The sequence below is a fragment of the Camelus dromedarius genome, chromosome 34 (assembly GCF_036321535.1).
Source record: "Camelus dromedarius isolate mCamDro1 chromosome 34, mCamDro1.pat, whole genome shotgun sequence".
Taxonomy (NCBI): domain Eukaryota; kingdom Metazoa; phylum Chordata; class Mammalia; order Artiodactyla; family Camelidae; genus Camelus; species Camelus dromedarius.
The window spans coordinates 5,443,836-5,588,014 of NC_087469.1; the positions used below are offsets into that span (position 1 = coordinate 5,443,836).

The 144,179-nt window shown below is 48.6% G+C and overlaps 1 protein-coding gene across 2 annotated transcripts; it reads right to left on the bottom strand.

Moving 5' to 3' along the window:
- Positions 1 to 930: 930 nt before the first annotated feature.
- Positions 931 to 61,162, bottom strand: DRD2 (dopamine receptor D2). Of its 2 annotated transcripts, XM_010983293.3 has the most exons (8): positions 61,083 to 61,162; positions 14,587 to 14,902; positions 9,423 to 9,532; positions 8,240 to 8,376; positions 6,873 to 7,063; positions 5,844 to 5,930; positions 3,897 to 4,224; positions 931 to 2,239 (listed from the first exon to the last, which is right to left on the bottom strand). In XM_010983293.3, exons 2-8 carry the CDS (start codon positions 14,869 to 14,871, stop codon positions 2,046 to 2,048), a joined length of 1,332 nt encoding a protein of 443 aa, XP_010981595.2. In that variant the 5' UTR covers positions 14,872 to 14,902; positions 61,083 to 61,162; the 3' UTR covers positions 931 to 2,045. The 2 variants fall into 2 exon arrangements, with proteins under 2 accessions (XP_010981595.2, XP_031299562.1); XM_031443702.2 differs by lacking the exon at positions 5,844 to 5,930 and having other exon boundaries at positions 1,007 to 2,239.
- Positions 61,163 to 144,179: the final 83,017 nt, after the last annotated feature.

Below are 144,179 nucleotides of genomic sequence, written 5' to 3' on the forward strand. Positions count from 1 at the left end.
GACTAGGAGCCTGTTTTGCACACCTCCTGGAACCAGGTGTTCTGGGGACAGGAGCCTCTCCTAGGGCTTAGCGCTACATTCAGGCTCAGGGAGATCAAAGTCCATAATTAAGTGTTCAGGGCAAGTTAAGTGCTCCAAACTTTGGTGCTAAAAATATTGTATTTAGCATGCAAATTATGCCCTGACAGCTCCCTAAAGCCTGAGCCCGTGGGCGCCAGCACCTTGTTTGTTATCACTGCTGTTATTCCCAAGGCGGTGAGAATATTCCTCCTTCACGGGTTGATTTATATTTCATCTTTAAAAAGCCAAATTTCTGTTGTTGAAACGGTGCCGAGTTGTAGCTCTGGAAGGCTTGGAGCTGTGGCTGGTCTGGAGGTCAAGAGGAGGGAGGACCACCGGGTCACATCACTCAGGGCCTCCCGGCCTCCCCGCCTGCCCCAGAATAAGGGGTTCCTGATGCGAGACAGGGCCAGGGCTGAGCGCAGACAGGCTCAGCCACACCTCGAAGGCCACCTTTTCCTTCTCTGTCCCGGTGGGAGAGCAGGGCTAAGGATGAGGCCTTCACAGGGGCCAGGACCTAGAGAGGAGGAGGTGGGAAGTGGGGACAACGTGGCGTCCCCCTGGTAGGACCCTGCTGCTCTGGTGACTGGGGGAGCCCTGGGTATATGACAGGATTCCCACTTGAAACGTTCGCTGACAGGTGAAGGTCCGGGCCACCCAGCAGGGCTGAGCGCACTCAGATCCACTTGGGAGGAGAGGTGGGACGAAGGGAGAAACACGCAGGCACACACATCCTGTCCTTGGCCCTCCTGGAGCAGCTTCCCCTCTCCTGTCCCCCCAAATCCTGTCTGACAGGGGTCGGGGCCGCCCCCTCTGAACGGCCTGCAGGAGGCCACCCTAGCTCTGATCCCAGCACAGTCACCGAGCTTCGGCCACACCTGAGGTGGAGGTTGGAGGTGACACTGTCCCCTCTGCCTGAGGGGCCCTGGATGTGACTCTTGTCAAAGTTTTATTATTCTGGAGCATGTGTAGTGATGTTACAGAGTTTGGGGCCCGGGGACTCCCCCAAGCTGCAGCTTCCCCTCCACCCTCAGGCAGGGCAGGGCCAAGCCAGACCCAACAGTACTCAGCAGCCGCTTAGCCAATGGGCTCCTCTAAGGCGGAGGCGGTGGAAGGGAAAGGGAACGGGAGAGTGAAGGGGCAAAAGGAAGAGAAGAGGAAGGTGGTTTGTGGCAGAGTGAGGCAGGGGCAGCCCCCCGACGGACCTCAGGGACCCCCAACACAGGCCCCCGGCAAATCTGGAGGCGGCCTTCGCTGCCACCCCGGCTGGCCCAACATCTGCCCCCAGGAGGGATGTACCTGCGTCCAGCAGGGGGCAGCAGAGTGGGCTTGGGGTGGGGGTCCTCTCCCCACAGACCCTCGGGGGCCCTTGAAGATCAGGGGTCCGCCCCCGCAGGGGTGTGCAGACCTCGTGGGGAGCTGGAGTAGGGTCAGGACCCGCTGCTGTGGATGGAAGGAAGGGCTCCTGTCGGGCAGGAGAGGGGTGAAGATTTTTGGCTTGGGCTTCTCTGAGGTCCATCCAGACCTGGTATTTACATGGGTCTCCCAGGACTGAAGTAGCCTGGGGCCTTGGCAAGAGCTCTGGCGTCCCTGGTGTGGGCCTCGGAGGGGTGTGAATTGTCCATCTCCTTCCCTGTCGCAGGCACAGCCTCTGAGCCCTGACACCGGCCTGGCAACCCCAGAGCCCCGGAGGAAGTTCAGAGAAGGTGGCTGGGTCTTTGGTGCCAAGCAGAGAGAGCCTGCAAGTGAACAGGGGCTCTGTGAGCTGCCCCTGAGCCAGGGGTCCGGCCCGAGGGCTGGCACGGTACCTGGCTCTCTAGCACTGCCCTGGCGGAGCGAGGGTGTGCGGGCAGTGAGGGGCGTGGAGCCAAGCTAACACTGCAGGGCCTGAAGGCGAAGAGGAGGCCGAGGCCGTCCTGGGCCGCCCTGCCCACGGCTCCCAGGGACCGAGGCGGGGCCACTGGGCAGGGAGGTGGGAAGCAGGGTCAGCAGTGTAGGATCTTCAGGAAGGCCTTGCGGAATTCGATGTTGAAGGTCGTATAGATGATGGGGTTCACGGCGCTGTTGACGTAGCCCAGCCACGTGAAGGCGCTGTACAGGACGGGCGGGATGCTGCAGTCACAGTGTATGTTCAGGATGTGGGTGATGAAGAAGGGCAGCCAGCAGATGATGAAGACGCCTGGGGGAGAGGACGGCGGTCAGGCTGGCCTCTGGGGTTGGGGAGGGGCGGGGCTGGAGGTGTGTGCCGCAGGCCCCGCCCCGTTACCAAGGCAACAAGAGCGCCGCAGGGGGACCTGGGGTCTTGGAAGGACCTGCCTCTGATACTCCTTTGCCAGTCACCTCACCTCCCTCATTCTCCTCCTCTGTCAAGCGCGTGTAACAATGCCCATCTCCTAGGGAAGAATAATGGGCTTGAAAACAAATCCAAAAAATTTACATCCTGACGCAGGTCAGCCGGTAGAAATGGAAATACCTTCTCTCCTTTCTGGCCAGCTTGGAAAACACCTTCCGCAGAAGTTGGGAGTGGGGAACGCGCAATCTGGGCCAGAAGGGAGCTCGACATCCACCCCGCTTAGTCCTCCTGGCATGAGGTACCAGGAAATGGCTCTGTGATGTCCACAAGGCCACTCCACTCAGTGGCAAAGCTGAGATCCAAACTCTAGTCTGTCAAAGTCCCCAGATGGCCAGGCTTCTGCTGCGCCTTTCCCCAACTTCCCCAGCCCCGTCGGTGACACCTTTGCTAATCCCTGCCTGGGGACACCTGCTGTCACAACTCCGACCTCCTGCCCATCGCTCTGCCTGTCAAACCCGGGCCCGCCTGCTCAGCGGGACCCTCGGTGTGGAGACACTGTGTGCACAGAATGTCGCACAGGCACACGGGAGTCCCCAGGGACCGAGCGGTGCTGGGAAGGGCAGGGCTACAGAGCAGAGACCCCCCCCCACCTGCCAAGGACGGGAGCAGAGGGCCTGGCTCCAGCCCCACTCTGCCACCCTCTGCACGTGATCTCGGGTTAGTCCTCTAACCTGCTAAGACCGCAAGTCCTCATTTGTAAAACCAGAATAGTAACACCTGAACTTTTCATATCACAGGACTGTCGGGAGGTCACAGGGATGGTGAGTGTGGACGGGCGTCACAGCTACCTTGGGTGCTACAGTCCCTCCTGTCCTCATCACCCGTATCAGTCCAGCCCTTGACTTTTCGCCTTTATGATCTGTTTTCTAAGAGACTTTTATTTGAGAGCCTCGCCTCACTCACCCCCATTTAGATGGGCCCCCCCTCACAGCCCCTTTCCTTGTTCACAGGAACACCCTCTGGCCCCACTGGGTCTTGATCAAGTCAAGTGAATTTCCCGATTTCTCAGAAATGTCAAAATTGACAGAAATCGCAATGACAACACTTGCATGTACTGCTTACAGTTTGTAAAATGCTTTCACACTGTGTATCATTTTGATGACCAGAACCCTATGAGGTAACCTACTCTACTGATGGGGAGACAAGAGAGCAAAGTCACTTGCCCAGGGTCATGAGGTTCTGGGGGTCATGATGGGAGACTGATCAAGTTCAGATTCTGGAGTCAAACTGCCCGAGTTTAAATCATGCGTCCTCCTTGGTCAAGTTCCAAAACTGTTTCCCCATCTGTGAAATGAGCATAATTATAGAATCTACCTAAGCAGGTAGGTCCATGGGCTTAGCCTGTGCCTGAAAAGTACCAGTCCTGCGACCCACCAGCCATGGTTTGAGGGGATGGCAGGCAGTGGGACCTCCAGTGATGGGTCCTCTCCTCAGCCAGGGTTGGGCAAAGCCCAGCTGTGGCCGGCGGCCAGGGCTGACTCACCAAGAACAATGGCGAGCATCTGAGTGGCTTTCTTCTCCTTCTGCTGGGAGAGCTTCCTGCGGCTCATGGTCTTGAGGGAGGTCCGGGTTTTGCCATTGGGCATGGACTGGATCTCAAAGATCCTGGCAATCTTGGGGTGGTCTTTGGCATGCCCGTTCTTCTCTGGTTTGGCGGGGCTGTCAGGAGTGCTGTGGAGGCCATGGTGGGATGGGTCAGGAAGGGTCAGCTGGTGGTGGCTGGGCGGGATGGGGCTGTACCGGGTCCTCTCGGGTGGGCTGGTGCTGGAAAGCATCTCCATCTCCAGTTCCTGGGCTCGGCGGGCAGCCTCCTGCATGAGGCAGAGAGCTCTGGGTAAAGCCAGGCAAGTTCTTGGCCATCAACCCCCCCCCCAACCTCACCTGACCTACCTGGCTTCACCTGGCCCCACCCAGGCCCACCCAGGCCCACCCAGCCCTTCCCTATGCCTGTCTGGAGATGCCTGCAGACACCACCGGGTCACTCTGCCAGAGAGGAAAGGAGGACGATCACTGGGAAGTAGGAGCTATGTGGGTACCTAGGACCTACGACCATCCCAGCTTGCCGGGTCACCCGGTCCTCTTTGCAGAGCAATCCTCAGGCAGCCTCGATGACCCCACGACCATCCTGTGGTGGCTTCATACCCAGGTACTTCTATTTTATTAACTGAACAACACCTACTGAGTGCCAGGTGCCAAGCTGGTGGCTGTGAATAAGTTACTGATCGATGTTCCATTCCTGCCTCCAGGAACTCAGGTTCCTGCATGGAGGGCACCCCCGTTCTCCTTGCCAGGCTGAAACAGGGGCTGCCAGGCTGACTGAGGCTCCTGCACCAGCACAGCACAGGTGCGCTGTTTCTCCCGGTAGACTGAAGCGGGTGTGGAAGGGCGAACCCCTGAGCCCCTCACCCACCCCTGCTGGGCTGATCTGGAGGAGCCCACGTCCTCCTGGGCTCCCAGATCATTCCTCATGCTCCCTTGCTCCAGGCCTTGGGGGTCTCGAGCTTGAGCTTCTGAAATGCAGCCTCACTGTGTGTGGAGGTGCCCCGATCCTGAGTCCCCGTTTTGGCATCCGCCTCACATGGTTCCGTGGAGTCCTGCTTTTGCTGGTGAACAGCGAGTGTGCAGGTGACTAGCAGGGCTCCTGCTTCCTGACGACGCCTGACCTGGACTCGGTGTGCCGCCCTCTGTGCGTTCCTGGGCCCATCCTCCGCCCGGTCAGGGGATGGGACACCTGCTGCTTGGACCCTGGTGCTACTATTACTGGGCAAACTTGGGGTCTGCTGTGATTCTGCATTTCTGGGCTCCGCTTACAGGTTGCACTTTACTGTGAGCACCCCCACCCCAGCTGTTCCGCTCCCTCCTCCCCCAGCACCCGGCCTCCCTCCCGCCCCAGAACCTGCCTGTCTGTAAGGCAGCGTATGCCAGTGGGAAGAACACGGGCATGGGTTTCAGAGTCACTGAGGTCTGGGCTCAAATATTAACTCTCACTAACTGTTTAGCCCTGGGTGAGTTACCCAACCTCTCTGAGCCTCTGTTTCCTCTTCTGCGGAATGAAGACGGGTAGGAGCAATAAGACTTACCTCTCAGGGTCGCTGTGAGGATTTGATGAGCTAACAGGAAGATGGTAGGTTTGTGATTAATGGGCATCGCCATTATTATGGTTTTGCTTATGTGGTTATGGCCGAGTCCTTTCTCCCAGACCTTTCCTTGCACTAGGGGTGCCTCTCTGTGCCTTGCAGGAATGAACAGTCTTGCTCTATGCCTGCTTATGTGTGTGCATGGTGAGTCTGGCCTCAGCTGAGGCAAAGTAGGGGATCCCGGGAGGGGCTTATCCCTTTGACCAGCTGGTGAGGTCTCTGAGAATCACCGCAGGTGGGTTTCCCAAGAGGCAGAAAGACAGGGCCCTGGAGTCCCTGACCTGAACACTTACCACTCTCCGCCTGTTCACTGGGAAACTGCCATTAGACTTCATGATAACGGTGCAGAGTCTCATGTCCTCAGGGTGAGTGCAGTTGCCCTGTGGAGTGAGCCAGCACATGGGTCATAACAGGGAGACGGGGCAAGGGGGACAGAAATCCAATGTAGGGTAGTCTGACTGGGCACTGGAGCTCAGAGAAGGGCAGAGATTAGGAGGCTGGGGCCTGAGGGGCAATTGAGGTGACGGTGAAGGTTGGTACTGTGATGGGAAGGGGTGAGCAGGACAGGGAACAAAAGGGCCATAACTTTTATGTGGCACCTGCTGGGGACCTGGCACCCTTCTAGGCACACTCCATTCCTCTCCCACTGAATCCTCAAGACCACCCTGTGAGATCGGTATTATGATTCACATTTAGCAGATGAGGAAACTGAGGCTCAGAGAAGTTAAGCAACTTGCCCAAGGTCACACAGAGAAAAAAAGTGGTGGTGCCAGGATTGGAACTTGTTGTCTCTAAGCCCCAAGCTCTTGTTCCTTCCCTGCCCACCTACCATCTTCCTTAGGCAGGGCTGAGCGGAGGGGAGAAGTCACAAGACGTCAGCATGGAGATGAAAGGGGGGCAGAGGAGGGAAGTGGGCAGGAGCAGGTGAGGAAGAAGGAGGTACGCACAGAGAGGAGGGGAGAGGGTGGGAAATAAAGGAGATGGGATGGAGGCGTCAGAGGGATGGAAAGGGAGACAGAAGGGCCAGAGGGAGGAAAGGAGGAGGAAGGAAAGAGGCAGAGAAGAGCCACGAAGGCACCAAGAGCTGCTGCGTTCAGACAAAGCTCTCCTCCCAGGTGGTCTCCACCCCCTTCCCAACCTCCCACTCCTGGAGGTTCACGTCGCCCATTGAGGTCCAAGCCTTCGAAATCTGCCTGCGCTCAGCTCCTCAGAGCTCCTCCCGCCTGGACCCCGGTGGCTGCAGTGTCCCAGGCCCCCACCAAGCACAGAGAGCCCCCGGGTCATGGTTAGGCAGGGACGTGGGGGGAGAAGGATCTCGGGACCTTGAGCGGGGCCTTCAGGTTGGCCCTGAACGCCCGGCTGCTGCGCTTGGTGTTGACCCGCTTCCGCCGCCTGCGGAGGACGATGTAGATTTTGATGTAGACCAGCAGGGTGACGATGAAGGGCACGTAGAAGGAGACGATGGAGGAGTAGACCACGAAGGCGGGGTTGGCGATGATGCACTCGTTCTGGTCTGGGGGGAGGAGAGCCCCGGGGGTGGGAGGTCAGCAGGCCCCCGGGGGCCTCAGTGCCTTCCCGGCCAAGAAGCAGCATTACAGAAAACATGACTAGACGCCTAAGGCAGCCTGGAAATATTAGATGTAATAAATTCACAGCGTAAATCAAAGTGTTAGAAACAAGCATGAGCAAAAAGCTAAGCTGTGGTGACTGCTTCCAAGGGTTTCCCTTACTATCACCTCATAACCTCATCACGAGTTTTGTCATCTAGGAGTAAACACATGGAGCCACGGTTTCCAGAGAAAAATGATGGAAGAAAATTATTTAAAAAGAGTAAACCATCACTTGAGCCTTTCTTGTGTATTGCGTGGAGGTCCGACACCTTTTAACTTGAGGGACAAGATGACTTGGTCCTGTTTGCTGAACTCACCTGTGATCCACTGTGTTTCCAATTTCCCTTTCACTTCTAGCAGGTGTTTGTCCTCTCTCCCAGGCTCTTCCCAGATAATCCTAGCTCGGTTAGCCCTATTCCTGCCTCTTGGAATTCCCGTAACACTTAGATTTTGAACCACATGCTTTCAAGGCTTCCTTGCATCCTATCTGGTAATGGTCCCCAGTATCATCTCACCTCCCAGATGAGGACAAGCTCCACCCCCCACTCTGGGCCTCCTCTGTCTGAGATGCTCCTGACTGCTTCGCACAGGACCAGCCGCGATCAGCTAGCCTTCTGTTTGTTTCTACCTTTCCTGCTCCAGGTAGATCTGGCCTGGCCTGGCCTGGGTTTGCCCAGCCCTGGGGCTGTAGCTTCATTACACAAACACCATTGTCAGGGGTGATGGAGGCCCAGCGGCCTCCTCTCGTGGGTGCACACACACAGACATGCACACGCATGTGGTTTACAAGGCTTCCTGGTCTGCTTCCATTTAATAAACAAAGTTGAAAACGTCCAGGTACCCTCCTGAATCACTATCCCCACTCCTCACACAACTCCATCACGGCCTGGGCCATTGTTCCTGTCTGACTCTACCAGGTGCAAGGAGTTGGGCTTGGCCCAGGAAGCCCAGCCTGGCCTCAGTCCTGGGTGGCTAACGGGCCACCACCCGTGTCTGTGCCAGGGTTCGGCTCCCTCAGGGTCCTGCACGGGGCGGGGGCGGGGCCGGCTGGGCCCCGGACAGACAGAGGCTGGACTCACCTGTGTTGTTGAGGCCAAAGAGCAGTGGGCAGGAGATGGTGAAGGACAGGACCCAGACGATGGTGATCATGACAGTGACTCTGCGCTTGGAGCTATAGCGTGTGTTGTAGAGCATGGGCATGGCCACAGCTGTGTACCTGCGCAGGCGGGGGGTGCAGGGACCCTGAGTCTGGGATGCGGGCTGAGGGACCACTTACCAAACAACGTGCACACACCAGAAACACCCCACTATGGGGGGGCAGACAGTCAATCCACCTCCTGTCTACTCTGAATCAACCCTCTCTCTGGTCCCCGACTCAGACAGTGAGGACAGTTGGTGATGTCCAGTCAAGTGCTCAACGACTGACCATCTACCATTTAATCCTGGACCAGACCTATTACTCCAGTTGCCCTACTTGGACTTCAGGCTTTTTGAGGAGCCACGGCCTGGGTCTTGGCACCTTTGAAACTGTACCCACTGCATGTCTGCTGGCCCCATGGAGGGTAAAAGTGTTTGTTGGTGGATTGGTAGCCAGGCCCCTCAGAGCAAGGGTTAGGTCTCATTCAGTAGCGGTCATTGTGCATGGCACCCCACATCCCTCCATCCAGCACTTCTCAGATGTTAGCTCATTCCATCTTCCAAGAACCCTGCGAGGGGAGCCAGAGCCTCTGGGAGCCCACGTAACCTGTGTGTGCGAATCAGTAACAGGCTCCGAGGATACAGCTCAGCAAGGCGAGCACGGCCTGGGCCCCCTTGGCCGTGTGCCCTGTGCTGGACATGAAACGCACAACCAGACTCTAGGGCCGCACGTGGCCAGGGGCCATCACCCTGGGTTTCTAGACAATGAGACTAGCGTTCTGAGAACTTCCACAATCTGCCCAGGGTCACGTAAGTAAGCAGTGACAGAGATAGGGCTCGGTTACATTGAGTGCTTTCTCTTCCTTGCTAGTCACTGTTTGGGTACTCTTGGCAGCATCACTGTCTGCAAGACAGCCTCCTTTAGGGGGTCTGACCTCTCCCAGCCAGACACACACGCTCCCACACACATGTGTGCATGCGCACCCTTACACACACAAACACGTGGGCTCACAGGCACACAACCCGCCATATGGCATTGTAGACCGAGCCTGACCCTGAAGGAGAGGTGGGGCAGCCCCAGAGGTGAATGGTCTGGGTCACCTCTCCCATCCTGGCTGGGCTCACCTGTCGATGCTGATGGCACACAGGTTCAGGATGCTTGCTGTGCACATCATGACATCCAGAGTGACAAAGATGTCACAGTGAATCCTGCTGAATTTCCACTCACCCACCACCTGGGGACGAAGCAACATAAAGGGTGGGCAGCAGAGGGGAGATTAGCTTGAGCGTGGCGCAGTGGCTCAGTCCCCTGGGGCAGGTCGGGCCATGGGCTCGGTGGGGGACTTGTGGATCTCCGGCTGGGGGAGGCGGGCAGCAATGGGGAGTTGTGCCCACGGGTGTCTGAAGCCTTTGCCCTAGCCGTCTCTCCTCCACATGAGGCCACTTTGTGCCAAGAAGTGTGCTAGAAGAGAGATGACCCACCTTTACAAGTGTCTCAGCTTTGAACTCTCATCCTTAAAACCTTTGTGTGGACACCTTACGATCCCCATGCTACCAATGAGGAAACTGAGCCTCAGAAAAGTGTGGTGACTCGCTCACTGCCTTTTAGCTCAGTGTCTGACCCCACCCTAGCCCAGGTTTCTGGGGGAGTCAGGCCACTCCTTCAGTGCCCAGCGTGGGGTGTGGCACAGAGTCTGCGAGTAAAGTATCTATTAAGAACAATGGTGAGGGGGGAGGGTAAGCCCAGTGGTTAGAGCACATGCTTAGCATGCACAAGGCTCTGGGATCAATCCCCAGTACCTCCATTAAAATAACTAAATAAATAAACCTAATTACCTCCTCCCCCCCAAAAAATCCCAAAACCAAAAAAAAACCCCCAAAAACCTACAAACAAAATAAAATATTAAAAAAAAAAAACAAAAGAGCAATGGTGATGACAGTGACGAGGAAACAGGGAAGACATTTCTGCTCCTTGTGACACCTGGAGAACGAAATAAGGAAAACCTCGGCTAGAGCTTCAGGAAGAAAAGAACGCGCTGGGGGAGGTGTGCGACGGTGCACCCCAGGTTCGATGGAAGACGAGGAGTCTGGCTCCCCGCAAGGGCGTTTTGCACCCCTCTCCCCACAAACACACACACTCATCCCCCCCGTGCACACCCACACCCCCACACCTCCTGCTACGCACACAGGCTCGCGTATTTGCACAGCGGGCTGGCCCCAGCAACTGTGGGAGTTTAGACCAGGCTCCACCCCGAGGACAGAGTCAGGACAGGGAGATACAACTTGGGTGACAATATATCAGAGAAAAGAGGAGCAGGACAGCCCCTCCCGGTGACCAGAGCAGCCCGGTACCCACTCTGCGGGGCACAGCATGGTGGCCAGCCTAATGATAATGTTCATTGTCAGCACTGCCCCCTTCGCTGTTCTCAGACATAAAAACAATTGGTGGCATTTAAGTGCAGTGATGAGCTCTGCATGGAGGAAACAGCGGCTTTTCCCAGCAGACAGGGCGCCTATCGTGTGATGCTGCCCTCTCTGAGGCTTACATGGGGCAAGGGTGTCCAAGCTCTGGCCAGATGGGCAGGAACTGGATGTCGGGGGCAGGGCAGGACGGGGCATGGCAGTGGAGGGGATGGAAGGGGCTGGCTCCCCTGGCATCAACAGAGTCTACCTTCAGGGGGCCATGGGGAGGGTCTCAGGACCACCTGGTCTGTGCTCCACCTTGATGACCTCCTGGGACGAGTATTTCTGAGCGGCTTTCATCACCCTGGGGATCTAGGTCTGAGATATCAGGGCTGTCTTCCCCATCCTCCCTGCTCCCTTCCCTCTCCCCTGCTTTCCTTCTTTCCTTCAGACACCTATCGAGAAACTTACTTTGTGTCCAGCTCTGTCCTAGACTCTCAGGTACAGTGGTGAACACTCCTGACATAGTCCCTGTCTTTAGGGAGCTCTCAATCCCTGTCCCCAGAAGACTTCCTGCAGCACAGAAGAAGGGGGAGCTTCCTCCGAGGTCCTAGGAACAGTTGTTCTAAAACACAGTTAGGGGGCGGTTGAATCAAGGGCTCAGGATAGTGTGTTGGTGGCCACTGATTCTAAAGCATCTACTGTGAGCTCATACTTTACCTCGTTTAGTGTTCTTAGAGCTTGTGAAGGAAGGGGTTGCTTATGTCCACTCTGGGATGAGGGAATGAAACTCAGAGCATACACCCAGCTCGTGTGCAGCAGGGCTGGAGTTCCCAGCAAGCTCTTTGGGCAGCACGTCCTATGCTCTCTCCTGAGCTGCCTTGGAAGGGGCTGTCTAGCTCGTCAAAAAGACGAGATGATTATGTAAAAAGTACCAGGTAAATGTAAAGCGGGAACGGAGAGATGGTCGTGGCAAAGACAGACTAACTAGGGGTCGGTGGGGGGCAAAAGACTTGCCCGAGACCACCTGGTGATTTAGCAGCAGAGGGAGGACCGGCCCCCAGGTTTCCTAGTCCCACCGCAGGGCTGTTTCGTCCACACCTTTGGACACCTTCATCAACACTCTTGCTCACTTGAGGCCAAGACCTCCAGGACCCGCCTCGAGCTGGCTCAGCTAAATCCTGACACTCACTAGCACACATGAAGCACTAGCTACGTGTCAGGCACTGTTCCAAACGCTTCACACGCATTTCTGTAGAATGTGACAGCAAACCTCTGAGGCCACTGCTCCTTGACGCCTCCGGCCAGCTACTCCCATCCCCCACCCCTCCCTGCTCAGAGGCTTTGCACACTTCTTTTCTCTGCCAGGAGTGCAAGTGCCTTGCCCCCTCTCCTGGGTAATTCTTCTGAAAGCACCACTTCTTCCTGCCAGGCTTCCCTAACACCTCCAGACTGGGTCGTGCGCCTCCTCACCCCGTGATGCTCCCACACCTCCTGCGGGGGCTGCTCCGTGGTCATCTCCATGAGGCTGCACTGTAATGGCCCTGCCAGGGCCTTTGCCCTCAGCCCCAAGGGTGGGGCAGGACACTGACCAGTTCATCCATGTTGACAGAGTGAATAAAAAATGCAAAATCTTAGCCTGCTCACTTCCTCAATCACATCTGCTCGTCTGGAAAGTGCACGCAGCAAACCCTCCCCTCCACGGGCTGTGAGGCTGAAACGGCACGTGCAGACCCGTGGGCCCTGGCTCTCCCTCTGAGGAGCTGCTCCAGATGGAAAGTGGTGGAGTCAGGAATTGAACCCGGCCCTCTCACTCGCAAACCAGCGTGCTTTCCATATACAGCGCAGAATAAATAATGCCCATCCAGGGCCACCTAGTCAGATGTCAACACGGCAGGCTAACAGAGGTGTTTGACACCCCTGGAGATGGAACAGGATGGAAAATTCTGGACAAGAAGAGCATCTCTTGGAGAGAGTACAGTATGTGTTTGCGAGGGTGTTTTAACAGGATGCCGGGATAGGGCGAGACTCCACTTGGAACATTCCCCAGAGACAATAAGTAGCTGAGACCGTGTCGTGTAAGCGGGCCCCCTGTCCAGCTGTTGTTTTAATGGGAGTTTGAGCACCGCTCTCTGAGACACCATGCTTCACCGTCCCTGGAAACAATGAGCTTCACCTTTAAAATAATGGTGAAGAGGCGTGTTTAAAACACCTGTGTGAAGGACTTCCAGGTGCCTGGGAGCCCTAATGCACAGATTGGGCCCTACCTTAGAGTGTCTGGGTAGGGGTGGTGGGTCTGGGAGCCCAGAACCTGTGCTCAGAACCCTGGGCAGAGGATGCCTCACTCTGGAGGAGGGTGCCTCTTTGCCTGGGCACCGGGACGGTCCTTCAGTGTGGGAGGGGTGGACATCTATCCTCATCTTCACCTTCATTACCGTTGTCATGGCTAGTTTTGCGTGGTGCTATGTGCCCAGTGCCATTCTAAGCAATTTTCATATATTAACTCACGTGATTCTCAAGCAGTGCTATGACATAGATACTGTTATTATCTTCATTTTATGGACAAGGAAATGAGGCACAGAGAGGCTATTTGCCTGGCCGGCCAGCCACCCATCAATTTTCCCTGATGGTCTGAGGGGTGGGAACCTCCTTTGCAAGGGAGCAGGGGAATCAGGATGGGGCTCCTCAGAGAGCATCCCTCAGCCAGGACATGGGATGGACAGAGTCGAGGGGTCTGCATAAACATGCAGTCATGGAGGGACAGGGAGGCCAGCCCCCTCCCCACCTCGGCTTCTTCTCCTTTGCTTAAACCTACAAAGGCTTCATGAGTATTTTGGAAGGTGGAAGCCCTTCCCTCCCAGGATGGGGCTTGCCTCCGTGATACAGGTCAATTCCCCTCTCGTCAGGAGCGGGAAGGGAACAGCTCAGAGACCTTAGTGACCTTGGCGTTGGATCTTTCCTGAACACCTGGTCAGCTTCCCAAGCACCCAGACTCCGCCCCAGAACCCTAGGCAGAGAAAAAGCAGGATGCAGCCTGTGCCACCCAAATTCCCCAGACCCTCCCTCATCTGCCTGCCAGCTCTGAAAAGTGTCCTCTGGAGGTGGGTGCCCCTTTGGGACTTCTCTGTCAGCAGTTTCTCCGTTTGCTGTGTGATCTAGGTGAAGACAGGCAACTTCTCAAAGCTTCTGTTTCCTCTTCCTTCAAGTGAGAAGGATGCTATCCACTCAGGATCAGCATGCGTTTTTGCTAAGTCTGTGTCTGTGAAGTGCCTGGCCCGTAGCGGGGGCTGCCTACCCACTATTCAGGGCGCAGAGCTGGGCTGCGTTCCTGGCCGAGCCGTGGGCCACTACGTGGTCCTTCCTGAGGAAAGGGGTGCAGTGCCCTTCTACCTGGAGGTCCTAGATGCAGGCTAGGACACACGGGGGGAAGGGAGGGGAGGAGAATGCAGGGCAGCAGCCCCCAGTATGAAGCGAGGAGAGAGGATGAAGGTTTCCCACCTGGGAGCACGAGCCTGTCACATCCTCTGGGACCCTCGTCAGTGATTCCCGTCCCCAACGTGACCTACTGAACCGACTCCGGGACCAGAGCTCCAGCTTGGACCTGCCGCCTAACTTCTCTGACCATCTGGCTTATCCTCTCTAAGATGCTGTGAGGACTCTGGGCGGAGGGGGGCGGCACTAATTGTAAAGGCAAACATGAGGCCTGGTACTTGGCAAGCACTCTCCAAGTGGCATTTGGGATTGTTAATGAGACAATCTGCCCACTTTATAAGACTCAGCCCAGGGTGGAGGAAGAGACCACCTGAAAAGGCACACTCTTGGGAGGAACCGGCGAGGAGCCTGGACTCTGGGGAAGGAGCCCGAGCCAGGCGGGGCCCAGACCTACCTCCAGGTAGACCACCCAGGGCATGACGAGCGTGGCCACCAGGAGGTCAGCCACAGCCAGGCTGACGATCAGGTAGTTGGTGGTGGTCTGCAGTGCCTTCTCGCGGGACACGGCCATGCACACCAGCACGTTGCCGAAGACGATGACGAAGATGAGGAGGGTGAGCAGCATGGCGTAGTAGTTGTACTGGGGCCTGTCGGCCTTCCCCTCGGACCCGTTGAAGGGCCGGCTCCAGTTCCAGCCCCCCCGAACGTCATCGTACCAGGACAGGTTCAGTGGATCCATTGGGGCGGCGGGGCCACGGGATGGCCAGGCTCTGTTCGGGAGTGACAGACACAGGGATGAGCGGGAGGAACTCCCAAAGCATGCCGCCACTGGAGGTTAAAAGAGAGAATTCTCCAGCCTCAGGATTTTGACGTTTGCATCCAAAACTTTTCTTACAACCTTGAGGCCTGCTGCCACAAATCTGCTAGCAAATCTGCAGATGGTAACACAAATGAGAGGGTATAATTTTTTAAAGTAGAGTAAAATCAATCACCGTGAAAAGAGTTGATCTTTCATTCATTCGTTTACTCAACAAACACTTATTAAGCACATCCCATGTCCCACACACTTAAGACAAGTTCACAAGGAGTTCCAGCTTCTAGCGTTAAGAATGGAAATATGCATTCGTTCACTCCGGATTCGATAAGTATTTACTGAACATTGTTCTGTGTGGTGCTGGGAACAGAGGCAGGAACAAGATACGCATGGTTCTCCAGCTCGCATTCTAAAATAAATAATAGCTAATTAACCAAGCAATTAAACCGACAAGTGGGAGGCACTAGGAAACAGAATGGGGAGAGAGGCACAGCCTACTTTAAGGATTCAAAGAATTTCCCGAGGAAGTGAGGTTCAACAGACACCCGAAGGATGTGCAGGAATTAGGTAAAGAGTTGGGAGCCAGGGGAAGGGTCTGGACATTAGGAAGCAGTTATGCAAATGGCAGAACCAGAGAGTGGGTGCCATGCTGGAAGGTTAGCAAGAGGTTTAGAACAGATGGAGGATGGTGGGCTTGGCATGAACTGAACTGGGGAGGTTGCAACAGGTGAGATTGTAGGTCTTATAAGCCATGCTAGTGTAGACGTGCCCCTAGGGCAGTGGGAGGCACATGATCAGATCTGCCTTTCAGAGAGAAGATTCTCACTGCTGGGTAGAGAATGGAAAAGGGCGGGGCTAAGTGGGGTGGCAGACCGGACACCAGCTCAGAGGCTGCAGGAACCCACATGAGAGCTGACGAGGTTCTGCACTGGTGCACTGAGAGCCGTGAGGAATGGGCGTCTCATCTCAGGGGGGAAGACTTCCTGAAAGAGGCATCATCTGAGATGAAGAAAGCAGAGTCAGCCAGGCAACTGAGTGCAGGGAGACGTCCCAGCCAGAGAGAACACAACACAGCTCCAAAAGCAGATATGTCTATTTGGCTAAAAATAGGGCGTGATGATGAAGCGGGAGGTAATTAAACTGGAGGGCCATTCTGGGGCCAGATGGGGGTCTTATAAGCTTGGAGCCCCCCGAATGGCTGGATGCAGAGGGATGACTCCATTGGATTGCGGTTTTGGAAACGTCGCTGGCTGTGCAGTGCAGAGGGGATGTTAGAGGGGAGTGAGGCTGTGGCTGTAATTCAGGTAAGAGATGGTGGTCACCTGAATGAATTTGGGGAATGAGCATGGAGAGACATGTTCAGAATCAGAAGCTAACTTGGAAGTCAGTTTCATGGAATCTGGTCCCTGGATAGACGTGGCGTGAGAGTTGGGGTTGGGGGAAGCAGGGAGAGGAGACGAAGCCAACTCCAGATTTCTGCTCTGGGGTCCAGGAGGCTTGGTAATTCTGCTCACTAAGAAAAGGAAGCGGTGGGGGGGGTGCTCAGAAGCAGACTTGAGAGGCAGCGGGCACCGATGAGTTTGACAGCCTGTGTTCTGGTGGTGATTGAAATATAATGTACATGTAATATAGTGGGCTTTCCTGCTAACAAAAGCGTTCCTAATTTACACAATGAAACTAAATGCTCAGCATTTCAAGGCACTCCACACAAAGCGCCGTGACTTCCAGGGGTTTTGCTACCCAAACGGATTTGAAATCCAGCAGTTTATGCCATTCCATTTCAAACTGATACACTGTCCAAACCAGGGAGGAGGGCACCCCAGCCGCCACAGGTCAGAGAGGAGCCCTGGAGAAGGGTCTGCCCCACCTCTACGCCCTCATCCCTCTGACACACCTGCTCCACCAGCTCTCAGCAGGGGAAGTTGGAAGATGTCCGAGCCAGCAGCACCATTCTGGAGACCCTTTGGGGAAGCAAAATGCCCAGTTCCACTCCACACGGGGTGACTACCACCCCTGAAGCAAGTCTTCCAGTTCCAAAGTAGTGAAGCACTGTGTCATATGGAGCTGCCCTCTGCAAAGCCCACTGGTGCCTCATCCATTCGAAGCCCACAGCGGGAGACCTGCATGCAGGCATCGATCGGGCCACAGGGGCTGCTCCCACCATCCATTTACTCAGTCAGCATCTATGGAGCTCGCCGGGCATGCAGCATCATGCCAAACACTGCCAGGGACCTGGAGACATGCTCCTTTCCCCTGGGAATCCTGACTGCTCCTCTCTCCCTCTCCTCCCATTCCTTAGTCCCTCTCTGGGTAAGGCCAGTGGCATCTGATGGGGACTCTCAGTCCCGTCTCCCCCACCCCACTCATTCTCCATGCCGAACCACACTTCTGATTCTCCAGCACGATCCTACGGTGGTAACTTCATCTACTTGTAAAGGATTTGATAGGTTGCCAATTTTTTTTCTTTTTTTAATATACTGTCTCATTTATCCTCAAAACAACCTCTAAGGCTTGTCATTCTTATTCCCACTTTACAAATCAGAAAAGTGTCTGGAAAGCCTCCTCTCCCTCGCTTCTCCTGGCCAGTCCCTACAAATCCCTCAAAGCGAGACTTGCTCAGAGTCTTCCTGCCCTGGAATCCATCCCAAGTCCCCTCGGCTGGACCATCTGCCTCCTTCCTTGGGAGGCACTGCTTCAGGGCGTTGTTCTGGAGCATTCCCCATTTGTGTTAAATGGGGTGTGAGCATCTCGAGGGTTACACCGTGCCTGGCTCACACTTCATCTTCTTTGTGAAATAAACAAAAGAGCATACTGTCTTGTTCTTCTCCTCCGACTCCTAACGCTGTGATTTGCAGGCAGGAAGTGTTTAAAAGCTGTTTGTGGAACTGCATCAGAGGCTCTGTGAGTCCAACTGGGAAGAAAAACCCTCCGCACTTGAAACGTAACTATTAACGTAGACCATTAGGTTAATACGTGACAAAGGAGAGGTGCAGCCCAGGAATATCGTGGGTGCTGCTGGGTCCTCAGAAAGCAGACTGTGAGGAGGATGTCAGCACACAGATGTGTTGGGGGTACTCTTGGGATCAAGACTTGCAGGGAAGTGAAGGAGGCAGGATGGGGCAGCGGAGAAACCGGGCTGCTTCACAGTCAAGCAAAAGCCTCGGTGACCCCCTCAGTAAGCCTTGCGCAGCTGCCTGAATTAGGGCAACAGGGTAGAGCCTTTCCTCCCCTTCATAACGCCATAGGTTGTGTCCTGTCCCAGGGAAAAGATGTGACCTTGAAAGAGGCATCTCTCCTCAGCAGGGGGCAATCGCCCAGAAGCTGGACCGGCTGGAATGGTCAGTTGCCAGCACTCCCTGTGGTTGGGGAAGGAGCCCTTTAGACCCACAGGGTGTCCGGGTGGCACCCCACAGTGCCCAGTAAAGTGATGTTCAGACACCAGACAGCACATGTGCACGGGCACGGCTGGAGTGTTCATGGAGCGCTTCCTGGAGCAGGAAGAACAGCTGAAACTTGCATTATGGGTACAATTTCAATGGCAAATGTGAGCATTGCCCCTCAGGGAGGGGTCGGCGGTGAGCACTCATTCCTCTCCGGTGGCGGTTACCCTGGTGAGCAAGTCTCACCAGAGGCTGGAAACACCTCAGGCATTGCATTTTCTAATGGAGCATTTTTTCTCAATTGTTCTTGTTGCTTTTTGTTGATACAAATGTAATATAATTTCATTGTTGAAAAAATGGAGAAACATAGAACATGCCTAAATGCCTATAAGACCCTACTAACCAGCACCCAGAGTGAGCCCAGTCCTTCCTGCGTCCTCAGCATCCTTCCTAAGTGGGGCTGACGTCACCCACCAGCAGGGGCTGCCTGGCTAGCTCTCACACAACATCAAGAGGAGTGGGGATTCGGCTGTCAGCAAATCCTCCCTTCTCCCCAGATGGAGTACTCTGGCATGAGAGGTACCAGTGTCACATAGGGGCTGAAGACCAAAACACCTGAGCTAAATCCCACCTCTCGCCTTCCTAGGCCAGGGGTCTTGGCCAGATTATTTGGCTTTCTTGAGCCTCAGTTTTCCCATCTGCAAAATAGGGAGAGCAATTATTGTCGTGAGGATTTAGGTAAGAAGATGTATGTGTGGCCGGCACAGGTAAACCCTCAGGAAAAGCCAAATCTTTGAAAAAAAAAAAAAAAAAAAGTAACATCATTCAAAGAAACAAGCAATCAGACAAGCCTCAGGCTCCGAGAGATGAAGTGACAGGCCCTGTTCAAATGCAGCCAGCCCGTCAGGGTCAGAGGTCCAGCTGGACTCCTCCTATGGCTTGTCCTTGGAAAGTGAGGGTCTAGATGAGAGTAGGATTCCAAGATGCAGCAATCGACTCCTTGAGAAGGAGTGAAGGAAAGAAAAGGCAGTGTATTCGTGGGTCGTGGTTGCTGGATAAATCTGAGTGACCCTCAGGATGAGGTGGCAAGTGGCCTGGAAGAACATGCTCTCCCAGCCCACCTGCTACAGCCAGAGACTATATACCAATCGCCATGTTTCCTAGGCTCTAAGACAGAATTAAATGTAAGGTGTACCGATGTCTCAGGTACCACTAGGAAAGAAACAAGATGCCATCAAACCCCAATACAAAAGCTTTAGGCTTTAAGATGGGGTCAATTGTAAAATGCATTCTGGTTTCAGAGCCATTAAAATGTTGGAGAGGATGTGCATCTGAGAATGAATGAAATATAGTGACCTTCTGGCATTTCTCTGCTGGCATTTTCTCAGGAGGCCTGAGAACACTGCTGGTCCCCAGGCTCCCCTTGCTCCAGCTCCAGCCCCATCTCTTCCTCTGTTCCTTCTGCCCAGGGCTCCAAGGGGCATCATGGGAGAAGCTAGCACAAAGGAGAGGCCTGGCTGCAGTCTTCCTCACTCCAGGGACACCCAGAGGACCCGTCAGATCTCTGCCCTTGCCTGCACCTCAAGTTTCTCCATCCATGTCAGAGCCTGTGCCTGTTGGGGGAGGGGAGAGCTCCAGGTGAGTCTGGTCTGGTCCTGGGTCCGGAGAAGGCAGGTGAGAGCAGCGCCCACTCTGGGGCTCGTGTAGGTGGGAAGCGCCAAGATCACACAACACCTGACACCCTGGATTTGCCAGGATGATCCAAATGTCCTGCTCTTCTTAAAAAAAGAGATTGGCTAAAGGTATAACCCAAGGCAAATTATTCTTACATTTATAAGACTTCAGATAAATAAGACTGCATATTATTAAAATTTTTTCTTTTGTTAAAACAAGCATTTTGATTTGGGGGTCATGAAAATATGATTGATTTGCTCACCAGCCTCCACATGCCACCTCCATCTTCCTCCCGGGTATCCCCTGCCATGTGAGCAAAAGCTCCAAATACATGCACGGTCACTGCCATTTCTTAGTTCCTAGGAGCTGAGCTCCTTGGTCCTGTCTCCTGGGAGGCGATGGATGGTCTGAGCCTCCTGCTATGGACTTTGTACGAAGTCCTAGCCCTAAATGTGACGCTGTTAGGAAACAGGGCCTTTGGTCTAGAGAAGGTCATGACGGTAGAGTCTTCCCGATTGAATGACTGCCCTTATAAGGAGAGGCACCAGAGGGCTTGATCTCTCTCTCCCTGCCAGGTGAGCACGCGCGGAGGAGGCTGCCATCTGCAAGCCAGGAAGGGAGCTCTCACCAGAACCTGGCTAGCCCAGCACCCTGATCTCAGACATTCAGCTCCCAGAACTGTGAGAAAATACATTTCTGTTGTTTAAGTCACCCAGGGTATTTTATTAAGGCAGCCCAAGCTAACAGAGAGAACTGCAGGCACCAGGCCTCACTCACGGATGGCTGCCTCTCCTGCAAAGCACCATCCTCACCTTCCCAGGGCAGCAAGATGGAGCATGCGCTGCTCCCACCCCAGCCTCGCCGGCGGTGAGGGTCCAGGTGTGCTCTGGGGCCACTTGGGCTCTTGGTACCCTGGAGGGAGCCAGGAGCAGGGGAAACTCCCATTTGTATGGGTGGCCTGCAAGCCTCAAGCCGTCGAAGTGCCAGAGATCGCCTGGTCCTCGTGTGTTTCCGGTACTCATTGCCCCTTCCAGGGTCACCAGTTCCCCATCAAGTTCTCCCTAACGGCCTGCCTAATGCCAGCCTGCTGGGACACCAGCTCTCTTCAGAGCCCATGCAGCAGAGCTTCCCCATGAAATGTCTGGGATGGATCAAGCCGGGAGCCAGATGTGTCCAGCCCCCAGCACCTCGGCCATTTACCCTAGCTGCTTTACAAATGCTACCATTTTCTGTGTGTGCCCCAATTTGAAAATGAGCTAGCTTGCAAGCTGAACAGTGCTGTGTGAGCACAGACAGACACCTGCGGCTGAGCTGCCCCCGCCCCGCTCCCAGGCTGTCCCGGCCAGCAGACCACTCTGTGAAGGAAAAGCCAGGCTTGTCTAACAGGATAACTCACAAGTCTAGGAATGTGAAGGAGAGGCTGGGCTGGGCTAACAATATAACTCACAAATCTAGGTATCGGAATACTGATCTGAGCTCTGCTGGACTAACTTGTAAATCTAAGTTAATTAGTGTTGGTTTGCTGTTCATTTTTTTTCTTTTGCTAGCCAGCTGGATTTTCAAAGATACATATCTGGCTTTGGAAGGTTGGTTTGCTGCCTCCCTGCCTCCACTTTTGTGATAAAGATGCTGCTAAAGCTTTTCCATGCCTATTGGCCGAATACCGCAAGCTTGTACTTTACCCTATAAAACCTCATGCGCACATCTTGGAGGTGCTCAGAGCTTCTGCGGAGCTCTGAGCCCACCGGCGTAATACATCTGAGTACTCCAACCCTCCAAGTGGTGCCTGTTTCTTGGCTGGCTGTCGTTTCCGTAACAACCCTGCTCAGACCATCCCGCTGCACAGGGGGTTGGGGGTTAGAGCTGGGAGGAGGGCTGCTCTCCCAGTCCCTCCCCAGGCTGTAAACAGAAACAGCTTATCAAAAGTATGTTGGAAGAAGAAACACTCCTCTAAAGCTACACAGTTAGGGGTTGACACCCCAAATTGATGTTTTCCTTTAGGAAGAACTCAGAGGCTGTGGTCACCCCTGGTCCCTAGCCTGGTGGGCTGGGGCCCAAAGGGTCAATCTGTTGGAGCGCCTGGAACCCTGGAGAAGAGCTGGCCGGGCGGGAAGGAGGGAGGAGAGGTTGCCATTCTCTGATTTTGATTCCCTCTACCAGCGAAACTCTGGGGCGCAGGCCCGGAGGTAGGGGGGTGAGGAACGCTTGGCGCAGCATAAACTCAAGCAAACTGTTTCCCTGGTGCTGCCTCCCCTGAGAATCTGGCATTTGAAGGAATCAAATTGTCTAATTAAAATTTAACAATCCCTTATCGGGCTCGATGGCGGGTGAGACACTGCTGTCTTAAACACGTCATTTTCCCCTCTTTTCTGAGACTTGAAGCATTTCAATGAAAAAGAAGGGAGGAGGGAGGAACTTCGCATTTGCATCTCAAAAGCAGCTCTCTGGGAGGGCTGGAGTTGGGTGGGAATCAGAGGGAGTGGCACGGGCCCTCCCCAGGACCCTCCTGACCCAGGTCACACTCAGCACCTCAGATGAAGGTCCGGACTGTGGCTTGGGGGTGGGCCCTTCAACAGCTCCTCTGGCAGCTCTGGGAAGGAAGGGTGGGAGGGGAGAAGGTGGGGAGAAGGCCCCTCTTCTTTCCTTCTAGAAGAAGAAAAGAAAAAGGAGAAGAGTCACCGAATGAGGCCTCATTTACTGAACTCAGGAGGGCAGCCTCCGCAGGGGCGCCCAGAGCCCTAGCCTGGCAGCCTAGAGCCTTCCCGCCCAGACCTCAGGAAGGCTGGTGTGGAGGGTGGATGGGAACAGTCACCTCCCACTTGGAGAGGCCAAGGAGTGGAAAGGCTGCCAGGCCTGGGGTTCTGGGGAGGAGGTGGGGCAGGAGGTGGGGGAGAGGAAAGTTGGGAAGGAGAACAGGGGAGACTGAGTTGTGAGGGAGGGGTGATGGATACTGTCACTTCCAGGGCTCCCCCTCTTCTCCCCACGTACATCTTTCCCGGCACCCCAGGCCCAGACGCACAGGGGAGCTGGGTGGTGAGGCTGTGGGTCCGGCTCAGGCAGCAGCAGTTGGAAGAAATCCCGTTTACTTTTTCCCAGTTGTGGAGGAGGGGCTCTCTCCCCTCTGGGGCTCTGGCAAGGTCCAGCTCCCACAAATTCCTCATCTCCACGAGTTCAGGAGTGGGAGTCTCCTGATGGCTGCATGCCCCTCCTCCCAGGGCCTCAGGGCTGCTGCAGGGGGACGGGACGGGTCTGGATGGCTCTGGGAGAGCTGGGCTAGTGGGGAAACCTGCCTGCAGTGGCCTAGGGGGAAGGGAGGCCACACACTGACACCACCCCCTGGTGCCCCTCCAGGCCTGGCAAGCCTCCCTGGTCCAACCTGGAGTTCCACAGGGGCAGTGAGGGAGCAAAGTGTGGGCTTCCAAGCAGCTCGGCAGCAGGACTCAGGCAGGTTCTCCGTGGGGAGAGCCGCGCTGGTTTCCTTAGACGGTGTGGGACAGCTTGGGTGAATTGTTCCCGTTCTCTCCCAAGTCTGGCTGTGTCCGGGCCCACCCAGCCGGAGCCAGGGCCTTCAGTGGTCCAAGCTGAGGCTGGTTAGCTGGTCTGCAGCTCAGAGCCTGTCCCACTGCTCCCTGGAGTTAAAGCTGGCCAGGCATTGCCTCCCGCCTCGCAGCAAACAGAAGCTTCCCTGGGATGCTCACTCAGCTTCCTGTCACCAGAGTCACAAACCGACCAGCAGAGACACCACCTGCTCCCTCCCCTGGGGTTCCAGGGCCCCAGCGCCCACCCAGGCCCAGCCCTTCCCCCGGGGGCTCAGGACCCTGTCCTGGCTGACCTCCTCCTTCTCACACTGCAGGACGGCCCTGCTCCACGGGCGCCTTCCTGATGCTCTGGCTCAGAGCTGTCCTCTTGCTGAAAGCTCTCCCAGCACATGGGCTCCTTGGTGGCACTCATCGCCGGTGTAATTAAGTTGGTATTTGTCTCATTATTTGTTTAGTGTCTGCTCCTCTTGCCAAACTGTGAGCTACAGCAGTGCACGGATCACACATGTCTTGTCTCGTCATGGTCTTCTCACCTCCCAGCAGGGCGCCTGGCAACGGTGGGTGCTTAATAAAGACCTGAGAGGCGTCCGTGGGAGCTAGTGTCTCATGCAAGTGAGAAGGAGTCAGTTCCCTGGGTCTTTTTCTACCCTGGTTGTTGTTTCTCCCCTGGATCCTTGTCGAGGGGTACCAGTAGCCTCCTCTGAGATCTCTCCCTGGCCCTCTGGGTCCCAGTCACGAGGTAGCTGGGCTTGGATGCCCAGCTGGTGGGGGCCCATCCCTGGGCACACAAGGTTAAAAGGCGTTGAAAGAAAAAGAGAATGCCCCGTGTGAGGGAAGTGGATGGGGAGATAACCTGAATTCTGTAGAAAAGGGAAGCACAGAGTTGATGGGGATGGCTTCTGGGCTACAGGAAAGCCTGGGGCCCCAGGGTTTCACAGCTTCTCCACTAGCACCCCTGAGGGCGTGAAGTCACAGCCAGCCACGGCGGTGGCCCGGAGCCAGCTCCTCACTCAGCGGGACCAGCGGCTCGAAGGCCCTCACGGGGTTGCTCTGAGTACAGCCGAGACCCAGCCCATCTGAGCAGCTGCAGCGGGTGAGGTGTCCCAAGGAGAGGCTGGAGCACACACAGTTCCTCACCCGGCTGTGGAAAGGGGCTCCAGACGGGGAGTCTGTCTGGGAGCTGGAGATCAGAGCTGAGCATGACTGGACCTCACCTCTGATGCTGTCGCCCCGGACGCCCCCACGTGTTTCTGCTTCTTCCCAAAGTGGCCAGTGGTCTCGGGTCTGGCCACATGCCCCTGGGTACGTGGAGGGCTTAGAGAGGACTTCAGGGCCTCTCGGCCCCGTCCAGGCCTCCCAGGTCTCCAGGAGAGTGAGGGGTGCCTGCAGGAAGGGGCATCTGCCTGACAGCCCCATCCCTGTGGATTTGGATGGCTCCGTAAAAATGTCTCCTCACTAACTGTCAAAGTGTCACAAATTAATTAACTGTTAGCTGGAGTGACTCAGTGTGGGGAGGGGGCGGGGGGGAGCGGCTCCTGCACTGCTAGGTGGGGTGGTGGCGGTACCATTCTCTGCCTGCAGTGTGTCTTTTGATTAAAAATCCTCGCCGCTCAGCCCTGTGCATGGAAAGGGGAGATCAGTGGGGCAGCTCATGTGTGGAGCAGAAAATTGGCAGGTGGGCGGCAGGGTGGAGGGCGTGGGGCTCAGGGCCCCCTCCCCGGGGAAGGGAACCCAGAGGGGAGAAGGAAGCCTCCAGAAATCACTTAGGAAACCTAAACTCAGCACAGAGTCCACCGGCCGGCACTGCTTCCTGTTTTCTTTGCTCTCTCTCTCTCTCCCTCCTCGATGTCCCCCCAGGAAGAAGAGGACTGGGAAGCTGAGCTTGGTTTGCCCTGGGGACAGGGTCACAGGAGTCCAGGAGGCAGGCCCACGTAGCTGCCAGACTCGCCAGCAGGAGCCGGAGGGGAGGGAGGGCTGGATCTCAGACCAGCCTCCTTGACCTTTACTTTAATTTCAGGAAAGAATTGAGAAAACATGCTCTTGAAAGTCAAGAGGGAGACAAATCCTGAACCTATTGCTCTAGAAGGAGGAAAAACAATCCTCACTATTTGGCAGAAAATTGCTCTGCTTTATGAAAAGGCGTCCCTGTTCATAACAACAGAGAAAGGGTCCTGTCCCCATAACCACCGGCAGCCGTCACACTGCCGGGAGCCCTCGAGAAGCCCCTCTTTCATTGTCCCCCCACCATTCAGCTCCAGCAGCTGGCACTGGGGACACTGGGAACACTTCTTTTCCACCAGGATAAAGCCCCTTCCGAAACAGGGGGGACAATGGCAAGCAAGCTTTAACTTTATGACACCCACGTATCTCAAAGACGAATTGCAGGTAAAACGTCACCACAGGAATGCAATCAGCAAAACCCAGCTTGTGGAAAATGTACCAGAACAAACGACCTGGTTTCTTCCAAAAATAAATTGCAAGGAAACAAAAGAAAAAGATGCGGGTAGGGAGAGAGCCTTAATAATAAAGAAAATTAAAAGCCTATCAGCCAATGGCAACGCATGGACCTTATTTTGAATCCTTGATTCAAGAGTACAATGAGTGTCATTTATCCATCCAACATTTATCCAAATGTTAATTTATTCATTAACTTTTGTGGGAGGGTATAGCTCAAGTGGTAGAGTGCATGCTTAGCATGCACAAGGTCCTGGGTTCAATCCCCAATACCGTCTCTAAAAATAAAAAAATAAATAAACCTAATTACCTCCCCCTCCCTTCAAAAAAACTAAATAATAAGTCGCTCTTCAAAAAATATTCTTAAAAAAAAAGAGAGAGAGATCAACTTTTGATGATCCTTGACATTCATGAGACAATTGAACATTTAAAGAGTACATTTTTGGATGATATTAAGGAATCATTGATAACAATTTTTTGGTGTGGCGTTGTCATTCCAGTTAATTATTTTAGAGTCCTTATCTTTTAGAGATACATCCTGAAATATTTACAGTTGAAATTATATGATGTCTGGGGTTTATCTGAAAATAACATGGGAGATGGTACAAATGAAGCAAAACCCACTGATGATGGTTAAAGCTGAGAGATGGATAAATGACATTCATTGTACTATTCTTCTTAATTGTATATATGTTTAAAATTTTCTATAATAAACTTTCTTAAAAAGTCTAATCTGTGTTTTAGTCCCCACTACCCACTCTCCCTCCCTAAAAAGTCATGGCTGTAAACCAGGCTTCAAGCTAGCTTTTCAATCCTGTTCCTTTATTCTAAATGCTGGCTTCCTTTCTTGTGAGCTGGGTCTGACAGACCCTCCCTGTCCCCGTCACTCCTGCACCCTGTCCAGGCCAGCTGGAGCCCCGGGACCCATCCTTGGTCTAATGAGCTGTCTCCTCCCTCTCACAGAGGACGTGGCTCAACTGGCAGGGACAGGTGAGGGACGGATGCCCACTTTAGTGACAAATGTAGCGGCTACTGAGCTCCGATGTGAAGCGCTGTGCACATGCATTTCACTGACCCCACACAGCCGCCCTGTGAGATTAGATACTGTTTCCATGTTAAAGATGAAGGAACAGGCACAGAGAGGGTGAGTCACTTGTCCAAGTTCACCCAAGTGCAGTGACTTCTGAACACAGGCGTATCTGCCTCCAGAACCAGACTCTTTTCCTTATACCAGGAGTTGAGTCTGGGTCGAGCATGGGTCTATTGCTGGAGGGAGTGAGGTCTGTGGGACGGACAGGTGCCTCTATCTCACTGCAAACACAGATCCTTCAAGAGTATGTCCAGGGCCTCAGTTCACCCGGCTGTTAGGTCTCAGACTGGCCTTCACCAGGGCCCCCTAGGATCCCCTCACAGCCTTAAAAAGAGGGAAGCTGAGGTCCAGACCATACCCAAGCTTCCTCAGAGTCCTGAGCACCCTTAGGCAAACGGATGTCTTCCAGAAAACGACACTCTTGGGGTCTCCAGGGCATCAGGCTGCCTGTACGAAGTGAGGAGGAGGACAGACACGCAGGATTCTGGGCAGAGCGGAGGAGGGCGGGCTGCCTCCGGGCTCATCCCTCTTGGCCGGTTCAGCCTGCCTTCCTCCAGCTCCTTCCTGTGTTTTCTTTCATTCTCTGGGGTCGGGGTGCAGACCCAACGGGGCAGTGCTGTGGGTCTGGGCATCTAACCCTGCCTGGGCGGCTGGCACCTCACTCAGAGGAGGGGCACACAGCACAGCCACAGGAGGCAGCAGGGGGCAGTGACCTTGCCGCAGCGACAGGCTGGGGGTCCCAGACAGAGCCCATAACTTCCTCTTCCAAATGACGACAGCAGATCCAGAAGGGCAGTCTCGGTGGTGGGCACAGAGTCTGACTAACGAGCTGCGTGCCCACTGGCACTGCAGACCTCCCCCCCTCCCAATCCCTGTCTGCAACACTGAGGCTTTTCCTAAGCAGTGATGATCAAAAAAGAAAGAGGAGTGGCTTCCTTCTGTCCTGGGAATTGAAGGAGAGGAGTCAATGCGGCCTTTTTTTTTTTTTTTTTTTTTAATGAAATAGACAATATTGGTGTCTTACCTCCAATACTTGCTAGCAATATGGACTCGATAGCGTAATAGCTCTGGGCCTTGGTTTCCTCATCTGTAAAACTGAGGCAATAAATCCCTCCTCATTGGAGTGGTTGTGAAATTAACTTAGAAGATGCAAACGGAGGGGCCTGTGAGTGGTAGCTGCTCAACACTTGGAAACGAGCATCCTTGAGAGGGGTGCTATGGCTGCTGGGAGCAGGTGGCTGAGACGCACTAGGTCCCAGCAAAAGACCCACGCTGGGATGAGGGGTCCTGAGAGAAAGAGACCCTCTATTTCTCTGTGGCCCCCAAACCTCTCAAAACTCCAGACAGACTCCAGCCACATCCAGCATGTAGCTCCCACCAACCAGCCCTGAGCTAAAAGCCTCGAGATGTTGGAGGCACCAGGCAGGCAACCTTGGTTATAATCTACTCACTCTGTGCCGTGTAGATTTGCAGCAAACTTGATTCTTCCCTCCAGATCGTCAAGGAAAAGCCCCACTTGACCCAGAGCCTTCCCGATAAATTCTACGGATACAAGAGATATGAGATGTCTCTGTTCTTGAAGGCAGAGGTGGGTCAGGCGTCCAGTGAGGCCTGGTGGGCACTGCGAGGTGTGGAGCAGCCATCACACTGGACTATTTCGTCTAACTGCGGGTGTCTGACAGGCAGAAGGATAATCCAGTTGCCGTGCACGAGCCACTTCCTTAAATCTCAAATTAATAATTAATAAGACTTTAATAGGAGAACCGTCATACCTAATGTCAGAGAGTGGTGGAATAACTGAGAAAAAATGATGTATTTCAAAGTGTCCTGCAAAGTCTGAAGACTTATAAAAATGTTAGTGTGCCATTAGCACTTCAGTTTAGACCCTCCTTTGTCGAATGTGAATCGATCATACCCACGTCCTCACTAAGGAGCCCCGGTGACTGATACCACATCCCCTTGCTGTTTGCACACGTTCTTTGGGACTTCCTTGCTTCTGTGTCTGTCCTGTCCCTGTGACGGGCAGAGGTTGGCTTAAACCCGTGTGGATCCTCCAGCATCTACTGAGAAGCCCACCAGCTTGGTAAGCGTTCATGAGTGTAGGTGATGCTGGTGGGCGCTGCCGCAGTCACGCTGCTTTGCATGGCTTGCAAACAAGGTGAGATTACCTTCCTCGTGGGGTTATTTTGAAGGTTAAATGAGATACATCAAGCCTCTTGCATAGTCTCTGGCCCAGAGGAGACTCTCCGTTGCTCCCACTCTCCTGATGTAGAGTATTGAATTATACTCGTGGAAGAAACCTTAGAAAATGTCTAATAGAACCTCTTTATTTTACAGATGAAAAAAACTAAGAGCCAGAAAAGTGAAAGGACCCACTCAAGTCTACAGAGCTGGTTGCTTTCATTACCGGGATGTAATTACGGTCTCTAGGTGGGTCCCCTGCTTTACCCTTCATGGCGCTCTCTCTAGCTCATAGAAAGCGCTCAGTAAACAGCAGGTATTAGCTGGCATCACGGCCACCATCACTGTCATCACCGTCTGCGTCTTCAAAGCTGTCATGTCAGCCAAAGGAGAGTAAGTCTGGAGGCTCTCTGGGCACCTCTCCAGAGTCTAATCTGAATTCATCCAGCCCCTTGTGTCTGCTCATCTCCCCTAGAGATTTGTCAGCAGACACAGGCACCAGCTGGCATTCGGGAACCCGGTACATATCCAGTCCCCTCCCAGACTGCTCACCTCCTGGAAATAATCCTTTCTTTATAAGGGTCTCTGTCTAAGCCTGACACCCCTCTCTCATTTTCCTCTGGATATGGGGGGAGCCGCATACGCCACAGGTTTTGTGCTCATGGATGGTGTCCCAGATGCTCAGGGAGCAGCCCGGGGCCATGGGGCCTGTTAGGGTTCTTTGTTCGATGCTGCTTCTTGAGACAACTTTTGGGGAGGTTTTCCTGCCCTATTCTTCCCCGGGCATCTGGGGAAAGGGCTGATTCTCTGGTCTTGTTGCTCAGCTCCCTGACGTGGGGCAGGATGGAGACAACAGCGGAAGCCAATAATTCAAATCCAGGAGTGTTTCCTGAGACACAGGGAATTCCCAGAAAGGAGAGCTGCTCAGCCACAGGAGATGACTAATGGGACCAGAAACCCTTCTCACCCAGGTCCTCTTTGGGTAAATTTAACGCAGAGACGCACTTATGGGGTGGGGGGAGGGGAGAAGGGAGAGAAGGAGAGATGCTCGGGGAAAGCGCACCAGGCGCGTCACTAAGGAAACACCTCTGGCTGGAGTTGTCACACTGGCTTCCCATCCTGAGACTATCTGAGGTAGAACACAAACACTTGGGGCTTATCTTGGGACTGCTGGGACACAGATGAGCTAAGTTTTCTGAGCCCAATATGGCAAACAAAATAACGTGGCTAAACAAACTTCCCGTGCGCCCACCGGGTTTGATAAACCAGCCAGTCTTTTGATGCTCTAAGTGAAGATGAATTAGCAGTAATGAGGCTGTGACAGCTCCCTGAGGCACAGGCTGACGGAGAGCTGTGATGGCTCTGGCAGGAGGGAGGGGAAGCTTTTCTCGGGGATTAGTTCAAGCTGCCACGTTCGTGCAAGTAGCCCACTGGTGCCAAGGCACCCGGCTTTCACTCGCAAGGCATGCGCTCTCATGCACAAAGTCGCTGTCAAGGACGTGTAAGCCGTTGCATATCTGAGCAACAGAGTTTGCTATCTTCCTACAACGAGCTACATGCCATAAGCCCCAAAGCAGTGATGACCTTGGGCAGGCCAGAACACGCCAGAATATGGGATCGGTCCATTTCGCTGTACAGAAAAAGTGGAGGCTGCTAAAACCCTTCTTTTATGCAAGGCTGCCTACTACTTAGTTATAAGTTTCCGCAAGCCCAGGAGAAGAGACTCAGCACAGGTTAGCTAACCCTTTCATGCCGGAAGTTGCAAACTGGCGGCCCACGGACCACATTTAGCTTGCAGATAAGTTTTGTTGGGTTTACATAGCATTGTTGAAAAATTGCAGTTTCTTGCCAATATTTAAAACCTGGATAAACAACAAGGTCCTACCATAGAGCGCAGGGAACTGTATTCAATACCTTGTGATAGCCTATAATGAAAAAGAATACGAAAAGGAATATATATATATGTGTGTGTGTGGGGGGGTGTGTGTGTGTATATATATATATATAACTGAATCACTATGCTGTATGCCAGAAACCAACACAGCATTGTAAATCTACTATAATTCAATAAAATAAAATAAAATAAAATAAAATAAAATAAAATAAAATAAAATAAAATAAAATTTGGAGCTTTCACATTAAAATACAGATTCTCATAAAAAGACGCACAGGATTTTGGAAACACTGGGTCAGCATTCGGGCAAGGCAACCACAAGCTAGGATTGAGTAGAGCAGCGTCTTTACACAGAGCAATACTAAGTGAAGAAGGCAGAGGCCCTCCCCAACCAGCTTATGGGGAAGAGGGTGAATCTGCACTCCAGGGATGGAAGGGGGCGGGGGGGTGGGGGTCCTTCTCTACCCTGTGCTCCTTACCCACTACATCCTCCCCACTTGCCCCAGCTTGCAAGGGCCAGGCCCCAAGGCTTTTGCAAAGACCCCTTCCTCCTGCTGCCACATTCTGCTCCAGCTGGTTGGGGTACAGTGCCCTCAAGTTTACCACAGTCCCCACCAATCCTTATGACCCTACACTCAACTTACATTTATTTCCATCCCCTAGAATACATTTAAGTTTGCGTCCTCTGTTTTACAACGGTATCCAGGGTAACAGAGTTGCAAATACTTGCTGAACTGCAAAGGCTGTGTCCGAACAATGCTCTGGTATCCTCTGACTTGATCCTCACCATTAAGGCTGGTGGCAGCAAGGAGATGGAAACCCTTAAGGCTGGGGAGGTTCTGGGAGACACTGGGGCCTTTTGGACAAAGCAGAGATTTTCCTACCACTTCAGCGCTGCCTGAAGACTGGAGTCCTCTCTCTGGAGGCCTGTATCCGACTGTTTCTGAAGCACAGACTCCCTTGGGGTCCTTTCTGCCCGGTTGATATTTAAAGTGACACAGTAAAAACAAATCTCTCTCCCCCGAGTCTGCCTTTGCTTTACACTTTCTATGATTGATCATCTAATTACATCTGCGGCCCAGGAAGTGGTAATCTCTCCAGCAACAGGGGTGCATGCTGCAGGCAGAGACAAAGCATTCTATCTTTCTGGCATGTGACAAACTGAGGTCTGGAGTTTACCTCGTGGACCAGCCTGATAGGCAGGCTGCTGGTGCCCTGGGAGAGGTACGCGGCACCTTATCTTCACTGCCTCCTTTACTCTGCTCAGCGCTGGGCTCCCGGAGGGAAGACTGGTTCTTTTGCCCCCACCTTCCTTTCTTATCTGTAATTCTAACAAATATACCAGGATTACTGGATGGAGGGGAGGCCCAAAGATCCTGTCCCCTCCAGGATGGACAGCAATGATGGTAAACAGGCAGACCCAGCTATTGCCGCTACCTTCTGCTTCCATTTCAGAAAACATCATCTTGAGTTTTTTGAGAGGATGATGCTCAATGGTCCCTGCTTCTTCCCAATTCCTTTCTCAATTATGGTCTCTGAGGCCACCTCCTCCAAGAAGCCTTCCATGATCTCCTTTAGGGAGAATTACGTCTTTATTCCTTTTTTATCTCACAGTACAGAATTTGTTCTTGGCACTTATGGTATAAAAATTTGCAAGTCTGTCTCTTCCCATTTCCTGTCCTCTTTCACAGCAAGTTCTGTATCTTATTCCCCTTCTGCTCCTCCAGCATCTGGTACGTGCCAGGCGGGAAGTAGGAGTCCTTCAGAAAACAGCTCAATTTTAGGTGAAAGATCAGACACTTTAAAAGCGCTCCATTATTGTTGGCCCACTGGATTAGTCATGACTCTCTGGTCATTCTCTCAGGAAAAGGATGCTGATCAGGGCCCATGGCATACAGTGTGCTCCTCCTAGGGAACTGTGTTCTGCCTGCTTTCCAGGCAGTTAGATCTCTTCCCAAACCCGTTCACGCTAGTTGTTCTTGTAATGGCCATTCATCTAGTTCACTCTTCAATAAACAATAAAATATGAATACCAAATTAAAATATTGATTCCATAAAAATAAGTTGAAAAGACTGGGAACATTTTTTGATAAATAAAAATTGCTTAAAAAAAATCCTCACTAGTTACATGTGAGTGAGATAACTCTAAAAATTCTGAAACTCGTGGAGTCTACATGTATCATCTCCTGTAAGTTTAAATCTCTGCTCTGCTTTTAAAAAATAAAAGTAAAATTACTGGAAATTTTAGATAAACCATTATGCAGATTCTAATGCAAATACGATGAGATAAAACTCTAAATGGTGGATTCATTTTCAAAGAAAAGACTGAAGATATATACTCCAAAAATCTGGTAAATTAATGTATATGAATATTCTAAGGTCAAATGAGATGTTGGAAAAGTCTCATTTTTTTAAATGCATCTTCTCTTTAATGAATCTTTCAACTGGCTAATCAACCATGCTGGCAAGAGGGCTCCTACTGTACTGTCTGGCTAGTATGTTAGCTTTTTCTGTAGTTTTTGGTCTCTCAACACGGCTGGATGTCCCTTGAAGGAATGACACACCTTATTTCCATAGCCCGCATCCCTGTCCTTTGCACTCCCTGAGTCGTCTGTAAATCGTGGCTGCTGGTGGTAGTGATTGCTCATTTATTCAGCATGTTTGTTGTCCTTAATACATGCAGCACCGATTGGGAACTGGGGGTACATCACTGAAAAGAGACAAATCCCCCTGTTCTCCTGGAGTCTACCATCTGGACAGAGTGACTGGCTCAACACCTGAGGCTCCTACCTGTGCACAAGCCGGAAGGCGTGAGTCGGAAAGAGGACACATTTTTGAGGAGGAGAGGTGACATGGCCACTGTGACACGCTAAACAAACGCACCTCCTCCCGCTTTTGTAGCTGAATGGGATCTTTCACTCTGTGGGACAAATTTCCAGCAGAAGCAAAGGCTCTGGGAGTTAGAGAAATATAAGAAAGTGGAAAAGTATTAAAATAAGACAGAGAACCCAGCGCTGCCCACCTCATCCCAGATGTTTCAAAGAGGTGTCCCACATCCTGCAAATACCTGACCAGCACTCTTGAAAGTCTCACAGTCACAAAGGGAAAGACTGAGGGACTGTCACGGGCTGGAGGAGACTAAGGAGACAGGACACCTACATGCCATGTGGGATTCTGGACCAGAAAAAGGGCCATGTGTGGAAAAACCGGCAAAATGCAAATAAAACCTGCCGTTTAGTTACGGCATTGACCCAACCTTCCTCTCTTAGTTTTGGTAATTGTGCTGCAGGCACTTAAGATGCTAACATTAGGGGAAGCGAGGTGAAGGGTACCTGAGAACGCTCTGCACTACTTCTGCAGTTGGTACTTTGGCAAGTCTAAAATTATCTCAAACAAAAATAGGCGTCCCAGTGTGGAGCACTGAATGGTCAGGTGGGCGGCGTCTCCGGCACCCGGCTGTCTGGGTGAAGGGGATGGGCCACAGCTCCCATCGGCAGACAAGGCTACCGGAACTCCTCCTAGGCCAAGAGGAGAGGAGACTTCCCATCCATTCCTGGGGCACCGATAGAGCGTCAGGTAGGTGTCAAGCTTCTGGTGCAAGGAGCAGGAGGCGGAGGAAGAAGAGGCAAATTAGTACCTGCCAGTTGATCAAATTTTAATCCCAGTCATTTTAATCACCTGCGGAGTTTTGGGCATAGCCATAACCCTTGCATAGTCACTCTATTTAATTCTTATAATGTTCCTGTTTTTCAGGAGACTGAGGCCCAGAGAGGGTCAACAGTGTGTCCTCAGTCCCAGCTGGTCAGCGGCGGAAGCAGGACTCTATCCGAGCTCAGCCTGTCCCCAGAGCCTGTGCCGGATACAGAGATGCTGTGAGTAGCCTGGCTCGGAGGCATTTCCCGGCCACGGCCTGAGTCTGTGAGCTCCAGTGAGTCGCCCACTGTTCTGGCCCAGGACATTTTTCTCTCTTCCTGTCCTCCACTCTGCCTCCTGTGGCTTCCTGAGAGATCACAGGGGCCGACACCCCTCCTGCTGGGACACATGCATGGGAAGCAAATGGAGGGACTTAGGCTCCACCTGCCCTCTCACCCCTTTCCAGGGTCCCCTGAAGCTGCTCTCTGAGCCCGAGGTCCACAGATTCCACCCCTAATTACCCAGACACCCTCGCCATCTAAGTTTTTCTTATAGTTATTTCTGCTGAGAGGACCAGTTTCTACCCCCATGGCATCGAGGGCCAGATGCAGGGCTGCTGCCAGGGCTAGAGAAAACTGACTCTCATTTACAACAACAACGGCAGTAATAGTAATGGCAGTCATCGTTCGTTGACCATTGGCTGTGTACTGGACACGGAGCTGTATACTTTCCACTCCTTTTCCCTAATGCTTAGAACAACCTTGTGAAGGAAATACTATTAATCCTTTCACTACAGATGAAGCAGGGGAGTTCCAAGGGGGGCCATGACTTAGTACGGCTGGTAAGCGCAGTGGGAACTGAGCCTCTGTGTCTATGAGCAGAGCCCCTCTTTTCCACGGGGCTGTGAGGCCCTTACCAACGAGCAGGAAAGCAAGATACTCTCATAGAGAGTTTACCCATCTCACCGCTCAGCCCCCCAACAGCCCTCCGAAGTCAGTACAATGACCCCCGTTTCACAATATAGGCTGATGCAAGTTGTTGTGAAAAAAAAAAAAAAAAAAGAAATGGGTAGCATTTATTATACTGACATGTGAAGACAGAAAGCTGTCCCACCTGGAATAAGGTGCTGCTGGTGGGAACCTGTAATTCCACCCAGAAACTTCGTGACCACACAGCTGGTAAGCGGCAGATCCGGGCTTCAAAGCCAGGCCCCTTGGGCTTCCCAGAGTCCAAGTTCCTTCTGCCATCGTCAAAGCCAGGTCCCCCTGGCCTCAGCCCACTGGTAATAGACAGTCAAACAGCAAGAAGCCCCAGGGAGACGTGTAATTGTACTGGCCTCACTTAGGAAGCAGGTGTCTGTGGCAAATGAAGGGGATGCTGTCGCCACAGTGAGGCGTGTTCTCTGTGTTTCCAGCGTGGAAGGAGCTGCACGGACCGATCCACACTTTCCCGTCTGCCACACGTGCTGACGGGCTGGTGTAACAGAAACCCTCGCCGGCCACCTGTGATCTCGCTGCAGCCTTGACCTAAGCAGAGCTAGGACTTGGCGGAGAACGCTCTACGTGCAGAAGCCCTCCGAGCCCCTGGGAACAAACCCTGGAGCGTATCGCTGCCCTAGAATTCCAAACCCGTCCCCATTCTGCTCCAGCCTCCAAAGATAGCAGCCCCCACCCCAACACACACACACACACACACACACACACACACACACACACACACACTGGGCCTGGCTGAGAAAGGCAAGGGGCGAGGTCCAGAGACCCACTCCCTGCTCTCTGTCCCTGTGCCTGTCCCCACTGCTGCAGCACTGGAACCTGCACGGCTTCGCGAGGCTGGTTCTTAAATCATAAAATCCTCTCTGGCTCCTGTACCTTTCCCGGTCCGCTCCCGCGGGTTTCCTAACGCATTTGCAGTCGCTGGCTCATCCCTGTTGCACAGAATGCCTGGCACGGGTGATGGACATGGCATTGGGAAAAAGAGAAAGAAAACTTGAATACTTTTCAAGGCTTCTGTATCACATTCTTGGGGAGAAAAAATGAAAAAGAAAAGGTGCTGCTTTCCCAGCACTGCACGAGCACACGGGCCAGCCCGCCCAGCAGCCATCCTGGCCCCGCGTGGAGCTCCGGCGCTCGGCATGCATGGGAGACTAGACAGACGGACACAGGAGGCCAGCTCTGCGCTGAACTTCCAGCTGTGTGACCTCTGAGCCTCAGTTTCCTTTTCTAATAAATATGTGTGGCTGCCCTAGAGGAGCCCCAAGGCGGGGAGTTCGCAGTGTCCTCCCACCCGCCAGGATGTGAGCTCCAGCCTGGCTGGTGCTGAAGACCAGCAGTGGAAGAAGGGTGCTCAGAGGGCCCAGGATGTCCTCCCGGTCAGTCTGGGGACAGCCGTCTGTTACCATTACTGCCCATTAAAGCAGATATCCGTGGTCATGAGGGTAAGACCCCATAAAAGGATGCGGAGAAGTCTCTGGGGGTGGGGCCCAGCAAAAGAGAACCTTCAGGCTGTAAAGTCACCATGCTCTGTGAGGTGGAGCCAGGAAACATAGCTGGCGGGTGAGTCACAGGGATAACAAGCTCGAGCTCGGAGACTGGGAGGCTCAGCCATCTTCTGACACCTTTTTCCTGAGTCCTGATGGGAGCTCCGGTCCACAGGCCAGCAGAGCACCCACGCCCAGAGGGGAGCCGGGAGCAGTGGGGAGGGGTCTAGCTTCAACCTGGGGCAGCCCTGTCTTGGAGGCAGCTGGCTGGTGAGTGTGCTTCCAGCACCCCAGCCCAGCCACACCACCAGCTTGGGGAAGTGGGGAAGGACTCCCTGGCTATTTCTGGAAACACTGGGACTCCTGGCACCTGATCAGAGCTGCTCCCCACTCTAATAAGCCCAGGAGTCCTTGCCACAATATTTTCCTTTTGGAAGGAGCTGGTGTCTCCATAATTGCAACGCGGGCTCCCTTGGCAGCAGCATTAATCGCCTCTCCCAGGCCCGGCCCAGCCAAGAGAGAAAGAACTGTGGGAAGGCAGAACCAGAGATGCTGGGGGTTGCTAACTGCCCTCACCCAAGGTCAAGTCTCACCCAAGGTCAAGCGCAAAGCAGCCTTCCCAATGGCTTCCTCAAGCCCCATCCCACTTCCTGGAGAGGCCTGGACTCAGACTTCATTCGCGTCCTCCTGAGGTGTGGAGGGTGGACAAGGAGCAGGGCAGGTCTCCTCGGCCACCCCCCTGAGGAGCTGTGCCCAGCTTGGTCTGTGCGACGACACCAGGCCCAGAGCCCCCGAGCTTGGCCGGGATGATGCAAGGAGGGGGCCAGAACTGGGAGTCTCTCCTCCCACACCCACCTCCGGCCTCACTTCCTGACCACCCTGCACTCCTGACTCCTAAGTCCACCTCCCCAAGCCAGCGCTGTCGGTTCCCACCATCACCTTGCTCAAAATGCCTGTAACTGCTTCCCTGAAGGATACAGTCTAGAGTCTTCTATTTCTGACCTTCCTAAATGAATGCTGCTCTCCGGTGGTGAAAAGGCGGCTGTCATTGGAGCTGATCTGTTCTGTGTTTTCTTCCCTCCTCTTCGCCTCACCCTCCTCACCGGCTCAACTTTGAATGTCTCCATTTCTCCATCTGCCACCGTGCCCCACTGTCTAAATCCCACTGACCCTTCTGGGTCAAAGCTCACCTCCTAAAGGAGACCTTCCCTGACCCCCCAGGCTCACGGGCACCTCCTTCCCTGCACTGCCTCCCTCCTCAGTGTTCCCATGTGAGGCTCAGACAAGGTGACATCCTTAACTAGCCTTCATTATAAAGGTGAGGAACCACCTAGATCCCTAGGGAGGGGGTGCCTGGGATACCTGGGGCAGGTGGAAGGTGGGCAGGTGAGGCCCGAGGGCTCAGCATTCATTACACTCAGGCGAGGCAACAGTCCACACCATGCAGTGAGCTGCGAGGAGCGGCCGGCCCCTCCAGCAGGCACACAGCGCTGAGGCCAAGGGCTGGTTGACGAGCACAGTGCTCTTTCTTGGGCAGGCACCCATAGCAGGTGCTCAGGAAAATTTACTAAGTTAGTAAATGCTGTGCTAGCAGAGTGACACAGAGAGGTTCCTACAGAGATGGCATCTGCCGGGGGAAACTCCTGGGAACTTAGGCTGAGAAGTTAAGCCGGAGTGATAGTTGAAGAAAGAGCAGAATCAGTCTTAATATCCTGCAAGTGAACGTGCTCAGACGAGCCAGATGGGTCTCCTAAGAATTGGAGCCAGAGAGATGACCAGAGAAGTGAAAAGGCACCCCCAGGTCAGAGCAAGGTGGCTGAGAGCAGGAAGGACTCTCAGGGTGATGGTTAGCCAGCAGAGGTCCATCCCGGTGCCGGAGAACAGCTGGCTTCCTGAGCTACGGCTCAGACTGGCACCAGCCCATTTGTGGAGCTTGTCCCACCGAACTGTTGATTGTTTGCATTTGTACGCATCGATCCCTGGCATCTAGCGCCACACCTGCCAATAAACACGGGGCTCCTGAGTGCAGTGGGCAGGGGATGGGGGCTAGTAAACTGGAGACAGTATGCTCTTAAAGGTCTATCGTTGTAATGTGAGAAAGTGCCAGAACTTCCACTGTTTTCAAAAGAAGATCAAAGTCTAGACGTTAATTTGAAATCCCCTTATTTTAAAATGCTGGCAGCGAATACATCGCATCATTTGCGCCAGAGCGCTTCAATAGGTCAGACCCAGCACGAGCTAAAACACCAAAGCTGAACAAACAGCCACAGTTTAAAGACATCACTGTGTTTTTCAAAGCCCTCGCGACGGCCCCCTGTCCAAACAGGGCAGGGTTATTACTCACTTTTAATAGTTAAGGAAGCAGGCTCAGAGAGGCTTATCAATTTGTCCAAGGTCACCCAGCCGGTTAGTGACACAGGCAGGATCAGAACTCACATTCCAATGCTCTTTCTCACAGGCTCTTTCCCCAAAGCCCACGTCGTCCGCAGGCTCTGATGGGCAAGCGGCAATCAGAAAAGTCTGACTCACAGGGAGACTGTGGCATCAGCTGGTTGACGGTGTCCCCAGAAGAGAAGTAGATAGACATCTACTGAATTCTTACTTGATCTGTATCAGCAGAGTTCTTCTAGGTCAAGTGAACAGAAGTCTAACTTGAGTCACCAAAAATGAGAGTCATAACCCCTCATTCAATTCCCAGACTTGAGCCAATTTATAGACCCAGAATCCCTTGAATGAAGGGGAGGTCAGATTCTCTTGAGAAAGAACCTTACTACACTGTGAAAAATTAATAGTTACTCTTTCTCTCAGCCTTTCCCAAAGGGATCTACGGCCTGTTACCAGGGTGACTGTGCACCAGAGAAAGGGAAATAATCTGACTTTCAGGGACGGCAGCCTTACCTCGTTTTATTGTGCTTCGAAGATAATTGCATTTTTTTTTACAAATTGAAGGTTTGTGGCAAATCTGCATGTCAGATAATTGTTAGCATTTTTAGCAATAAAGTATTTTTAAATTAATGTATATACAATTTTTTAGACATAAGGCTATTGCACATAATAAACCACAGTATAGTATAAACAGAAGCTATATACGCATTGGGAAACCAAAAAATTCATGAGACTCAATTTATTGAGATATTTGCTTATCCTGGTGGTCTGGAGCTGAACTTGCAGTATCTCCCAGGTCTGCTTGTACTCTGCTCAGGCTCTGAATTGACATTAATCCCAGGAAAACCAAAACATCACTGTGATCGACCAGTCTCAGTAGGGGCTTATAGAAGTCAGGTGATCAGTGGGATTTTGAGCTCGGTCCTTCTCACAATAGGTCCAGTGGGTCCCTGAACCCGTCCTGTGGTCATTTCCCCAGTCCTGGAATGTGTAATTGGACCAGACACATTCAGCAACTGGCAGACTCCCCTACAGCACAGGAATAGCTGGATTCCTTCCAGCTGCTTAAAAAAAAATCTGGAAATAAGGCAACAAGGCCACTTGAGGCCGAACTCTGTATGACAGATGTTAACAGGGAGAAAATGGATAATATGCAAATGACGTTCATCCAGTAGAGAAGACAGTCCCAAAATTTATGATATTATTGCCTTAAAAGATAATAAGTTTTGTGTCTAATTTAGCAATCTGATTCCAGCTTGCTTCCTTTCTGCCACATGTATATACGTATTTTTTTCCTTCTGTCTTCTTTTGGACCTAGCTTTGTCATCTCGCTGATTCCCTCATTAATGAGTAAAGTTAATTGTTGACATATAATGGTTTGAGAAATATGTTTTTAACCTTTTGAAAAGTATTAACAGTTTAAGCGACTCAAAAATTAAGCACTCACAGGAAAATCCAGCAGCTGAGGGTGGGTCCTTCAAGAGGCGTGTGAATCCACTGCCTCGTATCTCCATCCCTCATCTGGCTTCCCGCCAGCCCAGTGCACAGGGCTCACACCCAGCCTGCCTGGGGGACAACTTACACGCTGCCTCCTCCAATGGGGATTCATGTCTTCAGGCTCTGCCGTTGAGGTTGCACCGCTGCCCTCCAAGTGAGAGGTGACTGACTCCAGCTGACTTGTGGGAGACAGGCACTTTCCAAGTAATTGGAAGCATGACCACCTCTCCAGGAGTCAGAGATGAAGGCCATGAGAAAGATCAACATCAGTGCCGTCTGGGCAATGCGTAACTAGTGGCCAGTGGATCTTTTCTGTAAATAACTTACCAAATAGGCACATGGGAAAAGCAGCAGCAGCTGCTAAGCACGAGATGGGGTGAGCTTATTTGAAAGTTATCCCTTGATTTCCACATTGGGGATAGGAGGCAGGGCCACCGGTGGGGGACGTGTTTGTCTGTGTGTGTGTATGTCTCTGTGTTTGAGGACAGGAGGATGGCATCTGCTGATCTGGGTCAACCTCCAGCTCCCTGGGGTCCAACTTGAGCCTCCATGTCTTCTGGAAATCTCCTTGTTCACTTGACATCCCAGTAGTGCCGCCCTTCTCTGAAAGAGCCTTTGCTGTGGATGGTACCTCACACTTTATTATCCTATTAGAAATCCTAGGTCTCAATCCTGGTTCTGCATCCTGTTCGCTGTGTGATTTGGGGCAAGTCACTTAATCTTTCTGTCCCTCTCAGAACCAGTTTTCTCAGAGAGGTGAAATTTTGCCATGGAAATGACAACACAACACCTTTCTCTATTTCTTCGGGCAGAAAGAATCAAGTCTTGGCTCCACATCCTGTCTCTACCCACACAACGTCAAAGATAAAAATACTGGGGAATCCACTTAATTGCTGTTGCTCATTTTACTCATATATGAATTAGGGACGATGATTAGAACAGCATCTACTCCACTAGGTGGTTGCAAAGATTAAATGAGATAATGTGTTGAGTGACTATTGATGCTTCACATACATATAAACATTCAGTAAGTGTTAACTGTTCTTACTGCAAATGCTTGAAGGCAGTAAGATTCTTATCAAATTGGAAGTTGTGTCATTACGATTGATTATTCATCTTGTATTCCTCTCTGAATGTTTCAGACGTGTTCGTTTTTGTCTCCTCAGGTCGCTTTCAAGCTTAAGAAAGCATTTAACAAATGTGTATTGAATACCTTCAAGGTAGCCAGGCAGTGTGGATACCAAAATAAGATGCAGTCACTGTCTTCAAGGAGCTCGCAGCTGTGCGGATCCCTCCTCCCACGGTGTTCAACGCCACCAAGTTGGCAGCTTGAAATCAGCCACAGTCTGAGTATTTACACAACAAAATCAATAAATGCTACAAATCAGAACGTTATTTTTTCTTGCAAAGCTGATTGTTAAAATATCCGCCAGCACGAAACTACATGGATCTCTTACAATAATCTGTTTTACAGATAAAGAACTTAGGATACAGAGAGGGTAAGTAATTTTCTCCAGGTCATACAGGCTGTGGAAAGCAGGCTTAGATATGAACGGGTCTCACTTCAAAGCTCTGGCTTTTCCCTCCATAACTTATGACTGCCCTCCTCCCCTGTCAGACCCCAGCAGGCTTGATCAGGAGCCAATAAGCTCATCCTCTGTACCTTGTCCTGGCTGAAGGAGAGCAGAAAAGCTTCACCCTCTACTCAGTCTCCTAGAGATAACCAGGCTCCCTGGACCCAGGCCAAGGAACCCCATCATATCTGCCTTTTTATTATTCACTTTGAAGAGCTTTGTTCAGTTCCACTAAGAATGAATGAACCATTGAAAGATGTTCGACTTCACCGTCATTAGAAAAATGCAAATTAAAACTGCAATGGATATCACCTCACATCATTAAGATGACGACTATTTAAAAAATGAAAAATAAAAGCTGTTGGTAAGAATTTGGAGAAATTGGAATCCTGGTGCGCTGTTGGTAGAAATGTAAAATGATGAAATAAATCTTAATGGAAAACAGTATGGAGGTTTCTCAAAAAATTAAAAATAGAGTTACCAGCCAACTTATTTTCTGGTATATATCTAAAAATATTGAAAGCAGGATCTCAAAGAGATATTTGCACACTCATGTTCACAGCAGCATTATTCATAGTAGCCAAGAGATGGAAGCAACCCAAGTGTCTATCAATGGATGAACAGATTTTTAAAAATATGATATATATACATAAAATGGAATTCTATTCAGCCTAGAAAAGGCAGGTAGTTCTTACACAGGCTACAACATGGATGAATCTTGAAGACATCATGCTAAATGAAATAAGCCAGTCACAAAAGGACAAGTATTGTGATTCCATTTATAGGAGGCATCTAAATGTGGTTTCCAAGAGCTGAGGAGAGAGAGAAATGGCGAAGTAAGTGTTTAATGGGTATAGGATTTCAGTGTTGCAAAATGAGAACGTTCTGGAGATCTGTTACCCAATGATGTGAATATGCTTACACAACTGAACTGCACACTTAAAAATGATTAAGCTGGTAAATTTTATGTTATGTGCTTTTTTAACCACAATTAAAAACAAAGAAAAATTAGTGGTGATTCCGAATAGAATTCACCTTTCCCCCTCTCCCCACAAAAGAATGAATGAACCACGGAGCTCACTGTGGACCACTGTGTGCATCATCTGAGACACAGTCATCTCCATAAGAGATACTGGGACCAGAGACTGACCTCAGACAATCCAAGATCCAGCTGGATCATCTAAGATGCTCCCATGAGGAAACAGAGACTTACAAAATGTCGGTAATTTGCCCAAGTCTCCAAGGCTGTTTAGGACAAGGTTAAGTAGTTTTACAAGAATTCTAAAAATGAATGTATTCATTTTATGTAACGACTATGTACCTGTGCCTGCTGTGTGCAAAGCTCTGTGCTCGGCCCAGCGGGGGTGATATAAAGACAACACACTCTTTCTCCTCAAAGAGTATACGTGTGTAGGAGAGGCAGATGTGTGCATGGGGAGCTGCTGGAAAGGTCAGATCGAACTGCTTTTGAATCCTGACTGTGCCAATTCCTTGGACCCGTCATTCCACCTCCGTGAGGCTCAGCAGACATGTCTGTAAAATGGAGATGGTATCTCTTCCCTTAGTGGGTCTGAATGATTAAAGGCTGTTTCTTGTACAGTGTGTTGCTTTATTCAGTGAATATTCATTCATTTGACCATAGAAAGGTACAAATAAACAAGGAAGGGCAACTCCCAGTAAGACCGGAGGGAAGAGGGCAGGGCACAACCATTAAAAGAATGACACAGCGGTTGAGGACAGGTTAACTGGTTAGAACCAACTAAGTCCAAGATGGCGGAAAATTTGACTTCAGTAGAACTTGAGCTTCATTATACGCTCATGGTCATTTATTAGCATGCTAAGTGACACACTCACAGGTGCCATGACAGTTCCGAGGCTGGCCATATAAGGTTGAAAAATAGACAATGGCCCAGTTCTGGGAAATCCCTGCCCCTTCCCCAAAAATAGCCTGAGTAATGCTTCCATTCATTAGCATATGAAATTACAAAGCCCATAAAAACTAACAACCCCCCATACCCAAAGCCTCTCTCTTTCTTGCCTTCTGAAAGGGCCCTCACTCTGGAGTGAGAATCTACTTTTACTTTAAACTGAACACCCCCATACCTCATGGCCTCTCACCTTTGAGATGGCCTGCATTCTGCCTATGGAACGTGTATCTCCTAAGCTGCGCTCACTTTCCTAGACGACCCCATGCCCTGCCCTAGAGTGGCCCTCCCTTCTGAGACAGGCCCGCACTCCATCTATGGGGTGCACATCTCTCTAAATAAACTTGCTTTCACTCTACTATGACTCGCTCTTGAATTCTTTCCCGCGTGAAACCAAGGACCCTCACTTGGCAGGAATATCCCAAAGACTCGCCTGAGACCTGGGACGTGACCATCCTTTCGTGCCCCATTTTCCTGCAACACCAGCAACAAAAACAGTGACCCTGTGCACTTGTACAGCACTTCCCAGCGGTCTGTGTGTGTGTGTGTGTATTTCTAGGCAGGGAACTTGAGGATTAATAATCCACAGGGTTGATAGTACTTCCGTTTCCATCCAGTTGAAAGGGAGCAAGAGGACCGGCTCTTAGCCAGCTCCAGCTTCGCTGACTCCAACGCCTCCTTCGCCTCCTCCAGGCTTGAAAACTCAGTCCCTGGACCTGAGCTGGAATCCCTCACCATCACTACCACCCCTAGGACCAGGACCTAAGCAGTAGGACTTCCTGGCAACAAAATCTCCATTTGCATCTTAATGGAAAAGGGGGAGAGGGAGCGGGAACCCCGGGCATGTTGACTATGAATGAAATCACTTTCCATTTAAGATTTCCATTTGCCTGTTTTCTGCAGCTTCTGCCAGGGCCGCCTCTGAGTGCTGTCTGCCCCGTAAAATCCAAGCCCCAGAAATATCTAATTTGGAAATTATGTGCTGTCCAAGTGGCAGCTCTCCAGGCTGCTGGTTTGATGCTGGTCCTGGTCCCTCTGCAGGTAGCATTTCCAAGGCTAATGGGCTTTGTAACCTTGGGCCTGCTCCTTAGAGCCTGGGCCAATTACCGTCCAGCCCTCGGAGCTGGATCTAACAGCAGCCTCTGGTTCCCAGGGCTCTCACTGGGCTTGGGGCAGGGCCTGCCAGGACCAGCCTGGCCTGGAGAGGGGCTCTGAAGGCCTGCAGCTTCCTAGACCCAGTGGTGGTGGGTGGCGGGTCTCAAGACTCCCTAAAAGGGATTAAAAGGACAGAACAAGACTTTCTTAGCTCCCCCAGGGGCTCCCAGCTGGCTGGTGACACAGCCAAGACCTATGACTAGAAAAACAACAGCCAGAGGCAATCGCTCAGCTGGTTAAACGATGTCTAACCTGAGTATTTAGCGATTCTTATACATAAACATACAAGGGTTCTTTGTAAATTTATAAATGATTTTCCAGACCTCATAGTTTCATAAATGCTTCTCTCCCCAGTTTCCTTATTTCAAGCCTTGATTCTCCTGCCTTTGTAATCGCTGGCCCACACGGGTGACCCAGAATGCCGGGTGTAAGGCCTACAAACATCACCAGGGGAAAAATGAGGAAAAGGTTGTGTTTGCCATTTCTCGATGTTTTTGCCATGTGGAGACAGCCCTTGATGGGTTTTGATGGAGAGGCCATGGGGTCACCATAGCACTGGCATGCAGATTGACTCTCCCTCCAAATGTGTCAGCCAAGATTAATGGACTAACTTATCTGAAAGGACATGTATCAGTTGTGATCTGGGGGAAAAAAAAGGTCTGGTCCTTCATAACTTAATGCCGCATGGGTACCACCACAAAGAAGCACTGGTGGTTTGTGCGTGTGTATGCACTGGTGCATAGGAATTAGAAGTCACTGAATTTCCATTAGGGCACACTGTGGGACATACATATATTCTCCAGTTTCCCCAAGTTCCAAATTTTTGGAATACGTGCCCTCTTTCATTCATGTATTCACTCTACAAACATTCAGGGTCTACTGTGTACTAAACACCAAGAACTGTAAGGTGCCCTAACTGGGCACCTGGGATGCTGGGAGCAGGGATGGGTGGCGTGGGCGGGGGGACAGAAGTGAGTCATTAGAATACACTGTGGCTTGTACTGTGATGGATGTGAAGATAACCTTAGCTTGTGGGAGAACTTAATGTGGCCCAGGGGCAGCATGGGGGCAGCTATACCAGATAGACTTGGGCTCAATACTAGCTTCAGCTCCTACGCACTGGGTGGCTGTGAGTCCATTTACTTAATATTTCTGAGCCTCAGTTTTCTCACCTGTAAAATGGGGATAATAACTCTATCTTTTATGGCTATCACAAGATTTAAAGATGACACATATAGGGCACATGGTATAGTCAGAATTTTAAATTGGTAGATATTATTTGCTTGTAAAAATCGAATACTACTCTAGGTAAGGAAACATCTGATTGTAAAATTAACACCTAAATAGTAGACGTGATTCAAAGCAATGTTTGTGACTCTCAAATGCGGTTCTGGGTGAAAGGAAGCAGAATTAGAGCAGCTGTTGGTGGTCATGGTCTGTTTACACTGGAGGCAGCTTCCTCCAGTCCAACCCCATCATTTTAGAAATAGGAAATCAGAGGACCAGGGAGGTTAAACATCCCTAGGCCACCTGATTAGGGTTGACCAAACTTTGGTTAGGCCCCTCTAAGAACTTTCTTGCAACTAGACATTGTCCTTGGGTCCTGTCTTGGCCCAGCCCACTTTTAGTAAGAATCCTGCTCTCAGTTTAGAGTGAATTCCCCATCCTGATGCCTGATCACATGGCCTGCCTTCAGCAAGAATCTCCCTACCCTGATGTCTCCCCTTAGTAATCTTCTGTCCTTCCCCCATTCTGCTCATTGGTTGTAAACCCTCAGTCGTCTTCATACATTCAGAGTTGGGGTGGACCCCTTTCTCTCCTCTTGGGACAGTCTTGACACCTATGACCACGGTCCTGAATCAAGCCTTCTTTACCATTTTAACAAATGTCAGAATAATTTTTTCTGAGACTAGACTCTAAGACTCCTGACTCCCTAGACCCCAAAAAAGGCCCATGTAGGACTTGGTTGCATAAATAGAAAGCCCAGCAAATTAGCAGATTGCCAGGTCAGATCGCCAAGAAACTGGGTAACAGGCTCCGAAGAGCAGCGCCATGATCGGGCAGGAATAGACAGGATTCTGCTTTGCCTTTTATTCCTTTGCTTTTTGGGTCTATTAGGTTTTCCTGGTAGAATGACACTCAGAGGCTGTGCTTAGAGGCGCCATCAAGACAGCTGCCTTCAGACAGGATGCTCATTTTAACCATCATCACAGTTTATCTAGCTGCTCTCAGGGCACAAGCAGCCAGCGCTGTTGGCTGAGGACCCTGTACTCACCCCGCTGGCACTGGGGCCCCTGACCATCCCCTCCCCTTGGTTCCCCAGAGCTTGTGAGCTGCCACAGGCAGACTCTTGATGGGAGGAGAGAAGTCCACTGTCTGATGAAACAGGGACAGGGCAGGACAGGAAGGAGAGGACTATGGGGATGTAAGGAGATCCCTGAGCCACCAGCCTCCAAAAGCCCCTAAGGACAGAGTCCACCTGCTGCTCAAGAGCTCCTGGCTCCTTTTCTGGACAAAAGAATGTCCAAGGGTGTGGCCTTGGGGCCCTCAGCCCCAGCCCTTCCTCGTTGCCAGCCTTGACGGGGGCCCCTTCCCTCGCTGGTTGGAGCCTCGCTGCTCAGAAGAAGCACGTGGACTCTGCTGGCCACATGTGCTCCTGCCCTTGCCCTTTGCCTCCTCTCCCCTCTACCAGGATCAGGGACTCCTGGGGCTATGATATTACCATGGAGACAGAGTTAGGAGTTGCTGCGAAGGGCAAGTAACTGCTCGGGAAGCCAGAGTAGCTGGGAGGCCCTGGCATTCCGGGTGCTCAGGAAGCTGGTGCAGGTCCCAAGCCAGGCCTCAAATTGAGCCTTTAAGGACTCAAGTCCCAGCGCTGGGCTGAGAGCACCTCCTTCGCTGATGAATCCCATCCCGCCCACCTCCTCCCCCCACCCCCCCCCACACACCTGTCACAGTGAGGGGATTCGCTTTTCTCTCCAGACTCACTCAAATCACTTAACAAGGCATTACTGAGCATCTACTATGGACCAGATCATTAGAGACAAGCATCCAGATTGGAAAGCACAGGAGGGCAGGTTGGAGGGCCCAGCCCCACTGGGAAACACTATAGGCAGCTCCAATTGTTGCCACGCTGGCTTCTAAGGCAGGACCCCAGGAAGGTGGATCAGCAAGGCTGTGAGTTCCTTACTTGCGGGCATGTAACCCATGCCACAGCCCAGAAAGCTCCCTAGCACCGTCAGCATCTCCTAGGTCCTTGAGGACCGGCCAGCTGGACACACTTAATGAGGACGTTCCCTCGGGGGCTATGGTTTGTAAAGCAGAGTGAGTCTGCAAGCCTCTGTCTGTGGTCCTAGCCCTTCTCCTAACCACTGAACCAGCAGCAGGTCAGTGAATCCCTTTTAATCCTGAACTCTGAGTCTTACTAATTGCTTTCTTTCTTGTCCTTATTCGCTTTCTAATTCAGGAGATGAAGCTTCAATTAGATAAGCGGGCAGCTGTTCCAAGAACAGGTGTCTGGAAGGGAAATGGTCCTGCCCCAGAAGAGGCAAAGGACATCTCTCTAGGGACCAGGAACCAGAGAGGCAGGAAGCTCCTTGCAGTGAATTGAACAGTGTCCCCCAAATTCATGTCCCCCCAGAACCTCAGAATCTGACCTTATTGGGAAATAGGGTCTTTGCAAAGGTAATTAGTTAAGGATCTAGATAGAATGGTATTTTTGCATTAGGGTAGGCCCTAAATCCAATAGCTGTTATCTATCCTTGTAAGAGAAGACAGAGAGGCACATGGGAGACAAAGATGATGTGAAGATGGGGGCAGAGATTGGAGTGATGCTGCCACAAGCCAAGGAAGCCAGGAGCATTAAGAAGCTGGAAGAGGCAAGGAAGTGCCCAGAGCCTTCAGAGGGAGCACAGCCCTGTGGCACCTTGGCACCTTCATTTCATGCTTCTTGAACTCCGGGGCTCAGGAACCCACATGGGTTTGCAGCCATCTTTCTCCATGTGCTTTTCTTTTTCTTGCTCTTTTATTTTCCTTTCTTTCTTTCCTTTCTTTTTTTTTTTTTTTTTTTTTTTTGGTGTGGGGGAGGTTGGTTTGTTTGTTTATTTAATGGAGGCCCTGGGGATTGAACCCAAGACCTCGTGCATGCTAAGTGTGTGCTCTACCACTTGAGCTATACCCTCTCCTCCTTCCATGTGCTTTTCTTATCACGTTTGGGAGCCAAACAAAAATGCTTAGAAAGGAAAGCAGTAGGCGTTTGGTTTCTCTGTCCTGGTTGCCTGGGTTTTATCCAGTCCCTTCAGGATGGTGGAACCCAGTTCCTTTAGGATGTGGTATATTAGCTTTTGAGCAAATCTCAGCTTGCTCTGTAAGAGAACGGTACTCATTCATTCACTCATTCATTCGTACAGCAATCGTTTATTGACAGCCTACCAACCGGCAAGCCTGTGCTTGGTGTAGGGCATGGGAACTCCTCCTTCTCCTGTCCCCTCCCTGCTGCCCAAAACTAAGATCTGACTGATGACAGAGAAATAATCAGCGCACCTTATTATGTGAATTATTGTGGATGACAGCAACATAGCATTCAAAGGGCTTTTGCATGCCCCTGAATATACCGAGCAGCACCAACTTGCCTACAATCTGCTCCTTTGTGAGAAAACGGGAACTTTAATGGCGCCACATGCCTGTCACTCTAAGCTGTAAGCCCCTCAAAATACCTAAGTACCAACTTGGTCCTAATTTACATTTCACTTATCTGTTTTTTCCAAGCAACAGAGTAGAGCTGAGTAAGAGGAGTCACCAAGTCAGCAATTTTGGACCTGGAAATGGGAAGAACGGACAAGGGAATGATTTTTGGAACTGGTTACATGGAAGAAACTTTTGGTGCAGCCACCTGAGGCCAAGCAGTGTGGCGAGCACCATCTCCGGCTATCAGGGAGACACACAGGCCCTAGGAAGAATGCAGGTCATTTCAAAAGGTGAGATGGAGAGAGACTGAGAGGTGTGGGACTGTTTAGTTTAAGGTAAAAGTAGATACGCTCTCCTTAGACAAGAGTGCAGGCCGTCTCAGAAAGCAAGAGAGTGACCACGAGGTGCGGGGTTCTTAGCTTTTATGGGCAAGGTAATTTCATATGCTAACAAGTAGGAGGGTTATTCCAACTATTTTGGGGAAGGGGTAGGGACTTCCAGGAATTAGGCTCCCCGCCGTCCACTTTTTGACCTTTTATGGTCAGCATAGGAACTGTCATGGCAGAGCCTGCGGGTGTGCCACGGGGCTCAGGGTCTACTGGAAGTCGAATCTTCTGCCATCTTGGTTCTAACCAGTTTGTCCTATCCTCAGTTGCTGTGGCATTCCTTCAGTGGTCGTGCCCTGTCCCCTTCCCTCCTGTCTCAGGGTCATCCATAGATTCCCGATCACTTTCCCTACTTCCCCCTACTTCACTGAAGACTTTGGCACCTACTCACTGTCTTCCACTCCAGTCCAAGTCCTGCCATTGACTTGAGTGGGATCAGTTTCAAATGGCTTGGCCGCTTAGCTCCTCGACTCCTTCATCTCCAAATATGCCCTCTATTTCAGTTCCCCTGCTCCCTCCCATGCCTACATCCTGGACCTTGTTATCTCCCAGGACTGTGCCTCTCTGAAGGTGGAAGTGTAGTTATCTGACCCTGTGACCACACTGCCTCTGCGTCCCAGGTCAAGAGCTCAGTTACTCCAAGCATACCAGTTCTCTGACCTCATCCACACCTTCAGTCTACTGACTCTAATTCCCCCGAGTATCCACAATCTGTCTCCGCTTTCCTTTCTACCTGGATCAGGTTTCTGGCCCAATATTTGGACACTTTTACCAATAGCCTTGAGTCCCTTGCTTCATTGTCCTTAAATCATCCTTGGCTTCTCCCTTGCCTTCATCCTCCATAGCCCATTAATCACCAATTTCTGTTGAATTTTAAGTAACTTTTCAAATCACCCACGTCTTTCTGTCTCAGCTGCCTCACTTAGTCCAAGGCCTCCAGTATGAATGTCCTGGATGCAGAAACCCTCCTCCCTGCTCTGCTCCCAGTCTTCCTTCCTTGATATCAGATCTCCCACAGGGCAGCTGATGTGACTTTTTTCTTTAACTGAGCTATGCTACTACCTAAAACCCAACCCTTCAAAATGGCTTCTTCTTGTCTTCAGGATGGAGTCCAGTCTCCTTCACAAAAGCCTCAGGGTTGTCTCCCTAAGTCTCTGGCCTCAACTTGGGCTGTCCCCAGCTCAAACTCCACTCTCCAGCCCTTAGTTTCTTTGAGTTCCTTGAATACACCATGCTCTAACCTGAGGCTGGTGACGACAAGGTGTGGCAGAAAGGGCCCCGGGCAGAAGTGAGTTCTAGTCCTGCTCTGCCAGGCCCTCTTGCTGTGTGACACTGGGTCCTTCCAGTGATAACTTTCTATGAGTCAAGTCCCACTTTGTCTAATTTCCTCATCTGCAGTGATGTCCTTCCTCCCTCCAGAAGAGAGAAGATCAAATTTGGAGCACAGATTGGGAAGGATCCTGTGGACATTTCAATGCCTCCTAATAATTCTGATAAGAACAATAACAGTGAATGTTTACTGAGAGTTTACCATGTGTCAGGTACCAGCCTAAACACTTTATAAGCATGACTCATTCACCTCTCACATAGCCTTGTGAACTGCATGCCATGGTCATCTGTTTTATGGAGGAAAAACCCTGAATTTCAAAGGGGTTATAGTAATTTGATTGAGGTCACATAGCTGGTTACTGGCAGAACACAGGTCTGAGCCTGCATCAGTCTGGCTTCCAAGTTCAGCCTCTGAATCACTTAACAAAGTTATCCTGAATAGTTAGATGCACAGGGAGTGGGTATCCCATTTTTTAGAAGTGATTTTAGGAAAGATAGGTTCATGTGGTTATTGCTTTTGAAGGGTCTCAGGTAAATGATGTTTATCCATACCTTTTAAACTAAGGCTCAGCCCAGTTCCCCAAACTCTAAATTCCAGCTTCAAAACAAAACACCCACAGCCCCAAAGGCCACACCAACAATTGTTCTATCCTGTGTGTCTTCAGGTCCCCAGGCTGACCTGGACCAACACATCTGTATGTGCTTCCCTGACAGCTTACCAAGCACCTTCTTCTCCATGTGTGCATCTGATTGAAGTAGGCTTGAACTATTCAATCACCTTCCCTCAGAAGACATTCAGTCAAGACTGAGTACAGGAAGGCAGAATGCAGAAATGAGCAGCCTGGTCTGGAAAGATGATGGCTGAGAGGTTCAGGACCATAAGGTGTGCAACATGAGCGCTTTCAAACCTCAAAATAACAAAACCAGAGAGTGCTCCTTAAAACTCAGAGGCAGTTTTAGTCTAGTAAGAGGAACCCATTTTTATACATGGATAATGAAGAGATGCCATGTCATTATAGAAGAAAAGCTTGAATAATTTCATGGAGAATAATTTCAGAGTGTGCATTAGTTTCTACTACGTATAATAAATCACTCCAAACCCTAGCAACTTAAAACAACAGAAATTTTATTTTCTCACAGCTTCTCTGAGTCAGGAATTCAGGCAGCTCAGCTGAGTGGTTCTGCCTCAGGTTCTCTCAAAATGTTGCAGGTAAGACCTTGGCAGTGGCAGGAAGAAAGATCTGCCTCCTAGATGGTAAGTTCACATGGCTGTTGGGAGGAGGCCTCAGTTCCTCGCCATACAGACCTTCCCAAAGGGCTGCTTGAGTGTCCTGATGACACGGCAGCTGGATTTCCCCAGAATAAGTGATCCAAAAAAAATGAGGTGGAAGTGATGCTATCTTTTATGATCGATCCTCAGAAGTCACAGTCTGTCATTTACATGTGATTCTATTGGCTCACAAGTCTGCCCTACTTAATGTAGGAGAAGATTATGCAAGAACATGAGTGTCAGGAGGCAGGGAGGATAGAGGGCCATCTTGGAGGCTGGTTACCACAGATTGAAGCTAAGGAAGGATCCGGAAGGTGTGAGCCATCATCACCTTCCACCACCTCCCTTCAGCTCACCAGAGAAGACTGACCAAAAAGCAGACTTTGTGCCATGAGTCATCCAGAGCCACTCCAGGTCTTCAGCTCTACACATTGTTTAAGGAAAGACGTGGATGGAAACATGGATCCATTTTAGGGGGCCCAACCTCTTTCATGTGGGGCCCTGGATGCTAGTTTCTGCTTGTCAATACATTTCTCTTGTTGATGCTACCATTAATGAATGAAAGAGCAGAAGGAGTTCACAGTCCAAGAAGGGAGTGACGGCATGACCTGAGGAAGATGACCAGGGAACAGAACACCAGCGTGCCCTCAGAAACCTCCTACCATCGCTAAACAGTAAACCTTTTTGACTGGCCAGAAGTCAATTCAATTGTCACATGTCAATTAGGAGGGTCTTTCCCAAGGAAGGATTCATAAGAAAAGGAAAAAAGCCAGAAAGAGGGAGTCGCTTTCAGCACTGGAGGGTCTTAAGGCTGAAGCCACTGTGTTCCATCCTCCTTTCTCAGGCAGGACCGTACTTCATCCAAAAAATGGGTAGCATTTGCTCCTGCCGACAATGACTCCAAAAGATGGAGAGCGTGGCCAGCTTTGGGGAATCTTCTCAGCGTGAGGTTCTTTAGCCCTCTCAACCTGGGGGAGAAAAAGAAAAGCCTCCTTGTCCTTGGGCACCAGTATGTCCCCCTTTTCATTTTTCATAGAAAGTGGTCTGTGCCAGAGTACACCACACCACGTGACAATGACAGTCAAGGAGGCTCCAATCATGAGGAGGCAGATGAAGAACCTAGGAGGCCAGGAGGAAAACTGAGGCTGTCCAGAACCATCACCATGAAGACCAACGCCTCTTCCTGGCTTGTGCGTGGTAAGATAGGAGTTCAGCAGAACCTAATTCAACGAAATGACAAGCAACGTGAACTCCTCTTGCTCAGGATGACTAAGAGCTTCTGACACGTGAGCAAGTGCCAAAGAATTGTGGTGTAGAGAAATGGAGAGTGGAAGAAAGAAATGTAAGCATGAATTTTGTGAAAGTTTTAGAAACAGGCTTAATTTCAGAGATGTAAAATTGGGTGCTGAATTCGTGCAAAAGGAAAACAGCTGAAAATGTTCCCCCTCAAATTTCTTAATGATAACAATAACAGTCATTGTAGTTACCATCTATGGGGTGCTTCCTTCTTACAGGGACTCTCAAATGTCTTACATCTAAATGCCTTGATTAATCACTACAACCCAGTGAAGTCAGTATTATTATCCCCACTGATAGATGAGAAACCCAAGATGACAGAGGTTAACCAACTCACTTAAGGTAACATAGCTAGTAAGTATTATAGTCAGGGTTCAAATGCTGGAGTCTAACCCCAGAACCTACAGCCTTAGCTACCATCCTGTATTGTTTTTAAGGGGTTTAAATGAGGGACCAAATGCTGGTAAATATCAATTATAGAATTCATGGTGAGATTCAATGACACAGGCTTGAAGTCTTTTAGCTCATGATAAGGTGAACATCATTATCTTATCATTTCCGTGGAGCCTTCGGTGCTGTTGAATCTTAAGAATTCCAATCTAGTAGGTAGCATATAAACAGTTCCTAAATTTTGTCCCTGAAGAAACTGATGCTCAGGTCAAGTACCCTGCTTACAGCCACCCTGGCCTCTACTGCCTCTGTCCACCAGAAAAGCACTGTCCTCAAAGGTAGCTCTTGTGACTTGCTCCCGTGTCTGTGCAGGGTCCCAGGCCATCCACCCCTCCACTCTCTGCAAAATCAAGAAGCTTAGTCTTGGAGATGTGACAAGTTTTCATCCCGTGGGACTAAGAAAGCAACATCAGAGGCCCAAAGGTTGGGAGAAGTCTTGGGTTTCACCCTTTGAACAGTTCAGTTCACCTCAAGAAGGTGTGAGACAGGAGGTGATGTAATCACAGTTTCAGAGTTTTTCAGGAAAGCCACCTGTTATCAGCCCACACCACTTCTCCTGCCCCTCCCCTCAAGCTAGAAGGCTTGGTTGACCTTACCTCCTTCTGCTCCTGCCTCGTCCTTCCCTCTGCACCCATGGCTTACTGAAGTTCATGCACAGTGCATTTCATCCAAAGACTCCCAGATCGAGGTTCAAAACTACTTCTTAACTGGTCCTCATCTTTAAGAATCCCAAGAAGCCATTTCATCCTTTCCCTTCCCTCTGCTATCTCCTCCTTTCCTGGTATCATATGCAAAGCTCCCTAGCACTTCAGTTTACCAAAGAAAGTGCTTTTTTATCCCTTATTGCCGTCCCTTTTTTATTCGTATGACACTTACATAGGTCAGAGAGAAGTATGGTTTTAGCGTCAGATAGTTTGGCTCTGAATTGTCACCCTGCGTATTAGCCTTGTGACCCTGTGCAAGCCACTTACCTCTCTAAGCCCACACTTCTTCCTCTGTAAATGGGGATGATAATAGTGCCTGTTTCATAGCGTTTGTTGCAGGATCAGGAGTTGAAATAAAAAACGCACGTCAAGTGCTCAACACAGTACCCTGCACATAGCAAATGAACAATAAATGTTGGCTGTTATGATGATTAGACCAGTGATGGAGGGACTGGTGAGCAGGACCACTTGTCAAAAGCAGCCCTTCTAAGGAAGCCTATGAGTAAGCCACTTTCCCAGACCAAGGGTTCCCGGCGAATTGCTAGTGATGTTGCTGCCTGGGGTAACAGAAAGGAGAGGAGGCAATTATACAGAGTGCAACAAAAATAATTTCATTTCTAATGCCTTTCTCCTGCTGGGCCACTTAGAATCCAAACAATAACAACAAGGCAGGTGTAGAAATGAGAAGGGCAGGCACGTTCTGAAGGAGTTCAGTGGCAAAGGGACGAGCCCCAGGACTCACTTTGGTGCCCAGACTTCTGCAGGGGAGTGTCCTTGAGGCTGTATCTGCCAGTCTGTGCTGAGCCCCAGTGCCCTGGAAGGCAGGTCAGCCCAGGTTGGCTGCTGACTTATTGACATGGCCCCTGGGGGCTGAGTCTGCCTGACTTAACTCACCATCCTCTGCTGGGAACAGGCTGACATCACTCAGAGGGCTCCAGGGAAAGCCAGCGGTCCTCCCTCTTTTCCCTCCCCATCACTGCAGACAGCAAAGAATTCCCCTGTCTTTTCCTGGAAAAAGTAAAAATCCCTGCAGGTGCCTTCAGATTACAACAGATTGCCCACCTGCACTAAGCTGATGCCTTATGCATGCACATTTAACAGCAACCTCTTCCAAGGGCCCCCAGGAGTTTACTCTCTCTGGCTCCCACACCCATTACACTGCCCCACACTCTCTTAGATGCTCCCTTGCCCTCCCGCTCTCTGAGTTTGGGACACTGCAGCAACATAGCCTCTCAGCCAGGGGAGAGGGGAGTCCCCAGGCCCCAGTCTGTCATCTCTGGCTCCTATGTATTCACTGAAGCCAGCAGAGACCTCTGCTCCAGAGAAACATTCCCATGTCTCTTGGGGAGAGAGGAGGCTGCACCCTCCCAGGGACATCCCAGCTGCCAAGCGTGTGGATTTACCCCACTTATCAGACTGAGGTGAAAGGATGAAAAACAGGGAAAATGTATAGACCAGAAAAGCAAGTTTCTCTCCTTTCTCTGGACCCAAAACAAGAGCAAATCAAGTGGCTGAATCTTGTAGTTTTACTCCTCCACCCACATGTACTGACACTATAATCAAGCTATTTTCCAAGCCTATGCATTTGGATAATATGATTCTACTGTTTAAAAAAAAATAAGAAAGAAATCTTCAGTTACATTGGTGATGGGGACTGGTTAGAAGTAGGGATGCATTAATGTTGGATCCCAACACTATTGGAGTAATTAAAATGGCTGGAGATAATATCAGTCTACCACTCAGAACTGGTAAATAAGAAACTCACACACCGTTGCTCCATTTAGTATCCTAGGGAGCTGGAGAGCTTAATCCCAAAGCTAATCCTGGAGTCCTCCCAGGGCCATAAGAGGCCCTATTAGGGGTGAGAGGTGGGAGCCACAATCCTGGGGTTCAGCTAAGTGAGAGGCCACATACAGGGGAGGAGGCCTGCTGGGAAGCTGAAGCAAGCTTCCTGCTGCCTGTGGTTTCCAAGCATTTCCTAGATGCAGGATGCTCTTCTGCTAAGCAGAGCTCCTGGTAGGATAGAGAAGCTTTGGTTGCCAGGCTCAATCCTGGTGCCCTGGAACTAGAACGCTTACGCCACTCCTTTCCTGGAGTTCCTTAATAGTAGGAGAGAGACCAACATATTTCTGGACTAAAGAAAAAATATCCTGTGTTTGGAGCCAGGGGCATCCAGAACGATCTCTGAAGGAAGTCCAAATAATCTAAGGATTTAAGATAGTCTAAGGATTAAAGTCCTGGTAACTATGTCTGAGGGGAAATGGCCTTGACTGGGCAGTCATCCTAAATTATTTTCAAGACCTCAAATCTTAGGTTGCTGTGACATGTACACACATGATTCTGGGAGATACTGGAGATATGGCTTGAGGTCCTGGCATTATAAAACCACCACTTTGATTCTCCTCTTCCTTCCTAGGTGCTGAAACACCTTCACGGCTGGAGATTCATGCGTATTAAACCACAAGGGAAGGAGAAATGGAAAGTGGCAGGTCAGAAAATATGAGTCACTGAAAGGGGGGGATTGGCTCAGTCTCATCATCTTCCACCTCATTCCAAAATATGACTTTCATTTGCAAGGAGGGTGGAGACAGCTCTTTCCCCATACTCTTCCCCTTATACATGTTTACCCACAGAAGAGTGACCTGAGACCAGTCTAGCTTCAGCGGGTCAATCTAAGGTACATATGAAGCCGTATTTTTTTTTTTTTTTTTTGAGATCTTGGGATCCCTTTGTTTCCTCTGGCAGGAGGAAGAACAGAGGGCTTCTCTCAAGTTCAGATTTTCCTACATCATTGCACGTTCTAGACAGAAATAATCAAACCTTGCAGATGAAGGTAGAAAACTAATTGTCCTACGAGCATCATTACTGGCCTTATTCACCCCTGCAAGCTTCCTAGCTTTTACAGAGCACGAGAATCAAATCAATACAGTCAATATGTCACTGCCAGCAGGGCACGTGTGGCTACCAGCCTTGGGGAACATGGCGTGCTACTAAGCTGAACTAATCACTCCTTGGCATTTCAGGAGCAGTTGGGTTAGCAGATCACAGCACATGCATACTGAAAGACAATAATTCCCCTAGAAGGGGAGGGTAGGAAGGACACACCAGGTTGGCCCCCCAAAGGAGCCTTAGTGTTTGTACATGGCGACATAAAACCATATTGATAATCCTTAGAGAGGCCAAAAATCTGTTTAAGAAAGAAGGAAAGCCCAGGCAGATCTTGTGGGAGTGGAGATAGGGCTGCATCCTCTATTTCAGCAAAGGGATTGAATCAGGGGGATGGTCCCCCCATCAAAAGTCCCACATCTGAAAAATTTAACATGCATAAGGAAAGGGGGTCAATTAAAGACCTTAATCATTCTCCCTCTAGTCAAAGAAGTACAAACATTTATGAGAGATTATTTCTTAAACTAGTGTACAGATGAATCACCCAGAAAATGTTGTTAAAATATACATTTCTGGGCCTCAGCTTGAGATTCTCGTTCAGCGGTTCTTCAGACAAGAACCAAAAATACGCATTTTAACCAGACTCCCAGGTGATTCGCATACAGAGAGTTCATTAAAATAAAAATCAGCCCTTAGAGAATCCTGTCCCTGAGCACTACAACAAATCAGAACCTCTCATTTTCCAGGCACCTGTCCCCCTCAGGCTGTATAGAGGAGACAGAAGGAACTCAGAATGTTCTTCAAGAGACTAAGGCTGGAGCCACCATGGCCCTCATTTGGCTCTCCATCTAACCCTCTCAAATGTCTTCCCTGTCAGATGTCTGATTTCAGAGATGGCATCAACACCCCACCCTCACAGTCAAGTATGCCAGGAATCTTGAACACTAAGCAGGGAAGTCAAAGGCAGGGGGCTGGGACACAGCACATCAGCTCACTAATCCTCTTGCAATTGGTCACATTCATGACGGGCCTCTCTCTGCCCATCCTCAGCAACAGGGAGAAAAGTGAGAAGAATGATTTATTTTTCAAGTGGTCCTAATGCTACAAGATGAATCAGGGATAAGCAGAATATTTGCATCCAAAGGGGGAAGAATCACTGATCACATAGTTCCCTGAGAGGGTCAAGAATTAGCCTGAAAGGCTTGTAGCCTGGTCGAAATCCAGAAATGGTTGGATCTGCAAAAGGAACTACAGAGGGATCCACAAAGTGTCTTGCATCTCACCAACCTCAGGAACCCCCAGGACAAAAAGTAGCAGGGGGCTAGGTAGGGCACCAGTGACTCTCTTGGATAGCTTCCCTGTGGCTGACAAAAAAGGCCTGTCCCTACGGAGCTGCAGTGCTGTGACTTGTGTCCATGGTGAAGCCTGTTGTGTAGACGCACACGCACCCTCTAACCGCTGCTCTTCAAGAGGCAAGCGGGGATGGACACGCGCGCGATGTCTGGTGCTGATAGCTACCTCTTGTCTCTGCACGCCGCCCTACCGGGGCTCTTGGTCCATTCCAGAGTCAGAGAGTCACCCTCCGCCTCTGCCCCCATCATCACCGCCATTCCTAGGTCGAGGTGGGTCTGAAATCCTAGCCCCTCTCCTCAACTAAATCTCCAACGGAGAGATGGCGAAGGAGAACGTAAATTCAGGACCAAGGACAGCGGCACACTAGGTAGTGGGAGAGTAGAGCCAAAAACTGTCTCTCCCCATCCTTGGCTTCCGTTCTTAGGAACTGAAAAGTCTCCGGTCGCACAAATGCAGAGTTGCTAAGAACAACACTCCTCCCCCCGGGGTGTCCGAAAACTCTGGCCGGGTCCCGGGCTCTGATGGCGGGCTCAAAGTGCCCTCCCAAGATGGTCCGGGAGCCGGCCGCCCTGCGAAGCCGCGGCTCGGCGAGGCTCGCTCTCGGAGGCTCCTCGGGAAGGCTGCCCCGGCACTGCCCGCCTGTACCCGGAGCGAGAATGCGCGCCCGGGAGGCACGAAGGATGCCGAGAGGGTGGGAGAGGAAAGGACAGCCTCTGTCTTCCCTTCGCTCCCGGGGAAAAGGCCCGACGGAGAGTCAGTGGAAAGCCCGACCGCAGGCGGGGCGGTCCCCGGGCAGACGGCGCCAGAGTGGCCAAACTTCTGGTCCCGGCCGCGCCGCCCTCCGAGCTCCCTCGTCCTCTCCCAGCGACCCTGTTTGGGCCCCGGCCGCCTGTCGCTCCGTCATGCCTGCGCTTACCTTCAAGCCATAGGGCGCCCAGGGGCAGAGACGGCGCCGGCTGCTCGAGGCTTCCTTCTCCCGCCGCATCCACGCGCGGCCGCCCCTCTGGCAGCCGTCCGGGGCAGCCGCTCTCGTCGGCGGGTCCCTGCCTCCCGGCCCCGCCGCGCCGTTCAGAGCCCCGGCCGGCAGCAGCTCGGCCGGCTCCGGCCCGCGGGGAGCAGTGGACGGGCCGCGGCGGGGCGGGACCGGGCGGGGTCAAGCGCGGGGCGGGCGTGCGGCGCAGGAACCCGGCGCGGAGGCGGCGCGGCGCGCGCGGCAGGCGGCCTGCTCGGGCACTGAGGCTGGACAGCTCCGCGGCGCCCGAGCGCGGGGAGAGCGGGGAGCGCGGGAGGGAGGGGGCGGGGCCACGGGGCCCTCGGGCCCCGCCCCTGGTACAGGCCCCGCCCCCTACGCGCCGGAGTCGGGCCCGAGAGCCCAGGCCTGCGGGAAGTGGCAAGGTGATGGGGGATGCGGCCATCCCTGGCTTTGAGGCAGGTCGGAGCCTAGGGAGGAACTGAGCGATCCCTCCACACGGCCAAAGTAACACCAAGTATATGCAGGGCTGCGGTGAAAAGTGTCCTCATTCCGTGCTTGTCTGTTTCCTCTTTTGAGGAGTCAGAGGACAAGTGTTGGGGCTGGGTAAGGAGGGGTCCAGAATCTGTTTTCAAACCTCTGGTCAGAACTGTGCTAAATTCTGTTGCTTAATTCCTCTATCGGAAAGCCTGCTTGGAGTTGACCTGGGACGGAAATTCAAAAGGAGGCGCCTGGAATTCCAGCTCACCTTTGACTCCAAATGGAGTTGGGGAGGAGGGGGAGTGGGAGGAAGGAACTAACGTGGTGGTGAAGGCAGCCCTGGTGCTGGTCCTCTGCCCCTGGGCTTTGGACTGCAGAGAAACCGCCTTCCTCACCCCTCTCCCCCTTCCCCTGTACTTCGCGAGTCCTCTATACTGGGATCTTCTTCAGCAGCAAATAGTACAGGACTATGCCATCAGGAGTTGGTTCCCTCCATCCATGCAGAACTGCGACTAAGGAGGGTGGATTGTAAATTATATGCTGATTTTTGGGGGTTGGTGCCCCAAACTCCCACGTTGTTCAAGGATTAACTGTAATTACTGACTGTCCTTCTTTTGCCAGGCTCTATGTCAGATTCAGGGGCCACAAAAAGGAATGAAACCAGGGTCCTGCCAATCCAGACTGGAGACCTCCAGGAAATATCTACTATGGACCTGTGGCTTAGACAAGTGTCGTGGAACACACTCAAAGGGAAACCTCACAGGGACTAGGTGCTGGAGAAGCAATACCAGTTCCCCTGAGTGGGGTGGCGGGTGGGGAGGCAGCATTCCAGGCAGGAGGAACAGCACAGACAAAGGGCTAACTGCATATATCAAGGAGTCTGTCCATCGTGGTTGCAGTCAAGTAGCTCCAGGGCTCTGCGTCTCTAGACCACAAATGTTAAATTTGACTCAGCATTTCCTCCTATGACACACACAATTATTGAAAATTAGAGTTGGAAAAAAAATGTAGCATTCATCTACCCTCCTTTACTTTCATCGCTCTACAAGGGGACACTGAGGCCCATAGAGATGGATGCCTTCTGCATTGCCACAGAGATCCTGCACTGGACTGGTCCCCCATCTCCTGAAGCACAGGCAGACACATCTCCCATCTCTGGGGGCAACTGGGGAAGAGGCAGAGGATGCACGTGGGGGTGGTGTGCCTCTTCCCCTGCTCCTTGCCTTGGGCACTATATGTGGGTCTGGACTGTCTTCATCTCCCTGCAAGCTTGATAGGGAGATATTACAACAATCAGGAATCCTAACATTTTGCCATATTAGCTTTGAAATTAATAAAACATTGCAGACATAGTTGAAATCTCAGTGTTCCCCCTCATATACCCTTAGGTCATTCTTTCCAAGGTTTAAAATCCCCTTAAGGAAATACTTGGTGCCTCCCAGCCCAGTACCTCCATGTCGTTGGTGGAGGGAAAGAGCCACCCAGTGGATGGGCCACCCCTCTCCTGACTGGTCAGAGGACCTAGACTGATGTCCTGCTTCCGTCAACCACCAGTTGTGTGACCTTGCCTAAATAGTTTAATCCCGCTAAGCCTTAGATCACCCATCTTTAAACTGGGGCTAAAAATACCTTTTCTCTCTGGATGGCATTGAGGATAACAGATTAGATAAACTATAATATGAGCGACCCCTGGATGCTCCGAGGTGGGGAGGGTAGCCATGCTCATCCAGGAAGCAGAAGATAACCTCCACAGGGTGCACCAACCCAAGGACACAGAAGCTCTGGGTTGCATTTTCTGCTCCGATCTTGCATGGCTGAGTGGATTTCATGCTGGCTGTGAGTGAGACGGATGGATCTTTTAGTTTTCAATTAGCAAACGCCTCGCTCTTTAAACAAACGGCACAGCAAACAGATGCCCTGCATGATTGATGACAGGGAACATCTGTGGCCAAGCAGGCGCCTGCACCGGAGGCTCCCCCTCCATGGGCTGGCAGGGCCCTCAGGAGGTCATTCAGTGCATCCTCTCCCCTACAGGCAGAACTGTACCCAGTCCAAGTAGGCCAGTCAGGGGCAGTGTAGCCCTTTTCCTTCTAGCTTTCCTGGAAAGGGGGATACAAGAGCCTCCTTGAGTTTCTCTTCTGTATGTTCCAGAGCCTCAGAGGCAGGAAGTTTTTCCTGATGTGCTACCAAAATCTTTATTTCTACCCTTTTTATTGTTGAAATGGTTAGTAATGGGTATTATGGGCAGAGGATGGGTTGAGGCAGGTACGGGGTTTGTTGGTCCGTGGTAACAAGGAAACAAAGGACAGAGCCAACAGAGAGGAAGGCAGATCTCTTATTCTTTCCTGTGCTCCAAGAACTGCCTCTGAGCTGGCAAAGGAGGCATGGCTGGGGCTTGGAAGGGAGAGCCCCTTGCTGGTCTCTGTCGAAATCTGATGCATCCACAGAGAGAGGCAGGCTCCCTTCTGAACATTGTTGCACAGAAAATAGGGGAAATGCCCTCATGGGATGGGTAGGAAGCAGGGCAGGACCGGGGGAGGAGCACTGTTGGAGTCCCACAGGGCTTGGTTCAGGGCCAAACCCCACGCCCTTGGGAAAGTCTGGAATGTCTCTGAGCCACAGTTTCCTTACTTGTAAAGTGGGGATACAGGTCCTTATCACAATGTTATCAGTAGACTAAGTGGGGATACCCACTGACATACTGGTACCCAGTCAATACATTCTGCCTGTTTTCCGCTCTTACTGAAGACTTCAGCTTGAGAAGCACTGCAGGAAACATGCACCCGCTCTCTGTGGTGTTCCAGTCCACTTTTCAGATTTCTTAACCTATTTTGCAGATGAAAACTGAGCCTCTATTTTCAAGTTCTGGGAATTTTTCTTTTCTCACCCTCCTTTCTTGTCATTGCACGCTTATCCCATTTGCAGAGGACTCTGAGAGCGAACGTTAAGGTGGCGGTCTTTCTGAATCAGCAAAAGTGTGGGCAAAAAGAAAATGAATGTGTCCTATTTATACTTTATTATTTTTATCAAAGTGCAGAAAACCTTAGAGAGATAGAGGGTTCTTGGTTACTGACAATGCTGTGAGATCCACAGCCTCGTGTCAGAATAGTCTAGTGGAGGGATGGAAGGAAGGGGAGGCTGGTCCTCCCGAGAGAGGGATGGGGACGGAGAGGATTCTTCTAAAAGAAGAGGTTCAGGTCACTCTCTCTGACCAAGACATGAGAGCAGATAGAGTTAACTGAGAGTTTTGACGTCGGCATGTACAATTCACCCTTAGAGATTGATTTCTCACTGGGCTTTTCCACATCAGTGTGAAATGGACATTTGCCATTGTTCTTTGCATCCTCCTATTTTGGAACAATAAAGAACACAAGTGTGACCCACTTCAAGAAAGTCTATTATACAATTCTTCAGAGTTACAAAACAGATAAATTAAAATGCATTTATTCACATGAAAAATTTACTTAATTGCTTCATGGAAAGAGATCGTAAAAAAATACACCTTATTTGTACATCTATGTTCATAGCAGCATTATTCACAACAGCCAGAAGGTAGAAGCAACCCAAGTGTCCCTCAACAGATGGATGGAGAGATAAACAAAATGTAGTATGTACGTACAGTGGGATATTATTCAGCCTTAAAAGTCAGGAAATCCTGTCACATGCTACAAGATGGATGAAACTTGATGACATTATGTTAAGTGAAAAAATCCAGTCACAGGACAAATGTTGTATGAGCCCACTTATAGGAATTACCTAGAGAATTAAGAGATTTGAGTCGTAGTTGCCAGGGGCTGGAGGATGTGGTGAATAGGGAGTTAGTGTTTAAAAGGTACAAAGTTTCAGCTTGGGAAGATGAAACATTCTGGAGATGGATGGTGGTGTTGGTTGCACAACAACATGAATTCACTTAACGCCACTGAACTGCTTTAAAATGATTAAGGTAGTAAATGATATGTTATGTATTTTTTTTACTACAATAGAAAATATATGAACCTTGTGTTTCAGTAGCCACTGTGGTCGCCATACATGTGAAAATAAAATAAAACATCTTAGAAACTACCAGTAAGTAGGTGGGAAAGTGACAGAATTTAGAAAGAAATCAATTTACGTATATATAATTTCTGAAGTCGCATTTAGGGAAGTTCAATCAATACTGCTTGGAATTTTCCCAGCCCTTTCCATCACCTCATCTACCTTTCAATAGTCCTGTGATGTCAAGAATATCACGAACTGGGGAGAGCACTGGGAAGGTTACTAAAGGGCTTCCCCTTCCAGAAGACGAGGAGAGGTGTTGAATCTAAGATGAGGGTTTCCTGATACTCTGCACATTCAAGCACTCAGGTTTTGAATGGAGCTGTAGTTCAGAGAAAGCTCTAATAATGGAGAAAAGCTCAACCTGAGCTTTCCTTGCTGAGAGTGAGCAAAGCCGGAGCCCGGGTATTTGCAGTCTGTAAGCCAGCCGGCAGCATTCGGGGTTCCTTCTCACACCTTGCTCCTTTGCATGTGTTCTCCCTGGCTGAAGACTCACCCTGGCTGCTCTTGCCCTGACTGCTCAGATGCAGTCAGGATAACAGTCAGGGGACGTGGATGTAAGAAACAAACAATTTGGGCAGTTTATGCAGAAAAGAAAGTCATTGAAAAGTCACAGAATCACATGGGAGATTGGAAACCCAGCCTGACAAAACACACAGGAACAAAAGAGCTAGGGACTGTAAGGCCTTCAATGAAAACCAAGCCCACACAGCGGACCAGTGAGAACTCAGTTACTGCAGGTAAACACAGGACAACAGACAGCATCACCACCGCTGCCGGCATCAGACACCGTCCTCCCCCGGCATTCTGTCGTGTTACCTCTGGAAACTGAAAAGTTATGGCTACTTGTGTTGCCTCTGGAATGGATGCTCTGCTGTCCCTGCTTCTCTGAGTCACCAGCTCCTGAGTCAAAATCTGGGCCATCTGTCTCTCATTGAGCTGACCGAGAGCCACACAGTGAGGGGCTCTCCAGTTTGGGAAGGGGTGAAGGCGGCAGAGGCAAACAACAATAATCCACACACATCCCAGATCTCAAGGACACAAGAAATGACTCAGTTCTGTCTACTCTGCTTTCTGAGTGCCGTGCAAATCTGCTGTCCACCTTCGCTGCCGCTGCTGCAATCCAGGTCAGCATCATTGTCTCAGGCACTTACTGCCAAAGCCTTCTCTCTGGTCTCCCAGCTCCAACCTGTCTTCCATGCTGTGTAAGAATTCTGTTTCTAAAATGTAAATTTGATTATGTCACTCCTGCTTAAAACCTACCAAAGTCTTTCCCTTTGCTGCTGAGGTAAATTCTAATCTTGTTAAAATGGATTAAAATCTGCCACATCTGTCTCTTGCCTCTCTCCAGCCTTGTCTCTGCTAGTGTCCCCTCTGCAGGGAATAAATCAATGAGTTTTGGAAAGAGTCACAGAGATGATCTACCCCAGAGTTTCCCAAATATCAGTCCCTGGATTGGATGCAACAGAAATGCCTGGAAAACTAAGAGAAAAATACAGATCCGGGAGTCCACCACCAGATCAGAATGTAGCAGTTCTGAAATTCCTTAAAAACCAACCAGTGGTTCTGAGCACCAGCCAAATAGGGAAACACGAATCTAATCCACACTCCTCATCTTACAGATGTGGGAGCCAAGGCCTGGACAGGTGACATCCTCAGTGTATATGAATCAGGTTTGGTGTTGTCATGAAGCAAAACTTGGAGCAAAGCTGGCCTGATACATTCAGTGCTACATGTATCATTATGTGCCACATGGTAATTAGGCATAAATAATGGGTAAGTTATTCAGAGGGAGGACTATTGTCACAGTTACAGAAGCCAAGTATTTGGGGAGGGTCAACTTGATAGGGGGAGGGAAAGGAGCCATTGGGAAAGGGTGGGAAGGCAGCTCTGACACTTCATGGAGGGCCCCCAGGTCTGCCACCTGGACTCCGACAGACCTGATAACAGGTAGGTCTGCCCATAGATTTGGAGAGTCAGTTGGGAGCTGGGTTGCTGGGGGGTGATTCAAGGTAAGCCCTTAGATAAGACTGGAGAGAATCAAACAGCACTGGCCCCTTCTCCCTGTGAGCGAGGGACCGGACTGGGTGGGGCATGGTGGGAAGAAGGAGGAAGAGAAGCTGTAGACCTTGGGTTGTTCTGCTGCAGGAACCAGCTGAGGGATGGGATCTAAAGAAATCCCTTTCTCCACCTGCCTCCGTCTACATCCCCAGCCGCATCCCTTGCCCCTCCTTTTCTCCCACTTTACCCGGTGGCAGCGCCTAACCATGCCGTGGCCCTCACATCCACAGGTGTTTGGCCGGAATATTTTTCTCTCCCCAGGCATCCTTCTCTCCAGCAAGTCCCTGATGGGGCCCCAGAGGACAGTGAATACGTCTATCTAATTACACTTCCCATCGCATCGAAATTACTAGGAAGGACTATCTTCCTCATTTTTAGTTGCTTAGTGCCTAGCATGGGGCCAAAGCTAGAGAAGACTGCTCAGTAAGTGTTGAGCTGAATTTCTCTGCTGTGGTTTCTGAAGTCTGCCTGAGCACCCTCATAGCTGTGCCTAACCAACCAACTGGATGGACCATCTATGTCCCTCCACGTGGACCCCCTGTGCCCATGATTGCACCACTGCCGGCTGCCCATTGCCCCATACTCCAGACATCAACCTCTGCTGGCCAGACTAGCCAGCCTCCCAGGCCTACAAGCCCCATCCTCTGGGACCTGCTCGTTCAACAGCAAGTGGTCTTTACTGCCACGTTGGCTTCCTCCACCTTCGCCTGGCTCTCTCCTACCCTGGGGTACAGAATAGCAAGATACAAATTAGGGAATGAAGGAACCAGCAGGACAATGGTCAAATTCTGGGTTCAAGACCATTGTCAGGGAGAAAAGTCTCCACACTGGAGATCTCATATTTGCCCTTCCAGGGATACCCTCTACCCTTCTCCACCTGTGCTGAACTTTGTGGACTGTATCAAGGCCCCCAACTCTGCACTCAGGGCACTGGGTTGGCCATTGGAAGGAAATCAGAAGAATGGAAGAGAATGAGGTTGGAGATCAGTCCCCAGATGGGGGCTGGTTCACTCCTCGATCATGGGCCCAGGCTGTCTCCACAGTGTTCTCTGTCTCCGTATCTGCTTCCCACCTGGTAGCTCTCCATCCCTTGGCCCCCACAAGTGGTAATAGGGTCTTACAGTCAGAGCTGGAAGGCCTTCATTATCCTTTCTGGTTCCTCTAGACCTTGCCTACCTCATATTTGTAGTAGTCCTTTTTTTTTTTTTTTTAAACTAAACTCTTCTCAATTTATCCTATTCGAGTGTGCTATCTGTTTCCTGCAAAGACTTAGACTGGCAAAGTGCCCCATGTAAAAACCCAGGTTTCAGGGCAGGGGCTGCTGAGAGCAAGATGGAGTAAACAAACCCAGTCATAGTCAGGAATGAGAATGAAGCTCAGAACCCCACAGGACCAAACAATGCTACAGGTGTTAGAACAGTAAGTAGAATAAAAAGCAGTTCAAGTTAATTCAACTGGATAGCTTTAAGGCAATGGTAGAATTAGCTTTATTTTTGACTGTCCACCAGTCTTTCCAGCTGATCCAGATGCTCCTTCAAGTGCCATTGGGTATATGACAGTCAGTCCTGGGCCCGTGTTGACCATGAAGTCCCATTACTGTCCACGCTATTGTTAAACATTTCAGATCCTCCCCAGGGGCTCCCCCTTGTTAATGAGATTACCTGTCCTGATTGTTTCACTAAGCTCTTTTTCACAGAGAGGCTGATAAATACCTGGTAGAACATGGAAGCTAATTATCTTCTTAATTGGAGAAGATGACCTGGCAAATTACATATGTAATTTAATTATCAAGGTAAACCCCATAAAAGTTAATGAGAAATCAAAACCTATAACCAAAGGTTTGGAAATGTCTGGACAGGCAATTCCCAAGTTTAGAAGCAACAGAGATCAGGTGACTGTGGCACCTGTCCCTGGTCTGAACGAGATTAGAGCCATGGCCTTTTTCAACAGAGGAGAAGGTGGCCCACAGATGCAGTATTTTCTTTGGACATGTGTGCGTTGTACTAGGCATTTCTTAAGGGCCTTGTAGTGAGGGCCATCTCGTCCTCCAAGGACATCTGCTGTTCCCCCCACATGGTGAGAGTCCCAGAAACTAACTCGCCAGGATTTGGATTCCCTCTTTCCAGAGATACCTGGAACTTTCCTTCCCCAACTGATCCATGGACATGTGCCTCACACCCACGCTGTCTCTCCCCTGATGCATCTCTCCTCTCCCACTGCCTTGGGATTCCTCCACCACAATGCCAGATCCCACGGTTTCCTGTCAAACCAATTGTTCAGTCAACAAACTCTCCTGTTTCCTCAGACTCTTCAACTGAATGGCTCTTCTCTTTCTAACTTGACGGATACTTGTGTCTTTCCCCAAAATGTTGTTTCTCCTGCAGGCTTCTCAATTAGGAACTGCTCTTTCTTCCCTAATCCGCAGATATCTCTGTTGGGAGCTGGGGATGACATCCTCCATGCTCCCTGATGCCATTTTCACAAATGTCATCTCTACTTCCATGTAAGGCCCTGCCTCCTTGAGACCCATGTCCCTCCCCCTCCTCATCCTTATCTTCTCCAGGTCCCCTGGAGACATCCTGCCTCACAGTCTCCTCCAACCCAGACCTCTGACACCCTGGGTGATTTCGTCAACTGCATGGACCACCCATCCAAGCCCCAGGCCTCCCAGGGCCTCTGTGGTCCAAGCTTTACCTCCACCTCCTCTCCACATCAGCTGTTCACAGCCACAGCCTGAGTCTGGTCAGCAGCTTGAACTGCGCCTCTGCGAAAACTTTAAATTCAAAGGACTTGGTCTCTGACTTCCACCTCTTACCTTAGCATCTCTTACTCGGCTACCTGTACCCTGTTTCATCCTCAGCCTCATTAGCATCTCTTGTTCCCTGGACTCGCTCACCCTACCAGCCTCAACTTTCATTCTTCCCTGTCTAGCCTGGACTACGTGGTTTATACCTTGACCTACTCTATTGACATTATTCTATTATCTTGCCATCCTCAGTCCTCAAGTCACATACCTCATCAGTTGTTTCCATGTTTCTCTCTCTCTTTCTCCCTTGCCCAGGCATGCAAACCTCTCTATTCTTAGCACACAAGTCTTTCTTCCCGTCTTTGCCATGGTGCACTGTAGGCAGAGCACTTTTCCCTACCTGACTGATGTTTAGGCTGAGATTGCCATGCGACTTATTTTGGACAGTGGGATGTGGGCAGAAGTGACAGTACACCGGTTCTGAGCCAAGGCCTTCAGAGCCTTGCACATTTCTGATCCTCCCTCTTCACGTCTGCCAACACAATGAGATAAACATGCTCAGCTAGCTCACTGGCCCAAGAAGGATGGAAGACACATGGAGAGGCCCCAGATATGCAGACCTGCAATGTGATGCAGAGCCACCCTGCAGATACAAGAGTCCATCAAATAAATGTTTATTCTTACCAGAAGCCACTGGGACTGGGGCTCTCTTGTTACGCAGCATTATTGAATTATTGGTATTGACTAATACAGCCTCTATATCTTAATCTTCTTCTCTCCTTCCAGGTATTTCCCATCAGTATTTAAATATATCTAAGTCTCTTCCACCTTACAAAACAAGCCCCCAATCTCCCTGTGTCCTCTTCTAGGTATTACTCTTCTTGCCTTTACTCTTCTCAAGTAAGATTCTTGAAAGAAGTGTCTCTTCTCACTGTCTCCAGGACTCATCTCTCATTCTTGCTTCATCTTGCTGTTGTCTGATTTTCTCTAATACTTCCCTGAAACTGCTCTTGCAGGGTTACCATTTTTTCAGCAATATTTACTGAGCACCTGCTCTGTGCTCTGGCTGGACACAGAGGATACAAAAGTGAAAAGATAGGCAGGAGCTCTGTCAGCCCCACGCAAATCATGGCCCAGGGGCCAACAGACAAGTAATCAGACACTTACAACCCAGGGTGCTGAGAGCTGTCTGGGGACATGAAGAGTGCACATGGGAGGTCAGGGAAGTACCCTTGGAGGAGGGGACCTCAAATTTGAGAAAAGAACGAGAGGACTTGGCCAGGCAAAGAAGAGAAGAAAGTTCCAATTAAGTGGCAAAAATGATATACTTTTAAGACACAAATCCCATCAAATCACTGCCTTGCTTAAAGCCTTCAAAGTTCCTCTCTGCATCCATGCAACTGCAGGAGGGTGGGTTTTTATTCATCACTTTATCCCCACTAGGCTCACAGTAGGAACTGGATAAATATTTCATAACACAAAATAATTAACAACAAAACACAAAAGCGTAAACAAGATATTCACAGGTGAAACATGAGAGGCACAAAGCGGAATGTTATCTGCTAGATTCCCTGGAAACGTGCTATTGATTATTGAGTGTTATAACAAAACTGGCATTTGTGTGATGTCTAGTTTAATGTCGGTGGCACAGTGGGTGCTTAATAAATGTTTGTTGAATACGTGTCGTTTTGGTAATTTAAAGGACTTACATTATCTTGTAATCTTCATACTATCTCTGTGGGAAAAAAAAAAAACCCTGAATTTCTCAAAGGTTACATAAATTTCCCAAGATCACTCAAATGGGTAAGTAGTGAAGTCACAGTTGGATCTTAGGGCTTCCAGTGACAAAACCTATTCTCTTTCTGTGAAGCACATAGACTCCAGACACATGTGAATTGTTACACTGGGAAAGTTGTCACATAAGTGAGACTTGAGCTGGACGGTGACAGGTCAATAGCATTTGGCTAGACCGTAAGTGGCACAGAGAAGGAACTCTTGGTGAGAGGGCCAGCATGAGCTCAGGAACGGGGAAGGGGAAACATACTTCTTTCAAGGGACAGAGAGGAGACGGGTCTACTTAAGCCTGGAACAGTGTCATATTCAAGGATGCAATTCAACGCAAAGTGCTGACTCTAAATAGCTCCTCTTTCACCCTAATAATTGAGCATCAGATGATTTCTGACTACATACATCCAGGGCAAAAAGAAATCATGCTAGCTAAAACAAGAATTGTTACCAAAGAGGAGAAAGCACACCACAAGCTTCTCTACCCTCAGTGGTATGAGTCTCCGTAAGACATAGACATCTATTCATAAGGCTAGATGTGTGTTCGCATGTCCAGCATGGGGCATGCTGGTAGGATCAACAGAAGATGCTTATTTCTTAGATAAAGCCATATCGTCCATTGGAAGTCACTGGAATTCATAGGCCTTTAATAGACTTTATCTGCTTGCAAATCTTTCAGTGGGTATAAAGTTTCAGTTATACAAGATGGATAAATTCTAGGGATCCACTATACAACATAGCACCTATGGCTAACAATACTTGAATTGTGCACTCAAAATTTTCTTAAGACGGTTGATTCTATGTTAAGTGTTATTCACACACACACACACACACACACACACACACACACACACACACACACCCCACAAGGAGGCACAAGGAAACTTTTGGACATGATGGATATGTTTGTTACCTTGATTGAGGTGAACGGTTTCTCAAGGGGATGCATATGGCCAAACTCATCAAATTATATGTATTAAATATGTGCGATTTTTTGGTATATAAATTATGCCTCAACAAAGCTGTCTGATGAAATGAAAAGAAGCATCTGAGATGAAACTAGAGAATGCAGCTTTGTTATACAAGGACCAAGAAGGAGGTAGAGTCAGACCTGGCGAAGTCCAAGAAAAGCTGGTGCTGCCTGGGGCCCGGTCACTCCTGCGTGAGTCTGGGATGGCAGTACGTGTCAAGGTGAACAGTCTGAAGGTGCTTGCAGAGTCAGTTGAAGCCCATAAATGTTAAAATTGATATTCATGTCAGTTGCATTTACACCAACATCCCCTTCTCAATTTTGAACAATCTCTTCGTGCTTAGCAGGAAGGCCAAGATTTTCCTGGCACCAATGTTTTTTGCAGCTTACATTTCAGTGATTTTATGTCTTATAACTTTCACTTTCTTCTTGTTAATGCAGATAAATTACAGTAGAATCCACAGTTAAGCAAAAAGGAAGGGATGAAATTTACCCACAATTCCAGCATCCAGAGATAAGTATTAATCATTTACATATTTCCCCCAGACTCTTTGTATAATTTTAATAAAAATAAGATGCTATGTCTATGGCCTTACCATTCTGAAGGTGCCTGAACCTGTCTGATCTCAGAAAAATAAGACCATAATATACATTTTATTTTATATCCTGATTTTTTCATTTGATGGTATAACATGGAACATATTTCATGTCAAGAAATACTCTTCCGCAGCATCATTTGCAGCTGTGCAGTGTTCTATCGTACTGGTGTTAGTGGGAACCCATTATTTGACATCTAAGTTGTCTCTGAGCTTCAGCCATCATAATCATCACTGATGCTTTGGTGAGCCTTAAATGCACCCTCCATAATTTCCTTAGGGTCCCTTCCCTCCCTTTCCAGCCTCCCCCCTTATCATTCTCTCACTCTTGCTTCTGGCCAAACCAAACTTTGAGTTCCTTAAACTTGCTATGCTCTCTCTGCCTCTGTGATTTTGTAATAGTCTTCCTGCCTAGAACACTCTCTCTTCACCTGCCATCCCATGCCTAGCTCATCTCTATTCATCTTTCAGAGATCACGTCCTCAGATGAGCCTCCCCTGACACACTACCATCACCATTATCACCCCAGGCTGGATCAGATATCCCTCCCATGGTGGCCACTGTCATCCGCTCTTCTTTCTGCTAGAGCATGATTCAAGCTGTGTTGTAATAATATCCTGTTTCCCTGCCCCCCCCTTCACTAAGCTGTAAGGTCCGTAAGGACAGGGACCATGTACATCTTGTTCAATGTACCTGCACAGTGCCTGGCACATACTTGATATGCCATTAAAAAATCTGTTGAAATGATAAATATATCCTTAGGAATAAAACTGCTGGTTAAAAGGTATGCACTTTTTAAGGCTTATGATCCATATTTCTAAATTGTCCCCTGCCAAAGGCTTTCCCACTTTATCTTAACTCCCATAGTGTGTGAATGTGCTCATTTCCTCACGTCCTCTGCAGCCTTGCAAAAGATTCTGAAAATAATTTCCCTCCACAGGGCTTTCTTTAGGGAGCATTGATTGGAATGATGTGCAGTGGGTTATTGAGGAATCTCAACTCAGTGGCATATAAACGTGAAAGTTAATTTTTTCCAGTCACTGCTTTCTGCTGTGTGCTGTTGAATCCCTTTTCCCCATCACTTAATGATATTTTGGGCAGAAAGTGAATGTTCCTGTCACTTTCAGTCATTAAAAACTCAGTCCAGATTAAAACTCCCAATTTGGATCTGATTCAAAGCTCTTCCTCTCCCTCCAAGCCCAGGAAGATGTGGCTCTAGGGACCCAGAGAAAGGACAGTGAGGTCTTTTCTTTCCCCTCGGCCTCTCCTGCCCCCTCTCCTGGGTGTAGCCTTCTGAGCTTAGGGGCAGGAAGGAGGGGTGGGGAGGCAGGAGGCATCTCAGCATGGCCGAGGGCCAGTGGTGGTGGTGAAGAGGCATGTCTGATCTTGGTCTGGTTCAGCCTGGTCCCCTGTGAAGTTAGGGGAAAGTGAGGTGGTGTTTGGGAGCAATGCTCCACTCAACCTGGGTCTCCTCTCATATTAAGGACACGTTCAGAGAGGAGGTGGCAAAGTCCCCCTTCAATCTGGGCCACAGCCCTCACCCTCCTCTGGATGGAGGCCTCCAGCACTTGACCGTTCCAGCAGCCCCCAGCTCCTGGCCCTCCACATTCCACGCTCCTGTAAATGGAACCATAGGAAAGGCTATGGCTTCTATTGTGTTCTCCGAGGGCTGAGGGGAAGGGATATGGGTACCTCTAGTCCTCCCTTCCCAGGCCCTCTACTGTCCCTTCTCTCTCTACCAGCATGGACCACTTCCATAGGTCCCACATGGGACCCTCCAGACCAGAAGTAGCCAGTGGTCTCTGTGACCACATGTCTTCCCACTGGGAGAAAAGGGAATCGCCCCTCACCATGAACACTGTAAGGTTCTGATGCCATCTCCCCTCATTCCCTGATCCTTTTTTCATATAAACAAGAGTGGAGGAACAAAGGTCAAGATGGCATGTAGATTGAAGGCAGCAGGCTGATTCTGCAACCTATGGTTTTCAAACCAGGTTGTCATATCCCCAGGATGTGCGGGCTCTGCTCTAGGGCTGCACGCTTTAGAATGCAGAGCTCCTCAGTGCCTCTTGTCACTGCTTTGGTTTGGACACTGGCCACAATTCTGGAACAGCAGACAACACTGCCCCTCATCGTCTTGTTGTAGATGTACCAGTCCTGGTCCTCAACAGTATTTTTATAATTGCAGAACCAGATCGCACATGGCTATTTCTTGTAGTAGCACTGGCTGAAAGCTGAGGATGAGACAAGGCGACTTGGAATTAAAAGGAAAAGAGCCACATAATGCAAGAGAGACAGAGCCCAGAGCCCTGCGATGTGGGAGTGGGGGAGGACAGTGTGTGGACAGTGAGGACAGTGGGTGGACAGTGAGGACAGTAGGCACCCTTCTGCCTCCAGGGGCCTTAAGGGTTAGGAGACCTCTCTTTCCAGTCTTGTCTGCTGTCAAGGGCAATCAGTCATCTCATGCAAAGCAGAGAGTTGGGGAGGAAGGGGCCCCAGTGAAACCCTCTCACCCTGCCTCAATCCTCGAAATGTAAACGTCACATCCAGCTAAGCCGATGCTCTGGTTGGAGCCCCTCCCTCCCTCCCCACTGGCACTGTCCATAATAATCCATATGGTCACTTTCCAGAGCCTGAGCTGTTACCCGCTGATTGGGTAAAAGCAGAGGTGGCCGTGGGATGGGAGAGGGTGGCCAGGGATTGTTTCTAGCCCCAAGAATTCATGAGGAAGAAACTTGGATAGGGTCTCAATGAATCAGTCATGGTGAGAAGGGCCCTCTTCCCTCCTGGTTCTCTGGCGTGGTCCACTTCAGTAAGGTCCTCAGTGCCGCAGTTACACTCAGAGTGTAGGGTGCCTTGGGATTCAGTAGTCTTGACTTCAGTGGCATTGATTTCTTGTTTAGTAATTAGCTTACCAGAGCCCCTGGTGGCATAACTGCTCTATTTACATAATTAAGACATAAATCTTGAGGCTGGATAGTAGCCAAGACACTAAGGACACTGGACATGAAGGGCAGCAGGTGCTTGACAGCCTGTAGCCCAATTCCACACTCTCACCAGCTGATCCCATTTGCCCCGGTGACTCCAACAGGCTGAGAAATTCTTAGAAACATATTTTTGAAGGCTCATGCAAGGAGAGCAAACCACTTAAACTTGGCTTACAGAGAGGCTATGATGGTTTTGAAACACACCTACAACTTCTTTGACACCTAGTCCTTCAAAAGGTGGACTCCAATTCCCCCTGCCTTCAATGTGCGCCAGTCAGTGACGTGTTTCTAAGGAACAGAGTAAGGCAGAAGTGATGGTGTGTGATTTCCAAAGCTAGTCAAAAGCCGTTGCTCATTCCATCTCTCTCTCTCTCTCTCTCTCTCCCTCTCTAGTTCTCACTCTAGGGTAGCTTGTTCTGGGGAATCCGACAGCTATGTCCTGACGATACTCAAGCAGTGTGTGGAGAGCTCACATTAAGGGAGAAGTTGAAGCCACCTGTCAAGGACTGGGACCGACTTGCCAGCCACATGAGTAGGCCATCTTGAAAGTAGCCCTGTAGCCTCAGACAAGCCTTCCACTGTTGCAGCCCTGTCTGACATCCTTACAGCCATCTCACGAGAGCTCTAAAGTCAGAAACCATGCAGCTAAGGCATTCCCAAACTTCTGAGTCACAGAAACTGTGAGGATAATAAACTTTTATCATTGCTTTAAGCCATCAAGTTTTGCAGTAATTTGTTACCCACAATAAATAACTAATGCAGAGTGCATTTCTCTCCCCAATGCAGCTTCTTCAGGGAAGAAATGGTCTGTTATTAAGACCAAGACAGCGAAAAATGTTCATGACCCAGCAATTCCTCTTATAAGAACTTATCTTATAAAAATATGTTTAAAATATAAAGATATTTAACCTTACACCTAGAGGAACAATTAAAACAATTTAGCCTTACACCTAGAGGAACTTACACAGGGGGAGGGGGGGCCCCTGGATTGGATAAGTGACAACCAGACTTGGTGGAGAAGGCAGCCCAGCTTTCTCCTGCCTCTGATGCAGGATCTGTATGGGGCCCTGAAAAGTGCAGCTCCCCCTGCCATCTTCCTCATTCTTGGTCTTCTCAACCAGGAGAGGGGAAGGAAAAACAAGCATTAAGTCAATCAAGGTAATTTACATTATTAATAGGATAAGGAGAAAAAAATCATACGACTAGCCCAATTAATGTGGAAAAATCTTTTGATAAAATGCAACATTTATTTATAATTTTAAGGAAGAATCACTTAGCTGAATAGAAATAGAGATAGTACATTATTATTATTATTAATTATTATTATTATTATTATTATTATTATTATTATTATTATTATTTCTAGAACTCTACTAACAGGTGCTTGCAGTTTATTGACTTTTTTGGAAAAAAATTAAGTTGCAAACTTTGATTACAAATTAAAAACGAGCTCTTAAAGATCTCAACTTGACCAGATGTAAAACAATTTTAAAACCTCTAAAGATGTACTGAGAAAAATCAGGTTTACAAAAACCCCATGTGTGTCATTACCAATAAGAAATATCTTTAGATAAAAAGTAACAAAAAGTCCTAACTGCACAGATATTGCAGCTGATCCTAAATTATCCAGTCAACAGGCAAAGAACAAGAATTTAAGGTCTTCAGCTCCCATGGTTAGTTCATTTCCTATTGATGGGACTTCATACTCGTTTCTTCTCATGGGATGACTAGACCTGGTTATGGCTGAGGAATAATATACATAAATATATATATATACACACACCTCATCTTCTTTATCCATTCATCTATTGATAGACACCTAGGTTGCTTCCATATTTAGCCTATTGTAAATAGTGTTGCTATGAACATTGAGGTGCATGTATCTTTTCAAATTAGTGTTTTGATTTTCTTCAGATTTTTACCCAGGAGTGGAACTTCTGGATAATAGGGTAGTTCTATTTTAGTCTTTTGAGGAATCTCCATACTGTTTCCTATAGTAGCTGTACCAATTTACCTTCCCACCAATATTGTACTAGGGTTCCCTTTTCTCCACATCCTCACTAACATTTGTAATTTGTGGCCTTTTTAAAGAGAGTCATTCTGACGAGTGTGAGGTGATATTTCATTGATTTGACTTGCATTTATCTGATGATTAGCAACGGTGATTATCTTTACATGTACCTGTTGGCTATCTGTATATCTTCTTTGGAAAAATGTCTATTCAAGTCTTCTGCTTGTTTTTTAATTGGGTTTTTATTTTTTGGTGTTAAGTTGTATGACTGTTTGTATATTTTAGATATTAATCACTTATCGGTTATACCATTTGTGAATATTTTCTCCCATGCAGTATGTTGTCTTTTCATTTTGTCGATGGTTTCCTTTGCTGTACAAAACTTTTAAGTTTGATTAGGTCCCATTTATTTATTTTTGCTTTTGTTTCCTTTGCCTTAAGAGACAGATCCAAAAAAAAAAGTATTTCTATGACATATGTCAAAGAGAGTTCTGCCTATGTTTTCTTCTAGGAGTTCTATGGTTTCTGATCTTACATTTAGGTCTTTAATCCATTTTGAGTTTATTTTTGTAGATGGTGCAAGAAAGTGTTCTGATTTTATTCTTTTACATGTAGCTGTCCAGTCTTCCACTTAATTGAAGAAATTGTCTTTTCCCTATTGTACATTTTTGCCACTTTTGTTGTAGATTAATTGACCACATGTGTGTGGGTTTCTTTCTGGGCTCCCTATTCTGTTCCATTGATCTATGTGTCTGTTTTTACACAAGGACTATACTGTTTTGATGAATGTAGCTTAGTAGTATAGTCTGAAGACAGGGACCATGATACTTCCAGCTTTTTATTGCTCAGGATTGCTTTGGCTATCAGGTCTTTTGTGGTTCCCTATAAACTTTAGGATTGCTTTTAGTTTGGTGGAAATGTCATGGGAATTTTTTTTGTCACTGTAACTATTTTTATTACATTACAATAATTAGGAGCAGTACAATTCATGACAAAAATATTACAAATTTCAGATCACTTCATAGCACATACTCCTATAAACATTTAAAAGTTAATTTTAATTTAAAGAGTGATCATTTTTAAATTTAATGTTTGATATGACCAATATTCCTAGGTCAGTGCAACCAAACGGAAAATAATTGGATCACACAGCATATGTCCCAATGGTCGTATAAGAAAACAAGGAAAGATGAGCTATTTAACTACAGTTTTTTAGTTCATAACAAAAGACATCATAAGAAAATTGAAAAGAAAATAATATAGTGAAATATTTAGAATGATGTATTGAAGAGATAATACTCCTTACATCCTCATGTGGCAGAGAGAGAGAGACAAAGCAAGTTCTCTCCTGACTCTTATAAGGGCACTAATCCCACTCATGAGGGCTCCAGCCTCATGATTTCATCTAATCCTAATTAGCTCCCAAGGGCCTCGCCTGATACCACCATACTGAGTGGTAGGATTTCAACATACGAACTGGGGACAACACATTTAATCCATAACAGGCTGGGAGGTTTTTCCTTTCTTTTTTGTTTTCTATTAGTATGGGCTCCTGTTGCATTTGGAGAGGCAAGTACTGAAGAGCATGGGGGCATGTAGTGCCTCCAGCCCTTTCACACCCGCCCCACCACCTACCCAGCAAAGTGTGGCTTAGTCCATGGCTCGAGAAGAACATAAAACCAGGTTGGCCAGGGCTCCTAGTATTTAAGTAAGAGAAGGCAGGATTGGCAGGGGCAGTGGAGAACCCAGCTGGGTGAGGGAAGGGAGAGAAGAAGAAGGAGAGAAAGAGGAAGCTAGAGGAGAGTGGGGGAGAGAAGAGACGAAATGGAAAGAGAGAAGAGGAGAAAGGAGGATAACCCAGTGGAGGAATAGGAGGAGAGGAGGTCAAAGAGATAACAGTGCTCACTACATGAACCCCATTTGTCTCAGCCAGACTGTGCTAGTTTCCAGCTGATTGTTTTCCTGGGAGTGATCGAGGCTGATCAGCAGAAAATAGAAGCTGTTCTAATAGTAATAATACTAATAAATAAAATAGCTGATGTCAAGGATAATTAGGGTTGAAAGAAAAGCTTGCTGCAATGAGAGAGAAGCCATTCCGGCGCTCATTCAATTTCAACTAATTGGGGGATTTGAAGTGCCTTAGAAACAACATTTCTGAGATGGAAAGGACCTTGAGCATCTCAGGGGCTGTCTGATTCCTTCATCTTATAGATAAAACTCAGAGAAATCAAGTGATTTTTCTCAAATCCACTAAGCTAAGAATACACTCTGACTTAGGGAAGTCTGGATGCCCATTTGAGAGATGACTGTGTAGGACCGAGAGTCTGGGGCTCTGGAACCAGCCCTGAGCTCTAATCCCATTTCTGCCCTTGACCCAGCAGAAGAGACTTGTTCTTTAGTGTCTTCTCTGTGGCAAAGGTTTTGTTTTTTAATTGAAATATAGTTGATTTACAATGTTGTGTTAGTTTCAGGTGTACAGCAGTGATTCAGAGGGGTGTGTGTGTATATATATACACATATTCTTTTACAGGTTCTTTTCCACTATAGGTTATTACAAGATATTGGATACAGTTCCCTGTGCTATACAGTAGGTCCTTGTTGTTTATCTATTTTATATATAGTAATGTGTGTCTGTTAATCCCAAACTCCTAATTTATCCCACCCCTCATTTCCCCTTTGGTAACCATAAGTTTGTTTTCTATGTCTATGAGTCTGTTTCTGTTTTGTAAATAAGTTCATTTGTATCATTTTTTAGATTCCATATGTAAGTGATATCACATGATATTTGTCTTTCTCTGTCTGACTTACTTCACTTAGTATGATGATCTCTAGGTCCATCCATGTTGCTGCAAATGGCATTATTTCATTCTTTTTATGGCTGAATAATATTCCATTGTATATATACACCACATCTTCTTTATCCAATCATCTGTCGATGGACATTTAGGTTGCTTCCATGTCTTGGCTACTGTAAATAGTGCTGTTACAAACATTTAGGTTCATGTATCTTTTATCTTTTTGAATTAGAGTTTTCTCCAGATATTTGCTCAGGAATGGGACTGCTGGATCATATGGTAACTCTATGTTTAGTTTTTTAAGGAACCTCTATACTGTTCTCCATTGTGGCTGCACCAATCTATGGGAAGGTTTTGAGAATTGTTTCAGTGGAAGAATGGAATTGTTCCTCCCTTGAGTGCTGCAGGATTCAGTGGTAGACTCCCCTTGTGGTGCTGGAGGGGCCATGAGGATGGGAATTCTTCACATTAGCCCAAGATCTCAAGAAGGCACAGCTCAGAGAGCCTGGCTTTCACTATAAGGGAGCAAAGGAGCATTCCATCCCACACAACAGGGACTTGAAATTTTTGCCCAAATTATGTGCCAGTGTTTTCCTTCTCCTCGCCCACCCCAGGCTCACATTGCTCCCTCCCCACCCATTCCGCTCTCTGCATGGACATGCATGATCCCATAGGGCTGCCACTAGCTAATGTGACTATTTAAATTTAAATTCACTAACATAAAAAAATTAAAAAATCGGTTCATAGTCACACTTCAAGTATGACGTGTAGCCAGTGGTTGCCATGTTAGATGGCACAGCATAGACTATTTCCACCACTGCAGAAAAGATCACTGGACATTGATAGGAAAAGATCCACTTCTGTAGTTTTGTTGTTCTTATGTACATTGTCTTACTCTTTCTATTCAAAATTGCTGTAAGCCCGGCTGCTGGGGGTTTGCAGATTCCTGGGCTGGGCTCCTGTCTCTGATTCACACCCCTTGCGTCCCCCTGCCTGGCTGTCGAGGGCCCTGCAGGACAAGGAGAAGGTGTGTGTCCCCACAGAGCAGCCATTCTACCTCCTTCCGGTAGCAGATGAGTAGAGAGCGGTCACTCCACGCTGTCTGCAGGGGTTGACTGTCTGGTCCTCTCTTTCTTCACCCTCATCCATGGCTTTCTCTGTTACTCCCTCGTGTCCCTGGTGACTGCAGGGTAAATGGCTTAAACAGCTCTTCACGTTCCAAGGTCCAGCTGGCTTGAGCTGAACACGGGGAATTAATCACCAAATTCCGAACTGGCTCAACCTTCCTCCCCTTTCTCGTTTCCCCCTTCTCACCATGACCTCAATTTCCAATCCGATCTATGCGCTAACAACAAGGCAGCAACCTGCAAGTTGGAATCGAAAGAGAAAAGGCCACGCCTCTCATTTCCAGGAATTATTGGCTCCCAGAAAGGAGAAGGAGAGACAGGAAGGGGGAAGGAGTTACTTCTCATCTCCCCAGCAGGTGCTGCTTATTTTGCCAATTGAGTGAAAGGGAAGAAGACTAGAGGGAGGTTCCTCACCAACTTCCTGAATCACACAGGATGCTCAGTCTTTGCTTCTGCTTCTTAGTCCCAACCAGATCTGCACATCAGAACCACATGGAGAGACTTTTTTGTTTGTTTTGTTTTTTTCAAAGCACACAAGCTCAAACTATAGGCAAACAAACTGAATCTGAAGATATAGGGTAGGAGATGGAGGAGACTGGAGAGTGGAAGGAGTTTTGGGCTGGGGCTCACGTGTTTTGCAAAACATTCCCAGATTATTCTGTTGCCCAAATGTGAGTACGAATCTCTGCATTAATTCATTCCTTCCTCCTTCCTTCCTTCCTTCCTTCAACAAGCATCCTTTGAGTGCCAAGGACTCTGTTAGGTGATGGGGGGACAACGGAGCTTATGCAGTGGTTCTCAGACTTGGCTGCATGTTAGAAACACCTGGAGAAGTTTTGAAAATCCTGCTGCCCAGGCCATGCTCCAAAACAATTAAATCAGAATCTCTTGTGGGGAGGGACCCAGGTATCAGCATTTTTAAAGTGTTGCGGATGATTCCAAAGTTGTGGCTTAGGGGTGAAAGAATTGTACGAAATCAGGGGCTGGGGATACAGAGGTCTTTACTGAGCTTTGTCAGGGAGGTCAGCAAAGCCTCTCTGTAGATGGACACAGTCACAGTGTGCATGCTAGCTGGCTAAATGCCTTCAGTACCCTTCATCAAGCAGTGATCAGAGCAGAGAAGTTGGAGAGATGGGCCCAGGGCACAGTTCCTAGGACACAGTTCTCAGTGCTTGTCCTGTGCAAGGAAGAAGCCCACTTCAGCCCCTCGGGTTGGTCAGACCACAGACTGGAACTTGAAATGGCCTCCCCCCCATTAACACCGTGAAATCTGTTTTGAAGCCAGATGATCCTGTGCTCACGGAGACACCACCATTTCTAGGGGAGGAGGCCATTGGCAGACATCGCTCATCTTATTCTATTATTTACTCTTTTGTCAACATTTTTGTCCATGTTTTTCCAACATTTTTGGGCACCTACTGTGACTCAGGCACTTTGCCCGACACTGTGGGCTGAGAAATTAAAAAGACCTGGTCCCAACCCTCAGTGAGCTCACCGCCTTCGGCAGGTATGGTCTCGGCTTCAAGTTCCTTATCTATAAACTGAGGGCATGTTGAAGGGAAGTCTCTGAGTTCCTGAAAGGCTCCAATGCCACATGCTTCAGTGACACTCTAATGGAGGTTAAAATGAAAAAAGCTTCTTTGCCTCCTAAGCTGAATTTCCTGGTGTCTAGGAAATAATGCCTACATGTTTGTGGTGTTGGGGGGCTGGCCCACTTGTCCACTTTTAGAAAGCAAAGTCAACCCCAGTTGCATGTCTACAACTGAGAATTTGTCTCTAATGGGAGGTTCTTGTTCTACTGAGCCTGGGGTAGCCATGTGGTAAGACCCCAGGTCATTCCCTTTTTTCAGGGGTCTCTGTCTCCCATCTGTTCCATCTCAAGACCAGTGCCATCCAAGAACCTCTGTCTACTTGGGCATTGCTCCATGCATCGCTACTTAGAGAGTGGTTTGTTTGTCTATATTGTTGTGGTTGTTCCAAACCCAAAGTCTAACCAGTTTGCTTCTGCTCAGCAGCCCTTAGAGACAGCTCCTGCTCAGGAAAGTCTCCCCAGGTCAGTGCCTGTAGAGCAGGAAAGGGCCTTCCAAAGCAGAAAGAGGAGAGTGGAACACGTGTTCTACTCTGCATGCACGAGTCCTCTTCCATGTTATCATCTCGTTCTCAAAAACTACAGAAAGAAGGCAATGCTGTATTAGGGAAGGCAGGGATTTTGAAATTAAGAAAGAACCAGGTTCAAAACTTGGCTAGTTGACTTATAATTAGGCTGAGGCATATGAAGTGGATGACTTCTTTTTTATTTTCTACCTACAAAGTTAAATAGGTTCCATCTGTAGATAAATGTAATCTCTGTGTGTCTCAGTTTGTTCATCTGTAGAAGGGGGATAAACTTACTTATCTGGCAGGATTGTTGTGATGCTAAATGAAATGAGTGGTGCTGAGACAGTACCTGAATGTACCCCTTTCATGTGAAAGCTGAAAACTCAACATCTACCCAATGCCAGCCACTGGTTCAAAATGGCGGCCATCTTGCCTGCAGTTGGGCTGTTTGACAGCGACGTGGTCATCCTTCCTTGTCTGAAGCCCCAGGCCCCTGCAGGGCCCATGTCATGTCAACGGTGGAGGGAGACTGGTGTGTGAAGGACCTGGGGCCACACAGACCCAGAATCAGTCTGAGCTCTGCCCTCTCCCATCTGTGTCTTCTAAGACCCTCTGCTCCCCCTCTGGTAAAAGGGGGTAGGGGGTCCCCGCTTCTTGAAAGCTTATTTTGAGAATTAAATGACTCCAAATGGCACAGAGTTGGGTCTTAATAAACAGCCTAAGGCCACAAGGGACATAGGGTGAGGACACTGAAGGGAGTAGGGGAGGGGCTCAGGAGGGACAGAAAAGTAGGAGCTAGAGGCCACGCTGAGCCCAGCGGTTACCCCACTCACCCTGGGGAGGGGTCTCTGGTCATCCGGAGCCTGAGGGAAAGACCCCCTCCCACTGGAAGTTGTACTGGGGAGCAGGAGAGAGAGGGTGAGGAACACAATTACCGTAACCGTTGACAACCAGATGCCGGATGCAGCTAAGGCCCAGCGCCTTAATTGGGGATTAGAGGTTGAACTTTACCGACGCACTGCCTTGGTGACTTCATTAAAAGCTGGAAAATTCTCCATGCAGGTGCAGTGACCTTTTGTGAAGTGACCCAGAGATGGGCTGGGTCCCGAGGAACACCATGCCCCCGGCCGGACACGGGGGTCATCTCCCCGCTTGCCCCCTCTCCTGCCCAGGACGACATGAGTTCACCCCTCTCCCCGACCCACCTGCAGCACCTGCCCCCTTCCCCGGGCGGCCAAAGACTGTGCCTGCTCGTATGGTGTCCCCTGATGTGGCCTGAGCAATCCTGGGGTCCCTGTCTCTTTTCTTCCCAGAGAAGAGGAAGGGTCTGAACTTGAGCGTTATGCTTAGTAAAGCTACTTTATTTCAATTTTAAAAAAAGATTTAAAAAACCTCAAAGCCTAGATATTCCTCTTTAAAATGTAGATAATGATGCCCCATCAGCTGTTTCACATGATCCAGGTGGTGAAGTCCATTAACTCACAGACCACAGGATCCTCCCAGCGACCCAGAAAGTGAGGAGGGACTAGAGATGCTCTTTACCTTCTGGAGGCAGAATCGGGGTGTGGGTGGAGGTGGGGCAGTTCCAGAGTCAGACCTGCTCCAAGCCCCCTGATGCTTAGTCCTTCCTACCAACCCACTGTGCCTGCATTTTCCACCACATGGAACCTGGAGCGGCCACAGCCTTGGACACCTGTTGACTTGGGAAGGAGGAGGCTCAGCTGAGCAGAGGACAAGCGAGGAAAGATGGTGTAAGGACACAGCTCTGTCCTTGCAGTCGAGGGACATTTCAGAGCAAAGATCTGGGTGAAGGGTGTAAAACCAAGAGAAGAATTCTCAGAGAACAAGAGGTCAGAACTCGGGACCTGCTGGGAAAAGCAGATGTTTCTACTCCGAAGCCCTTCAAGGAAGGACAACTGTTCTTCACCTGCTGGCCCTGGACAATGGCAGGAGCTGGACGAGATGACCTCTGTTAGGCCCTGTTGACCGGGCATCCAGTGGCATTTACCTCTGACTGGGCAGCAGGCCCTCTGGTCCTCTCGGTTCTGGAAGGAGAGTAACCCATCAGCAGAAAATCAGGGATGGAGACGTATTTTGCTGAGAGCCACAGAGAACCATGAGTTCTATTCTGAGTCATGGAGCTTACAGCCTAACTGGGGAGCCAGGACAGACAGACATCTAAAGATGAGTCATGATGACAAGATTATCTTCAGTTTTCTTGCAACTCTAATTTCAAAGCACTTTAGAACTTGGTGTTCCGGATCTTTACATCTGTCTGTATAGAAACCATTTAGCCCCCTGCACCCTAGAAAGCCTAAATGTGTTGTTATTATTATTCAGATTATTTTATGCTGAACTACAAGCTACTTGAGGGTGAAGCTATATTTTATTCGCCTTTTTGTTTTCTGCATCTAGTCCTGCATGTTTTGAACTAAATGCAGAATAAAAGTTTGTAAATGCTCAATGAATGGTCATTTAAACTACACAAAAAGCATGTGGGGAGATTTTCTTTCCTCTAAAGACAAGGAATCTGAGACAGGAGGGGAAGTGACATAGTTAGTGACAGAGCTGAGGCTAGAGGACATTCTATGGTAAGTGTATAAGGAGAACCTGGGAATTCTGCATTGAGGTAATCACGGGGGGCTTCATGGAAGAGGTGTTGCTTCTTTTTTTTTTTTTTTTTTTTTTTTTTTTTTTGCAATGAATGAGCTTCAGAGACACATAAAGAAGAGGAATCAGTCGCAGGGAAATTCACGAATGATCTGGAGGAGGAAGAAATGCTCTGCAGGGAGGGGTTTAGAGAACAAAAGTCCAACCCAGTCAGTGGAGATCAAGCCTGCAGGGGCTTCGAGTCTCAGCCTAAAGGTTGAGGCTTTATCTTGAAGACTGTTAGGGTTGGGGTGCCACCTGGACCACCTTCCACCCAAAGACAGCAACTCTGGGCCTGGGTCCATCCAATGTGGGGGCTGTGTTGGCCGCTAGTACCAGATCCTGAAAGGTGGGGAGCGCTTCCCCCCAGCACGGCACAAGGCCATCTGCTGGGTGGCATGATTCATTCATTAGCACCAGGAAAAGGAGGCGAGCAATCAGCCTCAGCCCCTAATGAGAAAGATTGGAGGCCGCGAGATGCATGTTTATGCCTGAAGGTGCTGCATTAAATATGGACCCCGGCAGGGAAGGGGCAAGCTGGGCTCAGCCTGGGGAACATCTGGAAGAGGTGGCTGGAGGAAGGTGCCCATCAGTCTGAGCCCAGCCTCTGGGGATATTTACTCAATTCTGTGTTCATTCATTCACTCAGCAAATATTTCTCAAATACCATCTGTGTGCCAGGCCCCTACACTCAAGCCTGGATGTCTGTGCCCTGGGGGACCCCAGAATCTGGTGACTGCTGGGCATAAATGCACAATCAGATATTTAGAATAAAATCTGCTGGGAGAGATTCACCCAAATTGTGGGATCCTAGCCTAGTCTGGAGCTGACCTGGGTCAGCAGGAGTTATCTGGGGCTCCTTGTAAGCCACTTAGGGGGCTGGTTCTTTAACTTTCCAGGAAGGGGAGCCACTGAAAGGATTGAGACAGGGTATCTCATGATCAGATCTGCTCTGTCTCACCCCAAGGTGCCCAGTGCCCCTGGTTGCCCTTCCTGGGCTCCAAGTTCTCAGGGACAATGGATGCCAGGATGCTACCCTCTGGGCTTCTGAATTGGTGTGCCCAGCAGCTAGACAAATGTTTGAAGTCAGGATGACCAGTGGGAATACTGCATAGGCCAAGTGCTCACCCTGATCCCTGAACCTGAGCCCAAGGGGCTGCTGAGGTTCCCGCTGGCCTCAGGAAGGGCAGCTACCAGGACCAAGGGCTGTCTTAAGACCTAGTTTTGGGGCTGGGGTGTCCTAGAGCCCACGTGGAGAGGGAGAGTGGGGTGGTTCCTGGCATGATGCTGAGGTCCAAGCTCCGCGGGTGCAGAAGCCCCGTCGTGCTGATCCCCCGCTGCACGCCCCTGCCAAGCAAGGGCCTGGAGCAAATGCACAAACAGGAGAGTGAGCGCTCAGATCTCAGCTCAGGCGCTTTCTAGCTCTGTGACTTTGGGTCACTTCACCATCTGAGTCCGCCTTCCGTGTCTGTGAAACGCTGATTACAAAGTGTCCCACCTCGACTTGCTGAGATGATGAAATGTGGTGGCTGTGAATCTAGTACAATACCCGGAACTCAGGAAATGTCAGGGAATTCTTGAGAAAATATGGCCTGGAATGTGAGGGGTTTTGTAGAAGGATGGTGTCCAGTGTAGGAAATTAGACCACTTTGAGGGGGAACATTCCTTTCACAGGTGTGACCTCCCAGGATGGCCATCTCTGAGATACCCAGATACCCAGATACTGCTGAAATTGAGATTTAAGGAGTCCTTGGGTTTGGCAAAAGTCACACCACTGGGTCTCAAATCTAGGTTTCCTATCATTCCATCACCAACAGCATTCAGCAAATATTCATATGTCCCCACCAGTTCTGGCACACCCAGCATTCTCTCCACAACATCCCAACTGGGACAGGAAAAAGGCTTCCCAAAAGCCCATCCTCAGAGACCATCTTACCCACGCTCCTCCTCTCACAGGCAAGGAAAAGGGCACTGCTTGGTGACAGGTCACTGGACTGGGAAGTGGTGCCATGAGCCTCGGGGACCTTCTCTCTGACTCCTGGCCTTTTCCCCCTTCACTGCACGCTCCTCTCCCTGAGACCAGGGGCTCAGGGATTTGAAAACAGCAGTGATTACACCTCCCAGGTGTATGGAGAGTGGAAATGGGAGGAGAGGGAGGGAGTCAGAGCGGGGAAGAGGAACAGCTAGAGAAACAAGAGCTTGTTAAGGCCTCATTGTGCCCCAGGCAGGAGAGGTAATTCTGCAGTGCCCTCGGGGAACTTTCCAGGAGGTCTGCGTAAGGCTGAAGAAACTCCAGGAATGGAGTGGGGGCCAAGCTCCTCCAGGAGAGTCTCCAAGGGTCAGTCCCAGGGTCCCTTCCCTGTCTGCTCTTGGGATGTTGGGTCTAGAGTTCCTGCCTCCATCTGTATCTATCCCTGGGCTCCATAGGGACTGTGCAGACAGGTATGAGGCAGAGGGATGGAAGTAGGGAAGAAAGGGAGGGAGAAAAAGACAGCTATGTTGCCAAACCCCATTCTAAACTACAGCTTCAGGAGCAAACTCTGTGTGTGTGTGTGTGTGTGTGTGTGTGTGTGTGTGTGTGTGTGAGAGAGAGAGAGAGTCAGTTTTCTAGAGAAAAAGAACCAACAAGATGTGAATATAATGTAATATAAAACAAAGAGATTTACTATAAGGCATTGGGGCATTGGCTCATGCAATTCTGAAGGCTCGCAAGTCCAAAATTTGGGTGGGCTGGCAGGCTGGAGACCCCAGAAAGCTGATGCTATAGTTTGAATCCAAAGGTCATCTGCTACAGGACAAGAAGAACCAATGCTGCAGATGAAATCCAAAGGTGGTTTGCAGGAGAAATTTTTCTTGTTCAAAGAAGGCTGGTCTTTTTGTTCTATTCAGGCCTTCAACTGATTGGATGAGGCCCACCCACATTAGGGAAGGCAACTTACTTTACTCCAAGTCCACAAATTTAAATGTTAATCTCATCCAAAAACACCTTCACAGAAACATCCAGAGTAATATTTGACTAAATATCTTGGGCACCCGATGGCCCAGACAAGTTGACACATAAAATTAACCATGTCACTGAGCGTTTGTGTGTGTGTGTGTGTGTCTGTGCGTGCACATGCGTGCACGCACAGTGTTTAGGGTAGGGTGGAAGGCACAGTGTCTCCCACACTCAAGCCGGCTCTGAGCACCAGGAAAGATCCCTGCCATGGAATCTAGTCATGAAAAACCGAATCTCTCTCAGATGTCCTCTCAGCAAGTCTGGGAGGCTCATGTTCAAGCCTGTGAGTGCGGGCATGTTCCCATGCCAGTGTGGCACTGTGTGTGTCTCCTAGTGGGGGCCCCTGTCTGCAGGAGTCATGTGTCAGTGTCACTCTGTGTTGGCTCTGGGGATCAGGGAGTGGAAGTGGCCAGACACTGGCGAGAGGAAGCACGTGGCTCTCTGGATGCTGGCCAGGAAAATGAGCACCTGTTCCTCACACCCACACTGCTGCCACTTTCCCAGGGCCCATGACACATCACTGTCCAGAGAGGCTCTCATCACCCTGTTGTGCAGCCTCTGGGTGAGATCACAGAAACGCTAAGTGGGGGGTGATGTGTCAAAATGCTCAGGGTTCTGCTGACACATTTATCAGGGGCCAGCGGTGCCACCCGTCCCGAGAAGCCAGGCGTATATGTTTGTCAAACCAGGATACATCACACACAACACAGAGCAATGGACCAGCCCAGGCATCCTCAAAACAGGAGCTCCCAGTTATCCAATGGGGAAGGCCACTTTCCGCCTCAGTCATCTGGCCTCAGACCTCATGCTCTTCCATTTACCAAAACTGCACACCTCTTGGAGTTCAAACCCTTCTTCTTTGCTCTGATCTCTGCAGAAATCGACAACCGCGGGTTCCCTCCCTTCCTCCAACCGCTGACACCGCCCCCACCACGCCCACACTCTGGCTCTGGCTGCCGTGTTCCTGTGGTTGACTTCCTCTTTCCTGGGCTGCGCCATGCTGCTTGCATTTCTACAGCTTTGACTTCATCTTGATAGATGGCCAAGCAAGGTCCTCTTCTTTGTCCTTCCTTCTCAAAATTGTTTTACTTTGTTATTTATTTGTGCCTTTGATTCTATCGTGTGACTTTGGGGATCATTTTGTCAAATTTCTGAAATACTCTCCTAGGAGTCTGATTCAAATTCATCGAATGTAAAGATTCATAACGGAGAAAGTGTCACCTTCCAGCATGAAGTCTTCACATCAACAAATATGTTACCTCTCTCTGTTTGTTTCCATTCAATTTTCTCCAAAAAGTTCTTGTACTTTTGTGGGTAGGTTTATTGGTTTGGGTTCCCCCAGAAGCAGCCTCTGAGCCAAGGGTTCATGCAGGGAGGAAGGCAGCCAATAAAGGGTGTGTTAAAAAGCCAGCTTCCAGATAGGTAACTGGAGCTGAATCCTGCAGGAAAACTCTGGAAAACAGTGCAATAAGCATGCCTCAGGATTCGGCCAAGGAACAGGGGACGCCCTATCTGCATCACTCATCAATGAAGGGCTGCCTTTGGGAAGATATTCATTCCCCGGTACTTCTGTCCAGGCCATGCAGGCAAGTGGGTTCCAACAGCCCTGCCACAAAGAGCAGGGACTGGTGCCACTAAGAGATGTCAATGGCCATCGAGGTGGTATGCTTTAGGCAACTTGCGGGAGAGATCCTCTCTCTCTAGGAGGGAAATTAGGGCAACGCGTGGAAACCACAGACAGTTCAATAGCAATAAAAGCTTTCTGTCTAATCAGGCTGCCATCTGAGGCCGTGAAGGCCACCTAGGCAGTTTGCAAGCAGAGGCTGGACCATGTATCAAGGAGCTACAGAAGGGATTCCATCCTTGCCGAGAAGCTGGGACCAGCTCAGCAATTTCCAGCCTTTTTCTATAGAGATTTCTGAGGCAATGCTCTTAATCTGAGACACTCACACTACTGTAATTCCCAGCTCTTTCTCTCCCCTCCATCCTACCCCGGAAGGCTATCAAAATGCAATTAAGTCATAAGCTATAATTTTACTTTCTTTTTGTTCCCATTTTTTACAATTGAAGTATAGACAGTTTACAATGTTGTATAAATTTCCTGTATACAGCATAGCGATTCAGTGATTCATATATGTTCCTTTTCATGTTCTTTTTCATTCTAGGCTGTTACAAGGTATTGAATACAGTCCCCTGTGCTGCACAGTAGGACCCTACTGTTTACCTATTTCATATACAGTAGTTAGTATCTGCAAATCCCCAACTCCCAGTTTAGCCCTCCATTCTCCCGCCCTTTCCCCTCCAATAACCACAAGTTTGTTTTCTATGCCTGCGAGAGTGTTTCTGTTTTGTAAATAATAAACTATAACTTTAGCTCCACTATAATTTATGCATTTTGATGCAGTAAATCATTTGCGATTTTTATTACTTGCTAGTTTGTTCCCAACTGTGCACAGTGCACAGCTGAGTCCCTGACTCAGCTGTCCTGGCCCCCTGGTGGGGAACTTCAGGACCAATAGACCTCTGGGGGCCTGTCCTGCATCACCAGTTCCAGTGAGTGGACAGGCCAGGGTACTTTGGATGGGACCTGGATCCCCAGGCCTGAGGGCTCCTCTTCCTTTCCTGGCAAATTGCTTGGCACATTGAGCAATTTCGTATTCTGAGGTAAACATCACAATTAATTATTGGAGCCTGAACAATTGTGGTTTTTAGCACAGCGGGCTCTTATAGGGGATCACGGCTGGATAGCACCAGATGGGTCCGCGGTAGAGAAACACTCTCAGGACATGGCTTCAATGTGACGGTTTCTCTTTGGGAAGCTGAGGCTGAGGGAAGGGGCCAGGAGGGAAAGCAAACAGGTTCCCGCAAGTGGACAAAGCCAGGTACTCCTGATCCCAATGAGTCCTTTCCATCAGCACTCCCCAGGCTGTCAGTGAACTCCCAGAGTTCTCGCGATGACTGGGTGCTTCTCTTTCCCAGCATCTTCAGTGAACACGTGTGTGTCTGGGCAGAGTGGGTAAGGCAGGCTGACAGGGAGATCAGCTCCACCCACTTAGGGCAGAGGGGTAGGGGCAGCCCGTAGCTAGCCCTCCTGACATACTTCTCAACCCTGATCAAATGGAACTTATTACTTTTTTTTTTTTAATTCCTGTCACAACTGATGCTTCTGCAAATCAAGAACGCCTGGAGGTAGGAAGCAGGTGATGCGGGTACCAGAACGGATATCACCCTGTTCCCCAAAGTTTCTGCAAATAAACTTCTTCACTCTGAGAGCCATTCGGGGGCAGAGATGCTGTGTTTGATTAAATTCAATAAACATATATTGAACCTCTACTATGCAGAGGGAGCCACTGGCCTCTGGCTAACGCACTAGAATGAACCATCCCAAAGCCGTGACAGTCTAAGGGGAAAGATAAACAAGTAAAACATAAATGCTACTTCAGTGTGACGTGTGAATACAGCCATCTTCCCTCCCTCCCTCCCTCCCTCCTCCCTTCCTATAATATTTATGTCATGTCTATTATGTACCATTACTTTTCTAGTTTCTGAAAACACAGCACCACATGTGAAAAATAAAATTCTTGCTCTGATGAAACTTGTTTTCGGATGAGGAATATAGACAATTAACAAGTAAAACATCTATAAATAAAATAAAATAAATTGCTATGAATGAAAGCAAGATGGTTAGAGGGTAATGGGGGGGGGCTATATTGTACAGAGGAGACAGGGACAGCCTCTATGAGCAGATGACTTTTGAGCAAAAACCGAAGTAAGATGAGGGAATCCACAACGGGAAATGAAGGGAAAGAGAGTTCTAAGCATATGAAAGAGTGAGGGTGAAGGAACAAGCACAGAATCTTTCAAAACAATGGGACAAGTAAGGGATATGAAGGGAACCTCATGGCCAGGGTGCCTAATTAGACCCGCCGGGCAAGAGAGGACGGGGAAGGAAGGGTCAAGGAGGACTGACATCTGATGGATGCATAAGAGGACAGTGACTGGCCGGGATGGAAATGGAGTTGGAGGAAGAAGTCCACATGCAGGGGGCAGGTGTGTCGGGCCCCGAGGCTGAGAGTGCAGAAGGGCCCTGCAAGTGTTCTCCTCCTGGGAGCCCATGCTTAAGACCAAGGCCCCTAGGATGGTTTATGAGACAGAACGTTCAAGAGGAGAGCGAGCTCATGGCTGGAAGCCAGAAGGTTCATTTGCTGAGACATTCTTTTCCTCTCTAACCCTTGGCTGCTCCATCTGTAAATGGAAGATGAACACTCTTGCTTCTCCGTGCACCGAACATGGCTGAGGTTATGGAGCCACTGCCGTGCAGAGGGGATTTTAGGGCCTCAGGGCGCAGAGCTGCCCCATGGGTCACTGTCAGGAGCTGAGGGCCCCCTTGTGAGTAAGACCATCTTCATCCCCACCTGGTCTCCTCTATGCCTCAAGACTCAGACCCACCCAACAGCTGGAAGGGCCACCCGTTACTGTGGCTCATTCCCCAGCAACAGAGTTGTAACGTTAATGCCAGCTAGGACAGTCACCTCCCACTGTGACTAGTAGGACATAAAGCTGGCATTTCTTCCTTCTCCTCTCAGAGGTCACCTCAAAGCAACGAAGCAAAAGAGAGGCAGGAACACAAACCTCCATCTTCACAAAGTAGAAGAGAACTGAGTCTTGGAACCACAGACGGATGGACGTGTCGTCCCGCAGTGAAGATCCGGATGGAAGAAGTGGAGACAGAGAAGTCCCAGCAGCAGAGCTCAGAAAGAACTTTCAAAGTTCGTCCCTGGAGGGGAGAAGCCCCCCTGGAGATGTGAGACCTAAACCCCATCATTTCAGAAGCAGGAACGGAGTACAGGGGGTGGTGCCAGGAGAGTCCCTGGACCCAGCTCCTGAAGCAGAGAAGGCGGGGCATGACCAGGTGTCATACAAACAAGCCACAGCTGTGAGAAACGGCACATCGTTTGACAGTGGGGAGGAAGAGGCTTCTCCCTGTGAATTACCCCACAGCTGCCTGTCCTCCCTAGCTGGGGAGCAGCAAAGCCCCAGCTAAGCACATCCAAAACCCTGAGTCCTAATGAGAAATCCTGGTCGCCCGGAACGCAGGGGCACCCTCTCCACACACCATTCAACCTCAAACAGATGTTTCGGGGAAAAACTCTCCTCCATCAAAAGTATTTGAAAAGGAACCAGTACAAGGTCTATACACAAAAGGCAAGAGTAAAGGAGGAAAGAAATAGAAAAAATAAATAGTAGATGAAGAAAAGTCAACAGGAGAATGTTTTCACAGAGCTGAGCAAATTGTGACTAAATATTTCACCATGATTTTTTAAAAAGAAAGTAATGAGGCAATTATCGCAGTGAAGCAAAAGCACTGAACAAAGATATGAAAGAAATTACTACCTATTATCTAAAGAAATAGAGAATTGAAGGTATTATATATTTAATAGACTGTCTAAAGAAATAGGAGATTAAGCACATTCTGTGAAGTTATAGTTATGAAAGTAACTGCCAGGAAAATACAAACCCTCCAAATAACACACACACAAGAAAAAAGGAGGAAAAAAGTCCACAAGGATGGCGTTTCTTAAATAAAAAACCGGAAAACATAAAACAACAACAGAACGAAGACCAAGCATATATGTCCTATAAATCCATGCTAATGAGCTCAGCTAACTTATTCAAAGAAAAAGATTTCAGATTGTATCACAAAGCAAAACCAACTCCACTGCATATAAAAGCCACCTAAAACAAAAGGAGTTAAAAGGTCGAAAATAAAGGGTAGACAAATAGTACACCAAGTACGTGTAGAGAAAAAACAAAGTGGATCGTGATTGAAATATCAGATGGGATAAATTTGAGTGAAAGCACTCACTGAGACAAAGAGTGACACTTTATAACGCTAAACAACACAGCTCACAGTGACATACAAATAGTTACGACTACCTATGCACGAACAGCATAATGTCAGTATTTACAAAGCAAAAATACAAGGAGACACATGTAAAATGCACCAGCAGTAAAAGTTTTAATTCAACTCTCTATGACCACACCAATGGGCACCAATGCAAAAAAGTACAAAATTCATTCTGTGGTCCTACTGTGCTAACATTAGAAATGAATAGTAAAATCAAAATTAAAAAATTCTTACCACAGGAAAACATTTCTAAGTCTCTTAAAAACAACTCAAGTCAAAAAAGAAAGGCAAATAAATATGGCAGAAGAGTTAGGACATGATAATTGAGACAATATATATATAAATCCTATGAAATACAGCTAAACCAGTATCAAGAAGGAAATGTATTTAATTAAATACTAACAATAATCAAGGGTATATAAAATAAATGGGTTGAACATTCAATTCTAGACGCTATAAAAATTTTAAAAACAACCCTTAGGAAAACAGAAGGAAGGATTTAATAGCTAAGAGCACAAATAAATATATTAATTTAAGAAGGGAAATGTTAGAATAAACCCAAGAGCTGACTTTTAAGAAAATAAATAAGTAAAGAAGTGATCTAATTAATGAAAGATAGAAAACAAAACCAAAGAAGGCATATGGAGAGGAGGAACCACAGACATAAAGGAAATTAAAACATTTTACTCGACTCTACATGAATACATTTGAAAATTTCAAGGGAATAAATAATTGCTTAAGTTGAAAAAATTTTCTAAACTGACTCTGTAAAAGATAAAACATCTAAACAGGCCGATTACAAAAGAATAAATAGAAAATGTTGGTGAAATTTCTCTCCATAAAACTACCAAGCCAGAAATCTTCACAAGGTGATTTTCTGCATCCATTTTTAAAAGAAGAAAAAGAAAATAGTGGTTTCTAAAAGCTCTTCAAGTTTTTTAGAGCATAGGAAAAAAGGAATTCTTCTAAACTGTTTTGAATGAAGCAAGCACAACACTAATTCCAAAACCCAACTGTCAACCGACATCTTTATAAATATCTGCAAAAATCCTAAATAAAATGACACACCAAGATCAAGTAAGATTTTTTCCAGTAATGCAAGGGAGACTCAGTATTAGGAAGTCCATTAACACATTCAGCATGGTTAATAAATGGTAACTATTTTGTCTGATATTAGTATTGCTGCCCTGGCTTTCTTTCCATTTTTATTTGCACGAAATACCTTTTCCATCCCCTCACTTCCATTCTGTGTGTGTCTTTAGATCTGAAGTGAGTCTCTTGTGGGCAGCATATATATGGATCTTGTTTTGTATCTGACCTCATTTGCATCCGCCACTCTATGTGTTTTGATTGGAGCATTTAGTCCATTTACACTTAAAGTAATTATTGATAGTAATTATTGATAGTAATTATTGATAACTCCCTGCTATTTTGGTGATTGTCTGGGGGTTACTTTCTAGCTCTTTTTAAAATTCTTTTTATTCTTTTGTTCTCTTTCCTTATGATTTGATGACTATCTTCAGTGTTATGTTTGGATTCTTCCTCTTTTTTGTGTGTGCATCTATTATAGATTTTTGGTTTGTGATTGTCATGAGGTTTATATATAACACTCTACATATACACGATTATTTTAAGTTGCTTATCTCTTCATTTCAAATGCATTTTAACAACCCGGCATTTTTATTCCCCTCCCCCTCCACGATTACTGCTTTTTAAAATTTTTTTTTAATTTTTTTTGAGGGGGAGAGGTAACTTGGTCTATTTATTTATCTATTTATTTACTTACTTACTTACTTATTCATTCATTCATTCATTCGTTTGTTTGTTTATTAATGAAGGTACCAAGTATTGAACCCAGGACCTCGTGCATGCTAAGCATTGCACTCTACCACTGAGCTATACCCTCCCCCCATTACTGCTTTTGGTGTTATATTTTACACCTTTTTGTTTTGTGTATCCCTTAACTACTTACAGTAGAGATACATGATTTTTACTACTTTTGTCATTTAACCTTCCTGCTAGCTTTGTGCATGGTTGATTTACTGCCTTTACTGTTGTTTTGTTTTACCAATGAGCTTTTTCCTTTTATAATTTTCATATTTCTCGTTGTGGCCTTTGATTTTCCCCCTTAGAGAAGTCCTTTAGCATTTCCCGTAAAGCTGGTTTGGTGTTGCTGAAATCCTTAGGCTGGTGTCCACCTGCAGGTGGGAGAGGTGGGGGTCCAGGGGACACTGGGGCTGATGCCTGCTTAGCAGTGGGTGCAGCCAGGTCCTCGGGCTAGTGCAGGCCCACTGGCGGGTAGAACCAGGTTCTGGGGTCTCTGGCTGCAGGGCCAGGTGTCCCAGAGCTGGTATCAGATAGCTAGTGGGTGGGGCCAAGGCCCAGGTATCCTAGGGCCACTGATGGACAGAGCTGGGTCCCAGGATCTCTGGCTACTGGGTCCAGGGGGTCCTGGAGCTGACAAAACCTGTTTTAATAATTTTTATATCTTACATTTATCAAGTGATTTCCATGTCCCAACAGTCTTCTAAGATTTTACAAGCATCATCCCATGTAATCCTCACAATAACCCTATAAATTATCCTTTCCACAGGTGAGGAAACCAAGGCACAGAGAGTTTAGGTAACTTATCCAAAATCACAGAGCTAGAAATTCCACAGCACTCAAGCCAGGATTGAATCCCAGCTGTTCTACTCAGGATACTTGGAAGCCCCGGCTGTTTCTCACTCAGATATGCACACTGCTCATCTACTTGTGGACTGCCTACAAGGTGGACAGTATATTAATATAGATCAGCCCTGTCCCCTCCTAGGAGCCCCTGATTTCAGAGACATGTCCTATCAGGGCACCCAGCCTACCAAGCAACTCCCTTGGTCAGCGCTAGACGTTCTGTGCCCCCTGGAGATAGGTGGATGAATAGAGGGATGTGCAGCAGGTGACATTTTCTTCTCACCCCCTTTTTAGCCCTCATATTCCCACTGCACCAGATCTCACATTTATAACTCCCCAAGCAGCTCTCCTGTCTCCCTTCTTCCTCCTTCCACCTGCCTTTGACTCAGTTCAGGCTGCCATCAAATCATAACTACATTTTGACGCCAGCCTCCTCATTCTGTGGGTGGCGGCCAGAATAATGTTTTCCCATTCGTATTATATCCCACACAAGTAAGTGTGATTATTAGAGAAAACAATTTAAATGCCATTATCCGAAAAGAAGATGCCTTTCTAATGTTCTCCCTTGGTTTCAAAGGACTGGGCATGAAAAAGTACAAGAAACTTCATGCTCTAGTCTTTCTGGGCAGACTTCCTACACAATTTCTTCCTCTGAATGTGTAGAACGAGGAACTACATCCGATCTTCTGGTAGTTTCAAGGCATTCTTCATCCCTGGGTCTTCACACACTCTGTGTTTGGAATACCCAACTACAGATCCACCTGGACAACCCTTACTGTTGCCCTGAAACTCAGCTCAAGTGCTGCTTCCCTAGGGAAGCCTTCTCTGACCCTCAGTCTGATTTAAATCCCTCTCTTCTTTGACTCTGTAGGATCCAAGGCAAAACTCAGTCCCAGTACAGATCACACATGCAGGAGTATTGCCTACTTGTCTGTCTGTAGCCAATGATCTGTGAGCTCCTTGGTCATCTTGGTACACCCAGCATGTGGCACAGTGCCTGGTGCTAGTTTGGGTGACTTACTACTTAGTAAATGCTGATTGAATGAAATAAATACATTAAAGCCACGTGCACCACCAAGGGCTGCTTTTCCACCTTCTGGACTTGCCTAATCAAGCCGTGTATTACTTTCCTGAGCATTGACTGGCAGCTGCACTTCCAAAGGCCACGTGGTGGACTGCTACATTGGTGGTCCCCACATTTCCTGGTAGTTACACCCTTGTGTAATCCCCAGCACACTTCTTCCCACAGTGACTCTGCACATGGCCGTGTGACTTGCTCTGGCCAGTGGGACATTAGCAAGCATGACACAAACAGAGGCTGGATTAGTCCTTGCACACTGGGGCTTGTCTTCTTGGAATGTACCCTCTTGGAAATTGCCTGCCGTGTTGTAGAGAACCTTGGAGTAAATTACTGAATGATGAGAGGCCACTGAGATAAAGGACAGCACATCATCTTGGGCATCCCAGTCCCTATCCAGCTACCAGCTGAATGCAGCCTCATGAGTGGTCTCAGCTATACCTTGTAAAGTAGAGAAGAACCTCCCAGCTGAACCCAGTCTACCCACAGAACTGTGAGAAATTACATCACTGTTCCTTTAAGCCACCACTGGTTATGATAGTTTTGGGGTGATTTGTTACGCAGCAACACACAACTGAAACAGACCCATATGGAAACTCCCGTGTTCCTGATGCCTGCACAGCAATGCAGTCTCCCTGGGGACCCTGGCTGGTCACTGCAGCTGCCCTATGCGCCAAGGTCATTTGCTGGGACCAGGGCTGCCAGAGACAGCAAACCCAAGTGAGAAAATCAGAGCCCACAAATCAAAGCACAACCATAAAATTGAAATACCCAGGGATGAACCACAGCTGTGTCTGAGTGGGAGCAGCAGCATTTGTCGGGGGAAGAAAGGACGGTCAGGGCACACTTTGATGCTGCCTTTGTCTGGAACTTCCTCATAAGCACACCTGACAGTGAAAACACATGAAACTCCAACCTACCAGGGCCTCTGATCTTAGGAAAACCAAAGTCATGTTCAGCACCAACCCCTCCATGCAGAGACCCAAGGAGAGTTCTGCGCTCTGGCCCCCTTCTCTGGCAGGGCAAGTTCATGCTTCTCCCTTTGTCCAGAATCCTTTGTGCCAGGCGCTGTGCACAAACCCATGATTTCTGCTTATGGGCAAAACTGCCCTGGGAGCCCTGAAAAATCTGGGAGCCCTCAAGGAAGGGATGTCTTTCCTTTGAAAGACTGTACACAGTATTCATTCCTCCAAAACTAAGCTGGTTAAGCACAAAGCTGATGCTTTGGGGGTCTTATTTCAATTATAATTAAATCATTCTTAGTGAATCATTCTTCCCCAGAAGAAAGACAGCTTCTCAAGAGCAGAGACCATGTCTGTGTTCTTCCGCACTGTAACTACCTTGCCCAGCACAAAGCACGACTGAGTGGGTACTCGGTAAGTAGCCATGGAGAGGACGAATGAATGAATGAAAGAATGAATACTCAGCCCAGTACCGTGTGCATAGGGTTTCTTAACAATGATGCCAATGGTGCTGTTCCCACCTCTGTGCTTCTATACAGGCTGTTCCTGTGCCTGGAATTCCCTTTCTCCCCTTGTCTAACTGGCTCCCAGTCTTCTCATTAGCTCTGGAAGGCTGAGCTAGTTTCAAGCCTCTTCAATTCTCAGTTTGCTCCCCCATGTGTGGGGGACATCCTGCCTTGCAGAGCGGGTGCCAGGGTAGGATAGGATCATGCCTATCACACGTCTGGCACACAGCCCTCAAAGAGGCTAGCTGGCTCACTCTGACTTCTGGCGGAGATGCCTTGACCACCGTTCTGTCCCATGTCCTCTGTCCCTGGTGCTGAGTAGCCAGAAGTAATCCTTAGAGTGGTCCTTGCCATAAAGTAGTTGGGCAGTGAGAGGAGCCCAGAGGTGAACTAGATGTGTGATCCTCAGACTTTAATGGGCGTACATATCACCCAGGGATCTTGTTAATTTGCAGACACTAATTCAGTTGGTCTGGGGAGGGGGAAGGGCTAAGAGTTTGCATTTCTAACAAGTGCTCAGATGAGGGGATGTTGCTGATCCAGAGAGCACTCTTTGAGGAGCAAGAGGCTACAACACCAGCTGTGACATGTGCACAGATAGGGCCATGACATAGGCATGGGGGTGGCTACTAGAATTAGGAAGGGGCAGTGGGGTGGCCACGGTTCAGGCAGCTTTGGGCACCAGGTCCTTCTGGTCAGTGGGTGGTGGGGTCTGACATCATTAACTCTAGGGTCGCTTCCTAGAGGCCGAGACAGCTGAACTGCAGGTGTTTCCCGGTGGTGAAGGTAGGAGGGAGCAAGGGAGTTTTCTCTAAGGATTAGTGCCTGAAGGGCACATCTTCCAGCTACGAGCCTCTGAGCCTCTGCTCCTCACCCCAGTGCTAGAGGGCAGTCGAGGAGAACACTGATCACAGAGGGAGATCACATGACTGGGACACTATGCTCTACACCAGAAATTGACATAATGTAACTGACAATCCTTCAATTAAAAAAAAAAAAAAGTAAAAGAAGAAGGAGAAGGTAGAATGACAACCCTTATTCTAATGAACTGGAAGTCCTCCCCAGTGATTCCCTTTATTTGGAGCCAGATCGTAGAAACAGAAGGGGGAACCGATGCCGGACTTTTCAAGGAGCTCCATCAAGCCTGCTGGAGGCTTGTCAGTAGGCATCACCCTGCTGGCACTGCCATATAAGAACCACACACTAACCGATTGCACCACTGGAGCTCCTGTAGGCATGTGGTACATTCTCTGTAACCTGGGAGCCATGGAGGAGAGAGATCAGAGCTGTACTCAGGTCAGAAGGGCCCTCCTTCTCTGGGCTTGGGGGCGGGGGCAGGGGTGGGGGAGATTAAGTGCTTTACATGTATCATGTGGGTGGTTCGCACCTTCCGGGGGGGGGGGGGGCTCTGAGGACTCTCATCTCACAGCAAACACATCCAGCGTGAGAGTGCTGGCACTTTGTGTCTGTTGATTGAAGAAAACATCATCACAAAGTCTACCGGGAATTCTGGGATCCTTTTTCCTGAATTTGCATTTTATGTATGTTAAGAACACCATGTACATATGAAAAGTGGCTGAACATCTATGAGCAGACGGGGTCAATTCAGTGTGCAGACAATGGGCTTGACATGCTGATGGAGACGCAGATTCTTTGCAATAATTCTTGCCCACCCCCACCTTCTCGGTGTTATCTCATTTAATCGTACTTTGTCTCACTGAGTCTTCATCACAACCCTTCAAGGTAGATATAACTGCCCCCATTTTGCAGATGAGGAGGCTGAGGTTCTAAGAGGTTAAATAAGTTGCCCAAGATCAGATATCAAATAAGAAGCAGAATCAGGGTTTTAACCTGGTTCTTGGTGGCAGGAAAGCCCTTCCTCTTCGTACGACTCCGCTGGACTTCTTTAGCAGCTACTTAACATTGAATCACTCTGGCGCCCTCTGGAGGTCACGCGTCCATCCTGCCCCATTATAAAGGTCAGTTCATCTCCATACACTTTTCTGGTTATTTTGGTAAAGTTTGGCACCCAGAAAAGATGCTTAGGTAAAGGCTAGCTGAGTATTATTGAAACTTGTCCCAAAATGGAATCACGTGGACGGCCCCTCAGCCCACACCCGCAGCATAAAGAGAAGGGGAGGAGGTGACAGTCCCCTCCACCCCCAGCCCCACCCCCACACCGGTCCCACAGCTGTCTGTCTGTGTCAAATGTTCTGAGCAGAGGTTGGGGGCTTCAGCTCCCCACACAGAGAGAGTTCAGAGCTGTCAGTACCTTTGTCTCAATACACTAGTGCTGAGGAACAGGTGATAATTGTAGCCTGTCACCCTCGTCACCTCTGAGCTGGCTGGGTTTTTTCAAAAAAAACAAATGTTGTGCTGCCTAGAAATCGAAGTTGGAGCTTCAGTTGAGGAAATATACACATGCAGGCTTTTGCACTTTCTCACGGAGCACAGAAAGGCGATCCCTAGCTTGGCCCCCAGGCCGGGGGAAAGAGGTTGAGTGAGGACAGCTGCCCAGCCAGCCACTGAGTGAGCGCTTCCTCGGGGCGAAGGCACTCCCCCGGGCAGCTTGGATGTCAGAGCTCCACCTTTCTCTAGTCGAAATCAAAACAGCTTTCACCTATTGATCTTCATCCTGCCCTTTGGGGAAAACACGCACGGAGTCTCAACTTTCTTCCCTGCTGAGCCCGTTTACCTCTGAGGCCAACCCTCTTCTCCAACTTAAGTGCTCCCAAGCTCTTCTGACCTTGGATTTAGAAGGATTCCAGTCTCATACAGATGGCCAACAGGCACATGAAAAGATGCTCAAAATCACTAACCATCAGAGAAATGCAAATCAAAACCACCATGGGATATCACCTCATACCCATGAGAACGGTTATCATTGAAAAGACCACAAGTAACAAATGTTGGCGAGGGTGTAAAGGGAACCCTCCTACACTGGTACTGGGAATGTAAATTTTTGTAGCCACTGTGGAAAACAGTATGGAGATTCCTCAAAAAACTAAAAACAGAACTACCATATGATCCAGCAATTTCACTTCTGAATATGTATCAGAAGAAAATGAAAATGCCAGTTCAAAAAGATACATGCACCCAAGTGTTCATAGCAGCATCATTTACATTTGTAAAGATATGGAAGCAACCTAAATGTCTATCGACAGATGAATGGATAAAGAAAAGTGGCGTGTGTGTGTATATATATACATACACACATACATACACACACACAAGTTTCGCGCATATATAATGGAATACTACTCAGCCATAAAAAAGAATGAAATTCTACCATTTGCAATAACATTGATGACCTGGAGGGTATAATGCTTAGTGAAATGAGTCAGACAGAGAAAGACAAATACTGCATGTTATCACTCATATGTGGAATCTATAAAATAAAACAAACAGTGGCTATAACAAAGCAGAAATAGACTCAGATATGGAGAACAAACTGGTGGTTACCAGTAGGGGAAGGAAGGTGGGAGGGGCAAGACAGCAGTAGGAGATTAAGAGGTACAAACATCTATGTAGAAAATAAATAAGCTACAAGGATATATTGTATGGCACAGGGAATATAGCCAGTAATTTATAATAATTATAAATGGAATATAATCTATATAAAAAAGGAATGATTTCAGATTCCAGCCTCCTTACTCTTAAGGTCTCCCTGTCCTTAAGACATGCTGTAGTGTGTCTGTGAGTGTCTGTGTTAAACAGTAGCAATGAGACTAAAATACACCAGAAGCAGATACTTAGATTTTCACACTCAGATTCATACACACTGATATAAACCAAAACAGCGTCCCATAATAACAGATGTCTTTATGCATTATAATAACATCCTAAGTTAACTGAGTATTTTGCCATGTGCCAACATTGTGCTAAGCATTTACATACGTTATCTTGTTGCGTCTTCACACACCCTTTGGAGATTGATATAGACAGTGTCACCATCACTGTACAGATGAGACAACTAAAGTTTAAAGATGTTAAGAATCCACTGAGTCTCAGAGCCAATGAAGAGTTGAGAAAGCAATGAAATCGTGTCTGTTTGTGCCCCAGAATTAATGCTCTTAACCACTTCTCTGTAATGTCTACCTCATACAAAGTCAGTTAATGTTGTTTTACCTAAAACAGCACATCCACTCTGATATAGCTCTTCTTAGAGACACACGTGTTCATATTATATAAGCACACAGAGAGACGCAGGGAAGTTCCTGCAAACTGATATATAGACAAATCAAATGTCTATCAATCAAGATGGATGGACCTGGAAATCATCATACTAAGTGAAGTAAGCCAGAAAGGGAAAGAAAAATGCCACATGATATCACTTATATGTGGAATCTTAAAAACAAAAGACACAAATGAACTTATTTATAAAACAAGAGACAGACTCACAGACATAGAAAACAAACTTATGTTTACCAGGAGGGAAAGGGGGTGAGGAGGGATAAATTGGGAGTTTGGGATTTGTAGATACTAACTACCATATATAAAATAGATAAACAACAAGGTCCTACCGTACAGTACAAGGAACTATATTCAATACCTTGTGATAGCCTATAATGAAAAAGAATATGAAAAGGAATATATATATGTATAACTGAATCATGCTGTACACCAGAAGTTAACAAAAACATTGTAAATCAGCTACATGTCAATAAAAATATAAATAAATAAAATTTTAAAAAACAGATTTCCCAGAAAACTTAAAAGAAAAATCCATCAAAAAAAAAAACAACCCTGCAGAAATATCATTTCCTATTCTAAGTTACCTAATCAATTTTATTTACAACTACTTTTCATTGCAGGAACTATCACCATGGGTAAAAGCAGGGAACATTCAATACATTCGTGTTCTGCCTTGGCAGTTTAATTTCTCAGAAAACAGAGGTTGGGGACAGGGTGAGACACCTATTTTGTACTTAATTCAGCTCCAATGAGGGTGAACTGCTTGGAGAAGGAACAGGGAGAGAAAGCCTGAGAAACAGTAGCCAGGTCATCTTAAAGGTCATACTATTCATGGAGAAAAAAGCAGAGCATGATCTGACATGTACCTTAGTCTTTATGAAGGCAGATTGCAAAACCTTTGGAGGAAAGGCAGGCTGATCCCATGACCTCATATTCTCAAGAAAGACAGCTCTGGAGGGATGACTTTCCAAAATGAAATTCTGACAGTACAATTGCAAATGACTCTGATGTGGAGGAAATGTGGTTGCACAGGATGAATACAAAGGAATGATACAGACTTTTAAGTATAATGCCAGCAAGGCTGAAGCCAGAAGGAGATGACAACACAAAAGCCTTCCTGGGCAGAGTCGGTGCAATGAGAACCCAGAAGGGCCAGATCCACCTCTCAAGTGCTGGCTGTATGACCTCGGACAGTATTCCTAACCTCTCTGAACCTCAGTTTCCTCATCTGAAAGATGGGAATAGTAGTTCTTACGCTGTGAGTTTGTTGTGAGGATTACATGGAATGACGCATTAAAAAAAAAAAAAAACCCTGGCAGAGAGGAAATCTCTCAAAAAGTATCGGTTATCAGTGTCCTCCTGTCCTACTAGGACTGATGGCTTAAAATTAACATAAAGTCCTGTTCAACTTCTATCTTCCCGTCCAGGACAACAGTCCTGAGATTAGAACATCCAGTATGAGCGTTAATGAGGAGAACTGACGAATCCAGCAGCACATGGGCTGTTAAAATGAGGCCAAGCCTCTTGCACCAAAAGAGTTGGATTCCACAGCTTGTGGATAACATGCAGAGTGCTGCCTTGCTGTTGGGCAATCCTTGAAGAATCCCACAGAAGTCAAAAAGGAACTGGAGACATACCTGCTACATAGCAAGCGCTCTGTTAGAATTTGCTAAATGCTGTTGAAAAGGGGCGAGAAACAAACAAACACCTTGGTTTTCTGAAAGGATTAGAAGACATGCCTACTGTCCATCCCGGGGAAAGCTCTAGGGCTGCTTATAAAACAGGTGGCTGTGGAGTCCTCGGGAAGAGATGCCATGATCCTCATCGCGGGTCCATCTAGACCTCATCATGCTTGGTGCACCTCATTTCCTTTTCAGATAGAGTTGATAGATGGATAGCCAGAAATTGTGATGTCTTGTGGTCATGATCCCAGGTGGAGAAAAGTGACTTGGATGATAATGCAGTCAGGGGCTTAGTCATGGACCATATCCAAAGAGAGCAGGTCACCTGGATCAATAACAACCTGGGGAAGGGGCTGGGGTCCTCAGGCAGGGCGCTTATCTTGGCTTGTCCTGGTCACATTTTTCTTATTGATCAGAGGACAGCGTAAATGGATTGCTGATCCGTTATAAAGGAAACAAACAGTTCATGTGTTGGTGGGTCAGGCTCCAGCCACATCCTACACCAGCTGAATCTGGGCTCAGAAAAAACAGTACTGTTTCCATAAATCCTTTCCTTTCTTCAGACTCCAGAGTCACCTGGAGAAGCTTCTCCCTTTTGCTCCTCCCCTAAACCCATCCACTCACCAAATCAACTGGCTTTACCTTGTAAATATTCCTCGGACTTTTCCCCTACTTTTGACCCCATTGTCTCTGTCCACTAAAGGTCCTTGTCATACTTGGTAATGTTGGCCAAGGATTTGGAACCTGGTCAGGGAGAGCTGTGTTCAAATCCCAGTTTATGCTGGTAGCTGTGTGATCTTATGCAAGTTATTCAACCTTTCCGAATTTCAGTTTCCCTGTAGGTAACACTGGGAATAATACTACTCACCTTGGGGGTTATTGCAAGATTTCTGAGCTAATGCCAGTCAGGTGCTCAGCCTCATGCCTGGCATGGGATGAGTGCTCAGTAAACATTAGTTAATATACTGAAAAGTCGTGATCACCGATCACCTCCTAGCTGGTCTGTCCACCACCAGCCCCATCTCCCTCTGCAGTATCTGTCCTCATCAGAGCAGTGATCAAATCTATAACCCATGGGTGATTCTGCCCAGAGTAAACACCGCCACCCGCACGTGCACGCCATATGCACACACACCCGGCATTGCCCCAGAATGAAGCCGAGTTCCTCAGCCTGGAACATAAGGGCCTTCCTGACTTTTCCAAACTGCAGCTGTAACTTCCCCCTGTTTCCACCGCACTGGTTGCTGATTCCCCACCTCTAAGCTTTAGAGGGAGCCTTTTTGTCTGCTTGGAACCCCCTTGCCGTCTTGCCCATGCAGTGACCTTCAACTTGTCCATGAAAATCCAGGCAGGTGTCACATCCTCTGCGAAGCCCTCCAGGTCCTCTGGAGGTGCACCACCCCTTCGTCACACTCGCGTGGGCTCCACCCCACCAGAGACATCTCTGATCCTCTGTGCCCGCACCTGCCAAGTGATGCTTAAAATACCAACCCCATGTCATTATGAAGATTATGTGAAATAAAACACGTAGCAGGTCGAGGAGGTTGGAATGCACAAAGAATGCTAAGAGGTCTCCGAAACTTTCATACAGAGGATAGTAAGTGGAGCTGGGATTGTGACAATATCCAAGGGACGACAGTGAGGACTTAGAATGTGAATTCTAAGGGGCCAAAGAAGCCATTCTATTCATTTTTGCATTACCAAGAATAGGAGCCAATAAATGCTTGCTAAATTGAGGTGAAGTATGGAAATAAATAAATAGACAAATTAAGTAAATAAGTCAGTCAGTCAGTCAGTCAGTCTCTCAGGTCCCTTCTCCTGCAATGAAAGCGGGTGCCCTTCGGCCAGGAGTTACACCAAGAGTCATGCATCTTTCCTTCCAAGTGCAGAAGGCACTTTCTCGGTCTCCCTGATTGCCCCCCCCCCCCAATTCTGGGAAAGGCAAGGGTGGTCACACCACCATCTCCAGTTCATGGAAGGAGGAAGGGAGTGGGGCTCAGATGCTTCCCCAAGGTGCCCAGCCCTGTCCCCTGCAGCACCTGGCGTGAGCTGACCTGGCTTTAACCCACTTGCTTACACTCTGTTTCCTGAGGATGCAGACAGAGAAGAGCGCTCGTTGCTTGTGATAGCAGAGAGCACAGGAAAGCCTGGACCAGCCCCAGCAAACCAGCCTGGCTTCTCTCTAATGCCTGAGAGACATTCCTCAGCTGTCCCTGCACCCTGCTGCCTCTGTCATAACCAAAGCAAAAAACAAAAACAAAAAAACCCTTCCACTTTCTCAGAGGCTTTGAAAACTCCTGTGGACTTACTGTCAACAGGGATTTCACTTCAGAGATTTCTCGGAGTTGGTTTCATGAATCAGGTGACCTCCCCCAATCTGCTCATTGCTAAAACATCACCTCCAGGTCGGGGCTGCATTGCCTGCAGCCCTCAGCCCCAAAGCAAGGCTGGACATCTCCCTTCTCACTCCGTAAAAGCAGCTCTCCAGCTCCCTGTAGTTTTCAGACCACACCGACTGCAAAATCTGGCACAGCAGAGCCTAAGAGGGTCTGGATCACAGACGGGAATACTTGGTTAAGGTCACCCAGGGTCAGGCGCCAACCCAGGTCCTGACTCCAAGTCCAGTGTTCTTGCCCTGTACCACTCTGCTGGCCTGGGGATCTTCGTAAGGACAATCATCTCTACCTTTTCCTCACTTTTTGCCAGGTCCTGTGCATTTATTATCTCTTTGGATCTCACAAAACTTTATGAGGCAGGAGTTATCACCTCTACTTTACAGCTGAGGAAAATGAAACCCAGGAAAGTTCTTAGGGGGAGGGTATAGTTCAAATGGTAGAGCACATGCTTAGCATAGCCAGGTCCTGGGTTCAATCCCCAGTACCTCCTCTAAAAATAAATAAATCAGTAAACCTAATTACCTAACCCCTAAAAAATAAAATTAAAAAAAGAAAAGTTGTGTAACCAACATCCCAAGTTTCCACAAAGGGAGTGGCTTTCTTTCATTTCCGGGCCATGAGGCCACCGGTGCATCTGGGCCAGGCACTGGCTTAGACCAGGTAGGGAAACAAGTCAGATTTCATCCAAATCATCCGTGAACCAGCTAGCGGATGTGATGCGGACAGGGAGACTAGAAGGACCAGAGTCAGAGACTCCAGAATATGCACTAGAGATGGCTGCTGTTCTGTGCTGGACAGCCGGGAGCCTAAGACATTTCTGGAAGCTACTATGCCTACAGCACAAGCCCCGGTCGGCCCAAGAGGCCAGGACAGCTGCAGAGATTATACGTGGCAACCCAGGGCCAGAAAGCACATCCTGAATCCTCATCCAGAGAGGAGGCTGGGCAGCAGGCCTGAAAGTCCCTCTGAATCTGGCAGAGATTCGCAGCAGCTGGCCTGAAGTCCCATTCAAGCGGCATCAACCAGATCAGTGTCAGCCAAGACACCCGTGAGTGTTTAGGTCACCTTAGGATTCCCATTTGATTAACTAGTCAGCTTTTGAAATATACTGAGCTTTTCATCTTTGCTTTGTAAATTTTCTTTCCAAGCATGTCAACTTAGACGGACCGGGGTAAGGTTAGAATGCTCGTCTCTCTGGGTGACCAGAGCGCCCCTAGTGGCCAGGTGAGGTAATGGAAACCCAGCTAGGGATGCGTTCAGCCGCGGCGTACTTCCGGAGCGCCTACTGTTTGCCACGTTCCAGAAACCATAAAGAGAGCAGAAAGGGCCCCTGCTCTCATGGAGCTAACATTCAGAGGGAGGGAAGCAAGTAGTACAGTGCTGAACAAATACTACAAGGTGAATTCAGTAATAAGGGCATCTGAGGGTGGCTGTGTCTGCCTCTCTAGGGAAGTAATGAGGTATCTTCTAGCTGCGCGAGGAAAAGGAATCCGTCTCATGAAGCTTTAGGGAGACGGTACTGCAAACACAAGAGCCTGAGATAGGTTGAAGCTTGGCGAGCCGGAGGGACAGCCGCGGTGAGTGTGATTGTCACCCGGTGAACGTGGATTTGGAGCCAGGACGTGGGATGAGCGCCAAGAAGCAGGCGGGCTCAGCGAGCAAGGTGAGCCCCAGGGGGACCTCATGTCTTCGCTGCACCCCAGAGCCGAGTTCTTCTCGGAGAATGAACACATAAGCGAGACAGCACCTGGATTAATGAGCGAGGGGTGGACCACCAGGGATGACAGTGATGGCTGGTGGCTTTCCCATAATGGACCTCCTCCAGCGCTCCAGGTCCGTATGTGCCCCTCGACGCAGGTCTCCTGGTGGGAATCCACTACTAAAGCAGAACGGGAGAGACCAAAATGAGGGTCTCTGCGTTGGGAGCCCATAAAGCTAACTTTAGTCCCACTGCTTTGCAGAAAAATCATGTCTCCAGGATACCGAGACCATCGTTTATACAGAAAAAAATGGGAAGTTTCCATTTAAGCCACCAGCCAGACCTACTAAGGATGCCATAGACACTCAGGGACTCTGAAGCCCTGTCACTGCCTGGAGCTTCCCCTGAGTTTACCCCCAAAGACCCAGACTGGGCACAGGGGCTTCTGGGCTATCCGCGCTGGTATAGTTGGCTCTGTGGTGCAGATGATTTTGTTTTCTGAGGAGTGGTGTTTTAGGCTTTGTTTCCACTTGTCTGTTGGCAGGACTGACTGGAGAGTTCAACTGAGATCAACAACCATGTGGGCTCAGCCTGTTGGTGCCCGGCACTGGACTGGCCTGGGGATGTGAGGACGAATGCAGTGCAGTCTAGAGCAGAAGACAGCCTCATCAATAGAACGCAGAAGCCCCATCAACGCTGTCAGGCTGATCAATAGGTGTCTGGGGCTTGTTGCCTGCAGAGCCACAGAGGGGGACGTCAGTGAGGATTTCATTCCCGCTCTCCCACCCTGGCTTCGTGCTCTTTTGTTTGTTTTCACATGAGCCAGAACACACAGACACTGAAGTCTGGAATTCTGCAAGCTTGCAGTTGTCAACAGGAGGATGCGTTACTGAAGTGTCACGCTTGTGAACAGTACACTCCAAGTCTCTGGTGATTGTAAGACTGCAGGCCATTAGGAGATCAGTCCATTCAAGCCAATACTTTACAGAGACTGACCCAGATCCTATTATGATGCTTCTGGAAGAATAGAAACACTCCATTTCCCCCAAAGACTTAATTTAACCCAGGGGCAAGGAGGGAATGCAATTGGCTCAACCCATCTTCAAGACATTGTGGATCCCCAGGAGGGTCCCCTACAGCCTCAACAAGACTCCTGCAAACTCAAGACCGACCCAGTTTTAGAGGCCCTCATTCTTCTCACAGGGTTCCCGGTCATCCAGTCCTGCCTCTGTGGTTCCTTACAGCTCGTGGTCTCAGAATCACACCATCCGAGCCCAACTTCACAGAACCTGCACTCACCATTTGGAAGGCTTAAATAAAGCACGAAGCCTCTTCCTCTTGGCATGAACACAGCAGCCGGCACCCAGGGTTCCACTTGAAACTCTCTCCTCCCTCCCCTTTCTGAGTGGCACATAACTGAGAGTTTTTAGAGCTTTATTGAGATCCAATAAACTGCATGTATTTAAGGTGAGAATCTGATATACTTGACATGTGTTACACCCATGAAACCATCACCACAATTAAGGCAGTGAACATATCCATCACTTCCCCAAATTTCCTCATGCCCTTTTGCCTTTGCTCCCTCCTAAACTTCTACCCCATTCCTAGGCCACCACCGACCCGCTTTCTGATTTATAGATTTTTGTGTTGCACTGTGCTTTCAACTATTTAAACTGTCGTGTTACTTTTCACAGTTGTTCAGTTTTTTCTTTTGAGTTTTCTAGCACACAAGCAGATCATCAATATACGATAACCCAAAAAAATGTATTTCCTCCTTTCCATATTTATACTGCCTAATCCTAGCTCATACATAATAAATCAGCAAGAATTTCCAGAACAATGCTAAATCACATCAGCCAATTCTTGTGTCACTCCTGACTTTAATTAGAATGACTATAGTGTTTTGGTCATTTTTTAAGAGAAAGTCAGCTATTATCCAGAACCAGGCTTTGAAACACAGAGAACAAGTCCTGTGACCGGATAGTGTCCTCTTCCTATACCGTGATCTGTCCACACGCCAGCCCTGTCTCCTGTCTTCTCATTTCCAGTGCACTGTAATCACTCCCTCCTCTGTATCTAGCATGGGTGTTTATCATAGCATCTCCCACACTGGAGTATAATCAGTGTTTACCTGTTTTCCTTCACTACCACACTGTGAATTAAAGAAGAAATTGTGTCTTTCTCATGTTATTGGGCAAAACACCTCACACATACTAGATATTTCATAAAGGTTTATTGAACTGAAATACAGTAATATTTACCTAAAAGCATGGCTCCCAAACCTAGATATATGTTAGAATCACCTTAGTAAATTTCTGGGGCAGGGTGGGAGGCAGTAAGGAAGCAAAAATATACATTTTAAACAGATTTTTTTTTAATTGGTAAATGAGGTTGTTTTTTTTTTTTTCCCAAACGAAAAAAAAGGATACATTTTCCCATGTTCCATCCCAGACCCCATAAGTTAGAATCTCCGGTCCTGGAAGCCTGGAATTTGTATTTTTAATAAGCTCTCAGATGATTACTATCCAGCCAGCCTTGCGTGGGGTGATTGATGATCAGTTTGGAGAATCATTGCCTGTAGGGAACAAAGATGAGCTGGAGCAAAGCCCCCTCATATTATGAAATGTTGGTGATAGAGGAATTCTAAAAATCTCTTCCACAAGTACATTTTTCAGTAGGTGAAATGGCCGGAAGGTAAATTACTTTGCCTAAAACATTTTAGGTTGTCCTGGTGAGTTTCAGACAAGAGCTGGGACCCAAAGGATCTGTTTCCATCTGCTCACCCACTCTGACTCCCCACCCCATCCTGGAACTCCGCCCCAACCCTAGCAGAAAAGAAAGTCTCAGAATGTTGAAGAAATCCTAGTCATCCCAGCTCCAGTGTATACGTAGCGGTAAGCAGCAGGGACAACCGGGGCAGCATGTTGAGAACAGATACTTTTGGAGGGAAATGATGCCTATAAAATCAAACCAAAATTTTCAAACACATGCTTGAATCTGAGTTCTGAAATAATCCAAACCCTTGAGAAAGTTATAAACACACCTGAAGCCAGACAACGGGTGATAATTCTCTGGGCCACTTCTGACAGATGCGTTACTTACAAGGTAAGAAATACATTTTTGTGGACTTTTTCTTCGTAGATATTCAATAAAAACCCCAAGGCAAACAAAGCAGTTCCTAACATTCAGTTTCTGACATCATCAGACCCACATCATGTACTGACTCACTTCCCTGGGTCCTGCCCTGGGTGGAAGTCTCCCAAATCTGACCATGGCAGGGAACATTCCTGAGTACCGCTGCTAGGAGGCAGAGATTCTCAGGACAGCAGAGGAAGTTGTCAGATCTGGTGTGGCCTCCTTACCTTACAGAGAAGAAAAGCAAAGCTCGGAGAATGTGATCTGCCAGTGGGGTCCCCAGCAAGATGAGATGAAGACAGTCTTGGGTTCTAATAGGTATGGGGGTGCATTTGCAGGTGATGAAAATGCTCTAAAATTGATTATGATGATAGTTACACAGCTATAAATATACTAAAATTCACTGAACTGTACTCTTGAAATGGGTCAATTGATGGCAGGTAATTGTATCTCAATAAAGTGGTTATCAAGCCAACAACAAAACACAGCCCCTGCTCTCAATGAACCCGTAGTCTAGGCAGCCCTGTAGAGTGATGAACTTGTCCTGGTTTGCCCAGGACTTTCCCAGTTTCAGCACTGAAAGTCCCAGATAAACCAGGATAGCAGGCCACCCTACTGGAATTCCTGCCCACTTACCCCAGTGGCTTGGCACTCCAAAGTCAGATGCAGACATGACACCTACAGGAAGGAGGTGGGAGGCTGAGCAGGTAATCCTCTGGGCTGGGAGGGAGGGGGGATGACTCCTCATGGACCTGCGATGACAGAGCTGACCCCACAGGAGGCTGGACACAGAATGAGATTGTGGCCAGAGAGTCAAGCCCTTCCCCACCCCATGCCCCTTGGGAGCTGGTGTACTGAGGGAGCAAGTCAGCTGGTCCCCACTCCGGGTCCTGATTTTTTAAGCTCACACAGTGATTTCAGTCCCACACTCTGCTCTGTCATCCCTCAGCCCCTCCCGTGAGAACCCTCCTCCCACTTCAGGTGCTGCTGGCACCGCTCTGTGCCTCCAAGTGGCTCAGCTAAGTGGCCCAGGCGGAAAGATTTTCAGAGAGCAGAGCTGGGAGGCTTAATGATGTTTGGTCTTTCTAAAGCACTTGTAATCATCTCTCATTTTTATGATCCAATTTCAAACACGGCAAATAGTCCAGCCCAGCCCTAGTGGCTCTAATTGCCACTGAAGGCTGACAAGACACAGGATAGGCTCACCACTAGGAGACAGAGCGCTGGCCAGAGGCTAAGGCATCCACACCCCGCTTCCCAGCCCTGGACCCACTGGGATACACACCACTGCTCCTTAGGGAGGCTGCTCTCCTGTCGCCCTTCAGCAGTCAGACTGTCTCCCCAGCTAACCTCACACTGCCTCGCTGCAGCTATAGGTAATCCCCACAGGGACCACAGTGGGTATCCAGCATGTATCGTGGCCAAGAAATGATAACAGGCATTTAAAAACTAGTTCACAGTTTGCTCTCCACTCACAACAGCCAGAATTAATTTATAAGTCAGAGCATGTCTCGTCCCTGCTCAAAACCTTCCTTTGGCTTCCCACTCTCCATAGAACCAAATCCCGAGTCTCCGATGCCCCAGGGCCCTGAATGACTCAGCCTGCTCCCTCAGCCCCATGTCTGAGCCCCCTCCCCCGGCCTCAGCTCCAGCCGCCCTGGCCTGCATGCTCTTCTTTGAACACCAGGCATGCTTGTGCTTCCTGGCCTTTGCACATGCTGCCGCTTTGACCCAGAATATTGCTCGCCCCAACATCCCCACGTCTCTCTCCCTCACTTCCTTCGGGTCCTACCCAAATGTCACCTTAAAGAGGGCGTCTCTGACCATCTGATTAAATAAAATGCCACCCGTCTATCACTCTCTATTCCCTTACTTTGTTTTATTTCTTTTCATTGCATTCATCAATATATTACATATTTATCTACTTATCCGTCTGCCTCCCCTCAATAGGACATAATGTCCAAGAAAGCAGAGACACTGTTCTGTTTACTGTTGTATTCCCAGGGCCTAGAATAATGCCACGTATATAACAGGTGCTCACATAATTTTTTAAAAATTAATTTCTGTTGTTTTTTTTTAATTTTTTGGAGAGGATAATTAGGTTCATTTCTTTATTTATTTCTGATAGAGGTACTGGAGATTGAACCCGCGACCTCATGCACGCTAAGCACGCACTGTACCACTGAGCTGTACCCTTTTCCTCAAATAATATTTATTAAATGACCACTGCTATTCCGTCTCCTTTCTGAGGTGGTAATCAGTACCTCCACTTCACAGATGCAGAAATGGAGGTGCAGAAAGACTATGTTATGAGTCCAAAATCGTGTAACTAGTAAGTGGCAGATATGGACCGTGAACCAAAATCTCTCTGAAGCCAAAACCCGATGTGCTTTCAAGTATACCACGTGGCCTCACTCCTGAAATACAGTCCTTTGTGGAACTGTGTGGGCAGGGAGCTTAAAAAGGGAAGAGGCTTCCCGGAGAAATAAGGAACCTGCCGCCCTCCTCCTCCTCCTCCTCCAGTTCTCAGCTGATGTTTTGTGACACTGAAGTTGGAGCAATACCAGCTAGAAACATTTATCCATTCCAAAGCCAAGCATGCTCCATGCGCCACATTAAGGCAATCCCATCCTAGAATTGAAGTTGCCGGTGTCAAGAAAAAGTTACAGCAAATCTCAAGGTGGGTGACAGCAATTATACCATTTAGGGCTTACATTCTTCTGGGAAGAAGGCTGGGAAGGAATGGAGAAAGGAAGGCGCCATTAGTATAAGCTCCACAATCAAAGCCAATTTTATGACCTAATAGGAAATGTTGAAGAAGTTCCAGAAAACCAATCGGCTATTTGTTATTGCACAGAGCAGTGGACGTTGTGTGGATGTTTCACAGACTAGGAGCATCAGCGGTACAAAGATGTCAGAGTTCAACCTGACCAGAAATTAGCAAACTTTTTCTATACAGGGATATCCAGATAGTAACTATTTTAGGCTTGCGAGCTCTTCCATCTCTGCAACCACTCAACTCTGCGGTTGGAGCACAAAAGTAGCCACAGGCAATATGTAAGCAAGTGAGCATGGCTGTGTCCCAATAAAACTTTATTCGCAAAACAGGTGGTAGATCAGACTGGCCCAGTCTGTCACAGTCAGTTAAGAAAGAAGGAAAAGAGAAAGTCATTCAACAAATATTTATGGAGCATGTATAACGCATCAGGCTATTTTAAATACAGAAAAGGCAAAGATAAAGAAAACAGAAGCCGTCCCTGCTCTCCTGGACCTCACATTCCAATAAGGGCAGCAGACAGTAAAACGAATAAATGAAAGAGATCACGTCAGACAGCAATAAGTTCTACAGATGCAGGGAAAACAGGATAATGTCTCAGGAGGCAGCTGGAGGCATGGGGGCAGGTGAAGGAAGGGCAATTAAATTGGTTGTCAGGGAAGATAATTGACCAAAACCTAAATGACAATGACTTGCCACTCATGAAAAGATCTCATCTATTAAGCACCCACTTTGTATACACACTCATCTACTCTTCCCAGCCCTGTTGTTCCAGATGGGAGACCTGAGGCTAACAGCTGAGAAGCTTGCCCTTGGAGAAGCCAAGAAGGCTCTGCAAGCCAGTCCTGCCTGGCTCTAAAGCCTGGACTCTTTCTTTCACAGTAACGTTTCTCTGCCATTTCACAGTAAGATGACCTACGAATCCCCTAAGGAATTTAAAGCATCTCAGACCACTATGCTTGGTTTGGGGCCCGAATGTGTATTAAAATGCAGATAAAATTTTAACTAGGTTTTACGGCATCAAAAACCTGCTTTGATGACCTGATGCTTGAAATGACTGCATTTTGCACTTTAAAAATTAAACTGGCTTTTTTTTCTTTTTAATTTTTTCATATTTTGTTTCTAAACAAGATAGGAGAGAAGGTTTCAGGCTGCTACTTTAAAGCATCTCTCTGCAAACAAAACCTTCATGAATAATATTTATTCCCAGCAAATGAAAAGCCAAAATGAAATGCAATTTTTTTTCTTTCTTAATATTGGTTTTCGAAGTACTAGAGACGCTTGAAAGTGCTCTCTCAGAATTCTGATTAGCTAAAAGCAGCTTGCTGGTTTGAGCAAGACGATCACTCTCCTTGCTTTTTTGAATTCCGACACCAGCGTTCCTTATGCTTCCTGTCTTTAACCAGCGGTCCATTAGGAGTGAAAACTAAACAAAATATGACTCGTGGTGGGAATGGCTTCATCCATGTGGAGTGTGCGCGCCCACCAGAGCCCCACTGCATATGTTCCTCCACACGCACTCTGCGCTCCAACTGTTCCTTTTAGAGGGAAAAGAAGGTTTAAACAATCATTCTGTCCCTTGACCGTGGTGAGCCAAAAAAGGAGATGGGAGACCTTTGATGAGCGTGCCCACCCCCACTGCGCAGGCGCAAGCACGGGGGAGGAGACCATGGCTCCGGGGTTGAGGGCAGATCAGAAGGAGGCAATCAGGCACTTACTTGCACAATCCTAGGGGAGCTGGGGGGGGGGGGCTCCTTCTGTTTTACATCCTGCCTGCCTCACTTGCCTCCTCCTGGGCACTGGCCGGGGCCACACGCACACGCACACGCACACACACGCACTCACTGCAACTCAACTTCTCCATGAATCAGTGGTCAAGAAACGCGGCACCATGCGAGCTCCTAAAACCTCCCCAAACTGACCTGTGTTAACTTCCTGGGCCTGGGTCGAGGTTTGTGCCCACGGGCAGTGCTGCTTGGCTTGTCTTTGCTCATGCCTGTCCCCTCCATCCTTGTCTCTCTGAGTTTGATCTGAGAGTATCTGTTGGGTTTTTTTGTTTTGTTTGTTTTTATGAAATTCCTTTTTCTTTCTTCTTTCAGAAAGAAGAGGACTTTCAGAGGAAAACACAAAACAACAGATACTGTGACCTCAAGCAGGTTACTTACTTCTCTGTGCCTCAGTTACTTCATCTGTGAAGTGGGCATGATGATAATACAATCTACCCCATAGGTTTAGAGTTAAGTGGTGTCATCTGGGTGCCTAAGCCCTGGGCTGCACTTTATAAGGGAGGCTCCTGTACGCACATTGCCAAAATCAGCCACTGGCCCACTCTGTTGATCTGAATCCAAACAAAAGGCAAAATAAAAGGATCTCAGTAAGAGAACTGTAGGAACATGAAAAGAAACAATTTTATTTTTAATTAAAAATTTTTCCATGCTAAGTAGTTTTATGCATATGTTTTCTTTTTATTACATGACCATTTCATTATGGTGTCATTACTTTTTGCTTTGTGATTTAGATTTTAAAAAAACATTTAGTTAATGTTCTTGAAAAAAAAATGCATGCACGGGGTGCAACAAAAAAACAAAAAACAGACATCACTGATTGCTGAAATTCCCCAAGGACTTCAGCCAGTTTTAAGCATTTTATTTTATTTTATTTTTTATTGAAGTATAGTTGATTTACAATATTGTGTTAATTTTAAGTTACAGCATAATGATTCAGATATAAATATACATAATATATATATATTCTTTTTCAGATTCTTTTCCACTATAGGTTATTAAAAGATTATGAATACAGTTCCCTATGCTATACAGTAGGTCCTGGTTATTTATCTATTTTATATATGGTAATGTGTACCTGTTAATCCCAAACCCCTAATTTATCCCTCCTCCCCTTTCCCCTATGGTAATCATAAGTTTGTTTTCTATGTCTGTGAGTCTGTTTCTGTTTTGTAAATAAGTTCATTTGTGTCCTTTTTTTTTTTTTTAGATTCCACATGTTAAGTCATATCATATGGCATTTTTCTTTCTCTTTCTCTCTTACTTCACTTAGAACAATGATCTCCAGGTCCATCCATGTTGTTGCAAATGGCATTTTATTCTTTTTTATGACTGAGTAGTATTTGTGTGTGTGTGTGTGTATGACCACTTCTTTATGTAGTCATCTGTTAATGGACATTTAGTTTGCTTCCATGTCTTTGCTATTGTAAATTGTGCTGCTATGAACACTGGGGTGCATGTATCTTTTCAAATAAGAGTTTTCTCTGGATATATGCCTAGGAGTGGAATTGCTAGATCATTTGGTAAGTCTGTTTTTAATTTTTTAAGGAACATCTATACTGTTCTCCATAAAGGCTGTACCAATTTACATTCTCACCAACAGGGTAGGAGGGTTCCCTTTCTTTTTTCCACATCCTCTCTAGCATTTATTATTTGCAGACTTCTTAATGATGGCCATTCTGATGACTTCAACCAGTCTTTAAGTTATGGAGCTACAGGCTGAAGCAGGTCATAAAGCCAGCCCAGATCCACCTCTTGATCAGAATTGCTGAAAGTCATATTACAAAAAGGCACAGATACAGGGAAGAGTCGAGAAACGTGACCCTTTTTTTGCTGTCTGCCATAGTGGACTGACAATGGCTTGCTCCTGAACCAAACTTTAGTCAAGCTCTTTGGAGCCCTCTTTTCCAGTAAGTCCTGTCCTTTGCTCCACTCTTGGCCTGCTGAGCCATTTTAGCAAGAATCCTCCTAACCCAGTTCCTCATCAAGTTTCTCATCCCCCTACCCTTGACACCTAACCAAGTTCCTCTTAGTGATTTTCCATCTTCTCTATCACCCTGGCTATAAATTGCCAGCAGCCTCTGTCGTATTCAGGGTTGAGTTCAATCTCCCTCCTCTATTGCAGTAGTCCTAAGTAAAGTCTTCCCTGCAACGTTTGAGATGCATCTGGTCCAGGGCAATTTCTCTTCGGTAGGACCACTGAGGTCCTGAGTGTCCGCCTCAGCCCCCTCGCAGCTGCTCTGATTGGCCTGAGCTCACTCCAGCTGTTACTAGCGCTCTGGAGGGTAAAGCTGCCTTTTGAAGAAAACAGACTAAGGCAGTTTGCTGAATGGTGCATCATAGTGACTTGTGTTGCAATGCCAGAGGTCTGCCTGTGATCTCAAACAAGAAAAGTGTTGCCTTGACAGTTCTTTGGCTGCAATGTCTCATCTTGTAAATGACGATAATAACGCCTACCTAGCAAGGTTGTGAAGCTGCAGTAAAATAGCTGTGAAAGCTTCCAGGTCACGTGCAGTCAGTCAATTGGGCCTTCTTAACCTGTGGACCAATCTTATTAATGAGGATTAACCAGAGCAAAGACCAGTCTGAATGAACAAAAAGTCTAACTGTAGAATATCCCCCTCAAAAGTCATTGTAGTCTCTTAACTACGGAGCAGCCACATGAAATATTTCCTGCAAGAAGGTGATCCTTAGGGGTCTACAAGAATAAACAGCATCACAACTGGTGGTAAATGGAGACTCTGCCTGCAGATGGTTTCTTCTCCCTTTGATCCTGTGTGTATCTTATTGCCTGTATCGACAACACACAGCAGGCTTCTAACAGGTTTAGTAAAATGGGAATATTGGCGCAATTCCTTTCCCAGGGGTAATGATAATAACCTCAATAAAACCAGCTGCCATTCACTGAGAGCTTACTAGATTCCAGGCTCTTTACATACATTTCCTCAATTAGTGCTCAACTCAGCCCCAAGAGATGAGACTTATCCACCTTCTATAGGTGAGGAAACTTGGGCTCAAAAAGGTTAATTGACCACCTGAGGTCTGTCAAGGAAGCCGGGAGGAGCTGGATGCCATCTCAGGCATCTGTCTGACTTTAGACTCCTCTCCTGGGTGGTTCTAGTGGGACCCATGTCTGAACTGACAGTTTGGCTAACCAGGGGGCCCAGATGAATGAGGTTCACTGTGGCCATGGCTGGAGATGATAATAGCCTGCTTTCAACAGCCTCTTGGTGTGCAGAAGGGATACAGATTTTGAAGCATCAGCACATGGGGAGGGCTCCCAGACCTGCCCATTGGAGTGTTTGTGATTTTGCAAAGGGACCTGTAATTGTGAGCCCCTGGTTGCCTCCTCCACTAGCCCTGGTGATTCCTGCCTCTGACTCCCTTTGGTCCAGCTAATGCCTCAGCTGAGAAAGATTTCCAATAAACTGAGTCTGACATTTTGAAAGTCTGAGGTTGATCACTGGGCCTTTGTCCTGCCAGACTCAGGCTGTGCTGAGATGCACCACCTTGCTGTCTCTAGGCACCTCCTCAGGGCTGGTGTAACTCCAGGTCCCGTTCTACCACTAACTGCAACAGGGTCATTTAGGACCACTCATCTCTCTGCTCCAGGTCTCAGTCTCCCCAGCTGAACAGAGAGGGGGTGTCATTAGATGCTCAAAAATCCCTTCTGGTGTTGAGCGTCTAATCAACTAAGCCTAGGTGGGTGGAAGGAGGACACGGCATCTTTCCAGTCTCAAGCTTACAAGGAAAGCACTTGCAGAGCCCAGTGTGGGCAAATTCAAAACAGTGACCTAACCTGCTATGGGGCATGCGTACTGGGAAGAGGGAGCAAGAGAGCAGAGAGCGTGCGTGTACTGAATAAGGAGGGCTTCCCGCGGGAAATGCCCTGGGTCTTAGAGCAACTGTTTGCTGAGGATGGTAACAGAGCATGTTGTGTCAGACTCCCAGGCAAGCTTAGCTTACTTGTGTGACACACATGAGGCTGTTAAGTTTTCACCCCCAAAGCCACATTATAATGAATTCCTTTTTTAATGAAAAAGAATATGAAAAGGAATATATATATATATACACACATATCTTCAACTGAATCACTAAGCTGTACACCAGAAATTAACATGTGAACCAACTATACTTCAATTTAAAAAAAAAAAAAAAGAATTCCTTTTTCTTTACCACTATGCAATTCATCTCGGTACCTATTGATGGCATTCGCATGTGAAGAGAGAGGCTGTGTTTGTAACTAATGTATTTGCGTGTGAATTTTAATTAACCCACTGGCAGGAGGCTGGTGATTAGAAGGGCAGGTATGGAAATACAAATGTCTCCTGCTAATAGAATTTGGCACTTCCAGAGGCCGAGCTCAGTCTGCTGGGTAGGATTATTGCAGGCAGGTGAGGGCTGAGCCATGGCAGCCCCTCCTGATGTATCTGTCAGAGATTCATGTGGCTGCCATCTGAGGCCACTCATTGTCCGGCCCAGTCTGAGGACAGTGGAGCACTGCAGAGAGCAGGCGAGCTCTTGGATAGGTAGACTCTGGTGGTCCACCCCAGGTCTGCATTGAGAGGAGTCCTTCCTCTTTGCACCAGTATGTTTTTACTTCCCTGGGGCTTGGCAGAAGTCATCAAAAAGCCATCACATTCTGTCTGCATGCTGGCAATATGCTTGTGTAGTCAAAAAAAGAAAAAAAAAAAAGCCTCATGGCTGTTTCACTGTCTCCTTTGCTCTTTGCCCTTTGAAGCTAGAATTAATATTAAGCCTAATTTCCATCCAACATTTGAATTTACTCATTAAACTCTAAAAGCCACAGCACCTCCTGACAGCCCAGTCTCTGATAAAGACTACAGTCCTTTCAGAAGAAGATGACCTGTTCCACAAAACATAGCTTCCTAAGACGTATTTTACCCAAATACCAGGTTTTTGCATAGAGAGGAAGCAGGTGACTTCTCTCCTGGCTGTCCCCAGGGAGATGCAGGGAGATGGCACAGTGGTGAGAGTGGCTCTGAAGCTGGGGTGGGTTCCCACAGTCCTGGCTGCCCTGAGCAACTGCTGTGGAAATAAGATTTCAGACTCAGAATTTTAGGGGGAGGCTACAACTCAGTGGAGGAGAGGATGCTTATAGATCATGATAGGGCATACGCTTAGCAGGCACGACTTCTTGGATTCAAACCCCAGTACCACCATATAAATAAACACATACCTAATTATCTCCCTCCCCACCAAAATAAAAATTTTAAAGAGAGAATTTCAGGTGTGTTTGTTGCTGTTGTTGACTTTTGTTGGTTTGGTTTGGTTTGGTTTTTATCATTTCCTCAAGATCTGCACGCAGAACGAGATGAAGGAGAGTAACCACCCGCTGGAGGCCAGAGATTCGACATCAGTTCCGAAGGCCTCAGTTGCACGAGTTCCCTTTCATTCGTGGGGACCGCCTAAGACTCCCCACCTTTTTCAGGAATTGCTTTGGGCTCAACACGGGAGGTGAGTCTTATACACCAAGTAAACAAACTCCCAAAGACTGCTAATATACAGACGCTACATCTGGAGTGATCGAAAACAGGGCAAAATATCTATTTGAAAAGAGATTCAACTCTATATTTTTAAAGCAAATCAGAGTCTTAGAATACAAAGAATACACCTGAAAGAAGGTTCAGAGACAGATAGACAGACAGACAGACAGATAGATAGATGATTTGAAAAGAAGGAAGGCCACAGACTTTGTTCAGAAAAACAAAGAGGGAGTTTGGTACTGAGAGAATGAAACATCATAATATATGTTACTTGAGTATTTAACACTCACTGACTTGAATCCTGGCCGGAGAATCCAAGGCTCTGTCCTTGGTCTTTATCTCTACTCAATCCACGTTGAATCCCTTGGCATCGCTCCCATCCTCCCAGCTTTAAATCCCATCTCTATGCTGATGACTCCCCAGTTTATGTCTCCAGACCAGCTCAGTCTTCTGAACTCCAGACTTACGTAATGTGTAATAGGCCTCTCAAAGGTGACATGTCCAAAACAGAACTGCTGATCTCACCCCACAAACCCCTCCAGGCCCGTTGTCTTCCAATCATTGCTCAGGACAGAAACTTTAACCTCCCTCGTTCTCTCACTTCCCACATCCAACCTATCAGGGAGTCCTGTAAGTTCTAGCTTCAGAATGTATTCAGAATCCAGCCTCTCCTGACCAGTCCCTCTGCTCGCACCCTGGGCCAAGCTCCCCTAATCTCTCGCTTGGATCTTTGCAGATGCTTCCCGCCAACACCACTCTTTCCTCCTTTGCTTGTAGAGGGAATATTCTCAGTAGAGCACCTGGAGTAATCCTGAGAAAGTGTCAGTCAGACGATGTCACCTGTCCACCCAAAGCCCTCCAAATGGCCCCTAGCCTCTTGGAGAAAGAGTTGAATCCTGACAATGGCTTGCAGAGCCCCACCCAGTCTGCACTCACCCAGTCCACCACCTGTGCCCTATTGTCCCCTGACTTCCCACGACTCCCCTTTTCCTCACTCTTCTCTGGCCCTGCAGGCCCCTTGTTGCCCCACAGATACAGAAGGTGCACTCCTGCCTCAGGGACTTTGCACTGGCTCAGCCCTCTGCCGGGAGAGCCCTACCCTCTATGCACCAGGCTCATGCCCTCAGCTCCTTGGTGTCTTTGCTTAAATGTCACCTCCCCATTGAGACATGCCTTTAAGTTACAGTCCCCCACCTCTGCCAGCACCCCAACCCCTGACCCAGCTGTATTCTTTGTTGTCTGTAGTCTGTCTCCCACTCCCTCCTGGAATGTAAGCTCCAAAAGGCAGAAATGCTGGTCCATGATCCCCAGCACCCAACTGCTCTCGGTACACAGTGGGCTCCGGAAAACATGTGCTGGGTGAATAAATAGGTACTTCATGGGGCCAGGCAATGTCCAAGGTGTTTTAAATACATGTTTGTGTTTTATAACTCTATCCTTGTTTTATTGTAGATAAAACCAAGTTAGAGATGAAGTAACTTACCCAGGGTTTCCCAGTGAATAAATCAAGGGGTCAGAATTTACATGCAGGCCTGTCTGACTTCGGAGCATCATTTCTGAGCAAAAAGAGACTTTTCTCAGACATTTCACAGACCCTAGTGAAGGATGTTACCCAGGGCCCACAGTTCTGCCCCAGGTGCATGACGGAAGAGACAAAGGACCTCTCGTCCCCTCGGTGGGTCCACGGAGGACGGCTGTGGGTGGTGGGCACACCCCCCACCCCAAGATGCTCTGGGACTCCCCCCAGCTAAAGCATCGCAGGATCCAGGGCCACATGTGACACAACCCCACCCCAGCAGAGGATGAACGGCGTGAGCAATGTCTAAATCCTGCTCAGGTGTTTTGGATGGGGAGTGGAGGAGTTGGGGAGAAGATTGAAAGCCAGGACTCTGTTTCTCAGAGCTCAAAACTTCTATCCCAAGGTAATAAAAATAATCACATTCAGGCTTATTTCAGCGAGGAAGGACACCTCGTCTTGGCAGGTCCTACAAGTAACCGCTATGCACCTAACCCATCGCCTGAGCTCGTTTATGCCACTTAACCTTCACAACACAGCTAAAAGGGGGTCTGGCTGTCTCCATGGAGTAGAGTGCCTCAGAGTAGACCTCTAACAGACTGCAGGGCTGGATCTGAACCCAGGTGTCTCCACGCTTTTCCCATAATTTCACATCTCCACGAACGTCCCCTCCTTTCTGGCAGAACAAGCAGAAAGCAGCAAACACGGCAGCAAGGTGGGCACTAAGTCCTCCAGGCACTGAGTCAGCTCAGCTAAGCAAGAGCAAGCCTGTACCTCCCTCACGAGGTGGGCGAGGCAGGTCAGGATGGGGTCGGGTGAAGAGCTTCAGGCAAAATTAATGAACATCCTTCTGAGACCTCCTGGAGAAGGGCTGCTCTCGGGCCTCAGCTGGACTCCCCCGGCCGCCAGCCTCAGCCTGGCAGCCACGGCACATTCCTTATGGCCACTGCTCAGTGGCCAGCGCCCCGGGGGGCCCAGGTGCTGGTGGAGTTGGGATGCTGGCGTCAAAAGGCCTCCCAGAAGAGCAGTATTTGGGAAGCAGACTGAAGTGTGGGCAGGATGTCTCCAGCCTTCACAGAAGGGAAAGGGGGCAGCTGCAGGCAACAGCACAGGTGTCAGGGCAGGAGAGCACGGGGTGTTTGTGGGAGGGTGAGGGGCCCCGTGCAGCTGTACTGAGGCCACAGCGGGAAAGTGATGAGAAACGAGGGGACAGTGGGGACCACAGGGCACAGGGCCTTACTTAGTTCAGTGAGCCTGGGGGAGACACCATCTGCTTCTGGATAATGGGGTGTTATGATCTATATATATATATATAGAGATACAGATATATATATAACTGAATCACTATGCTGTACACCAGAAACTAACACATTGTAAATCAACTTCACATTGTAAATATACTTCAATAAAAAATAAAATAGAATATGAAAAGAAATCTGTCTGTATATGTATGACTGAAACGTTATGCTGTACACCAGAAATTGACACAACATTTTAAACTGACTGTATTTCAATTTTAAAAAAATTTAACAAATAAAATAATATAAACTGAAGGAATAAAAAGAAGCTAATGTGTGACCAGGCCTGAGACAGGACCGTTGCAGCTGGGCAGAAAGGAGTAGATGTGAGAAACACTTTGTTCCATCCCTCAGCCCTCCCAGCTCCCTCCTGCCTCAGGGCATTAGCACAGACCATTTCTTCTACCTCATCTTATGGTCATGATCTCCGCCTACCCATGACCCTCTGACCTCCCAGACTTGCCCAGGTTGGGCTTTATACCCCTCTTCATGGCACTTACTGCCACTGCATTTGCTGTACGTATGAGAAGAGTCTGTGTGCAGCACCACTCTGTTCCCAGCAGCTCCCAGCAGCTCCCAGCATGACCCAGCAGGCAGGGCTGCCCTGGGTTCTCTGTTTGCCACTTTCACAGGCAAATGGTTTAGGGGTTCATTAGGCACCCTGCTCACTTGGAGAGGTGACATGTTGAGGGTGATGGGGATGGGGGTGGACCAACTGAAACCTGGGAGCTTGTATGGGGCACCTGCCCTCACCATTGTCTCCTTACCACCTGTCGGGAAGCCCCTCCCTTCCAGAGCCACAATCCTCGGCAGGCTTGCAGAAGGATTTCTCATGCTTCCAAAGTGATTGACTTCTGATGAGAGGTTCGGGAGCTCAGGAAAATGCTCCTGGCTTACAGTGTATTGTGAGTAAAAGAAAAGAAATAACAGGTACTCTTCAAGTGTGGGAGCTGAAAAAGATGCTAATTAAATGTCAGGGCTGGAGTTTTAACCCACTTGAATATGGTGTTTCTATTCTGGAGTTGTTGAGTTTCTTCCTTCCCAAACCCGGGCTCTGAAGCACTCAACCTTGTTTAAAAGCTGACAATAGGACTGGGGGGCAGGGGGAGGCCTGCAGGGGCCGGGAGCTGGACTGGCTGGTCTCTCCAGTCCTTCTCACCCAGAATTCAAAACTTCCGCTATGTTGAGGGGAGTGGGGGGGGGTCTGAGATGAAGAGAAAAGCCACGGGGCATCCAAATCTTCTTCCTCATGTCCGGAGAGGAGAGAAGGTGGAGCCAGAGACGAAGGACCCATTTCTTGGGGTGAGGGTGGGAGGGGACATGTCCTGAACTCCCTCTGAAGAAGGGTATTTGAAGGCAGAAGCCCAGCCTGGCACGGCTGAGGCCGAGGAAATGATGGATCTGTTTCTGGCATCACACATGGAAGGGAGGCTGGCCTCACCGGGCCCGAGAGCCCAGACCCAGCTCTTTGCACTGCCTATTTGCATCCCTGGCCTAGAGACAGAGCCTAATCAAGGGCCCCGCAGAGAAAGCTGGCGCCGGGCAGAGGTTTTACTAATGCGCTCCAGCTGGAGAGGCCGGCAGACAGGCAGCGCAGGGCTCTGCACCCACGCGGAGCCGCGCGGCTCTCAGATGCAACTGTCACTAAACAGCCGCTCCTGTAAGGCATGGGGCCCTGCGGTCCTGCTTTCCTCCAGTCCATCCTCAGGAATCCCCCCATTAGCCCACCACCATGTGGAAAGGAGGAGGGGGTCCCCTTCTTATCCCCACGCCCCTTCCATTTCCAGAGGAGCAGGGTTTGCTGTAATACTGGTAATCCCCATGCCAGCACCTGCTCCCTGCTTAGCCATTCTCAAAGTGCTTTCCCAGCCCTTATCTCTTCTAATCCTCATTACCGCCCTGTGTGGACAGACCCATAGGATGGTGTGCAGCTGAGAAAATGGAAACAGAAGTGACAGGTCTGGCCTCGGTTCAAACAGCAAAACCAGCAGAGCTGGGACTCCGTCTCCAGAGCCATGCCGTGTAGTGGGGGGATTTGCACTCAAGCCCAGGGCCCTGGCACCCCAGATTCTCCCAGCCTCAAACCAAGAACCTCTCACGAAGCCCATAAACCCCTCCTCCTCCTCCCTGGGAAGCCCAGGTACCAGGTTCAAGGTCACAGAGAAACCCAGGCAAGAGCTCTTAAAAAGTTAAATCCTCATTTTAAAAATCCATTTTAACGCATGTTAACCATCTCTCTATTTTCCTCCTCCTGCCATCCATGGGCGCAGCAGCAGAGGAGGAGGGATAAGGATGAGGAGGAATGAATGAAAGGCGAACAAATCCCCCCCACTCGAGGCAGCAGCAACAACCACTTATTATTAACAGAAGCCCCGAGAGAGGCTTGTTTTTAATATGGTTTGGATTAAGCGGAGAGAAGGAACATGGGCTCCCACACACACACCCTGCTATGATGAAATCAGCCACAGAGGCGGCTGGCCCCCCTCTCCCGGCTCCACCTCCCAGCTCCCAGACTCCGGCATCAATGGGGCTGGAGGTGCGACCAGCCTCTGCACAGGCACTCGGAGTGCAGGCCTCCTCTGAGTCCCAGGAAGACCGGCTCACGCATGCTCGGCCGGGGACAGACGACACCACCCTCCAGAGCAACCAGCAACCGTCTGTCCTCTCGCCACCCAGGGGTTTACTCTCAAAATAGACTTTCTGTGTTCTCTGAAGACAGTAAACAACACTTACCCGGGAATCTGGCCCCTGCTCTGCCACTCCACTAACCAGATCTGTCTGAAGGGACCATCAGCAAAGTCCCTAAGGGCCCCATCAGCTGAGACATTTCCTCAGACAGAAAGCAGGCTTCTCTCAAATCCAAACAGCAGCTGTGCAGTGTTACACACACACACACACACACACACACACACACACACCCCGACATCTCAAGTGCCCAACATTGAAAGGGATCTAAAAGATATTTACTAGATTAACAAAGGGACTTCCTTTTTTAACCCAAAGCCTAGGTAGACAGGAAGTTCTCCTTTGTGTTTACCTGAACTATGTTCTACTGCTTTTATTCCCATGCTTTTCCCCTTTGCACTTCTCCGTGGACAAGACAGATCCTGGTTACTGCAGCATCCAGTCCCAGAGAAGGGGGTGAAAGGCCAGGTCAGAAAAAGGGTTAAATATGTAACTTATATTTACATATGTTCGAGGTGGTGCTTAAAATACTTAAGAATGGCATGGGCACCAGCCAGTCAGAACAAATGCCCTCTGTAACGTTCAGCACCTCCTCGCCGGTGAGGTTGGGTGCCTGTAAGAACAAGATGCATTCAGACCTGGTAGGCGCTTAACATGTGGGCTGCAGTGAAAGATTTTCTCAGGAGGCTTTGCTGTCCAGCTGGAAGCCCCTGGACAATGGGTTCCAATGTTGTCATTGTCCATGGAGGTCACCTTGTATCTCGCTACACTAGGTTGTATTATTGTTCAGCAAACGTTCATTCTCTGAAGCCCCCGCCCCCATGGGAGGGAAAGCCTCGCACACTCGGGATGTTGGGCCTGGCCAACCTGCTTGGCCAGTGGAGTGTGAGTGGGTGGGGTACATGGGTCCCAAGCTTCTAGAAGGGCTGTACACTTAATGGCAGCCCTCTCGAGCTTCCTCTCTCGACTGTGAGAACAAAATGCCCCAGAGTACGGAGGCTCCTTCAGCCTAAACCTGGAGTGAGAAGCAGGAACTGAGCTGAACTTGACCCTCAGCCCAGAGCCAAGCACAGCCATACCCACCCTGCAGACCCATGAGTGAGAATAAACCAATACTTGCTGGAAGTCATGAGGTTTAGGGGTCGTCACGACTGCAAAGGCTGACTCATCCACTCGCTCTCCTGATTCCTGGCAAGGTGAGCTCAATGCTACCATTCAGGGCACTTGGAGTGGAGAAACTGGTAGGCTTTGGAGGCAGACAGACCTGAGTGCTGATCCGAGCTCTGTCACTTAGCTGTGTGATGGCAGGTGAGTTGCTTTCCCTGTCTGAACCCCAACTTCTTCCTCAGTAAAACGAGACTGACAGATCCACCTCGGAAGACTGTTATTAGCATCATATAGGAAAATGTGTGCATGTGTGCTGGAATGGAACAAGCGGATGTTGAGCCAGGCCATCTCTAAGATCCAGGTACATATTCATTCATTCATTCATCCATCCACTCATTCGATAGCTATGCTTTAAGCATCCTTTCTCTGTAAGCATCGGCCTAGGCCGTGGGGACACAATACTAAAGAAGACAGAGGTGCTCCCTGGCCTCACAGATCCCAGCTCTACCCTACTACCTCCCAGCCAAACTCACTACTACAGCTATGAGCTTACACCTTAATGGAAGACACAGACACCCAGCAACTCCTTAAGCATTTAAACTTGAGTGCAGAGGGCTTCTGGAGAGGGCGTCAGACCTAGTCTAGAGGCAGGAGAGACTTCCTTGAAGAAAGGAGATCTGAGCTGAGCACTGAAGGGTGACAGAAATTAACCAGGTGCAAGGCGGTTGAGGGACAGGTGTTCAGGCAGAGGGAACAGCATGTTAGTAAGTGAAGGGAGCACCATCCTGGGGGACTTGGGGCAGGAGGCAGAGCAGGCCTTCAAGCCACGTCAAAGACTTCGGGCTGTTATCCTAAGAGTCTTGATTTTAAGTTAAAGAGAAGTAAGAGCAGGTTTGCTATTTGAAAAGATTACTCGGACACACCTAAAAGAAAGTGATTTAGGAAGGGTGGAAATGAGAGGCCGACCAGATCCAGCTGAACATGGAGTTATGAACATGTTTCTCTCTGTTTCTTCCCTGATGTGAGTAAAAAGGTGACAGCCAAAAGATGAACAAAGGCATAAAACCACAACAAAGAGAACAGGAGTGGAGATCAGAGCAGATGTCAACAGAATTTTAGAGTTCTGGGGGAAAAAAAGCAGAAGTACAAGGAAATTTAGCAGACTAGAAAGAGCTGGGCCTCCCGCCAGCATGGAGGGCAGTGCAGTGGGGAAGCCACGTAAAGCTGCTTTAGTGCACAGATCCCAGAAGAGCTCGGGGGGAGAGGCACCAAGACCATCACGGCAGGGAGTGGTTGTGGCTGAAAACTACAGGGTTGTCCTAAAGGCTGTACAAGCAGCAGTCAGCTCCCCGCAACCTCCACCAGCCAGGCAGATAGGAGGGCGGTCTAGGTGCTGGAGAGGGAGGTCCACAGGGACTCTGAAAGTGGGCATGCCACTCTGTAAACAGGGCATCAACTGGTGAGACGCCCCCCTTCCCTGACCCTCTTTCCCCACCTAGCTCCCAGAAGCGGGCATCTAGGTAAGTTTCCCCACTCCTACCCCACCACCCAGGGCAGGAGACAGGCAGATTCCCCTCTGCGGAAACTGACTGGTGAAGAGAAAAGACAGTCATGGCAGGGGGATGGGGAGTCCTCAACAGAGCCACATGGTCGCGGCCCAGTAACCCCCTCAGCAAAACCCACCCCTGGGCAATCTGGCCCACTTCCCAGAACTTCCAGTCCACGTTGTATGTAACACTTCACTCTTAAACATCATCAGTTGGCCAAAGATCAACAAGTGTAAGAAAGTCTCCAGTGTGAAACACAGACATGAAACTAATAGGAAAGCAACTTAAAAAAAAAAAAAGTGAATCAAGGTAGGCAGCAGAGAAAACCTCCCAAATATGATAGTTAATATTCTCAGAGAGAGAAAAAGAAGATATTGAATCCATGGAAATGAAACAGGATGCCCCTCCCCCTCCCAAAAAAAGTGTAGGGGGAATGGAGGTAGGGAAGATTGAGGAAACAAAAAAATATAAAACGGCACAAACTAAAACATCAATAGTAGTGTTAGAAGATAGAGATATCTCTTAAAAAGAAGAATAGAAAGATAAAGAGATTGAAAGCAGGAAAGAGAAAAAAGAAATTAAAGGATTTGTCCCGGAGTCCAAATGTCTACTAATAATGATATGCGTTTTGGGAAGAGAGAAGAGAGAACAAAAGGAAGAAACCTGTCCAAAAATGTAACATGGTACAAGTTAATTTCCTAGATCTGAAGGAGGTGTTTCCACATTGAAAAATTCTATCATTAAGAACCCAGCACAATGCACGAAAATGGATACCCAAGCACACGACCCTAAAATCTCAGTATACCAGGTCCAAAGAGGCCATCTAGGGGCATCCAAAGAGGTGATGCACTGATGGGAAGGGAGACAGGGAAGCTGGGGTCACACCCAAAGCATCCAGTATCAGAACAAGTTCTCATCAATGCTGGAAACTAGGAGACAGCAGTCCTTCAAATTCTAAGGGAAAATTATACCAAACCCAGGATTCTATGCCTAGTGCAACGATACAAGGCAGAATGAGAACATTTCATCAGAGATGAATATCCTCCAAACTTTGATCCTCCACATGCCTTTTGTCTGAAAGCCGTTGGAAGATGGCTTCACCGAAAGGAGAGAAAACAAAGAGAAAGACAGAAGTCAGGGGGTCCCACACAGGAGAGGCCACAGGGCATGGTGAAAAGGACTAAGGGTGACCAGTCTGGATTAGATCCTCCAGGAGGATCCCTTACTGGAGTTTTGAATACTGAGACAAGAATTATACATCTGCCAGAAAGTTGGGGGTAAATTAATGACATATACAGAGAAACTGATACAAACAAGCAAACAAAAAGCTGAATAGGAGCTACAGGAAAAATAGAAAGTTTTGCAGAAAGGAAACTTAACATAATTCATCACAGGGCTCAACTCAATAATACTCATATAATCATAACAGCACTGTGTACATTATTTATTTAGTGAAAAAAATTCTGATACAGCTATATTAAAAGAATTGAGAAAGGAAATGGGGACAAGCAGAGTGAGAGGGCTAAATCCACCTTTTCTGTTGTAGGAAGTCAACAGATAGTACCTAAAACTTTACAACATTAAACAAATAGCAATATGAGTGTGTTACTTAGAAATATAGAGAAAATGCCGGGAGAGCCAAAAGAATTTGAAGTGGTCACCTTGCCTGAGTGCAGAAGCTGTGAATGCAAAGGACTGAAGAATTTTTCCTTCGATATTTAAAAATATAAGCTTCATAGAACGTTTGACATCTATACCTATATATTTATATCTATTCCAGTGTATTACTCATAAAAAACATAAATTAAATGAAAGAGGAGAAGAAGAGAGTAAATAGCTCCACCGCAGAATTCATAAACAGACACCCACGGGACAAACAGATAAAACAACTGAACGTAAAAGAGCAAGTGTTCATAGCTCAGGATGACTTTGACATTGACGTTAGTACACAGGGATACAAAAATTGTGGTATGTCAACTTTTAGAAGGAGGTGAAGATGATGTGTTTTGGAAAATTGGGGTAAATGACTCAGAACATTATCTCTAATGATGGAGGGGAGAGAACTGTGATCTTAAAAATGCACGCGAAGGGTTTGAACAAAATGATTTCATGAAATAATGAGGGTGGAGGAACCGGCGCTTCTAAATTAAGATTTTATATAATGTATGACATTTTAATATGCATATGCAGGTGAGCTAATTGATAAACTAACTTGATGTGTGAAAAATCTTAAATTAAAAATACACAGGAATATACAGGAAAGCAGGGGGAAAGGCACACCAAGCAAACACACATTGGAAGCTGGGATGCAGGGCAATGTTAAAACAAACCCAAAAAAAATGCACAATTCACCATAAAGCTCTAACAGTCCTGAATGTCTGTGCACCAATAATATAACATCTAAATTCGTAATATAAAAACTAAAAATATTAAGGAGAAATGGAAGCACATTTCTTGAATAATTCTCCCTGCTGGCAAGAGTGTGGGGTAACTCCTGCGTACAGTGCTGGCAGCGTGAAAATTCCGTGAAAGGTAATTTGCAAAATCTACCAAATTACCAGGGCACACACATATCTTTGGTCGGGAAATTCTACTGCTGTAAATTTATCCTACATATAGAATTGCACATGGTGAAAGACACATACAAAAATATTTATGGCAAGATTGCTTAGCATGGCAAAATATTGAAAATGGTCTGAATCCTCTCTATGCAAAGGGGGGTCCATGGGCCAGAAGCCTCAGCATCACCCAGGAGGTTGTCAAAAATGCAGAATCTCAGACCTCACCCTAGACCAACAGAATCAGAACCTGCATTTCCACAAGACCACCAGATGGTTGATCCATATGCACTTTAAAGTTTGAGAAACACTTGTCTGAATGTCCATCAACAGGAAGCTGATTGAAAAAGTGATAGTATATTCATAAAATGAAATTTTTTAAAATATTGCATAAAAACAAACCATTTTAAAAGAATATGAAAGCAAATAGATGTCTATATATGCATGACTGGGACATTGTGCTGTGCACCAGAGATTGACACATTGTAACTGACTGTACTTCAATCAATCAACAAATAAAAATAAAATAAAATGAAATGTTATATACACACATTAAAAAATAAGGGACCTCTCTATGTGCTGATACAGAACAGTCTACAAGACATCCTGTAAAGTGAAAAAATAAACAAGGATGGGGCAAAACAGCATCGTGATAGGCTACCATTTGCACTTTATTTTGAAAATGTATTATGCAGCCACAACCTAATTGGTGGCCTAACTGTTCTCCCAGATTCTACTCTTGCCCCAGTTAGGTCAGTTTTTTTTTTCCCTCCTTCACATTCCCTGGTGCTTGTGGTCAGCACTGACCATTCATTTTCATCTTCCTCAGCTCCTGGAGGAGGTGGTTGAAGAAAGGAGCAAGGAAGGATCTCCATCACCCCCAGGCCCCACGAAAAGAGACAGAGATAAAAGCAGCAGTCCAGCGCAGCCCTGACCCTGACCAAACTTCACGGCATCGTCTGCTGGGATGGCCTCGTAGGTCAGAGCCCGAATTCTCCCTCTCTCTTTCAACATCACACACATACCCCTTTTGGCATCCCCCGCATCCAGTCCCCGACTGCTGTGTACCAACCCCCTCCCCACACCCAGACGCACCACTTCCACATGCAACACAGGAGGCTCAGTCATCTTGCCAGGGCCCCAGAAAGAGATGCGTGTCAAAGTCCGTGACAGTATCGTCTCCTGTGGTCAATACAGTTGTTTTGTAAATGATGCGCCAACAGCCTGGAAGAGCTGGCTCAGAGGCTGGTACTGACTAGACTCCCGGGGCCAGGGCCCCCCCAGTGCAGCTCAGAGCTGAGCTCCGAGACCTGTGAGCAGCCCCTTTCAGACAGAGGAAGGCAGAAGGAGGGTAACAGGTGATTGGTGGCACCATTTACTTTCCCTTTTAGTCAAGTGATTGGCCGGAAGTCAAGGTAAAGTGGCCTGGCCATCACATCCAGGCCTGGCGATCCATGCCGTGGACCAGTCTGAGCCTGCTACAGTCCACACCTGCCTGTCTGCCTGCGAGGGATTAGAAACTTAATTTTTGGAGAGCCTGAAAAAAAGTAAGTCCCCATAGCCTTTGGGTCTGACATGATGTCCTGGTTATCTGTTTTTGTGTAACAAACCGCTCCAAACTAAGTGGCATAAGGCACCATTGATTTATTATGCGCACAGATTCTGTGGGCAGGAGTCTGGATGGAGAGCAGCAGAAATGGCTTACCTCTGTTCTGCGCTGTCCGATGCCTTATCTGAGAAATTCAAAGAGCTAGGGGCAGCAGGAACAGCCAAGGTTGAAGCATCTGGAGGCGTCTTCACTCTCGTGTCTGGCACCTGGGCTGGGGTGACTTGAGGCTGGGCTCAGCTGGGACTACCAACCAGGTGGTTACATGGGTCCATCTGGCTTGGACTTCCTGCAGCATATTGGCTGGATTCCATAGGGAGTCTCCCTGGAGGGAGCACCCAGAGAGAATTCTCCTTGAGAACCAGTGGCAAGCTGCATGCCATTTTATGACCTGGTCTCCGAAGCCTCATAGCATCACTTCCTCTGCAGTCTATGGGCCAAAGTAGACACAATCTCACCCAGATTCAAGGGAAGGGGCACAGGCACCACTTCTCAATGGGAGGAGTGCCTAAGAATTTGAGGCCATTAAAAAATAAATAAATAAATTTTCCAGAGCAGTTTGAGATTCACAGAAAAATTGAGGGGAAGGTACACATATTCTCCATATGCCCCCGGCCCCAACTCACGCACTGCCTCCCCATTAACAACATCAGCCGCCAGGATGGTACGTTAGTTACTAAGGGTGAACCGACATTGACACACCGTAATCACTGAAAGTCCGTCATCGTTTACATTAGGGCTCCACTCTGGGGGCTGCACAGTCTATGGATTTGGAAAAATGTGAAATGGCATGTATGCATCATTACAGTATCTTACAGAGTAGTTTGCTCCAAAAACCCTCTGTTCTCCACCTATTCATCCCTCCCAGTCCACAACTCCTGGCAACCGCTGAACTGTTTACTGTCTCCATCCTTCTGCCTTTTCCGGAATGTCATGTAGTTGGAATCATCCAGTATGTAGCCTTTTCAGATCTCACTCTTCATCGTCTGGAGAGAGCAGGGGCCACCGCCCTGGAGTGCCCTGCTCTGAGGACTGTTAGGATGAAGGACCTAAAGGAAAAGAGGGGCATGAAGGCAGCCAAAGCCACACCTCCAGTTCAGAGAAAATGGCAACAGGTAGCTGCAGGCAGCAGAGAGGCTACGTTCACAGGTGTGCATCACACCACTCTCCCCAGGTGCTCAGGGTCCCTCCATCTTTCTCATCATCCCCTACACCCCCCCTTCACACAGAGCTACGGAGACTTGGAGCTCAGTGGGCATTTGTGGGATCACAACAGAGCCGATCTCTGAGAAAAGCAGGGAATCTTCCCTCTAACCACCCCTCCTCACCCCCTGGCAAGACTTACAGGAAGACATTGAAGCAGGGAAAGAATTCAGTCTAAGGCCAGGTCGCCAGCTGGAGCTCAGCAAACATGGCAAGTTCTGGGAGAGTCGATGTAGCGGTGCACAGCCTTGGCTTAGTAGTGTTGGACCGAATAAGGAAGCAGACGCTGGAGGGCTCTTGGCAGCATCTGATCTGATGTGTGGGGTGGAGCCCAAGTCTGGGCTAGTCAGACCTAACCGCCACCACCACGCATTCCTACCCACTGCGGAGAACCACGCAGTGCAGAGGGGGAAGGGATCTGCCATCGGCTAGCCACCATCTCTCTGGGTGGCTCTTTCCCTTTTGGTTAGCACTACTTACTGGAAATTCTCTTGAACCCAAGATGCCTCCTTGAACCGTCTCTGACCACCCCACCCTTCACCTGGTCCAAGGCAGGCGCTTCCCTACCACACAGTGAACACCAGCACGGGGGCATCTCTGACTCACAGTATCGCCTGCAACTCAACTAGACCAAATGCTCTTCAGCAACAGGGATGGGTTCACTATTGTGCACACAAGCTCATGTTTATAAGGGTTTGTGGAATTTATAAACAAAATATGCTTCTCAACGGTCCAAGCTCCGTCCTCTGGGAATATCCAGTACAAGCTTGGGTCTCCTCCCACCCAACATCCATGCAGAAAACACACTTTTTCTCCAGGCTATCCAGGTCCTGTTTCTGCAGCATTGGCTTCAAGCCCTCTTCCCTCCTGACCTGCCCCATCCCAGAGTCACAGCCATTCCATGCAGGTGCTTCCACATGGTACACGACTTGGAGTATTGTTTGTCTCCTGCTGTATTCCAAGCTCCCTCCTATATACAGCATTCCTGTGCCAACCTCCCAGTGCCCTTAGCCCACAACTGAAGCAGGGCCAGGAAATAGGACCCTGGAGTAAGAAAGCTGAAGGGAACACTGATATCTCTGTGCCCTTGGGTAAATCACCTTAGCTCTCCGGACTCAGTTTCCCCATCAGCTATGACCCCTTCTAGATAAATTCAATAAGTGTAAGACCTCTCCTCCCCTCGACAAGCTTTTATAGGTCATCTGCAATGTGCCAGGCTCTAGACTGGGTGCTGCGATTTGGTGGCAAACCAGAGATCGCGCATGTAAGGAGAAACATCCTTTATCTCTCCCCACGCTCCTGCCAGCCTGTGAAAGAGGAACTTGACCCTGAGCTTATAAATACTTGTGCTAAATTAATTAAGCAAGGAGGCTATTAGATTGAGGCGACTTTAATAACCTTGGTAGCCAATGAAAACAAACCAAAATGGAGCTCATAACGGCCTCCAGGGTAAGAAATTGAAACATTAGGACAGCCAGTCACCAACAGCCACCTGGGCTTCCCCAAACAGCGCAATGCTTAAGCTCGAGCCAATCAGAGCATTTCCTCACTTTGTTTCCGCCCCTCCCCTGTGGAAGTGTTGCCCCAGCTCCTATTGGTTGAGTCCCCTAAACACTGTGGTTGGGCACTACCCAATTCCAATCAATTTTTGCTTATATAAACTCTTAAAATGATTAATATGCCTCAGTTTATCTTTTAACACTGGGCAGAAACCGCTGCTTGCTCCCCACGCCTCTTATTTATTCGGTTCTCGGAAGAAAGAGTGATTATGGTTGGTGAGATGGGAAAAGGGTCAAGCAGATGTGTGACCATCCGTCTCTGCTTGCTCCGAAGGAGCTGCTGCTGCTGTCCAGGAACACCCTTCCCCAAGGAGGCCGGGGGTTGTCCTGCTGTGCTGCTGAGACGGGAGGGTAGTCTCAACCCAGGAGGGAAGGAGTAGCGAGCTCATTTTGTCTTTGAGCCAAGTCACTCCTTCAATCCAGCTTTATCAGCAACAATAAAAAACCTAATAATAATAAGAGCCAATTTGACTCCTGTACTTATTTCTCAATTCAAAACTCACAGCTAGAGGGTATGAATCATTGTCAGTGCCATCCACCCCACTCCGTTTCCAAAACCCTTCCTTCTCCTGGAAGGCAGGCTGGTGGGAAAGCCAGAGCAGCCCCAGGCAGCTGTAACCCAGCATAACCAATGGGATGTTGATCAACGGGGTCAGCCCACCTGCTATGGGGACCAACATACAAAAGGCTGCCCAGCCCAGTCCGCAGGTCAGAGAAGGCTTCCTGGAGGAAAGGATGCCCAGGAAACTGGAGGGGGAGGAGGAACTCAACAGGTGACAAGGAAGAACGTGCACGGCAAGGCTGCGTGGTGCCCACTCAGGGCGGGTACACAGAAGGAGTCGTGTGTGCTGCATCTGGTTGTAGGATGGAGAAAAGATTTGATGAAGGCAAGCCTAGAAACAGGGAGGCTGGTCAGAAGGCCGTCACCATCGCCTGGGTGGGAGCTGATGGTGGTGTGGACCAGGGCAGTGGCCAGGGAGGTGGAGGGTCAGGGGGACTGGAAGGATTTGAGGCATATTCGGGAGGTAAATCTATGTGACATGGTGACTGATTTGATGAGGGGGTGAGAGAGGGAGTGGAGACACACTCCCAGGTCTGGCTGGAGCTCGGGAGGGGAAGAAGGAACGGGAGAGGGGAGGGGAGAGGGAGGCAGGAGCAGCACCCTGATGCTGAAGGCGTGTTTGTTTCACCTCGTTAATGTTCCCCTAATTAATACAGGGAGGCTGTGCCTACCACTTCACCATTTCACTCTGCTGATTTGCCCCTTGAGACAAAAGGAAATTGGAATTAAGAGGAGACAATGGAATTGCTGGCAGGATTATTAGCTTCAATGAAGTTAATGAAAGGAGTGGGAGTAGGGAGGAGCTGAGAGCCTCAGGGGGACTGTGACTCAGCCGGGAGCTGCTAGCAGGAGGGAGGCTGGGAGTGGGGGGTGCCATGGCTGCAAGGACTCTTGGCCTTTCTGGACTCCAGAGATCATGGGGGTGCGCCAGAGATGGGGCTCCACCGCGGCAAGATGCCATGGGAAGAGGACAGGAGTCCGGAGCAGGAGGAGGATGTCCCCAAGCAAAAGGAGTGGAACGGGGTGACAGAGGGGATGCAAGGGTGGGTCGGAGTAGGCACCCTACCCCTGAGCCCCTGGAGAGGGGGTTCAGGTGTTGGGCAGTCCCACATGCCTTCCAGGCAGGATCAGAGTCCAACTGCCTGCCCCTTTAAGGGTAAAGAGGTCACATTTTCCAAAGGGAGCCCAGCCGAAATGTCACCTGCTCCCGCAGCAAGACCCAGGCAAGTCATCTACCCCAGGTACCAAGACACAGAGGGCCAGATCTCGGGATTTAGCTCAGGTCCCTGGAGCTCAAAGGATGGAGAAAGCAAAAATAATCAGAACCCAAGCCCAAAGAGGAGCAGCAGAATTCAGGCCAGGCACAGCTGTACACGTACACACACACACACTCACACACACTCACACACACTCACACACACACACACTCTCACACACACACTCACACACACACACACACTCACACACACACTCTCACACACACACTCACACACACACTCTCACACACACACTCACACACACACACACACACACACACTCACACACACTCAATACAAGCCCACACAGTCAACCAGCCCACATGCGCACATAGACCCACACTCACATGCACACATGTGCGCTCACACTTGTGTGCTCACTCGACCTGGGGAGGTTCTAACACTAACTTGGTAATAACTGCCTCCTTTGTAAACTTGTGCGCCTACCAGCTCCCTTCCCAATGGCCTGGGGCCGGGTTTACCGCCCCAGACACGTGACCAGGCCCATCCCTCCCCCGATTTCCGCATCACTCGACTACCTGGACGGGAAGCAGGGGTATATGGAGGGTCATTCCGGCAGGGTTGCCAGGACAACCAGGCTCTGCTCCTTACAGCTAAGCCCCAGCTCACCCTCCCCACTGAAATAAGATAAGGCATTCAGAAAACGATGCAGTCTCCTTTCCTGATGGCTTTTTTTTTTTCTTATATGTAGCTCATGAGTCACTAGATTAGCACCTTTCCAATTACTGGGAGGCAGAAACCCTATTATCATATAAACCCTCCTGCAGAATGACGGCTCTATTCTTTTTGACGGCAGCAGCCAGTCCCACAGAGAGCTGCAGAGCTCAGCAAGCTGGGAGCCGACTTCCCCAGGAACTTCTTGTCCTTGTTTCCAAAGTGAACTTTAAAGAACTCACATCACAGCTTCGGCAGCACCCCACACGCTCAGCGAGACATGCCAGGACAGCCCCAAGGGAGAGACTGGAGAAGGGCAAAGGACCATATCCCAGGAGGCTGCACCAGGCCAGGCCCACGGCTGCCCCTGGAGGAGCCCCCAGCTTGGAAGCTGGTTGCCTTGTGGAAGTTCTAGAATATGCTGGGAAGAGGTGCTGTAGACCATCTCTGCGGAGGACTTTGGGACTAAGGCAGTCAGCAGATTGGATCCGACAAACAACTAGAGATGTCAGACCTCACGTTCAAGGGCTGCCACACTCCTTAATGAGCCACACCATGGGCATTAGGCTGAATGGGGAGGTGACTCTGAACTCACCATTTCCTTGCTATGTGACATTGAACCACTAAGGGCCCTTCCCTGAGCCTTTGTTTTCTCAGCTATAAACTGAGGAGAATGCTGATATACATCCTCCCAGTATTTTGGTCTCTTTTCTCAGTGTAAGACTGCCAACTCCATCTAGCCGGCAGCTTCAGGCAGGGATGCACCTCTTAGCTGTGCAGGGAGCCTGCTCCTTCCCGTTATCCTGATGCCCATATTCCACCATCCTTCTCCCCATGGTCCACCCTGGGTCCCAGAAATGCACTAACAAACACACCTTGACTGCTGATTATGTACCAGGTACTATGCAAGATGCCAGGTAGATTAGATGAATAATAGTAGCAATCGGTACCCTAAGCTGAACACTTAACTCTGAGCCAGGCTCATAGATAGAGCTTATCCCACTGTCTCTTCCCACAATCCTAGAAGAAGATATGTTATGTTCATTTTGCAAATGAAGAAGTTGGGCCTCAGAGAGTTTGAGTCATCTGACCAGCAGGAATCAAACTCAGGTAGAGTTTGAATCAAAACCTGTGCTTTTATCCATAAGATAGGTCACCTTCCAGTATGTCTGCCTTTAAAAAATCTCAGATTGGCGGTCCTCCAATGGCTGAACCTCTCTCAGACTGTCCTCTGCCTCTCTCAAGCTGCAGGTTGTTAGGACCCAGGGACTGACTCAGGGTAGGCATAGGGGTCTCCAGAGTCAAGAAACATTATAGCCATTTGCTTCTCCCCAATTCCTATTGCCAAAGAGCCCCGAGTTTTTGGAGAAGCTGGAGGTTTTATCTGGACTAATCTCTGAAGAAAATTACCATTAATATTCCATGTTTTTAAGGGAGAATTATCATTAAGGTGCCATGTCCTCAGTGATGGCCACCTCAGATGGGATGCAGGCTGTGAAGTCTGGCTCGCGTATGAGAGAACTAGCAGATTGGGTGATGGATTATTTATGACACTAATGGCTGGATCTAAGACTGGCAACAATCCTGTTCACTATCCAAAAATCCACCAAGGCCATCAACCAAAACCTTTGAACTGGAGACGACACAGAGAAAGAAGCTTGTTTCCTTGCAGTCAGGCTACAGAAAAACTTCAGGAAGAAAAAGAGGAAAACCCAAAAAAGACAGCTTTCTCCACGCCTTTCACCCCAGTGAAGAATAACCACTTGTCACCGTCTCAGAATCTTTTCTCTAGAAGGGGAGAAAGGAAGAAGGAAAGACAGCCCTGAAGGAAAGCCAT

Coding starts and splice junctions, on each gene's coding strand:
- DRD2 (XM_010983293.3), bottom strand. CDS start 14,871: ATGGATCCACTGAACCTGTCCTGGTACGATGACGTTCGGGGGGGCTGG. Junction 7,064..8,239: donor CTTTGGCCTCAACAACACAG/GTGAGTCCAGCC, acceptor TCCTCCCCCCAG/ACCAGAACGAGTGCATCATC. Junction 2,240..3,896: donor GATGCTCGCCATTGTTCTTG/GTGAGTCAGCCC, acceptor CCTCTCCCCCAG/GCGTCTTCATCATCTGCTGG.